The sequence below is a fragment of the Sturnira hondurensis genome, unplaced genomic scaffold (genome assembly GCF_014824575.4).
Source record: "Sturnira hondurensis isolate 20B ecotype Veracruz unplaced genomic scaffold, ASM1482457v3 Scaffold0001721, whole genome shotgun sequence".
NCBI classification, from domain to species: domain Eukaryota; kingdom Metazoa; phylum Chordata; class Mammalia; order Chiroptera; family Phyllostomidae; genus Sturnira; species Sturnira hondurensis.
The window spans coordinates 2,680,652-2,824,830 of record NW_028074352.1 but is presented as its reverse complement, the minus strand read 5'-3'; the positions used below and the strand labels follow the sequence as shown (position 1 = coordinate 2,824,830).

At 39.7% G+C, this 144,179-nt stretch overlaps 1 protein-coding gene across 3 annotated transcripts; it reads left to right on the top strand.

The window, feature by feature from the left end:
• Positions 1-47,206: 47,206 nt before the first annotated feature.
• Positions 47,207-116,658, top strand: CDS1 (CDP-diacylglycerol synthase 1). Of its 3 annotated transcripts, none has more exons than XM_037030881.1 (13): positions 47,208-47,801; positions 65,072-65,199; positions 74,608-74,704; positions 80,287-80,384; positions 84,763-84,902; positions 96,823-96,881; positions 98,517-98,599; positions 99,856-99,943; positions 101,783-101,851; positions 103,754-103,906; positions 107,557-107,676; positions 110,087-110,190; positions 113,887-116,658. In XM_037030881.1, the coding sequence occupies exons 1-13, from the start codon at positions 47,685-47,687 to the stop codon at positions 114,014-114,016; spliced, it is 1,386 nt and encodes a 461-aa protein (XP_036886776.1). In that variant the 5' UTR covers positions 47,208-47,684; the 3' UTR covers positions 114,017-116,658. The 3 variants fall into 3 exon arrangements, with proteins under 3 accessions (XP_036886780.1, XP_036886776.1, XP_036886789.1); XM_037030894.1 differs by lacking the exon at positions 47,208-47,801 and adding an exon at positions 64,921-64,939; XM_037030885.1 differs by lacking the exons at positions 74,608-74,704; positions 80,287-80,384 and having other exon boundaries at positions 47,207-47,801.
• The last annotated feature ends 27,521 nt before the right edge of the window (positions 116,659-144,179 follow it).

Here is a 144,179-nt window from a genome sequence, read left to right as displayed (position 1 = left end):
CTGCAAGAACTTGAAGAACAACAACAAAGACAGCCCAGAGCAAGTACAAGGAAGGAAATAACCAAGATCAGAGCAGAATTAAATGACATAGAGTCTAAAAGCACAATTCTAAGGATCAATGAATTGAGGAGTTGGTTTTTTGAAAAGATAAACAAAATAGACAAGCCTTTAAGTAGGCTCATTAAGAAAAAAGAGAGAGGACCCAAATAAACACAATCAGAAATGAAGGAGGAGAGATTAAAACTGATACCACAGAAATAGAAGGGATTGTAAGAAATTACTCTGAAGAACTGTATGCCAAGAAATTTGAAAACCTAGGTGAAATGGACAAATTGCTATAAAAATATAATCTTCCAAACTCAATGAAGGAGAAGTAGAAAGCCTGAACAGACCAATAACAGCAGATGGAATTGAAGCAGTAATCAAAAAACTCCCATCACACAAAAGCCCCGGACCAGATGGTTTCATAGGACAATTCTACAAAGCGTTTAAGGAAGAGCTAACCCCTATCCTCCACAGACTATTCCAAAAAATGCAAAATGATGGGAAACTCCCAAACTCTTTTTATGAAGCCAGCATCATCCTAATTCCAAAACAAGATAGAGACACAACAAAGAAAGAAAACTTCAGGTGAATATCACTGATGAACATAGATGATAAAATCCTCAACAAAATATTGGCAAATCACATCCAACAATACATCAAAAAGATCATACACCACGACCAAGTGGGATTCATCCCTGGGATGCAAGGGTGGTTCAATATCCACAAATCAGTAAATGTAATATACCACATAAACAAAAGCAAAGACACAAACCCAATTGGTCATATCAATAGATGGGGGGGAAAGCTTTTGATAAGGTATAACACCCATTTATGATAAAGGTACTCAGCAAAGTGGGAATAGAGGGAGCATTCCTCAATATAATAAAGGCCATATATGAAAGACCTACAGCCAACATCATACTCAATGGCCGAAAACTGAAAGCTTTTCCACTAAGATCAGGAACAAGACAAGGTTGTCCACTTTCACCACTTCTATTTAATATAGTATTGGAAGTTTTAGCCTCAGCGATTAGGCAAGAAAAGGAAATAAAAAGCATTCAAATTGGAAATGAGGAAACAAAACTGTCATTGTTTGTAGATGACATAATAGTGTACATGGAAAATCCTATATACTCTACCAAAAAACTGCTGGAACTAATAAATGAATTTGGCAAAACAGCAGGATACAAAGTCAATATCCAGAAATCAAAGGCATTTCTGTATACTAACAATGAATCAGCAGAAGCAGAAATCAAGAAAACAAATCCCATTCAATATAGCAAAAACAAAAATAAAATATCTGGGAATAAACCTAACCAAGGAGGTAAAAGACCTGTGTGCAGAAAACTACACAACCCTGAAGAAAGAAATCAAGGAAGACACAAACAAATGGAAACATATACCGTGTTCATGAATTGGAAGAATTAACATCATCAAAATGTCCATACTACTCAAAGCAATTTACAGACTCAATGCAATACCTATTAAAGTAACTAATGGCATATTTCACAGACATAGAACAAACACTTCAAAAATTTATATGGAACCATAAAAGACCCTGAATAGCAGCTGCAATATTAAGAAAGAAGAACAAAGTAGGAGGGATCACAATACCTGATATCAAACTGTATTGCAAGGCCACTATAATCAAAACAGCCTGGTACTGGCATAAAAACAGGCACATAGACCAATGGAACAGAATAGAGAACCCAGAAATAAACCCAACTCTCTACAGTCAATTAATATTCGACAAAGGGGGCAGTATCATAAAATGGGGTAAAGATAGCCTCTTCAACAAATGGTGTTGGGAGAACTGGACAGCTACATGCAAAAAAATGAAACTCGAGCACCAACTTACATCATACACCAAAATAAATTCAAGGTGGATAAAAGACTTAAATATAAGCCATGACACCATTAAAGTCCTAGAGGAGAACATTGGCAGGAAAATCTCAGATATTTCACGCAGCAACATTTTTACTGATATGTCCCCTAGAGCAAGGACTATAAAGGAAAGAATAAACAAATGGGATCTCATCAAAATAAAAAGCTTCTGCGCAGCTAAAGAAAACAGCATTAAAATAAAAAGACAACCAACTGTATGGGAAAACATATTTGCCAATGATACCTCAGACAAAGGTTTAATCTCCAAAATATACAAAGAACTCACACGACTTCACTCTAAGAAGACAACTAACCCAATTAAAAAATGGGGAAAGGACTTGAACAGACACTTCTGCAAGGAGGACATACAGAGGATCCAGAGACACATGAAAAGATGCTCAATATCACTAGCTATCAGAGAGATGCAAATTAAAACTACAATGAGATACCACTTTACACCGGTGAGAATGGCTATCATAAACAAAGCAATAAACAACAAATGTTGGAGAGGGTGTGGGGAAAAGGGGACTCTGGTCCACTGTTGGTGGGATTGCAGACTGGTACAACCATTATGGAAAACAGTATGGAATTTTCTCAGAAAACTAAAATTGGACTTGCCTTTTGACCCAGCAATTCCACTGCTGGGATTGTATCCTAAGAACCCTAAAACACCAATCCCAAAGAACCTATGCACCCCAATGTTCATAGCAGCACAATTTACAATAGCCAAGAGTTGGAAGCAACCTAGGTGCCTGTCAGTAAATGAATGGATCAAAAAACTATGGTACATATACACAATGGAATTTTATGCTGCAGAAAGAAAGAAGGAGCTCCTACCTTTTGCAACAGCATGGATGGAACTGGAAAGCATTATGCTGAGTGAAATAAGCCAGGTTTTGAAGGACAAATATCATATGATCTCACCTTTAACAGGAAGCTAAGCAACAAAACAAACAAGCAAGCAAAATATAACCAAAGACACTGAAACAGAGAACAGGCTGACAGTGACCAGAGGGGAGAGGGGAGGGAATTTCAGGGGAAATAGGGGAGGGATTTAGAGGAACATATATAAAGGATACATGGAGAACAACTGAGAAGGGTGGAAATGGGAGGCACATAGACCAATGGAGGGGGGAGCACGGGGGGTGGGATGGGATCGGAGTAATAGACAGAAAACTGTACTTGAAAAATAATTAAATAAAAAAATTGGGAAAAAATGGCTAACATGAAAAGTCTTAAGTATTCTGTATTTTATCCCAATTTTCAAAAAGTATATATATGATAAAATGTTAATAAAAGGTGAATTTGGATAAACAGCATTCAGGTATTCTTCGTTCTATATTCATAGTTTCTCAATTTTTCTGCAACATTACAGTTATTCCCAATAAAGCTTTATATGTAGATGAAGTAATGATCACCAGCTATGGCAACCATGTGGCTCTGCCCACTCCTCCAGCACAGCCTTTTCTTTGAGCAGCAGCAACTGGTCTCTGGGGCTTGCCATCTGCACTGTCACTCTTGAACTTCACTCAGAGTCTCAGATGTGAAGAGCTGGGAGGGGATAATGAGGAGGGGAAGGGTTGTCAAGAACATCTACAAAGGATACATGGACAAATCAAAGGGGGATAGAATCAAGGGTGGGAAGTGGAGATGGCTGGGGTGAGTGGTGGAAGGAAAATGGAGACAACTGTATTGAACAACAATTTAAAAAGTGGAAAAAAGAGAATAAATTAAACTTGTGTTATAACAAAAAGAAAAAAGTCTCAGGTGTGAGACTTAGAACACCCAATAGACTACATTGTTTAATGAACTGCCTGGGGCCTGAAAAAATTCAGGAAGTCGGTGTGTGTGTAAAGAGTTCTGAACAAGCAGCAGTGGAGCCTGCATATCTGGTTCTGGCTCTGTGGGCTAGCTATTTGGCCTGAGCAAGTCACACCACTTCTGGGAGATGAACACTCTGACCTGGAATTTATGTCAGGTCCCTTCTAGTGTTACAATGTTGTGTGTTACATCTACCATTTCTCAGAACAAGGCCACTGATTGAGAAAGTAGACAATATGCCTCTAATGATACAACCACAGCAGACCTGAAATCTTCCACATGTTACTTTTTACTCTTGCCTCTTAACTTTGGGTATTATGTTATGTTGCATTCTAGGGAAACTAGAGGTAAACATGTGTGTGTGTATTTACAGAGAGTGAGAAGATCAAGAAAGGAAGAGGGAAGGGATTAGAAGGGAGGGGAGAGAGAAGAGAGAAGGGAAGACAGAGTTGTTATTCCTTCTGTCAGAAAGAACATATATAAATGGTGACATTTATTTATTTATTTATTTATTTATTTGTTGTTTTATTACAGTTGTTCCAATTTTTCCACCTGTTGCTCTCCCCTGCCCTGACAACCACAGTCAATCCCCACCCCATTGTCCATGTCCATGGGTCCTTCATACATGTTCCTTGACCCTTCCCCTTCTTTCCTCCATTACCCCCCTCTCCCCACCCCTCTGGTTACTGTCAGTTTGTTCTTTATTTTAATGTCTCAGTTCTATTTTGCCTGCTTGTTTGTTTGTTTTACTCATTAGGTTCTGCTGATAGTTTAGATTTATGTTTCACCTCCTGGCTTATTTCCCTTAGCATAATACTCTCCACTTCCATCCATGCTGTCTTAAAGGGTAGGATTTCTTTCTTTCTGCTGTACAGTATTCCATTGTGTAAATGTATTAGAGCCCTAGCTGGGGTAGGTAGCTCAGTGGATTGAGCATGGGACTGTGAACCGGACAATCACGGTTTGATTCCCAGTCAGGGCACATGCCTGGGTTGCAGGCCAGTTCCCAGCAGGGGACACATGAGAGGAAACCATACATTGATATTTCTCTCCCTCTCCCCTTCCCTTCCTCTCTTAAAATAAATGAATAAAGTCTTTTTTAAAATGTACTATAGTTTTTTTATCCACTCATTTGCTGGTGGGCACCTACATTGCTTCCAGCACTTGACTATTGTAAATTGTGCTGCTAGGAACAGTGGGGTACATAGGTTCTTTTGAATTGGTGTTTCAAGATTCTTAGGGTATAATCCCAGCAGTGGAATCACTGGATCAAAAGGCAGTTCCATCTTTAGTTTTTTTGAGGAAATTCCATACTGTTTTCCATAGTGGCTGCACCAGTCTGCATTCCCAATGACAGTGCACTGGGGTTCTCTTTTCTCCACAACCTCACCAGCACTTGTTTGTTGATTTATTTATGATGGCCATTCTGACCAGTGTAAAGTAGTATCTCATTTTGGTTTTAACTTGCATCTCTCTGATGACTAGTGATGCTGAACATCCTTTCATATGTCTCTGGGCCCTCTGTATGTCCTCCTTGAAGAAATGTCTGTTCAGGTCCTCTGTCAATGTTTTAATTGAGTTGTTTGCCTTCCTAAAGTGGAGTCGTGTGAGTTCTTTATATATTTTGGAGATCAAACCCTTTTCTGAGGTATCATTGGCAAATATGTTTTCCCATATAGTTGTTTCTCTTTTCATCTTACCGATGTTTTCTTTAGCCATGCAGAGGGTTTTTAATTTGTTGTAGTCCCCTTTGTTTATTCTTTCCTTTATATCCCTTGCTCTAGTGGGCATATAGGTGAAAATATTGCTGCATAGAATATCTGAGATTTTCCTGCTTATGTTCTCCTCTAGGACTTTTATGGTGTCGCGGCTTATATTTAAGTCTTTTATCCATTTCAAGTTTATTTTTTGTATGGCGTAAGTTGGTGGTCAAGTTTCATTTTTTTTTGTGTGTGTGTCAGTAGCATCGACTCACAACTTAAAATGATGCCTTCATTTTGTATAATGCCTTGCAGTTTTGAAGTGCTGACCGAGAAAAGAAATACACCTGTCAAAAGGATTTTTTGTCACTAACTGGGTCCAAATTTCACATATAACATCATTGTTTAGAGAGACCTCTCACACGCACTGCATATCGGGGAAAAGCTGCAGATTAAGCAGCCTGGACACCTGCACTGCTGCCCACTCTGAGCCCTTTCTCCTTTCACTGCACCCCAGACTGGTGGCTCCTGTTGGCATTGGGTTGATAGCAGTGAATTTTCATTGGAAGAAGTAATTCCATACCCATTGTCTCATTTTACTTTGCAAAGAATTATGTGAGACAACCTGGCCAGGCAACATTATGCCCTATTTAAAAATGAGTAACTGGTTCAGAGACGGCAAATGACCAACAGCTAATTTCTGGTGTATTATCAATGAGCATCCCAGTTTTTTGACCTTCTGGTAATGTTCTTCCCAATCAAAAATTTCAAGACCTATGAGACTTCTACAAAACAACATGCCTGTATACTTCAAAAAGTCATGGTCATAAAAGGACAAAAAGGAGACTTCCGGCCAAGATGGGGGTGTAGGTAGACACACTGTGCCTCCTTGCACAACCAACAATTTAGAAACAAAAAACAACAAGTACTGACAGAAAATTAAACTGTATGGTAGTCCAACAACCAAGGAGTTAAAGTAGACACATTCATCCAGACCAGTAGGGCGGGGGGAGTCGGGTGGCTGGACAGAGAGGGGTTGCAGCAAAGCCGTGGCTGGTGAACCTCAGACATGCAAGGTGGCAGCTGGTGGGCCTAGCGAGGCAGCAGATTGTGGAGGGGCACAGTGTACAAAGTGGCTGGTGGACTGGGTGGTCCCATATTCACATGCAGATAAACCAGGCGAAACTGGGGAGCAAGACAGACCATGCAACCCAGGGTCCCAGCACAGGGAAATGAAGCCTCAAAACACCAATTGAAAACACCTGTAGGGGTGAGGCGCTGGGAGAGACTCCCAGCCTCACAGGAGAGTTCATTGGAAAGACCCACATGGTCCTAGAATGCGCACAAACCCACCCAGCAGGGAATCAGCACCAGAAAAGCCCAATTTGCTTGGGGAAAGCAGGGGAAGTGACTGAAATCTGGCAGAGAGCAGAGCAAGTGCTATTGTTCCCTCTCAACCCCTCCCCCACATACAACTTCACAACCCAGCAACTGGGTAACACCACCCAGGTGAACACCTAAGGCTCTGCCCCTCACTACATAACAGGAACATCACGACAAAAAAATGGCCCAAACAAAAGAACAGATCAAAGCTCCAGAAAAAATACAACTAAGTGACAACAAGAGAGCCAACCTATCAGATGAACAGTTCAAAATGCTGGTAATCGGGATGCTCACAGAATTGGTTGAATTTGGTCGCAAATTAGATTAAAAACTGAAGGCTATGCTAAGTGAAATAAAGAAAAATTCACAGGTAATCAATAGTGATGGGAAGGAAACTGGGACTCAAATCAATGGAGTAGACCAGAAGGAAGAAAGAAACACCCAATCAAAAAAGAATGAAGAAACAAGAATTCAAAAAATGAGGAGAGGCTTAGGAACCTCCGGGACATCTTTAAACGTTCCAACATCCAAATTATAGGGGTACCAGAAGGGGAAGAGGAACAGCCATGAGTGGAAAACTTATTTGAACAAAAAATAAAGGAGAACTTCCCCAGTCTGGGAAAGGAAATAGATTTCCAGAAAATGCAGGAAGCTCAGAGAGTTCCAAAGAAGTTGGACCCAAAGAAGAACACACCAAGGCACATCATAATTACATTAGCCAAGATTAAAATGAAGGAGAGAATTCTAGAAGCAGCAAGAGAAAAGAAGACAATTATCTACAAAGGAGTTCCCATCAGACTGTCAGCTGATTTCTCAAGAGACCTTACAGGCTAGAAGGGGCTGGAGAGAAGTATGCCAAGTCATGAAAGGCAAGGACCCACATCCAAGATTGCTCTATCCAGCAAAGCTTTCATTGAGAATGGAAGGGCAGATTAAATGCTTCTCAGATAAGGTCAAGTTCAAGGAGTTCATCATCACCAAGCCCTTGTTGTAAGAAATGTTAAGTAGGACTTACCTAAGAAAAAGAAGATAAAAAAATGTACAGTTAAATGATAACTAACTCACAATTATTAACAACCACACCTAAAACAAAAGCAAAAGCATAGTAAGCAAACAACTAGAACAGGAACAGAACCACAGAAATGGAGATCACATGGAGGGTTAGCAACAGGGGAGTGGGAGGGAGAGAGAGTGGGAAAAGGTACAGAGAATAAGTAGCATAGATGGTAGGTAGAAAACAGACAGGCGGAGGGCAAGAGTAGTGTGGGAAATGTAGAAGCTAAAGAACTTATAAGTATGACACATGGACATGAACTAAAGGGGGAAGGTGTGGGTGGGAGGGTGTGTGCAGGGTGGAAGGGAATGAAGTGGGGAACGGAACAACTGTAATAGCATAATCAATAAAACATATATTTTACAAAAGCCAAGAAAGTGTCTTCCAGCAGTCCAAGAGCTTGCCTACACTTCTCCTTTGTGCCCCGAGGCCTGCGGGAATTCAGTCTGCATTCAATAGCCAGGGAGGCAACCCTTAACAGATGAGGGGTCAGTACTGGGGGATAAAAACTCCCTGTTCCAACCTTAAGCAGATACTACTGAGACTTCTCCATGGAAATCCTCAGAAGCTTCCAGAGGCATCAAACCCTAGTCCAGTCACCTAGAGCAGGGACTCAAAATGCAACTTAGTGTCCGCTTTTCTTCACAGTTTCATTCTGACAGTGCCCCATATCAAGGGTCTGTACTCAAGCTCGTGTCTCAGGCTCTGGATCTGGGAGGCATCAGGCTGAGATTCTTGCTAACACTGGATGTTACGTAGAAGACTGAAGCCAGCCTGATATTTTCATTACTTTGTGCATAACTACTTTTTCTGGGTGCTCACAGGATTTCTTCATCGTTTATGTTTTAAAATTCTGTCAGAATGCATTCAGATATGTTGCTTTTTTCCAATGATTTGCCTGGTGAGTGGTACTTGCTCTTAATTTTCAAATTGGGATCTATCTTTGAATCAAGAAATCTATCTTCTTTGATTATTGCTTTTGCGGTGATACATTTGTTCCATTTTGAAATTCCTCTTGCTAACAGATTTTATCTCTTCCATGCATCCCACTTGCAATGTTCATAATTTTCATTATTTTGTCCTTTTCCTCTGAATTCTGGACAATCTCTCAAGTTTATCTTCTGCTTAAGTAACTGGATTTTCAGTAGTTTTTTAATCTCATGTGTAATAAGCCCTTTGGGCTGCAGCTACAAGGGTTCAGGTTTCCTGCTCACTCTCAAAAGCAGAAGCCCAACCTCATAGATAACACACCACACTCCTGCCTTTAGTGATTTACTCTGCCCAGATGGAATTCTCTTCAGTGCCCAGGTGTTTGCTTGGAGTGGCCATGTACCCTGGGAGCCCCATGATGCTCTGCTCCCACTGGTAGAATTGAGATGCTGTAGATGAGAAAGAGCCAGAGGTAAGCACTCTCCACAGTCCCACAGATTGTTCTCACTTCCAGGCCTCAGGGTTGATGACATTGGCCTCGCAATGTTGTGAAGATGACAAAAATAACATACATAAGAGTGCTTTGTAAACGTAAAAAATGCCCTTTAATTTAGAATCACCCAGTGTTTAAACCATGAAAACACTCCAGTTATGTAACAGCTCTGTCATCTATCTCCTTGATATGATTTGGGAGTGGGCAGATGTCTAAATGGCTGAAAAAATCTGGGGCATCTGCCCCATTCCGATATATTTCTGAATTTCCCAATTCTTTGTAAAGACTGTGTTGAGGATACCTGCTGCCTTTAATCTATCCAGCCTTATTTCACCATTTTTTTGCTAGTATCAGCCCCCAAATGTCTCTTTCTAGATGAATATCCTCCTCATTATGAAATGGTCACAGTACAGAGGGGGCTAACCCCATATTCACTCCAAGAGTGGACATTTGACCCAGTTGGGGTCCATCAGTGTGAATCTCTTTCTGCTAGGGTCGGTAACCGGTAGAATACAACCCTGGAGTCATTGGTGGCCATATTTCCCACCAGTGGGAAGAACTTATCAGAGAATCAGATCAAAAGGGTACAGAACCAGGACATAAATCAGGGGAGAGATTTCTGCCTGCTAAGCCCCCAGGTCCTGCAGTGTCTGGGCATGACCTACCCTGGCACCTTTCCATTTCTTAAGCCTACAAATTCCCCCTTTTCCGTAAGTTTATTTGAGTAGATATTCTGACATTTAGATAAAAGATCACTAATAAAGGCTACATATACATCTGGTGCTTCTTTGAGACCATACTTGCAGTGCCTGGTGGAGAGAAAAGAAGTACTTGAAATCAAAACCAGATTGAGTTTTAAGCTTTGCCACTTATCAGTTGGTTGACATTGTGCTATGGTCTGAATTTTTTTGTTCCCTCTCAAATTCGTGTATTGAATGAAGTCCCCCTACCAAGGTGATGGTATTAGAAGGTGTGGCCTTTGGGAAGTGATTTGATCATGAGGGTGGAGTCTACCTAAATGGGACTAGTGCCCTTATGAAAGAGGCCCTAGAGCTTGTTAAGCCTTTCTGCCAGGTGAGGGTACAATGAGAAGTCTGCGATCCTGAAGAAGGCTCTTACCATACCAGGGTGGGATACTGATCTCAGGCTTCCAACTTCTAGAACTGTGAAAAATAAATTTCTGTTGTTTGTAAACTACTCAGTAGTATTTTCTTATAACAGCCTAAATGGACTAAGACACATTAAATAACCCATTTCTGAGCCTTATTTGTTATCTTTAAAACAGAGTAAGTTCCTACTTACTTCATAGATCTGTTTGAGCATCAATTGTGAAATCATGTACAGCACTCTGGAAAAAGTAATTAATATTCAATTATGTTATTTTGCTTCATTCCAAAGAGAGATACATTGCCTGTTTCTTTTGTTGTGGGAATGAGGGGCAATTGACCTTTCTTCAAAAATCAATTTGTTTTCACCTTCTGGCTAAAATTTAGGTATATTTTTAATTTTTCCTCATTTGTTTCCCACTGATGTTTCTAAAAAATAACATAAAGCATCATTGTCAAAACATGTCCTGAAATAAATGGTATGAAGTCTGGGGTTTGCAAGATGTGGGGAGTGAGTGGCAGGTAGTGAGCAGGAGTGTAGATGTAAGGAAATTGGCCGTGAGCTGATAACCGTTAAAGCTGGACGACAACCCCATGGATGCCCACGACACTGCCTCCTCTACTTCTCTGGAGTAATCAAGACACCCAAGCTGTGCATTATGGTTTGTCAGATTGTGACAGACAAGTTCTTCCAGATGTTCATAAGTGTTTTACATAAAAGGGTTCGAGAGCTAAATTGGTAAAATATCAGATAATTTGATGTTAATCAAGATTGTTTACCAAGAGATTTCTCAAACCTTTGCACCATTATACTATTATATTAGAAATTTAAGAGAAAGCAAAATGTCCTCAAAATATTTGACCATAAATCCCTTATTTTAGTACATACACTCCATAGCCAGATGGCCTTTGTTCAAGTGCTCTCTGTAACTATGTCATCGTAAACAACTTGTTTAATTATCTTATGCCTTAGTTTCTGTATCTGAAAAGTTGAAAAATTAAAGTATCTACTTTATTTAGTTGCTAGGAAGATTCAATGAGTAAATAACATGTGAAGTGTTTGGAACAGTACCCTGCTCATAGAAAACACTAGAAAAAGGTTTGCTGTTATTAGTATTATTATTATGTTGTTGTTGTTGTTGTTCTAGGTGTTATGTTAGAGGACTAGAAATTAACCTTTCAGTGGCCTAGATCAGATGTAGCAACCTGAGGAAGTGCTCTGGGCCTGAAGTTAACCAGCCTGGTGGATCTTTAAAGGACAGATCACCAGCCCTGCCCCACTGAGATTCTGAGGCAGTAGGGCCCAGGAATTGGCATTAATTTTAAAAGCACCTCAGATGATTCTGATCAGCCCTCGGGTTTGGGATGCACTAATCATATCAGTGCCATTTCTTTACACTTTTCACTTAGGGCCTGTACCTCCAAACTCTAGAAAAGATTCCCCCTCAACATGTACAAAACTTTGGAGATTTAATGGGAGACAGGAGAGACAGACTAGAAACCCAGCATGTCTAGTGGACTTGCCTCTGGCACCACTGAAGCAAACAGCCTTTTAACAACCCACTTAGGTGTTTTAATGGAGTAAGGCAGTATAAGGAAACCTAGACAAGGCCTCCCAAAAGGCTCTGCCTCTCACAGTACAGAGCAGTACAGAGAAGGGCAAAAATGAGTCAGGGTGAGGGAAAGAGGCAAAAATACAATGATTTGCCAAAAAGATAAGTGCATTGCACTGTTTGAAGACGTGTGTAGTTTCCCTGCCACATGTGTCAATTTTGTAGCCACAGCAGCAATGACTGGTGGTAACAGTTTCATTCAAGTCTCTTCATTGGATCTTAATTTGCATGGTCCTATTTTGCATGTCTTCTTTGTATGTTTAGGGACTTTTTTTTAACTGCTGTTCAAGTACAGTTTTCTGTCTTTTACTCCCATCCCAGCCCACCCCACCCCCCAGTGCTCCCCACCTCCCTCCCATTTCTACTCCCCTTAGTTGTTGTCCATATATCCTTTACATTAGTTCCTGTAAATCCTTTCCCTTTTCCCCCTGAAATTCCCTCCTCTCTCCCCTCTGGTCACTGTCAGCCTGCTCTCTATTTCAGTGTCTTTGGTTATATTTTGCTTGCTTGTTTGTTTTGTTGTTTAGCTTCCTGTTAAAGGTGAGATCATATGGTATTTGTCTTTCAACGCCTGGCTTATTTCACTCAGCATAATGTTTTCCATTTCCATCCATGCTGTTGCAAAGGGTAGTAGCTCCTTCTTTCTTTCTGCTGCATAAAATTCCATTGTGTATATGTACCATAGTTTTTTGACCCATTCATTTACTGACAGGCACCTAGGTTGTTTCCAACTCTTGGCTATTGTAAATTGTGCTGCTATGAACATTGGGGTGCATAGGTTCTTTTGGATTGGTGTTTCAGGGTTCTTAGGATATAATCCTAACAGTGGAATTGCTGAGTCAAAAGGCAGGCCCATTTTTAGTTTTCTGAGAAAATTCTATACTGTTTTCCATAGTGGTTGTACCAGTCTGCAATCCCACCAACAGTGCCTTAGTTCCCTTTTCTCCACACCCTCTCCAACACTTGTTTGTTGCTTTGTTTATTTTTTTTTAAGATTTTATTTATTTATTTATCTTTACAGGGGAAGGACAGGGAGAGAAACATCAATGTATGGTTGCCTTTCGTTCGTCCCCTGCTGGGAGTTGGCCTGCAGGGAACCTGCCTGCAACCCAGGCAATGCTCCCTGACTGGGAATCGAACCGCGATCATCTGGTTCGGAGGCCTTTGCTCAATCCACTGAGCTACACCAGCCAGGGCCTGTTGCTTTGTTTATGATAGCCATTCTGACCATTGTAAAGTGGTATCTCATTATGGTTTTAATTTGCCTCTCTCTGATAGTTGGTGATATCGAGCATCTTTTCATGTGTCTCTGGATCTTCTGTATGTCCTCCTTGGAGAATTGTCTGTTCAAGTCCTTTCTCCATTTTTTAATTGAGTTGCTTGTCTTCTTAGAGTGGAGTTGTGTAAGTTCTTTGTGTATTTTGGAGAGTAAACCCTTCTCCAAGGTATCATTGACAAATGTGTTTTCCCATATAGTTGGTTGTCTTTTTATTTTAATACTGTTTCTTTAGCCGTGCAAAAGCTTTTAATTTTGTTGAAATCCCATTTGTTTATTCCTTTCTTTAGGGACATTTGTCTTTTGTTGTTGTTGTTATTACACAGCTTTGCATTATTTCCTTTATCATGAGGGTAAACTGCTCCACCTTACATTCACAAACCAATGAGAAAGTTACAGGAACAAGAACAAAGTGCACCCATTTCCACAATCACCTACCCTTCCTGCACCTAAAGCAAGCACAGGGCATCAGGGAAGCCTTATAGCTGTTCCTAACTGCAGCAGACCTTATCAGCTGAGCCAAAACATTATGTTAAATTCCCTAGTTTGAAGAAATACTCTTGGTCTTCATCTCTAAGGAATCTATATTACCTCCTCTGTCATTCCACTAGTCTTTGATAGGACTGATATGAAAATGCTATTTTTGTTCCCACGCATTATCAAAAAGAAATGTCATTATGCTTCAAAAGACTGGCTTCACACCATTATGCTGTTTGGTAAACCCAATATGGCCGCTTCACCTATTGTGAAAATTAAATTGATTGCAGTACATAGACACTGAATTAACTGAAATTACTCTAGTTCAAAAATATTCATCAGCAAAGCATATCATGTTATTCAAGGTTTGAAAAGGAGTGTCTTTGTTTTTAATTCTTTTTTGTTATCATGGTTCTAATTACATTGCCCAACAAAATTAGCACTCAGTTGTCAAACTTTATGGAAAAGCACATATTGTTTAAAGCATCACTGGAATTGAACCCAACATGGGAGTAGTCACTGGCTTCTGCTAATATGGAATTACTTTATCCTCTGCAAAGCTGACTAACTAGAAGTTACTTAAAAATTATTATATTGATTATAATATCATAAATAACTGTAAAATAATGGATTTTTTCCCTGAGCACACACATATTTTCTCTCCCTTTTATTCCTAATGCTAGGGCAAGCAGAAAGGACACTTCCATCCAGCCACTCCATGTGGGCTCTCATCCAATAAAAGGGACACAGAATCTAAAGAATGATCATACAAAACACTAAATATATCATTTCCCATTAGCACAGCACACATCCTATTCCTGGTAGTGGAAATTAGGCCATGCTAATGTAAGAGCCCAATAATGAGAGCATAAAAATTAATACTCATCTCTAAGATGAGCCACAAGTTTCCAAGAATCAACCTAATTCTCTTTTTACTATGCTAACTGGTAGAAGAAGTCAGACAGCTTTTTGTGAAAGAAGGAAAAAATGTGATAGTTGATTGTACATGTCTGCTAGGTTAGTTTATGATACCCAGATATTTAGTCAAATATTATTCTAGATGTTTCTATGAAAGTATTGTTTAGATGAAATTAACATTTAAATCAGCAGACTTTGTATAAAGCAGATTATTCTCCATAATGTTGGCGGGCTGCATTTAATCAGTTGAAGGCCTTCATTCAGAAAAAAGATTGCATTCCTCCAAAGTAAAGGCAATTCTGCAAGCAGACTACCTTTGTACTTGAACTGCAGCATCAACTCTTCCCTGAATCTTCAGTCTGCAGATTTCAGACTTGCCAGCACCCACAAGCCCATGAGTCAATTCCTTAAAATAAGTCTCTCTCCATCTATGTATCTAATCTGTAGCTGTAGCTGATATATATCTACGACTATCTATCCTACTGATTCTGATGATAGATTTTGTTTCTTCAGCTTAGTCCTTGGCAACCTTCCATGAATATAATTTGATATGTGTCCTCTAGCTTTATCCACTCTTGATATTTCTCCAAACAGATTCCAATGTCCAGCCCCATCTCTAGGATGCTGACCGTTCATTAAGGACAGACATAACTGTTCACTTAATCTTAGCAGCAGGTCATTCTTTGTAGTAGGCTGGTAAGGACCTCTCAGTTCATGGTTCTCGTCTTTAATAATACCTGTAGAGACTTGATAAAAGAAATAAAGATACTACTTCTAAAGATGTAAACCTACAAGAGGGTATTCATAAAATATAATTTACTAGACAGCTAACTAAAGTGTGTGTGTGTGTGTGTGTGTGTGTGTCAGATTCCCAAGCTGATATTCTGAACCACAATAGAAAACTGTCTCCTCAGACTCTTTGCAAGAATGTGATTGAAAAAAACAAATAAAAACACTACAGTTATATTAAAGAGTTGAAGGGAATTTGGTATCCTTATAAGTTGTTTTGAATGACTCATGGAGATACATTTTATTTTTCAGAATATACAAGGCATTTGTTAGTAACTGATAAAACCAGAAAATCAAAAGCAGTCACTTTTTCATAAGGAACTGTCACAGCTGATGTGTTTAATTGTATTGAGAGTCATGTGATGATGAGGTGGATCACATGATTCAGTGCAATTTAGTCCCAGTATGGGTTCTGAGAAACAGCAGTCCTGAGAGATTCTCCTTTCCAAAAGAATTCTAGGGTTAAATACAATTGAAAAATATTTCATGTTTTTTCTCTGAAATTAGAAAAGCACTTCAGTATGCAAATCATCTTGAGAAGTTCCACAATAAGAGCAGGTATTTAACTGTTAATCCAATATGTCCCAAATTTATCTGACTGTGGAATTTTTAAATAAAATTTTATCCTTTTTAATATATTTTATTGATTATGCTGTTATAGTTGTTCCATCCCCCCTTTTATTACCTCCACCCAGCCCAGCACACCACCTCCTACCCAAATTCCCCCCTTTAGTTCATGTCCATGGGCTGGTCGAACATATAAGTTATTTGACTTCTACATTTCCCATACTATGCTTAACCTCCCCTGTCTATTTTGTACCTACCATTCATGCTTTTTATTCTCTGTACCTTTTTCCTCTCCCCCGCCCCACTCCCCCACTGATAAACCTCCAAGTACTTTTATTTTTGTGATTCTGTTCCTGTTCTAGTTGTTTGCTTAGTTTAGTTTGGGTTTTGTTTTTTTAGGTTTGGTTGTTAATACTTGTGAGTTTTTTAAATCATTTTACTGTTCATATTTTTAATCTTCTTTTTCTTAGAGAAGTCCCTTTAACCTTTCACATAATAAGAGCTTGTTGACGATAAACTCCTTTAACTTGATCTTATCTGGAAAACACCTTATCTGCCCTTCCACTCTAAATGATAACTTTGCTGGATAGAATAATCTTGGATATAGGTCCTTGCCTTTCATGGCTTTGAATACTTCTCTCCGGCATCTTCTTGCCTACAAAGATTCTTTTGAGAAATCAGCTGATGGTCTTAAGGGAACTCCTTTATAGGTAACGGTCTCCTTTTCTCTTGCTGCTTTTGAGATTGTCTCCTTATGTTTCATCTTGGGTAATATAATTATGATGTGCCTTGGTATGGGCTTCTTTGGGTCCAACTTCTTTGGGACTCCCTGAGCTTCCTGGACTTCCTGGAAGTCTATTTCCTTTGTCAGACTAGGAAAGTTCTCCTTCATTATGTTTTCAAATAAGTTTTCAACTTCTTCCTGTTATTCTTCTCCTGGCGCCCCTGTAATTTGGATGTTGGAATGTTTAAAGTTATCCTGGATGTTCCTAAGTCTCTCCTCATATTTTTTTAAATTCTTTTTTCTTCATTCTGTTCTCGTTGACTGTTTATTTCTTTCTTCTACTCCAAACTATTGATTAGAGTCCTGATTTTCCTCCTGTCACTGTTGGTTCCCTGTACATTTTATTTTATTTCACTTAGCATAGCCTTCACTTTTTCCTCTATTTGCAACCATTCTCAACCAAGTCTGTGAGCATCCTGATTACCAGTGTTTTGAACTGTGCATCTGATAGGTTAGCTATCTCTTCGTTGTTTACTTGTATTTTTTCTGGAGTTTTGATTTGTTCTTCCATTTGGGTGTTTTTTTGTGGTTTTTTTTTGGCCTCAGCATGCCTGTTACATAGTAAGGGGTGGAGTCTTAAGTGTTCACCGGGGCAGGGCAGCCCACTCCACTGCATTGTGATGCTGTACATGGGGAAGGGGTCCAAAAGGGAACAATGCCACCTGCTCAGTTCTCTGTTGGCTTTTGGTCACTCCTGCTGCTACCCACAAGCACATTAGGCCCTTCTGGTGCTGATTCCCAGGTGGCTGAGTTTTTGTACATTTTGGTACCCTGTGGGTCTCTCCAACAATCTCTCCTGTAAGGCTAGGAGTTTCTCCTGCCACCTCAACCCCCACAAATGTTTTCAGTCATAGGTTTTAAGGCTTTATTTCCTCGTGCTGGAATCCCAGTTTGCACAGTCTCATTCTCCAGTTGTTCTCCCAGTTTATCGGCACTCAAATGTGGACTGACCGCATTGCCAGCTGCCACCTCTCCTGATTCTCCAGTGGCTGCCCGTCTCTGCCCCTCCTACCTGTCTGAATGAATGTCTCCTCTTCAACTCCTTGGTTTTTGGACTTCCATACTGTTCAGTTTTCTGTCAGTTCTGGTTGCTTTTTGATTTTTAAGTCTGCTGTTGTACTTATTTTGGTTGTGGGAGGAGGCACCGTGTGTCTAACTTTGCCTCCATCTTGGCTGGAAGAAGATATGCCCTCTTTTATAACATTTGTTACTGTCTTTTTTTCTAATTTATTTTTTTAATTTTAGTTTAATTGTTGTTCAAGTACAGTTTTCTGCCCTAACCGCCCCCCATCCTAGCCCATCCTGTTATTGCCATTTAGGATTCATGTCCATTAGGCACATTTTGGAAAATATGAAATAAAGGAAACAAAAGCAACAATGAGTACTGTTATTCATGTTACTCAATCCTCATAACCACCCCATGGCTGAAATTACAGGATTTGGGCCAATTATTTCTGCTTGAGATTTCATTAAACAACCCTTAAATTTTCTACTCAGGTAGTACCTTCACCACTTGAGCATTATACATATTGCTATAACTAATTGCTTATGCAAGGATTTGTTTCAACTGCAGTTATGGTAATTGAACTATCAAAAGTTTGGAAACTCTTAAGGCAACTCAAAGAAATTTTGCAGTGTCTTCAAACAAAACTAAAGAACAGCAACTAGAAATCACACAGCCTTGGGGTTGATCTTGATGGCTGTTATGGGTTATAATAACTGGATTCTTATCTCTATTCTTTATTATGTCTCTATAGACAGCCTTTGGATATCTCTGTCATAACAATTCCATGTTAACATTTTCTCCCTTGAAGCTTTTGTTCTCTCTCTCTCCTTTCGTTCAAAATCAAACTTCTGAAAGAAATAATCTCCACTCCTTTGTGCTCATTTCTTATCTTTTCCCCTCAACCCACTGCAGTCTGGTTTCTGCTTTAAACCTCTAAAATATTCACTCTGACAAGTCACCCATAATCTCCTAAAGCAATTTTATTAGAGCTATTTTGAAACTTTTTAACATGAGATATTTCAAACACGCACAAAATGGACCAACTAATATAATTTACTATTTGTACCATGCACCCACCCCCTAGTTTCAAGTCAACCATTCATGGTCATGCATGTCTCATCTATACACATTTCTTTCCCCCTCATAGTATTTTGAAGCAAATCTCAGGCATTGTGTCATCTCATCTCTAAATATTTCAGTATATACGTCTGCAATATAAGAACACTTTTTAAAAAGCATCCTACAGCATCAATGGCCATTTTCTTTGTTGTCTTTCACTCAGACTCTCAGCAAAATTTGATAATGAGATATTTCCTTTCTTCCTGATGATTCTATTAGTTATCTACAGCTGCACACAAATTACTCCAAAATTTAGCAGCTTAACAGAGAATGTATTATTTCCCATAGTTTCTGAGGGGTCAGGAAACCTGGGAGCTGGATGGTTCTGACTCAGATCTTGAACAAAGTTGTAGGTAAGTTCTCATCCTCTCAGGACAAGATACAGTGTCATCACCATTTACACAGGTGTTCAAGTAAGGAATCTGCGTCAATGAGTCCTGCTGCGTCACCTTTATTTAACTGATCAGCTCCCAAGTCCTGCATCTTTTGCCCTCTTTTTCCCTTCCTCACCAATCTCATTGTTCTGTCCTTAGAAATAAATCAACTAGCCTTAAAAACAATTTTTCTTAATCTAATTCAACTGATACTCAAATTATTTGCATAGTCACCTAAAATTCATTTTTAAAGCATTCTATGTATAGTATGAAAGTGTCAGCTCTTTTTAAGAATTTTCCCATACTTTCTGTCTGTTTTTTTCTATTTCACCTACTATTTACTATTAAGTATTTTTTTAAAACACATTTGTTTTTGGTCACATCTAATGAATATCATTCTTCTGTTACTACTGTATCATATTAATGCATTTTATACACACTATGATATTAATTTCATTCTCAATATTCATAGTTTTTTGTTCTATTTTGAAATTTTCAGACTTGTAGCCATCCAACAATACTTCCACTTTATTTTCAAAATTTTCATATAGTTATCAAATCTATGATGCTCAAATCTGGTATCTCAAATATTACTAATGTTCTTGCCTTTTTTAACTGTTTCTTTCTGTTTGTGCATATCTTTACCCACAAAAATGGATTTATTTCATACATTTTCACATGCTCAGTGTTCATTCCTGGTCACTTCAGCCTAATACTCTGAAAGTATATTAAAAGTAAGAAGGTATTATGATTATATCCAGTGCAACTTTCGTGTGTTCTGGTGTTCATACTATCTAAATCATAAAGTGATACTGAATTTGAAAGTACTTACCAATATAAGTAACAACATCTTGTAGCCTAGCTTTAAAAAATATTTTTAAAAAATAAAAGTATTGAATTTCTGTTTTAAAATTGTAACAACAGGGAGGTGGGGAGCACTGGTGGGGCAGGGCTGGGAATATAAGACAGAAAACTGTACTTGAACAAGAATTAAATAAAATTAAAAAAAAGAAAATTGGGAAAACACACACAAGGTAAAAAAAAAAAAAAACGCCATAATTGGGGCCAGATTATGAACATGAGGAGCTTCAAGCACTGAAAAGTTTACTTGTTCACTTTCCATGTAATTCTATCTTAACCACAAAAACAAAACTTATGGATCTGTTGATATCAAATAGGTCACTTCCAGATTTTTCTGAAGTACCATTTTGAGGCTGAATTTATCTCTCCTTCCCTCTTTCTCCCTCTGCTCTCTCTTGTTTTTGTGCCCTGTTTTGCTGCCATCCTAACTTTGGGTTTACTCTACCTATTGCACAACCCACCACTTTCCATGGCTCCACTCCTTCATTTAACAAGTATATATCGAGCATCTGCTATAAGACAGGCAGTGTATTAGGCACTAAGAATACAATGGTGAGCAAAAAACCTAAAACAACAAAACAAAACAAACAACAACAACAAAAAAAAACAGTGCCTGGACCTAGAAATTACAATAATAAGAAGAAATCAATTGTTTAAGTAATGATCCCATAAATAAATATAGAATTTCAAACAGTGATAAGAGCCTTAAAAGGACAAGGGCAGGGTTCAACCACAGCTGACTTCAGCTAATTTAGGATGTCATAAGATTGTGCTATCTTGAGAAGGAGAAAATTTTAAGGAGAGGTCTTAATAGTCAGTAGGAGTGAACTATGAAAAGAAAGGAAGGACTGAGGGCAGCCTGGCCAAGAGGAAATGGATGTGAAGCCCTAAGGAATGAAGGAGCATGATGCACTTGATGATCAGAAAGGAGGATGGTGTGGCTAAAGGAAACGGAAAGAGAGCTAAGAGGCAGAGGTACAGGGTTTTTCACAGCTTCTAGGTCTCAAGGAGGGTCTTGGTCTTTACCTTTCATTAACATTTGAGAAACCACAGAAGAAGTTTAAGTAGGGAAATGATAGTAACTGTGTCCTTAATGTATGGTTCAGGCTACAGTGTCATGAATGATTTGGAGAAATAGTGAATCAGAGGGACAGTTTAGGCCCATATCGAGCAGACATGAAGGCAGCTTGGGCTAGGAGGGCAGCACTAGAAGGGAGATGTGGGACACGATGCATTGTCAGGAGATATAGTAACACTGTACAGTAACTGATTGCATAGGGGGACAGTGAAGAAGGAGAAGATGTCAGGGCTTAGAGTCAAAAAGTGGTCAACTGGGGAACAGGGCTTATCAAATAATCTAGTGTGTACATATAACAATAATTTGAGTGTCAATTATGTGTGAAGCACTTTCTCAAATCTCTTACACTTTGGAAAGTAGATATTATTTTTTTCTTTCTTCTTTTAATCAGATTGTCCTCTGACTTGCTCATTTTCTGCAGATGACCTAATGACTTCCATCTTTGAGAAAACAGAGGGCATGATTTCTGAGCTCTCTAAATTTGCTTCATGTCCTCCAATGAAATTCCTTTCTCCTTTTTTATTCCCAAACACCTTCTTCCCTTCCCTTGGGCAACCATCAGCTTGTTCTCTACATCTGTGTGTCTGTTTTTATTTTGTTTTGTTTATTGTTTTTCTTTATTGTTTTAGATCCCACAATAGGTGAAATTATATGGTACTTGTCTTTCTCTGTCTGACTTATTTCACTTAGCATAATAACCTCTAGATCCATCCATGTTGTCACAAGTGGCAAGATTTTATTTTTTATTATTGCTGAATAACCTTCCACTCTAAATAAGCACCACATCTTCTCCTTTTTAAATGAGTATTTATTGATTCTTAGAGAGAAAAGGGAAGGAGAGGGAGAAACATCAATTCGTCGTTCCACTTATTTATGCATTCATTGGTTGATTCTTTTTTTTAAAGATTTTATTTATTTATTTACCTTTAGAGGGGAAGGGGAGAGGGAGAGAAACATCAATGTATGGTTGCCTTTTGTGCATCCCCTGCTGGGAGTTGGCCTGCAGGGAACCAGCCTGCAACCCAGGTATGTGCCCTGACTGGGAATCGAACCTCGATCCTCTGGTTCGCAGACCCGCGCTCAATCCACTGAGCTGCACCAGCCTGGGCAAGAGTGCCTTTTTTAACCCAATCTTGGAAGTGATATAATATGACTTCTGCCATGTACTGTTGGCTACACAAACCAACTGGCACAGTGAGGGAGGGAACTACTCCCTCAAAGAGTGCAAATACCAAGAGGCACGGATTGGGTACTATCTTGGCAGCTGGCTATCAAGTGCAAATTTGTTTTGTCTGGCCTTTTGTTTGGCCTCAAAAGTATAAAAAAGCAGAGTGGAGAATTACCAAATGATTGATGAGTGGATTCCAGATAGATGTATGCAGTAAGAGGAATGGGTCCTGATGAATTATACATTGTATTCTGTGTCTTAGAGAAAGAAGTCATTGCATGAGAACAAACTGCCACTGCCATTCAGTCATAAATCATACTTTGAGGAATCACTTGGGGATGCAAGAAGGAAAGAAAAGAAGTAAAGCAATATATAGTACTTGGGCACATTTCATTTGGCTAAAAAGTTAACTCAAAATAGTACCTCAAAAGAGCCTCACAGAAGGCTGGGCCTGTCTCCTTTTGAGTGAACATCACACAGAAAATCAGAGAGATGACCAGGATCCAGAAGATAACCTAGTGCTAGTCCAACCTCATGATCATCAGATTCAAAGACTTTATGAGGCTTATTCAAATTATATAACTGGTTCACAGCAGAAGCAAGAGGAGAACACAGCCTCCCAAGTCCCAGTGCAGAGTTTATGCACCTGCTACCAGAAGGTAAACTTGATACATTTCCTTCACTTCTGGTGCCCTAGTGTTTTCATCTACAAAATGGAGATAATAGCTCACCTTCTTAAAAGCTCACCTTCTTAAAGTTTTTGTGAGGATGAAATTAGTCAAGGCAAACACATTTTTATTCAAAAATTCTTCTCCTCACTATTATTGTACTATCCACTACTGCAAATGTAAAAAGAGCAAACAGAATTCTTCCTTAGCAAGGAAGTTTATGGCCTGGCTTAGTTCCAAGCCTGGTGTCTGATCCTCTGTAGGGACAGATGAGAAAGGACCTTACTTGGGTCAGGCTTAAATGAGAAGGTTAATGTTAAGCTAGAAAAGCATGTCCAATGCAAGACTCCAAATCAAAGGAATCTAAGACTATCAGGAGGCATATAAGAAGATGAAGAGAAGTGGATTCAAGTGGGCAAACAGGAGGTAGGTTTGTAATCATTGCTGAGATGGGGTATAACTTTCTGCAACAGAGGTTGCATATTTCCCATTCATGCTTTTGTGAGAATGATGGTTTTTTCTAATTTAAAAAGTCTTATTATATTTTCACTCCTTTTATTTTTTCATAAATAAATGTTATGTGGGAAGATATAGGTTTTTAATTTTGAGTAGTGATATTAAAGGTGATTTCTGATTTCAACTATACGATGTTCTGGAAAAGGCAAAAGTCTGGAGATGGTAAAAAGATTAGTGATCGTCAGAAGTCAGGGGGTTAAAGAGAGATATAAGTTGGCAGAGCATAGAGGATTTTTAGGGCAGTGAAATTATTCTGTATGATATTATAATGGTGGATCATGTCATTATATATTAGTCCAAACCCATACAGTGTACACCAAGAGTGAACCCTAGTGTAAACTATAAACTTTGGGTGGTGATAATCTGTCGATATAAAAAATGTACCACTCCGTTGTGGGATGTTGGTAGTGGGTGAGGCTGTCTGAGGATGGAACAGGAGAGATAAGGGGTATATGGGAACTCTGTATTTTCCACTCAATTCACATCCCCAAATAGGGACTTGATCCGCAACCCAGGCATGTGCCCAGACTAAGAATCGAACCTGTGACATTTTAGTTCACAGGCTGGTGCTCAACCCATTGAGCCACACAAGCCAGGGCAACACATACCCAATCTTGTTACTCAATTCCCTCCACTGGCTTTTTTTTTAAACCAATCACTATTTTTTAAATTTATTGATGAGAGAGAGAAGCATCAATTTGTCATTCACTTATTTATGCATTCATTGGTAGCTTCTTGTATATGCCCTGACTGGAGATCAGACCTGCAACCCTTGGCATATTAGGACAATGCTCTAACCAAGTGAGCTACCAGGCCAGAGCCCCACTGGGAAATTTTGAAACAAATTCCTGATATCAAACCAATTTATCAATCCAGGTTAATTTCAAGGAGCTGAGAAAGACTGAGCTAAGCAGAGCAAGAATGCAATGTAACAAAGGGTCTCAAAAAGCTCCATCATTTTTCTAATTATATAATAGCTAAAATGAAAATTTTATATATTCAGTTCATATTCAGTCATCTAGACTAATTGTGTGAATCAGTTGGACCTGAGTTATTGCATTGTTTTGCCTAAAGATTTCTTTCTTTTATGTCTAAACATTTCTGGATAGTTTTCCCCTGAATCCACAATATCTTCCTCTTTCCCAACCTTTACATTTAATTTTTTTCTTTGCCCTCTAAATAAAATCTGTTGATAAAAACTTGGAAATATCATGACCACTGTACTGATAAAGTGAATAATTTATAAAAGTTCTAAAAGAGAAGATACAACACTACAAAATAGTGTCTAAGTTTTCTTATGATTCCCAATAAATTTTAAGAAGTAAAATTTCTTTACTTTCTTTAACACCAGGACATCTCTTTACAGACAGGGTTCTTGTTTACCACTCAGGCAAGCTATTATAAGGCATGACTTGGCCAACAGTCCTGGAATTAAGTCAATGGCCTTAGCTTCCTCAGGGACTAGCTAAGTAACTGCATATGATATGTTTAGGAACACTAACAACAATATCACTTCCTAAAGGTGGGCAGAGATGGAAATCTTCTTTTTGATAAATATTATTGTAGGTCATATTGCAATAGGGATCTCCCTTTAAACATGAAATTTTAATACATGAGTATCACCAACCTACCAAGACTCCACTAAAACTAAAGTAAGGGATATCTTTATCTTTTTGATGAAGTATATCTTCATCAAAAAGATATAAAGCCAAAAGAATAAAGAAAACAGGAGATTAAAAGTCAGAAAGAAAGAAAGAAAGAAAGAAAGAAAGAAAGAAAGAAAGAAAGAAAGAAAGAAAGAAAGTTGAGATGAAAAGACAGTAGATGAAATGCCAAAAAAATTTTGGAAGCTTGAAAGGAGATAGATGAATAATAATTATTGTAGAAGACTAGAGAAAGCTGAAATTGAATTCTTGTCAGAGAGAAAAGCCAATAAAAATGAGATATCTCTCATTACAAGGCACCTAGGCACCTTCCAGCTCTTACCCTTGCCACTGAAAACCCATGGAAGTGCCAGGACCATCTGCAGGAGAAGATGTTAGAAGTAGTGCTAAAAACTGGAGGACTAACTGAGATTCCATATGAAAAGCAAACATAATTATAAACATCAAGACCCCCTGTGGAGCCAGGTAATACCATTCTCCACTCTGGCAGAAGGCAGGGTGTGTCTCTTTGGACCATAGAGTCCATGGACTTAGAGACATTAGACGCAGCTGTAGCAAGGGACTGAACTGATAACAAGTATGGAAATCTTCATTCTCGAAAGTGAGACTTTCAAATCCCCTCCACCACCAACCTCCACATGGCTTCCAGAACAGGAGAGGCAGGCTTAAATCAATAAGCAGAAGATAGGAGAATTTCTGTCTGGAGAAACTGATCAAATTGAGGGGGGGGAGAATATTGACATTCTGGAGCCTCCCCTTAATCATGCAGAGATGGAGTCCACTGGCCTGCAAAGCCTAGTAGTACACACAGGGATTCTGAACAGCTTTTTGTGAGTGGCATTGCTGGGCAGAACTTCAGAGACTGGCTCTTGGGCTGTCCTGGGAATTTCAGTTTTTTTATTTTTATAAATTATATTTTATTGATTATGCTATAAGAGTTGTCCCAATTTTTCCCCTTTGGCCCCCTCCACCCGTTACCTCCCTTCCCTCCAGCCTTCCTGCCATTAGTTTATATCCATGGGTCATACATATAAGTTCTTTCATGTCTCCATTTCCTATACTATTTGTAACATCCCCCGTCTATTTGGAACCTACCAATTTTGCTTCTTAATCCATGTACCTTTTCCCCCATTTATCCCCTTCCCCTAACCCCTGCTGATAGCCCTCCATGTGATCTCCATTTCTGTGATTGTGTTCCTGTTCTAGTTTCATGCTTAGATTGTTTTTGTTTTTGTTTTTGTTTTAGATTCAGTTGATAGTTGTGTTTTGTCATCTAACTCTTCATATTTTTTATCTTCTTCTTTTTCTTAGAGAAGTCCCTTTAAAATTTCATATAATAAAGTCGTGGTGATGATGAACTCCTGTAGCTTTACCTTGTCTGGGGAGTTTTATCTGCCCTTCCATTCTAAGTGGTAGTTTTGCTGTATAAAGTCATCTTGGATATGTAGGTCCTTGCCTTTCATGACTTTGAATACTTCTTTCCAGCCCCTTCTTGCCTGTAAGGTTTCTTTTGAGAAATCAGCTGACAGTCTCATGGGAACTCCTTTGTAGGTGACTGTTCCCTTTTTTCTTGCTGCTTTTAAGAGCCTCTCTTTATCTTTTATCTTTGACATTTTAATTATGATGTGTCTTGGTGTGGTCCTCTTTGAGTCCCTCTTGTTTGGGACTCTCTGTGCTTCCAGGACTTGTAGGTCTATTTCCTTCACCAGATTAGAGAAATTTTCTTTTATTATCTTTTCAAATAAGTTTTTGATTTCTTGCTCTTCCTCTTATTCTTCTGGTGTCCCTACTATTCAGATATTGGTGCATTTGGAGATATCTCAGAGTCTTCTTATTCTCTCCTCATTTTTTTTGAGTTCTTGTTTCTTCATTCTCTACTGGTTAACTGTTTATTTCTTCCTTATGTTCCAAATCATTTATTTGAACCCTAGCTTCCTTCCCTTCACTGTTGGTTTTCTCTGGATTTTTCTTTATTTCATTTAGTGTAGTTTTCATTTCTTTCCTTATACATTTGCTGTACTCAACAAGTTCTCTGAACATCCTTATCACCAGTGTTTTGAACTCCACATCTGATAGGTTGGCTATCTCCAGTTCACTCAGTTCTTTTTCTGGGGTTCTCTTCTGTTCTTTCATTTGGACTATACTTCTTTGCCTCTTCAATTTGTCATCCTCCCTGTGTTTGTTTCTGTGTGCTAGGTAGAGTTGCTTTAACCCCCTCTCTTGGCATACCTGTTGCATTGTAAGGGGTGGAGCCTTATATATTTGCCAGGGTAGGGCAACCCACTTGGCCATGTTGTGGGGCTGGATGGGGGTAAATGGTCAGAGGGGACAATGCCACTTGCTCAGCTCTCACCCTGTTTTCAATCACTTCCTCACTTCCTGTATGAGATTGGCACCCTTCTAGGTGCTGTCATGGTGCTGAATCTCAGTGGATGGGTTTGCACACATTCTAGGACTGTGTGGGTCCTTCGAACAGACTCTCCTGAGAAACTGGCAGTTTCTTCCTATGTCCCAACCCCCAGTGGTTTTTACAACCAGAAGTTATAAGGCTTTATTTTTCTGTCACTGGAACCCTGGACTGTGTGGTTTGGCTTGGGGCTGGGATCACTCCCTCTCCAGGTGTCCCTCCCAGTGTTTATGAGCCACAAGTGAATGTGGGACCACCTGTTCCACCAACAGCCACTGCCTCACCACTGCCGCCTTGCCACCGCCACACTTTGTCCTTTCTGCCTTGGCTTCCTGTCTCTGTCCCTCCTACCTGTCTGGATAAATGTTTCTTTTTTAATTCCTTGGTTTTTAGACTTTCATACAGTTCAATTTTCTGGCAGTTTCAGTTGTTTTAGTTTTGAAGTTAGTTATGATCATTTTTACAGTTGTGCAAAGAAGTGAAGTATGTCTACCTACACCTTCATCTTGGCCAAAAGTTCTGTCCTGGTGATTTATTAAGCAGCTCAATAAACTTCCACAAATCCTTTTCTGTTTAAATCAACCAGAGGAAGTTTTGTTGTTCACAACTAAGACTCTAGACAAACACTATACAATGAAAAATAAAATGCTACCCAGACATTGAAATTATGATGTTCAATGATGTGTCTTCATGGACAAAGAGCTCCAAGGTATATTGTTAAACAAAAGAGAAAGATGCATAACAGTGTGTGGAATTCAAAAATAAATAAAATATATAAGAAGGCCTCTTGCTTTTCAGGAAATAAATTAACTTGATAGGCCTCCAAAATATCACTACATACTGGGACTCATATCATCATAGTAGAAAGAACAAAACCTTAACATGAAACAAACTTATGTTCAAACCCTAGTTTTGATGATGACTAGCTATTAGGTCTTTGGCAAATCTCCTATCCTTACCTTCTTTGAAGTTCAGTTTAGGTATATTTACATAATGACAATATCTGGACCTGTCACCGTAAGAACTAAAAGAGAATGCAGGTAAAGCTCTGAGTGTAGTGCCTGGCCCGAAGTAGGCTCTCAGTAAGTGGCACTCCACTTAGATACTGATATTCCCTCCTCTTTTACATGGGTGGAATGCCCTAAACCCTCCTTTAGTTTGAATTGTAGTGTGTGTGAGAGAAGTAGAGGAAGCCTGGAATAGGCAATGGGAATGGTTGTCCATCCTGCATCAAAGCAGTGTATGGATAATTGGCAGTTAAGTTCTGGGCTGTGAGACCTTACTATTATGGAGGAAAAAAAGAAACTTGCTGGCATACCTTTCTTCCATTTTCTTCAACCCTAAGAAGGTCTGGCAAACACAACATAAAAATGGAATGGGTACATCCATGCCTACCCAATAAAGTGCGTAGGCATGGATGACTGCTACAATAAGGATGGAATAGCCAAGCCAACCAGGATTGAGGCTGTGTGAGTCTAGTGCCCATTTAGGGTGTCAATGTGCTGCTGGATAAGTTGGGAAACCAGTAATGAGTGAGTAGGCCCCACAGATACTAACAGACTCCCTACAGCCCAGCCACAGATCTGACACTGCCACATCGATCCAGCTGCTTGTGAGTCTGCTTCACAGGCAGGTGGACTAAGGAGAAAAAAATTCTGTACACTCCAATTCTTAAGATTGTGCTTGGGAACATGCTTATGAAATACTATGAAATGAAGGGGAAGAAAAGATTAAAATGTAGTGAATAGAGATATATGTGTGTATCATATATAATCTCCATAAGAGACTCAAAGGAAATCTGCCAAAAAATCAGCAATAATTTGAAGTTGAAAGCAAGATCTCAGAGAAGTCCAAATCCTGGGGGGGGGGGGGGAATAACTATTATGAAGGGTAAGAGGTAATAAATAAACTAACCAAAACCCTACAAAATTCACTTCAGTTTTAGTCAGAAAAAAAAAATCAAAGTAACCACCCTAACAACACTGAACTAAATGACCCTTAGTCTGCTGATTGGTAGAGTTTGATTCTTGGTTTAGATAAGGATCTTTAGGATCGTTTATGGGTGTGTCTGAAAAAGACATCAGGGTGGTGAAAGCTTGAACTACAACTCTTATTTTTGTTTCTCCTTTACACAGAAAGCTGATATTCTGGGTTCAGTCTTTCCCTTTGAATTGCAGTGCTTAAGAAGAAGAAACCATGCCCAGGCAGGTGTAGCTCAGTGGATTGAGTGTGGGCCTGCGAACCAAAAGATCGAGGTTCGATTCCCAGTCAGGGCACCTGCTTGGATTGCAGGCCAGTTCCCAGCAGGGGCACAAGAGAGGCAACCATACATTGATATTTCTCTCCCTCTCTCCTTCCCTTCCCTCTAAAGATAAATGAATAAAATATTTTAAAAGAAGAAAACAAAGAAAAGTTTTGCCAGTGACCATATGGAAATGAGCTGGGAAGAATTAGGCTATCATTACCTGCTTTTAGCTTGCTCCTGGAAAGAGATGCTGTTTGTCCTTAAGGATTTTTCAGGGCAGCAAGCTACTTGCAGCATTGCAGGCAGCCCGTGAAAACAGGAATTACACATTTAATAGTAACATCTCACTACCTATAATTAAACTGACACATTCTTTTTCTACCCAGTGGAGCCAATGATATTCATAACTGGAATAACTGAATAAATTGCTAGTGAGAATAGTAACAAGTCTTAAACAGTAGAAGAAATGTTAATAGAAAGTAATATTTTATAAATTTCACACCAACTCTATGAGATTTATAGTATTATTCATTCCATTTTACAGAGGAGAAAATGGAATTATGAGGATTAAATAGCTTGCCCAAAGCCACACAGACCAAGGCAGCCAGATGGGGAAGCCCAAGGTCCTAACCACTGGATGATGTGGACTCCCCACAGCCAGCTGTAAGACCTCAAACACCCCAAATGGCTGAAATTGTCAGGTCACCTCTTCTTCCAACCTCAGAGTCTCCTCACCCCCACCTTCCACCAGCTCCTTGATTCTCTGCTACACACTGACCACGATGGCCAGAAAGGGAAAGTCTAGAGCTGCTGAAAAGTTTGGCTCTGCTGAGGTCAGACAGACTGAGGTAAGAAAATAGATATTTTCTTTAAAGAATCCATATTGAGAACAAGATTTGAAGTAATCCAGAAAGAAATTAGTCTTTAAAGTAATGTTATTACTTAAAAATGGGCAGAGGACCCACACAGATATTTCTCCAGAAAGGACACACAGATGGCCAATGGTCATGAAAAGATGCTCAACATTATTAATCATGAGAATAATGTAAATTAAAACAACAATGAGATATCATCTCCCACCTGTTAGAATGATTATCATCAATAAATGAAGCAACAAATGTTGTGAGGATGTGGAGGAAAAGGAATTCTCATGCTCTGTAAACAGGAACAAAGACCGGAGGGGCCACTGTGGAAAATAGTACCGAGTTTCCTCAAAACACTAAAAATGGAACTGCCTAATGATCCAGTGATTCCACTTCTGGGCATTTATGTGAGGAAATCCAAAACATTAATTTGAAAAGATATATGCACCCCTATGTTCATTGCAGTGTTATTTGCAATAGCCAAGATATGGAAGCAACCCAAGTGTCCATTAATAAATAAGGAGATAAAGAAGATGTAGTGCATACAAATAATGAATATTTTTATTTGTTAAAGTATATTTTATTGATTATGCTATCACAGTTTTTCCAATTTCCCCCCTCTACCCTGCACCCTCAACCCTCCAGCATCATCCACCTTAGTTCATGTCCATGGGTTGTACATAAGTTCTTTGAGTTCTCTGTTTCTTATACCATTTTTGACCGCTCCCCATCTATTGAATGTCTATCAACTATCATTCTTTTTCCCCTCTATTCTTCCCTTCCCCACTGAAAACCCTACGTGTGATGTCCATTTCTCTAATTCTGTTCGTGTTCTAGTTGTTTGCTTAGGTGTTTTTTTTTTGTTGTTGTTGTTTTTCTTTTTTTAAAGTTCATTTGTTGAGAGTTGTGAGTTTGTTGTCATTTTACTGTTCATATTTTTATCTTCTTTTTTAAAAATATGCTTTATCAATCATGCTATTACACTTGTCCCACTTCGTCCCTTCACTCCCCTCCACCCTGCACACCCTCTCCCACCCACATTCCTCCCTCTAGTTTATGTCCATGTGTCATACTCAAAAGTTTTTTAGCTTCTACATTTCTCATACTATTCTTACCCTCCCCCATCTATTTTCTACTTACCATCCATGCTACTTATTCTCTGTACCTTTTCCCCCATACCTTCTCCTCCCACTTCCCTGATGCTAACCCTCCATGTGATCTCCATTTCTGTGAATCTGTTCCTGTTCTAGTTGTTTGCTTAGTTTGTTTTTGTTTTAGGTATGGTTGTTAATAACTGTGTGTTTGTTGTCATTTTACTGTACATGTTTTTTGTCTTCTTTTTCTTAGATAAATCCATTTAACATTTCTTATAATAAGAGCTTGGTGATGATGAACTTTATCTGAGAAGCACTTTATCTGCCCTTCCATTCTCAATAAAAGCTTTGCTGGATAGAGCAATCTTGGATGCAGGTCCTTGCCTTTCATGACTTCAAATACTTCTCTTCAGCCCCTTCTTGCCTGTAAGGTCTCTTTTGAGAAATCAGCCGACAGTCTTATGGGAACTTCTTTGTAGGTAACTGTCTCCTTATCTCTCACTGCTTCTAGAATTCTCTCCTTAATTTTAATCTTGGGTCATGGGCTTATGATATCCCTTGGTGTGTTCCTCCTTGTGTCCAACTTCTTTGGGAATCTCTGAGCTTCCTTGACTTCCTGGAAGTCTATTTCCTTTGCCAGCTTGAGGAACTTCTCCTTTGTTACTTGTTCAAATAACTTTTTCACTTGTTGCTCTTCGTCTTCTCCTGGTAATTCAGATGTTGGAACATTTAAAGATGTCCTGGAGGTTCCTTAGCTTCTCTTCATTTTTTTGAATTCTTGTTTCTTCATTCTTTTCTGTTTGGTTGTTTCTTTCTTCCTTCTGGTCCACCCCATTGATTTGAGTCCCAGTTTCCTTCCCATCACTATTGGTACGAATATTTTCCTTTATTTCACTTAGCATAGCCTTCATTTGTTCATCTAATTTGTGACGAAATTCAAGCAATTCTGTGACCATCCTGATTACCAGTGCTTTGAACTGCACATCTGATAGGTTGGCTATCTTTTCATTGCTTAGTTATGTATTTTATGGAGATTTGATCTGTCCTTTCATTTGGGCCCTATTTTTTTGTCTTGATGTGTCTGTTACATAGTGAAGGGCAGGGCCTTAGGTGTTCACCTGGGTGGGGCAACCCAGTTGCTGGGTTATGACACTGTATGTAGGGCAGGGGTTCGAGAGGGTACAATGGCACTTGCTCCTCTCCCTGCTGAATTTCAGTCACTTCCCCCACTTCCCCCAAGCAAACTGGGCCCTTCTGGTGCTGATTTCTGGGTGGGTGGGTTTGTGTACATTCTAGGTCCCTGTGGGTCTCTCCAGTGAACTCTCCTGTGAGACTGGGAGTCTCTCCTGGCACCTCAACCCCCACAGGTGTCTTCAATTGATGTTTTGAGGCTTTATTTCCTCACGCTGGGACCCTGGGACCGCTGGGTCCATCTTGTTCCCCAGTTTTGCCTGGCTTATAAGCCACCTTGTGCACTGCACCTGTCCACTGTCTGCCACCTCGCTGGGTCTTCCTGCTGCCTCCTTGCACACCAGGGGTCCACCAGCCACCACTTTTTTTTTTTTGCCGGGACTCCTCTCTGCCCAGCCACCTGACTGTGCTCCTCTTACCGGTCTGGATGAATGTGTTTACTTTGACTCCTTGGTTGTCAGACTTCCATACAGTTCAATTTTCTGTCAGTACTGGTTGTTTTTTTTTATTTCCAAATTTTTTTGTTCTTATTTTGGTTGTGGGAGGAGGCTTAGTGTGTCTACCTACGCCTCCATCTTGACTGGAAATCTCCATATAAAAGATATTACTCAGCCATAAAAAGGAATAAAATCTTACTATTTGTGACGACATGGATGGACCTAAGGAGTATCATGCTAAGTGAATAAGTGAGACAGAGAAGGACAAATACCATAAGATTTCACTTATATATGCCATCGAAAGAACAAAAGAAATGAACAAACAAGGCTGAAACAGACTCATGGACACAGAACAAACAGATGGTTTCCAGATGGGAGGGGGTGTAGACAACTGGGTGAAAAAGGTAAAGGGGTTAATAAGCACAAATTTGCAGTTACAAAATAGTCACAGGGACAGAAAGTACAGCATAGGGAATATAGTCAATAATATTGTAATAACTGCATATGGTGTCAGGTAGGTACTAGAATTATCAGGGGGATCACCTTGTAAATTATGTAATTGTCTAACCACTATGCTGTCAACCTGAAACTAATATAATACTGAATGTCAAGCAAATAGAGTGAAATAGTAATAAAGTAATGCTGTAAATAATTAACTTATAAGGCAATAATTGTGAGTGTGTGCATGTTGGTGTACTCATATGCGTGTCTATTTGGACAAATTTTGATTTTCTGATATTCAGTTTGGATTGGTATGTAGAATACATACAAAGTACATTTTAGAATTATGCAGTTAGAAAATATAGAATAAAAATAAAATTAAAGAACCCTATTTAATTTATTATGAAATAGAGAATATTTTATTTTAAAAAAGTAAGTGGAATAGGACAAAGCCTAAATATTACCTATAAATAAAAAAACAGAAAAGCTACTTTAAAGGGTTTTTATACAAAATGTACAGGGGAATCTGACTAAGATGGTTATTCTAAAAGAAATAAAGTAGATTCTTCTGTGTAGACAAATAACCAAGTAGTTATGCTGTATGGCACATCAAGACAGGCATCCAGTCCACCACTTCAGTTGCTTTGGGATAAGTAGGTTTCTGAAAAGTAGAGATCTGAATTCTAAGAATTCTTAGTATGGAAAACAAGTGGGTAAGTGGTAAGTTATGATTTAGTAAATTACCTTAAGCTTTTAACTTACAGATATTTGTAAAATGTTTTTTCTTTGCAAAGGTTCCACAACTGTAAGAACAGTTTCATAAAAGCTCAAGTTGATTTGTATTCCAATATGTTTTCAGATTTTTGTTTATATTTTACAATACTCAAGTGTAAAGATGTTAGACTAGACTATATTTGCTGAGTATTTTTATGAATAACCATTAAAAATATTACTTCTCCATAATGAGATGAAAAATAAATGCTTGCAAATATATATTCATGTGCTTTGAAAGTTAGTGGGTATTTTGCCTTTTGTTAATCAATGTTGGGTTTGGTGCATAGCATATATATTAAAGGAAATAGCATCTGAGAATACTGTAAGCTCCATAAGATCAGGGACCTTGCCTGTTTTTGTTGTTTGTTTGTCTGTTTGTTTGTTTCTGTTAAGAGAGCTGGGCTTTAACAGCAACTGCCTGAGTTTCATCCCATTACTGGAACTTTTTACGAATGTGACTGTGGGTGAGTTATTCAACCTTTCCTTGCTATTCAGATGTGTGATTTTCAGATTACCCATTTGTAAAATGGGTGATGATTACTGAAGTATCTATTCATAAGAGTGCTGTGAGAGTTGAATGACTGACATGTAAAGACTTGGAACATTGGATGATGCAAATAAAGATTAGCTACCATTCTTCACAGTGGTATTTCTAGTCAGACTCGAAGTAAATATTTGTGGGCTGCATAAATGTATGACCAAGAATTTATTTCTCTTTTGGATTTATTAACAGGTATAAACTCTACAGCAATTCCAAGGTGCTGACATACAGTAGGTATTCTTTACTGTCAAAATGTATAAAGATATTAGATCTACCAGGGTAAAAGATGCCAAATTAGAAAAATCACACATGAGCACACAATATTCTATGTAACTCAACTGCAGTCACATTTGTTTCTGATTAGATATCTTTAATAATTTTATAGATAAGAAAAATAGCACTGAAGTTAGTACAGTACTATAGAAAGTGAGAGAGTGGGTAACCCAGTAGACAACTAGGTTACCTCAAAACATAAACCAGACATTTAATACTAAACAAGAGAGGACGGGGGGGGGGGGCTACTGTTCATAGTTATTTGTTTGATTTAAATACACTTGAAAACCACAGAATTGACACTAATTTTCAACTGGATAGAGGTTTAGCCAATGAATGCTCAAATTCAATGTGATACCAGGTGAAACACGTAGACTCAAATTACAGTATAAACAAAATTTCCTTCAGTGTTAGTATAGCTTCATGCTCCATTTCCTGGGGAGTGTAGACATCCTGCCTCCTGTTGCCCATAGTATCAAAGTACTCAGGAAGTCTGGTGTATAAACATCTTCAGGTGAGTTCAAATGGGACAGATTTAAGGAACCCTCATCCACTGCTGGTAGGGATGTAAACTGCTACAGCCACTATGGAAGAAATAGCATGGCGGCTCCTCAAAACATTAAGAGTAGAGTTACCATATGACCTGCTGACCCCTCTTCTGGGCATCTATCCAAATAGTACAGATTCTCATCTTGTATCATTGACCTCACTTGAATTGTCAAGTCAGAAAAAAGGTGGTGTGAACTCAGTCTGGAGCAGCCAGTACATACATAGTTGTATATTTAATAGAAGGGTTCCTAATCACTTTACTAAAAGAAAGAAAAACACATGTAATTGGGACCACCTGAAAAAATCCAAGATATGTGATCTTAGGAAGCTAACCAACAACAGTCAGTCCTTAAAGTGCTATACTACAGTGACTCAATTAAGCCATAATTTTAAAAATGCACCATAATTATATGTACTGCTAAGAAAATTAAAATGGCCAGGTAAAATATGACAATGTTTCTTTTAAAATATTTATTTACTTATTTATTTTTAGAGAGGGGAAGGCAGGGAGAAAGAGAGGGAGAGAAACATCAATGTGAGAGATAAACATCAATTGGTTGCCTCTTGCACATGCCCTAATGGGAGACTGAACCAATAACCCAGGCATGTGCCCTGACCAGGAATCAAACCAGTGACATTTCAGTTCACAGGCTGACACTCCACCAACTGAGCCCCATTGGTCAGGGTTGACAATGTTTCTTATCACATAGTAAGATACACTATGATTTCAGAGAGGTTAAACTATGAATAAAAATGGGGTCTACGAGAGAAGAAATATGGTATTTGTTGTGTCTCCCAACAGACATGAACTATAGCTTTTATTTTTCTAATTAGTAGGAATTTTTTCAAAAGAGGTTTTTATGGCTGTATTGCATCTTATAAGGAAACCATTCCATTGTTAGAGTATCAGCAAACAAGAGTTTGTGAAGAAAAACTTCAGTGGAAAAGGGTCTGCAATGGCAAATGTGGCATGCAGTGGCTAGCATCCCCACAGTGATGGTGCAAGCTGTGGTGGCCTGTCCCAGTGGGTCTGTCAATGGTGGCCTCAATTGGCTGGTTTGGGTGATGACTTTGACCATGGTTATGGGTTTCTATCAGTTTTCCATGCTGGGTACTACATCTTTCCCAAGAGTTCTGTGAGCATCTTATCAGCCTTTGAATAAATTCCTTGTCTGCCTAAGTCAGATAGATTTGTATCTAAGAACTTTAACTGATATCTCTAGATTTCACCTATTTGTTGATCAAGATAACTGATATAATTTGAAGCAAATAGTGGTCCAGTGCTTCTAAGGACAGTCACCAATCTCTCCCACTTCCCTAAATGACCACCTCCAAACAGATATAAGTCCAGCCATGTTTAACATTAACAAAATAGTTGAATCATTCAGTACCAAAAGCACACATAGATCCATTTTTAGAACACAATTTATAAAGTTATAGAAGGACTAAACTGTCTATTTTACAAAGGAACTAAATCACCAAAATATAATTTGCTAAGAGTTACTATGATTTTTAAGTTGGTTACTTTTTTAAAAATTTATTTTAATTGTTATTTGAGTATAGTTTTCTGTCTTTTACTCCCATCCCAGCCCACCCCCCCAGCCCTCCCCACCTCCCTCCCATTTCCAGCCGCCATGTCTTTGTCCATGTGTCTTTTATATTTGTTCTTGTAAAGTATATTTTCTTGATTATGCTATTACAATTTTCCCAGTTTCTCCCCCTTCCTCCCCCCTCTGCCCTGCCCCCACCAACCCTCCAGAATCACCCCCTTTAGTTCATGTCCATGGGTTGTAAGTTCTTTGAGTTCTCTGTTGCTTATACCATTTTTCATCTTTCCCCATCTATTTTATGACTACCAATTATGCTTCTTCTTCCTGTACCTGTTCCCCTCTATTCCTCCCTTCCCCCTCCCCACAGAAGTTTCTCCATGTAATGTCCATTTCTCCGATTCTGTTCCTGTTCTAATTGTTTGCTTAGCTTTTGTTTTTGTTGTATGTTTTTTCTTTTAGGTTCATTTGTTGATAGTTGTGAGTTTGTCACCATTTTACTGTTCATATTTTTTATCTTCTTTTTCTTAGATAACTCCCTTTAACATTTCATACAATAAGGGCTTGGTGATTATGAAATCCTTTCACTTTACCTTGTCTGGGAAGCACTTTATCTGCCCTTCTATTCTAAATGAAAGCTTTGCTGTACAGAGTAATCTTGGATGTAGGTCCTTGCCTTTTACAACTTTGAATACTTCTTTCCAGCTCCTTGTCACCTCAAAGGTTTCTTTTGAGAAATCAGCCGATAGCCTTATGGGCACTCCTTGGTAGGTAACTCTGTCCTTTCCTCTTGCTTCGTTTAAGATTCTCTCCTTATCTTTAATCTTGGATAGCTTAATGATGATGTGCCTTGGTGTGTTCCTCCTTGAGTCTAACTTCTTTGGGACTCTCTGGGCTTCCTGGACTTACTGGAAGTCTATTTCCCTCACCAGATTGGGGAAGTTTTCCTTCATTATTTGTTCAAATAAGTTTTCAATTTCTTGCTGTTGTTCTTCTCCTGGTACCCCTATAATTCAAATATTGGAATGTTTCAGGCTGTCCCAGAGATTTCTCAGCCTCTCCTCATTTTTTTTGAATTCCTTTTTCTTCATTCTGTTCTGGTTGGATGTTTATTTCTTCCTTTTGTTTCAAATCATTGCTTTGAGTCTTGGTTTCCTTCCTGTCACTGTTGGTTCCCTGAATATTTTGCTTTATTTCATTTTGGGTCTCTTTCATTTTGCTTTTTCATTTTTTGACCAAGGTCAATCTGTTCTGTGAGCATTTTTATTACCAGGGCTTTAAATTCCCCATCAGATAGGTTGGCTATCTCCTTATCACCTAGCTCTCTTTCTGAAGCTTTGCTCTGTTCTTTCATTTGGGCCATATTTCTTTGTCTAGGGGCACCTGTTGAGTTGTAAGGGCCCAAAGGCTCCGCCTTAGGTATTCACCAGGCAGGGCAACCCTCTCCAATTCACAGCAGTGCTGCCTGTATGGGAGGGGCCAGAGAGGTAACAATGCAGCTCACCTGCTCATTTCTAACCCACTTTCCAATGAGCACTGCCATGTGACACTGGGAGTTCTCCAACCATGGCAATGTACTCCACAGTCAGTTCTGAGTCTCAGTTTCCCATTGGGCCAGCCCTGCCCACGTGCCCCAATGCCTCACTGTGGTCTCTTACTGGTCCCTTTGTTCTGGTTGACTGTTTCTTTAATTTCTTGGTTGTTGGAACTCCATGCAGTTTGATTTTCTGGCATTTCTGGTTGTTTATTGATTTTAGATTAATTGTTATCCTCCTTTTGGTTGTGCAAGGAAGTGAAGGGTTTCTACCTATGCCTCCATATTGGCCAGAACTCCAGGAGTTACTATAATTATTCAGTGGAGGAATTTTGTGGTTAACATATCATATGCAAGATATATGGTAGTAATCAATTCTAGCAAATAATAGGGAATGCTAATTTCTCTCATCTTACTACTGCTAGCAAAATTTTGGCTGGTGATTTTATTGTACTGATTTGCAAAGTGGCCCTGCCCTATATCATAATTTCAGAGCAATATCAGCACATTCTTTTTTCTTCAAAGTTTTGTGGGTTGTTGCAGCTTCAGTGAGTTTAGAAGTTGAATATTGTTCTCTACAGAAATGCGGTTTTCAACAATATAAATGGTGGCATAGATAAACACAGCTTGTCTCTTTGCACAACCACATCAAAATTACAACTAAACTACAGAACAACCATCACTCAGAACCATCAGAAATCGAGTTGAATGCAAGTTCAAGAACCAAAGAATTAAAGAAGCTACATACAGCCAAACTAGTAGCGGGGAAGATGCTAAGGCATAGAAAGGGATGGTCCCGCACCCACATGTGACGGATAAAATTTCAGAAGAGATATCTTGGGAGTCAGCAGTCCCAGTCCCACATCAGGCTCCCCACCCAGGGTTCCAGTGCCTAGAAGACAAATCCCCAGTTGAGATTGAGTCAATGGGAGAAACTATAGGATTCGCACCCAGTTTTAAGAGGATTTCCCTCTTAAAAGACCTACACACAGACTTACTCAGATTCATTCCCTTTGAGCTCCAGCACTGGGGTAGCAGCTTGAAAGGCATCAGTAGTATTTAGAAGGAACTGAAATTTCTGGCAACAGGGCGAGAACCGGGGGACACCTTTCTCCCAGACAAAAAAGGTGGGCAGAGGCCATTGTCCATTTTCTGAACTTGCCCCTCACAGAGCCACAGAACCAGCACAAGAGTGCCATATCTCAGACTCCATCACCCTGGCTCACACTGTTCGCCCCACCCTGGTGTTTCACTGAGGCTCTGCCCCACCCAACTTATGGACCCACATAGGCTGTTAACAGTGGCTTTTCCATAGGAATGGCTAGTTTTGGATCTTGCTTCACAGCTTCTTAAATCCTCTCAAACAAGCAAGAGCCAGCCACAGGGAGCCCCTAGATCCTGGACTTCTAGCTAAGTGACCCCAGGCCTGACACTAGGATCAACATGCCTAGATTTACAGCTTGGCTTTTCCTGGAAACCTCTAAGCTTAGCAAAAGTAGCAGCTATTACAGATTGCTTTGTAGCTCATGCAAGGTGGCCCTGGGTGGAACACAAGTGATGGCTGACCTTGGCCTCCACTGCCTGGGAAAGCCCAGAGCCTGCACACTCACTGGATAGCTACATACCATATTGGACCACTACCAGCCTGCCCCCACACAGTGGATCCACTGTGGAGTGAGGAGGTTAGTGACAAGTGGTCCCAGCCAATCCTTGCAGCTGACTAGCCTGGGTAAATCCCTCTCACAACAGCAACCAAGGCTCAACTATAAGAGGAGGGTACTCAGCCCACACAAAGATGCACCTTGAGTACCCAGCTTGGGTGATAGGGGAGGCTGTGCCATAGATCCACAGGGCACCTACTATATTAGGCCATGATACCAAGACAGGGAGTCATAGAAACTCTACCTAATACATAGAAACAAACACAGGGAGGCTGCCAAAATGAGGAGACAAAGAAATATGGCCCCAATGAAAAAACAGGTCAAAACTCCAGAAAAAGAGGTAAGTGAAATGGAGATAAGCAATCTATCAAATACAGAGTTCAAAACACTGGTTATGAAGATTCTCAAGGAATAAGTGACGACCTCCACAGCATAAAAAAGATTCAATCAGAAATGAAGGATACTCTAATTGAAATAAAGAACAATTTACAGAGAATCAACAGTAGAGTGGAAGAAGCCAAGTAGCAAATCAGTGATTTGAAACATAAGGAAGCACAAAACAACCAATCAGAACAACAAGAAGAAAAAAGAATCTGAAAAAAATAAGGATAGTATAAGGAGCCTCTGGGATATCTTCAAGTGTTCCAAAGATACGCATCATAGGGGTAACAGAAAGAAAAGAGAAAGAGGAAGAAATTGGAAATCTACTTGAGAAAATGATGAAAAATATCTTCCCTAATTGGTGAAGGAAATAGACATGCAAGTCCAGGAAGCACAGAGTCTCAAACAAGATGGACACGAAGAGGCCCATTCTAAGGCACATCATAATTAAAATGCCAAAGGTTAAAATTAAGAGAGAATCTTAAAAGAAGTGAGAAAAAAAAGCAGTTACCTACACGGGAGTTCCCATAAGACTGTCAGCTGAGTTCTCAAAAGAAACTTTGCAGGCAAGATAGAACTGGCAAGAAATATTCAAAGTGATGAAAAGTAAGGACCTACAACAAAGATTACTCTAACCAGCAAAGCTACTATTCAGAATGGAAGGGCAGGTAAAGTGTTTCCCAGGTAAGATCAAGTTAAAGGATTACATCACCACCAAGCCCTTATTATATGAAATGTTAAAGGGACTTATCTAAGAAAAAGAACAAAATCCAAACTATGAACAGTAAAATGACAACAAACTCACAAATATCAACAACTGCACTTACGCAAACAACTAGAACAGGAACAGATTCACAGAAATGGAAATCACATGGAGGGTTACCAGCAGGGAGGGGGAGGAAGAAGAATGGGGAAAAGGTACAGGGAATAAGAAGCATAAATGGTAGGTTCAAAACAGACAGGGAGAGGTTAAGAATAGTATGGGAAATGGAGAATCCAAAGAACTTATATGTATGACCCATAGACATGAACTAAGGTGGGGGAATGATGGTGGGAGAGGGTGTGCAGGGTGGAGGGGAATAAAGGGGAGAAAAATGGGACAACTGTAATAGCATAATCAATAAAATATATTTAAGGAAAAAATACAAATAGGTAGTGACAGAATGGATATGGGGATGTAAAGTACAAATAGGAAAAGGAGTAGCCAAAGAACTTATAGCCATGACCCATGGACATGAACTTATATGTATGACCCTTGTGGGGATTGCCTGAGGGAGTGGGGTGTGCTGAATGGAGTGGGGTAAGTCAGAAAAATTGGTACAACTATAATAGCATAATCAATAAAATGTAATTAAAAATATATAATGGTAATAATCACAATATTTGCATGGTGCATAACCATGACCAGGCACTGTTCTAAGTATTTTATGTATATTAACCTTAATATTCATAAGAACTGTAGGAGGAAAATATCATTACCCTTTTCCCTCATTTTTTATACAAAGACACTGAGGCACTGAGGGGTTAAGTTACTTGATGGAGGCACAGCCAGTAGGTGGCAGAGCTGAGTGTTGCACTTGGACAAGTTGGCCCCAGAATTCTTGTGCTTAGTTGTTATCACAAGTTGCCCTCTCTTAGAAGTTATGTGTTTTGCTAGCACCTATTTGCAGAACATAATAGACTGACAGAATATGAGGTAGAAAAATGTAGGTTTCAATCCTAAATTTCCTCTGCTAACTTGAGCAGTTTACATACTGTTGTTTAGATTTTTTTCCTTGTAACACAGAAATAATACTTGCTCTGCCTACCTCATAGGTCGTTGAGTAGAATGAATAAAACAATGTATGTGAAAGTGTTCTGTAAAGTATTATGTAAAGAGTCACTACATAAACTTTGAATGGGTGTGTCAGCCGGGCTGTAGCTTCAGCTGTGTGTGATGAAGTGCTCCATAAAGTGAACTGGGTCATAGCTAGAACAGGGCAAAGCTCTGACTTGAACCCAGGGTTGCCTGTATATGAAAGCTGTGCTTCTAACCACACCAATGCACTCATTTCTCTGAGAGGTGGTTACTATGATAGCTGATGGTACACCATCCTGGGTATGTTTCATTAAAAATAATGTAAACATAAATTGTCCTTCAATAATTTCCCACAAACTGTTTTTCTGGTAGGACTAAATCAGAAATTCCTACCTCTGACTTACAAACTGAACTAACTGAGAGTAGCAGAGAAAGATAGGGCAAGTGATTAAAGCTATAAAATGGGTGTCCAAGCAACCAGAAATGCTTGTCAAGTCTCTTGAACAGACATTTCTCCAAGGAGGACATACAGAGGATCCAGAGACACATGAAAAGATGCTCGATATCGCTAGCTATCAGAGAGATGCAAATTAAAACCGCAATGAGATACCACTTAACACCAGTCAGATTGGCTATCATAAACAAAGAAACAAACAACAAGTGCTGGAGAGGTTGTGGGGAAAAGGGGACTCTAGTTCACTGTTGGTGGGATTGCAGACTGGTACAACCACTATGGAAAACAGTATGGAATTTTCTAAGAAAACTAAAAATGAACGTACCTTTTGACCCAGCAATTCCACTCTTGGGAGTATATCCTAAGAACCCTGAAACACCAATCCAAAAGAACCTATGCACCCCGATGTTCATAGCAGCACAATTTACGATAGCCAAGAGTTGGAAGCAGCCTAGATGCCCATCGGTAAATGACTGGATCAAAAAACTATGGTACATTTACACAATGGAATTCTATGCTGCAGAAAGGAAGAAGGAACTACTACCCTTTGCAACATCATGGATGGAACTGGAAAGCATTATGCTGAGCGAAATAAGCCAGGCGGTGAAAGACAAATATCATATGATCTCACCATTAACAGGAATCTAAACAAACCAAACAAGCAAGCAAAATACGACCAATGACACTCAAATATGGAACAGGTTGACAGGGTCCAGAGGGGAGAGGGGAGAGAATCATAGGGGAAAAGGGAATGGACTCACATGAACAAGTATAAAGGACACATGGACAATAACTAAGGGTGGGGGGTGGAAAGGGGAGGGAGGCGGGCAGGGTTGGGAATATAAGACAGAAACCTGTACTTGAACAAGAATTACATAAAAATTATATTTAAAAAAAAAAGAAATACTTGTCAGAGGAAGATTTCTTCTTACCCTGGCAAGGCAGGGACATTCCAGGCAGACGCCTTTGAGACTCTGATTTGGAAAGCAGCTCAAATTCCCACACAAGAGGGGAATGTTTATCAGTTTGGAAACATTCAGAGAGTACTCAGGGAAGAGAATGATAACGGGTCTCTCCATCTCATATTTACTACTTTCAGCAAGGTTTCTCCACCTTGGGGCAAGAGAGGATACAAAAAATCAAGCTAAAAGAAAAACTATTATAAACAATAATGTTAGCACTGTCCCTCTTTGTCCTCTAGCAAATCCCTCAGAGTTATAAATCATTGCAATATTGCTATAGCACAAAGTCTATTAACCAAGAAGTACTGGCCCGGTGTGTGCCATGTGATTAGCCTATGTATGAGCCTGGGGTTAGCAGGTTAAATGCTTGTAGAACCTGCAACGTAGATTCTGACAGATGAGGTTTTAGAAACCACTATGTGACAGATTGAGTGTTACTGAACATAAATGTAACAAACTTCAAGAATGCAAGTTCCCTGAAAAAAGAATAAAGAAAGATGAAAATGAAAAAGAAAGAAAAAAAGACACTGAGAAAGTCTGAGAACACAGAGCTCAGTAAGGCCAGTATGGTCAACTATATCATAATATATCCAAAATAATGTGCAAGTCATTACTAGAACCTCTTTTTAATGCATATTAAAATCAACTTTTATTTCACATAAAGTAAAAATGAAGACAGTGGATACCGAACCCTAATACAGACCCTTTAATTAAAAAATCACAAATATTATACATCTTTCCCTGGTTATGCTGTACCTCTGCCATTCTCCCATTTCTTCATTCCTTCCTCAGGAGTTGACTGTGGGGATGGGGATCAGCACTGTGACAAGGGCTTGGCCTATGAAGATAAATAAACAGTGGGACCTGCTGTCTGCACTCAGTGTAGTCACTCAACCAGCGGCAATGACTACAATATAATGAAGACAGAATGAAATTACTATCTCAGCTGAAACATAGGAAGTGGGCAGAGCTTAAGGTAGGGTGAAGGAAGTAGTAAACCACTCTGTTTTGGCAGTCTCTGCTCTGGTCCCACTTTTCTCAGGTCAGGGAATATTTCTTCTGTCATGCGTTCATGTCCTCTCTTGTTCCCTTCTTCCACTTCTCTCGCTATCTTTTTTTCTCCTACAGCAAAGGAAAAGAAAGTCAAAGGAACTATGGGACTGACTAGGGGAAGGAGACAGAGGAAACCAAACTTGCTACGCTACATCCCCTTTTCTTGAGGCATGGGGGAAAGGAAGGGCTGGCTTCTGATAAAGTGAGGTCTTTGTTGCAGTTGTGCGCAAGCTGTAAGGGACCAGAGAGGTCATCCTCCTTCCTTTCCATTTTATAGTTGGGGACATTGAGGTTTAATGACTAACCTGAGGCCACACTGCTAGTTAGTGGCATTGGTAGGACTAGAACTCAGACTTAACTTCTACCAAGGTTTGAATGGACCAGTGGAAAAGTGACCCTTCTATGCTGAGTAGGTAAGGCAGCCAGAGATGGAAATTCCACTACCTTCAGCAGTCTCTTCAAATGTATTTTCGACAATGAGGCAGTCCATAATTTCTGGTCCTTCAAAGAAATGGAGAACAATTGATTAACCTAGTTGTCCCACAGCCTTCTGTTCCTTAAGGAAAACCACACCATGACCATCACTCAAAAGACCTATATTTATATCTTTTAACATCTTTGCTACTCTTCCTCTAAGCCTGATTTGTTTCTCTATATCCTTTTCAAAATATGGGGACTAAGTCTGAACCTAGAGCTCTAAAGATTTGTTGTGGGGAGTAAAATGATGTCCTCATGCTGTTTTTTAATGCATCCTACTTTGATTTTTTGTTTTTGCTTGTTACTAAATTTTCAAAAAAAATACTGATTTTCCAGGTGTTAGTAATGACTCGAAGAAATTTATATTATTGATTTAGTTTTTATTTTCCTTCTTTTTCTTCTGCCATTTGTCAGCTTCTCACTAATGACCAGGTGTCAGATACGTGTCAAGAAAACTAATCGCCTTCTAACAGGATTTGGGATAGAATTAGTGCGGATCTTGGGCTCTTCCTGTTCCAGCTTTAGCAGCCCAAGGTCCATGACTCTTCTGAAAGATTAACTGGCTGGGAAACTGAACTCCACGGTATCTCAGGGCCTGGGTTCTGTCTCTGAACTCTAGGAAGTGAATTTTATGAGATTTAATACTCGAGTTTATCAGAAACAGAGCCTGGGTTTGTCCTGGCCAAATACACCCCAGGACATCTAGTGAGGCAAACGCAACTCTTATTTTCAAGGTGATGCCTCACAAGTCAGTCAGCGAGTGCATTTTGCCAGACAAGGCCCTGCTTCTGGACGCCTCTGAACCTCTGACACACCAAAGTGAGTCGAGCTGGAGCAGGGGTGGAGTCATTTGAAGGGATACTGCTAACTGCTGTCACTACCTGCCAGGCGTCTTCCAGTCTTACCAGCTGTTCCAGACGAGTCTAGAGTTCCTACCCCGCACTTCCAAACTCGGAGCTCGTCCCTCCTCCACCTCCCTCCCAGGCTCCAGTCCGCCCCGGTCGCACCTTAGCTCCACATCCCAACCTGTGTGCTCCCAGAGATGGGGCGGAGCCGCGGGGGGTGGGGGGGGATGGCTCGTGACGTCACTCCTCGGTTGGGGAGGCGGGGCTGTGGGAGCCGCAGTGCAGCGCAGAGGGGCGGGGTGGGGCGGGGCCTGCGGCGCAAGACCCGGCTGCAGTGGGCAGGGGCTGGGAGAAAGGTGTTAGGGGGCCGGGACCGGCGGCGTCCGGAGGCGGGGCGGGGAGTGGCCCGGCCCTGGCGGCCGGCCCCCGGCGGTGCTCTAAATCGGGTCACGCTTCCTCCTTCTCTCTCTCCTCCCCTTCTTCTCTTCCCACCTGGGCCTCTGCGTGGAGACGCGCACCTGGCAACCAGTGCCGGCACTCCGCCGGCTCTCCGCCTTCTCCGCTGGGCCGGGCGCCTGGAGTCTGCCCCGCAAGCACCGGAGCCCGCCCCTGGCCCCTCTCCCCTCTCCCCTCTGCCGGCGCCGGGCTCGCCCGAGGCGGCCTCGAGCGCTCGCTCGTTGATGCCGTTTTGGGGGTGACCCGCCGCGGCGGCCGCGCCTCCAGGGTGCGGGCGCGGTAGTGGTCGCGGCTCTGCTGGACGTCGTGTGCACTGCTGCGGGGTGAAGGGGGCCAGGCAGTGAGACCTCGCGCGCAGTTGGGGTTTCCGGGCGCTGGAGGCCGCCACGGCCGCGCTTGAGCGGGAGATGTTGGAGCTGAGGCACCGGGGAGGCTGCCCCGGCCCCGGGGGAGCAGTGGCGCCGCCACCCCGCGAGGGAGTGGCGGCCGGCGGCGACCACGAAAACGAGAGCACCAGTGACAAAGTAAGCAGACACGCGAGAGTCGCACACCCACGGCGGCTGGGTCCTGGTTTGGGCGGGACACCTGGGAGCAAGGGTGGGGCCCTCGGAATGCAGGTGAAACTGTGGGCTGCCCGCTGCGCCTTCCTCCCGGCCTGGCACTATTTCCTCCAAGCCAGAGTGGGGTGGGCAAACCGGACCCAGGGATGGTGCTTTTTCCAGGGCGCCTGCGGCCGTTGTTCGGGACAGCTGAGTGATTCAAGTTGGCTAAAATGTGGATTCTTCCCATCCAGCCCCTCGCCCTCCTTGGGGTCTGGGGTCGACGCTGGAATGTGGATGGAACCTGCAGGCACCCTAGCAGCTGCAGTTTTCTAGTAGCCGCCACCTCACACCTCCTCTCGGTAGAGAAACAAAGTTACCGAGGACTAAACTTAAGACGAACACCTTCGGTTCTAACGTGTCATTGGATCCTGACGCTGGAGGCTAGGCTTCTCTCGCTCCCCCGTCAGCACTTTCGTTTCCTTGTCCTTTTTCAGTGTGATAGATTTTGAAGGTTGAAGAGTGTCACACACGTGACACAATTGAATCCTCCTTCTTCTTTTGAGTCCACGGAAGACAGTGCAGGTCTTCTGTCTACCAGATTTTATTTGACCTGACAGGGGACTCCTTGAGGACTTTTAACTCCCATTTCTATGGATTACTCTTCCTTCACATTTAAGAATAAGGAGATGTAATACCCTTATTCTATTTAATGGTAGAAAACGTCAATATTTAGCTTATTCGTTAATACAGTGGTGCAAGTAGGGATTTTTGGAAAAAAAACAAAAACTAAAAAACAAATGCAGTGTTATGACCTTTTAGACCGGATGATTCAAGTAATTGGGTCAGAGAATAAATTGTTTTATGCAGTGTTCGGTTAATAAAATTTCATTTTATTTTAGAAACTCAAAACACTTAAACTGTTCCTAGAAGCATTCTTTTTGGAAGTGGGTATTGTAGTTTGAATTACAGAAGTGAAGTGTATTCCCCAAGGTCAAGTCAGTGGCCTTTTGGAACAAGAACCTGTTTCTTGATTCCCTTTCTTCTGGTTTGTACTGCTGCTGAGACTCACTGGCAGTTCTGATTTGGGGAGGGCTCCACCTGGAACTTGATGTTGAGGTTGATGTAATCCAAATTACAAAGCCCTGGTAAGAACATGATATCATGAAATAATTAACAGTGATTTCAAGAATGAAACTTCAGAATCAGTGGATTCTCCTTTATTTTTTTTCTATCTTTTATAGCTGGTGGAATAAGATGAGAGTCTGTGATAGAACAAACCTACATGTCAAGGAATTACACAAAATATAACAGTTTCCAGCTTCTGAAGGTTGATGTAACAAAGCTAGAAACAGTAGGCTAAGAATAGTCTTTGTGAAAACTGCCTTGGAAACTAGACCAAAAATAGAATTAATTAGGTTGGGATTTGTTTTGTTTTAGCACTGACTGGTATAGTTTAGAATCAAGGAAATACCAGCTCCCCCTGTGTGGACTTCCTTTAACAAGAAGAAGTTAACAAGCTTTTAATAAGAGAAAACATGTTCAGGAAGCCATGGATAAAATAACTTTTGAGTAAACTTAGTTTCATAACACCCCAGTATATTTAATGTGGAAACTATTTCTAAGGTTTCATTTGAGTCATTAGCACTGTTGTCTTAGTGACTAGGTCACCTCACTGCATATTTATTTATTTATTTATTTATTCATTTTTAAGCTGTGCACTGTTGGTTTTTATGAACACAAAGCCAGCTACATTTTGTTTTCTGAGAGTAGACTTTGCCATGTGTACTCTCGTAAGCTTTCTTAGACAAGGATGAGCATTTTCAAATTGTGTCTAAAATATTGCTGTATTTTTAGGCTTTATCATAAGGCACTCTTGTCTTGGAAAGCTTTGTTGGAGACATTGAACTTTATCTTCTGTCTCTCTTCTCTTATCAGGGTGTATATTTGAATGCACCTGTATTCCAGGTCAAGGGCTATTTTAAAATCATTTTGCACCTCAGTGGCTGGTTAATATTTGGTTCATTTAATCTCTTCTCTGTTCAAGTTGTGGTAAAGGCAAAAACACTTAGAGAATTAGTGAAAGAAGTAGAGAAGGTGCCTTGTATTCTATTATGGTACACTCCCATGCTTTTTGTAGTCTTTTAATAATGGTGTTATTAATGTGATATTCTCATTGTTCAGGACATGGTGACTTATGCTGAGAGAAGGCTCTGTGCTCAAGAGAAATAAGCAAGTGAAAGGTGCTTCTTGCCTGCAAGGGGATGTTCCCTATGTTAAGTGCTGGAGAAATACTTGGGAGATGACCAGACCACCCCTTCAAGGACTCCTCTTCCCCTGGGAGACATGTATGAGTTAGATTTATTAGAAGTCTGAACAAGGTTCGTTATTCACATCGAGGGCATAGTTAAGCTCTACATGGAGACAGCAGGAAAAGCTTCAAAGAGGATGTGAGAGTTGAGCTTGGAACTGAAAGATGCCTGGGGACTCACCAGGTGGACAAGTGTTGGAGAAGGATATTTTAGGCAAAGGGCACATGGAGCTATTTATTTTGAGTCAGCATTGTAGGCACAGGGACCTGAAATTAGTTTGGTAATCTTGGATCATATGCTGGGCATTCTTGGGAGTTGGGGTTTGGGGGTTGAGAGCTTGAGAGTCTGGTAAAGGAGGTTAGGCTTTATTCCACGGACTTTGGAAAGCCACTGAAAAGTGTTTGCAAAGGCAGTAGCTTATCACTCAGCAGTCCGGAGAAAGTGTTGGAAGGGGGAGAGACCCGCAACAGTGAAACCAGATAGTGGAGTAGTGCAAGTGTTGTCGATATGAAGTGATGAGGGCTTGGAGTGAGTCTAGTAGGGGCAGTGGAAGGGGGCTTGGGAGAGAGGATGTATGTTTTTGATAATGCTGATAGGACCTAGACTAGGGTGATCAAAGTAAGACTAATGAAAGAAGAGCCTGCTAGGAGACACATTTTAATCCACAACTTAAGAGTCTTTTAGGAAAGAAGCAAAAATTATTGGGGAGATTTGCAGGGAAGAAGTGAGCGTGGGTGAGCTGGGTTGGACAGGGTATGTCATTCTCTAAAATAGAGAGGTGGTTCAAGGAGGTGGTGGAAACGGAAATGAGAGGCTAGGTGTGGAGATGTCAACTTTTGACTATGATGGTGGGTTCGGGGGAGCACTGAAGGCAGAGCCTTGGAAGGTGTCCATGTTTAGAGCAGGTTTGGAGATGCAGGGAAGGAACCAACATTGTGAGGTCCTGGGTGCTGGGGGAGAGGGAATGCCAGAGGGTGTCATCAGGAGTATTTAGGAAAGAGGGTAAGGCATAGAACACTGAATTTGGCAAAGATCTTAATAGAAGCCAGGTTTTAGGGTGAGGAATGTGAGAGGTGAAATACTGGTTGTTATTGTCAAGAAGTTCCAGCAAAAGGAAATGCAGGAATAGAAGCTAGACAGGACTATAGGAATGTGAACCATTTCCTTGATCATGGGAGGGAAGATGAGCTTTTGTGTGAAAGAAGTCAAGAGGGAGTGAAGATGCCAATGAAGATGGGCAGGACCTAGGAAAAAAGGAAGCAGGCATGGTGTGGAGAATTCAGAAAATTGGGGTATCTAAGGAAAGGAATGAGGAATGGAGGGTGGATGCAGAAACATTTTGAAGAGCAGAAGAGGGAAGATCAAAGTGTTTGACTGGTATTTTCAATTTCCTCAGTAAAGTGGGGTCTTAGAACCATGGAGCTGCAAGGGATCTTAGAAACTATTAATCGTTCAACTCTCTATATATTTAAAGATAATAAACTTGCTGTAGAGGGTGGTTGTTATTGCCCAAGATAACCTAGAGCAAGTAGCAGGACTGAAACTAGAGCACATCTCTGCCGGGACCCTTTTGGAATGTTGTGTTAGTGAGTGTGATATGAAATGACTAAGAGGTGACTAGTCCTCATCTCAGTAGCAGTAACTATCGTAATAGTTGATGTTTGTAATGATTTAGAGTTCAGAGAGTACTTTTACATCTTACTTTATTTGCTCCTCATAACAAGTGTGTGTGTTAGGAATATTCCCCATTTAATTGATGAAGATAAGAAAGGCAATAGGAGTGATTTCAGTCTGCGAATTCCAGGGCAAGGATGCCAAAAGAATGAAGGGAAGGGAGTCACCGAGGCTGGGTTTGAAGTGGCAGACCATGAGTTTGAGTGGGCAGGAAAGTCCTGAAGCCCAGAGTGGGTTGTTGAAGCTCTAGGTGGACTGAGAGGGCCTGAGCAATTGTAGATGAAGCTAAAAACTGACTCACTGGACCGGAGTGAGAGAACAGAGGGTGCACATGGAAGTTGTGGCCAGTAAAGGGGAGCACACCTCACATAGTGTCCCTGCTGTGCTTGTATGTGGGGTCACTGCTTTGATACAGAGTTTGGTTTGTGAAGCTGAGGGTGAAAGAGTTCAGAAGTCAGTTAATTTCTGCCCTTCCCCATTTGAGATGTGTGTAGTTTCTTTTATAAATACTCATATTTTTAAAATAAACTAAATTTTTGAACTTATGTTTTTTCATTTTGGGACACTTCACTGTGCTCACATACTTGTTATGAGGAGCAGATAAAGTAAAATGTAAAAGTACTCTCTGAACTCTAAATCATTACAAACATCAACTATTATGACAGTTACTGCTACTGAGATGAGGACTAGTCACCTCTTGGTCATTTCATATCACACTTGCTAACACAACATTCCAAAAGGGTCCCGGCAGAGATGTGTTCTAGTTTCAGTCCTGCCACTTGCTCTAGGTTATCTTGGGCAATAACAACCACCCTCTACAGCAAGTTTATTATCTTTAAATATAAAGAGAGTTGAACGATTAATACACTGTTTCTAAGATTCCTTGCAGCTCCATGGTTCTGAGACCCCACTTTACTGAGGAAATTGAAAATACCAGTCAAACACTTTGATCTTCCCTCTTCTGCTTTTCAAAATGTTTGTTTTGGTGTCACCTGAATGTGTAATAAACATTTTCTATAATTTTTATATAAACCTAGGCCATTTATAAAACACTAATATTTAGATCTAGACTTGTAGAATATCATTTTGGCTGATACTTCTGAATTGTTGATCAATATTAACACCTAAACAATTGTCCATGATTCTTTGTCATTTGCAGCGTATTCATTTTGTTATTTAACAACATGTTTTGATGCTACCTCTCCAAATACCACCAACCATCCAAATTGTAAGGCAAAATTCAGTTTATGGCTTCATGTGGTGAGCGAGAACACCCTGACAATTTTGGCGGAGTCTTGGAGGGAGAAAGGGAATGTTGGATTTTTTGAGAACTGGAAATAAAAATTCTGGGGTCTTTCAGTGCAGAGGCTTGATTGGGATTAGTTAAGGACAATGTAACAGTTTTGGATTGGTGGCAATGGCCAGACAAGGCTTTTTAGTCTTTGGAGGAAGCTTGTTCGTTGATGTTCCCTTTAAAGCGGTGATGTGTCTTTGACAAGTTTTTGTGATGAACCAGGCACTCCAAAGCAAGCCTCCAGGAATAGTAAAGTTACGCTGACAAGTCAGTCAAATTCTAAAGTCATATTGATTTAGGCTGTCAGCTATGTGGGAGTAAAGGTGGATAGTTTTTTCCCCTGTCTTTAAAGTATGTTTTATATTATACTTGAAACTTATAAAAAATATTCAGGTGTTACTAAATGAGTTTTTACTTACTGTTTGTGATCTTGACTTTAAACAGTTTGTTTTCTTAACATTTTGAGATATTTTACCATAGGATGCCATCAGCTAGACCCATCTTTGGTCTTTTGGGGGTTTTGTAGTAGACTTTTTGCAGTGAATTTTTTGATGCAAACAATATTTCGTCTTCATAAATGTACCAGGGAAAAGTGGGACAATTGAAAATGGTACTACTTTGGAAATGATGTCATAAAGAGAAATTATAAAACATATATGTGTAGTGTGATGATCCTTTGTATTTATATTTATACTTATATACTTTTATGCATTTTTGTGAAACAGACTTTCACATGTTTTTTCAGGTTAGCACAGCTAAATACTGAGGCTTTGTGTTTGTTTTTTTTTAATTATTGTGTGTTTGAATGTGTCTTTTTTATGCAAGTTTTAATTCAGTATAGGGTAAATAGGTCATTTAAGAATTTATAGACATTTTTGGGGGAGGCTTGACTTGGTTCTGTGCATTCAGTAAATACTCGTTGGGTGCCTATGATATTTGAAGTTCTGATTGAATGTCACCTTTTTTGTGGCTCTTTCTACAATACACTAGAGAAAAGGGCTGAGGCCAGGATATGTTTGTTGCTCAACAGCTAATAGAAGAATGTACTAATCATCGTGGATTGTGAACCTATTTTATGGTGTTCAATAGAAATTTTTAAATTTCATGGCTGAAACTATTTTTAAAAGAAAGGTTTATTAGGCGGGCCACTGCTAGCAAAAAGAAGGTGAACTGGTCTTCGGGCATGGAGTCTAAGCCACCAGCAGCATGGCTAGCTAGGAAAGACAGTATGTGCATCCACGTCCATCACCTGGGAGTTTGCAGGTGGTGTTTATACATTAGGTAGGGGAAGGAGGAAGAAAGAAGTAAACTATTTGAAAGAATTAACGTTAGCTGTAGGCAAAGGGGTGGGAGAAGGTGAAGCAGGCTGGGCCGGCTCTGGGATGGCGCAGGGTGTGCACAAAGAAATGGCCGCTCCTTGGCTGGCTGCAGAGCAGTCTGCCAGGCTCATGTGTAAACAAGTGGAGGACTGTCGTTTGGTGGAGCCGGGCTGAAAACCATCTTTGGAAATAGCCACCTGGGTTAATCTGAAGTTCTGAAAGATACACAGGAATGTGAGCCATCTTTCGTTAGAGCTGGTCTCTAACTATTAACAGGCTGTTGTTTCTGTCTCTGTCCCCCTCCCTCTCCTAGTCACTGTAATTTTAATTTTGAACGTCAAAGAATTTTCTCCTCGTCAATAGAATAAAGATAATAAACTAGCTTATAGTTTGCAAAATATATGTACATAATGCCAATTTGAATCTCTTTAATAATTGTGTAGACAAAAGAAAAAGCCAGTTTACACTTGAGAAAAAGGTTTAAAAACTGCATAAGAAACATCCACACCTGCAAAAATTTGTATGAGTTTATTTGAGCCAGAGAATGACAGTTTTGCACCTTATTTTATACATTAGACATTAGAGTAAAAGAAAAACATAAGGGGGGGGGTCACATGAAATCCATTAGCAATGGATTAGGGAGGCAGGAGAAAGCAAAGTTGGGGGAGGGCATGAGAATCTGACTGGATAAAAAGTAAAAAGAATAGACACATACTCCTTGTACCATGGTAGGTATAGGATAGTTAACAGTCAACAAATTAACACATTAACAATAACAATGAGGGATTTCTGTGTTCTTGTGCTTTGTGGTGCCCTAGGGGGTCTGGAAAAAGGAAATTACCCTGACATTCCAAAGGTGTGTTATCCTAGATGCAAAGAGAAAGTAGACAGTTTCAATTAAGATAAAGATTGAACTTTGTCAAGGAAGGTACCAGCATAGGACATGATTACCCGCCATGACCTGCTTTTGAGAGAGAGTTAATTTCAGACCATCGAGGTGGTTCCTTTCAGTCTCTGAGTTTGTGGGGCCACCATGCAGGCCTCCCCTGAGCTTGTCAGGGTTCGTATATAGCTCCTTTTCCCCTCCACAAAACCTAAATTCCTTTCCCAATTTTCTGACTAAAATAGTGTAAAGGAGAAGTTAGGTATGTAGTCCAAAATTTATAAAATTAATGAACTATTTACTTAGAAACTTAAAAAAAACCTCTTAGTACTTTGTGTGATTTTTGAACTATTTTGGCTTTTCTGAATTTGGCCAAAAACTTTTAGCTGGAAACTTATGATTCTGTGATTTCAGGCACTTGGATTCAAATCAAACAAAATTGTTTCTAGTATTCCCTTGATTATTTTACAATTGATTAGGATGAGATAGCATTAGTTTTTATTTTAGAGATGTTCACATTTTGATTAATTTAATTGGGAGGTGTTTCCAAACTTGTTTAATGAGAATACATCACATTTAGAAGTGCCTCCAGAAAAGCACAGGGACTCATTTCCTTAGTGGCCCGTTAGGCTGTTCCTGAGGTATGCCAATTTTAGTTACCTTTCCAAATGCTTGCTCTCTATCTTCAAAGAGAGGTCAGAGTTATTTTTCATGTCATGTCTTCGAATGCTTGCTTAAGACTTTGTGAGAACTATGAAGATTTTTAAGCTTTCTTTGAAACAGAAAATTGCAGTGCACAGGAAAGAAGAAGTGAGAGGCTGGCACAGTGAGAAAAGGTCACCTTCCACAACTTCCACAACACTGCTGTGGAAGTTGAAAGCTGATGTTGGCAAACTCCGTGGCTAAGAAAGCAGTGCTGCTCTTCTGCTTCCTGGCTATGCTTGCGGCTCCTTTTCATCTGCCAGGACCTATGTCCATCTATTTAAGAGGTTTATGTAACACCTGGCTGGCTTGGGTGGGGCCAGACACTTTGGTGGTTAAGATCGGGCTTATTGCTTGTTCCAAGTAGGTGATCTGAGAACAATGTGGTGGTGTGGGCAGGGCAGGGAATGTTCAATAAGCCTATCTGAGGCTTAACATTTTATCCTGAAATACAGAAATTGAGATATGGAAAGCAAAATTAGACTCATGTCTCTCTTGAGGTTTTGGTTTTTATTTTGTTTTTACCCCACCTCCCCACCGCCACTGTGTTTGTGCATGAACTGTTTCTGGGTTGAGGCTTTAAACGACTCTGGGACACCACTCATGTAGAATTCAGTGCAGCTGGTACCCCTGGAATTCTGCATGTGTTAATACTGCTTATAATAATGGAAATTGCTATTAATAAATATGGAATCAGTACAAAAGGATCATGATACAGTGAACCCCTCAGGCACCTAGGTAATCACAGCTTGAATTTTATCCTCAATATTCCCTTCTTTCTCTTGATAGGTTATAGCATATTTGTATTCCCAAACAATGTATTTGTAAGCTTTGAATTTTTCCTGAGTCTTATTATAAAAGTTTTTAATAACAGAAATATCAAAAGATTAGTACCTCGTGCACTTAGATTTGACAACTGAGAAGAATTTGCAAAATTTGCTTTGTCTTACCATATATATAAATATATATGTGCAAATATTTTGTTGGTGAACCATTTAAAAATAAGTTGCAGACATCAGCAGTAACTCAGTTGTAGGCCCTTCACTCCTAATATTAAAGTACGCATCTTAAAGACATTCTACTAGGGAGCCACACTAACATTTTCATATCTAAAAAAAATTAACTGTAGCTTTCTTATCTACAAACAACCTATATTTTAATTTTCCCTATTGCTGCCAAAAAGTCTGTTGGAAATCTCTTTGTCTCCCTCAAACTAAGATCAGTCAAGATCATAAGCTTGTTTTTCCCTCCAAACGGGGGCATGGCAGAAGAGCAGTAAGCACTGTTTCTCTTTGCACGTAAAACTGATGCACCTGTGGAGAACCCAGCTCTCATAAAATCTCAGATAAAACAAATTTGTCATGACAGTAATATTTCACAAATGAATATAACTTAAAATATCTAAGTTTTTGTATTACCCGTTGGATTTTGCCTTCAGGGTTCTTTCTTTCTGATTTGGAATTTAACATTTATATACATGAAACCGTAAGATATAGTACAATTTTAATATCATAGAATTGTATGTCACTGGTGAAAGATCAAAAGGAGCCCCAATTTAGGAAAGTTTTAAAACAGGCTTTGAAATCAGATAGGATTTGAATATTGTAGTCAGCATTAAGGATTGGCAAAAAACAAACAAACAAAAAACAGTAAAAGCAGTGGTGTCGCAGATTGGGAGAGTTAGCCTGATCCCATCTGGGGATGAAGGGGTGGCTGGCAATCACTCAGTGTATACTACTACTGAGCTCCATGGAGGAAGAGTGTTACTAACTCTAAACTGTAGAGACGATAAGACTGTTTTCACTCTGGGTGGTCCAGGAAGTTCACTTCTGCGACTGACAAAGTGTCCGGGTGGGCGTGCCAAGAGCCCTGGCTGGAGAGTAAAAGGAGGTTGGATGTGAGCAGTGGGAAGCTCCCAGGAGATTTTAAATGGATGATTAACTAATCAGGTTTGCCTTTTACTAAGGCATTTTATGTGTCACTGATACACATTGGGTTCCTTGGATCCCTGCATTGGACTTCACTACGGAGTGTGATGCCCGATGAGAATAGTAAGGTAGTGGACTATACTGGAAGTCACTCTTCACTCAGTGGGGAACACACCAAGGCACGTCGTAATTACATTAACCAAGATTAAAATGAAGGAGAGAATCCTAGAAGCAGCAAGAGATAAGGGGACAGTCACCTACAAAGGAGTTCCCATCAGACTGTCAGGTGATTTCTCAAAAGAGACCTTACAGGCAAGAAGGGGCTGGAAAGAAGTATTATTCCAAGTCATGAAATGCAAGGACCTACATCCAAGATTGCTCTATCCAGCAAAGCTTTCATTTAGAATGGAAGGGCAGATAAAGTACTTCTCAGATAAGGTCAAGTTCAAGAAATTCATCATCACCAAGCCCTTATTATATGAAATGTTAAAGGGACTTATCTAAGAAAAAGAAGATAAAAAATATGAACAGTGAAAGGACAGCAAACTCACAGTTATGAACAACCACACCTAAAACAAAAGCAATCTAAGTGGACATCTAGATCAGGAGCAGAACCCTAGAAATGGAGATCACATGGAGGGTTAGCAATAGAGGAGTGGGAGGAGGAGAAGGGGGGAGAAGGTACAGAGAATAAGTAGCATAGACGGTAAGTAGAAAATAGACAGGGGGGAGGGCAAGAATAGTATGGGAAATGTAGAAGCTAAAGAACTTATGACACATGGACATGAACTAAAGGTGGGGAATGGGGAGGAGGGGGTGTGCAGGGTGAAGGGAAGTGGGGGGGATGGAACAACTATAATGGCATATTTAATAACATATATTTTTAAAAGAGGGCTGCAAAGAAAAATTTAGAGGACCAATTTTTTCCATTTCAATTTAAATTTGGAAAACATAAAAAGGCTTTATCAATCATTGTCAATAAGCAAAGGATAGGATCTGATTATCCCTGAGATGATCAGATTTCTATCTATAGAAGTTAATTATGAATTCCATCATCACGAAGGTCCTGATGACTCTTGCTCCCCACTCTTGGTGCACAACATGGTTGACTCACTAGTTTGTAAACAGCTTAGTCTCCCGCCCCATCTCAGACAGAGTTCTTCCCTCTGTTCACTTCCTGTCCTGGGAGAAAGAGAAGGAATCTGTCTGTATGAAAACAAAGAAGGAATGGAGAGAAGATGGAATCAGGAATATAACCTAGCATGCAAGTAAGAACTGTTTAGCTCAAGATTTTTTAAAGGCTTCCTTTTTTAGTTACAGAACCATGTGTCAGTTTAGGGTTTTCTTTTGCTTCATTTCAGTTTTAATGTTGAAAGAGGTGCAGGGATCAGTGTGAACCAAAAGGGACTCACAATGGGGAACGTGATCCTACTTGTCTGACTCAGGTTTGTTGAATTCTAAATCACTGCTGACCTTCATCAGTTTAAGAACTTCTCTTTGGAACCATCATCTTGAGTAGACTACAGCCACATGACCACATTCCTATCTTTTCAGTATCCAATATTGGGAAGCACCTCCATCCTCTTACCCCGACCACTGGCTCCAGTCACTCTTCGGAGTCACCACGAGCTATAAGTGACTTACACAGCTATACACTGTGCAATTTGATAAATTGTGACGTGTACACCCATAAGTTCATCCCTGAAATCAAGATAATGAACATACCCATCAGCCCCCAAAGTTTGCCCATTTGTAATTCTCTCAGATCTGCTGAGAGATCTGAGAGAATTCACTCCAGATCTGCTTTCTGGCACTATAGATGAGTTTGTATTTTGTAGAATTTTATGTAAATGGAATACTATGCATACATGTATGCATACACACACGCACATATACATATCTATATTATATGTACATGTAAATCACTGCTTATCTTCATCAGTTTCTGCCTTTTTACTCAACATAACTATTTTGACCTTCATGCATATTGTTTGTGTTAATAGTTCACTCATTTTTTTGGTGAGTAGTATTCCATTTTATGAGCTTAGCCCAGTTCATCCTGTTCCTTGTTGAACATTTGAGTTATTTCCAGTTTGGAGCTATTATAAAGATGCCACAAACACTTTTATAAGACTTGGTATGGATATATACTTCTCTTAACAAATAGGGAGGAGTGGAATCTTATTGTGGTTTAGTTTTGCATTTCCTTAATAACTAATGATGTTGAACATTTTTTCATATGCTTATTTGCCAGATTTGTATTGCCTTTGGTGAAAAGTCTGTTCAAATATTTTGCCCATGTATTTTTTAAATCCTCACCCAAGGACATGTTTCCATTGGTTTTTTCCAAAAGATAGGGAGGAAGGAAGGGAGGGAGGGAGAGGGAGAGAGGAGAAACATCAGTGGGCTGCCTCCTGTACACGCCCCCACTGGAGATCGACCCCACCACAGTTCAGTGCATGGTATGATGCTCCAGCCAACTGAGCCACATGGCCAGGGCTACCCCCGTATTTTAATTTAGTTGTTTTTTAATTGGATTTTAGAGTTCTTTATGTGTTCTGGATGCAAGACATTTATTTGATATGTGACTTGCAAATATCGTTTTCCAGTCTATGGCTCATTTTGCCATTCTCTTACAGTGTCTTTTGAAAAGCAGAGATTTTGATGTTCCAGTTACCAATTTTTTGTTTTATGGGCCATTCTTTTGTTGTTATATTTAAGAAATCTTTGTGTAATACAAAGATTTAATGGAAGTCACAGAGATTTAATGGAAGTTTTATCATATTACATAAATGCCTGTGATCTACTTTAAATTAATTTTTGTAACCAATGTGAGGTATGGATCAAAGATTTTTTACTTCCTTTTTTGCACATGAATATCCATTGTTTCAACATTGTCTGCTGAATTGCCTTTTCAACTTTATTGAAAATCAGTCAACCATATTTGTGTGGGTTCATTTCTGGACTCTTCTCAGTCTGTTTCCCATTGATCATTTTTCCTTTTACATCAATACTGCAGCTTCACTGTAGGTAGTGTAAGTTCCTCAATTCTGGTCTTTTTTTCCAGACTGTTTCAACTCTTCTGGGTTATTTGCATTTTCATGTAAATTTTAGAATCAACCTGTACATTTCTACAAAAAAAGGCCAGTTTATTTATTTACTGGGATTGCACTAAATCTAGAGATCAATTTGGGAGAGAATTGTCATTTTAATCACTCACCTATATGGTTTCAAATCCCAGCTACATTGCTTAGAGCCGTGTAATCTTGGGCACTTAATCTTTCTGAGGCTTAATTTTTTTACCTACAAAATGGAGGTGATTATTTAACTACCTATACAGTAAAATTAGGAATAAATAAATCAATATTTATCACACGCTTTTGCTCTTATTTTGTAATCACTTTCCCTTAGGAATTTGATTTGTAGGGTAATACAGAAACTTATTTTTTCAGCTTTCAGCCATTATTTATCAGACATATTTTAATTTTATACTTGGACAAGAGTCAGCAAGCCCTCACTTTACATAAGTGGAACTAAGGTCCCAAGCCAAAAAAGTGACTTCATGGAGACTACTTAAGAGCAGGAACAAATGAGAACTTCTCATTTTAATCTTAAATTTTATCATGAGCTGACAGGCTCAATTCATTCATCACATTCATGTGTTGCCTCATAAATGCCAGCCACTGTACAAGGCCCTCTGCTGATTTCTTGGGATTCAATAGTGAGGCCAATGGACTGTATTTCCTCTTCTCACAAAGCCTGTGGACTACTGGAAAACACAGATAGCCATAAAGCAAACAGAAACCTTTAACATATACTAATAGGTAAAAATTAGGGAAATTGTGGAAACACATGTGAAGAGCACCTAACCTGGAGCTGGGGTTCAGGAAAGACACTTGTAAAGGAAGTGACCTTGAAGCCAGGGCCTGAGGATGAGTGGTCAGTAGCTAGGTTTCAGCAATGAGGAAGGGATTAGAAAGGGATTGATGCTCTAATCCCAATGAGGACTGGGATTAGAATGTGGGCAACAGAGAAAATGTACAGTATATATTTTGTAGACAACAAACATCTGGATGCAAGAGCAAGAATGGTGTGGTGTGAAAACGGGCTGGAAGACCAAGGTGTCATCATGAACAACAGTAAAAGCTGAATAGTTTGACTCTGTCCTCTGGTTTTAGGCTGGGGAGTGTTAAATTCTGATTTGCAGTTTAGAGAGATTCCTTCTATGTTGAAAATAAAGTAGAAAGGGCAGGAGAATGAGGTACTGAGGTACCAGAGAGGATGATGGCTCAGGAGGCTGTGGGCAAGGATGGGCATAGGGGAAAGATGAATGACAGCTGGTGCTAAGTGGATGTGTTTTGGTGGAAGGAGATGAAGTGTTAAGTTGACAGCCAGTTTCCTGATCTGAGTTAATTGGTTAACTGTTTTGGCAGTGGTGTCTTCACCTGAGTAAGAAGTACAGCAGGGGCAGCAAGTTTGGTGTGGAAAAAGAGGTCATTTTGCATATGTGAGTTTCAGGTGATACTAGTGGGATATCCACCTGGAGATAGGGTATGTTGGGAGCTAGAGACTCAGGTTTATGGGGGGGTCATGAGTGTATAGAGAGATGGGAAGGAAGTTATGAGGGTGTTTATCACCTGGCGAGTGGTGGGAGAACATGGGCTTATAATAGAAAGCGGAGGATTATTGTATTTAAATTATGGGCTGGAGAAGAAACTCCTAATTTGATTTTCTTAAACACTTTAGGTACCTTCATTCAGCATGCACAATGTTGCATGGCTCTACTTGCTCATTAAAGTACTGCTTCCTTCTTTCCATTGTCTCCAGTCAAACCCCTATCTACTTGTCAGATCTGGCATCTTTGTAACGGGTCCATATGAGAAATGCAGGAACATGAGTTTCTGCTTCTAATTCCAGCAGTTGAGTAAAATTGCTCTAAAATGGCACTTTTTAAGAATTACCCTTTATTCTGTAGTTATTAGCATAAAATGAAGAAGCCTAGTTAAATCTTAAGTTTTTCATTTGTTTCTCCAGGTGTATAAAAGAGAACACAGAAGCCCGAGTGATAACAGTAAAAGCAGGACAGCCTTCTTCAGGGTGTGGAGAGAGGGGTCTTTGTACATCACCATTATTGCCAAGTGGACTTTGAAGAGGTTTGCCAAAAGGTTTAGCATTTTGAGGAGCACAGTTTGAATTCTGGTCCAGTGCTTTTATTTTATGAGAAAACCAAACAAAGGCTGAGTTTTTTAGGGTTACATGATGTACCCTTTGTTACTCTGCTGGGCAGAGTAGAGATGGCACTCTGGGGTGTTGAGGTAGGAAAAAAGAGTAGTAGGGAAAAGGAATAAAAGGGATATGCTCCATTGTTCCAGGCGTCAAAGACCTGGTGGCATGTCACACTGACAGTGGCTGCCCCAACATTCCCAAGGGCATGTTTCGTTTGGTGCTTCATTAAGTCAGCATTTCTTTCTGTTTAAGCCATTTTGGGGCCAAATGACTCTCAGTGTCATAGTGTCATTAGACATGTCTGTTTCATTTCATGGTATCATGTCATTTAAATTCATAGTTATAGAGTGAGAAAGTTACAGTTAGTAAAAATTTATTATTACTTAAGGAAAACTAAAAATATTTCCCCAAGGCTAAAATTTTATTTGGTAAGCTACTTAATGAGAACTGGACAACTTGCTTCAATCATGTAATAATAGCTCACTTCTTTGATTTCACTAAGTCCTTGGCATTATATTGAAGTTATATATTAATATTAAAAACTCCCATTTTATGGATAAAGAAACAGTCAAAGGGGGTGATGAAATCTGCTGATATTTTGGTGCTAATATGGACTGTTTGGTTTGAGATTCCTGAACCTTCTGATTTCCTAAGCACTTTCATTTCTAGGGTCACTCCTGGCCCAGTGTTCTGCTCAGTGCTCTGTCTGCCGGTCCTCACCTCCTTTGAACATTCTCATTCCTCTCCTCCAGTTGAGCACCCTTGCCCCAAGTTCCCCCCACCCCCGTAAACCACTTTCCCAAAGTATCAAGTTGGCCAAAAGTCTGTTTAGTCTTTTTCTGTAAAATAAAAGAAACCCTTTTTATTTTCACCAATAACTTTATTGATTTGTATATTTTGAGTATGTCAGCTGTCTCCTGCTATTGACTTCTAGTGGGTAAAGGCCAGCGATGCTGCTAAACATCTTCCAATGCATAAGAAAGTCCCACAGCACAGAATTATTTGGCCAAAATGTCAGTAGTGCCAGCAGACTTCGCAAACCACTTTTGACATGTTTGATCAGTCCCAGCACCTCTTCCATACTTGCACAAATCTTTTTGTTCATTTCAGTTGTGTTTTTACCTTTCTTAAAATAATGAAGCATAATATGCTAAAAATGTTGTGTACTTTCCTTCCATCTTCACTATTAAAATGGCTGCACAAAAATGCACTGATTTTGATAGGTTTTTGTTAATGCACACTAATATGACAGCTGTCACAATACCATCTAACAAAATTGTTTCCAATGAAGTTAAAGACAACTAAGCGCTACTAAAGCCATCCTGTGGGAAAAAAACTAAATGAACTTTTTGGCTAACCCAGTACATATATGTGTAGCACTCTTTACTGAAAGTTGGTTGTGTGGTGGGTTACGGAGGGGAGGACACAGGAGTAGAGACTGTTATGTGACAGCATAGTGAACAACTTCAAAACTGAGCTATATGTACTTTATTTATATAAAATGCTGAGCTGGTGTAAGATATTACTCTTGTTGATGTTTGATGGTAATCAAATAAAAAGAGGGACTGTGCATAGCTGATCAGAATGTACATGGAATTAACACTATGTTCTCTGAGTTAAGTAGCAAAAAATAAATATTTGATTTTTGTGGTAAATTTATGATTTAGACAACATAGGAATTTCTTTTTGTATCTCTTCTAAAATGAATTCCTTATATTGATAGATTTTAGCAAAGATAATCAAACTTTCCTAATAAGGAAGTACAACAGAACTTGGACAATCAAGGTAAGCTAATAGTTGTTTCTTTGTTTCAAGTTATGTAACTGAGATTTCACACACAGCAATAAATAAATGCACTGGCAAGTGTGTGCTTTTTTCCTATTTTACAAAGTGATCTTCCTTGCTGTTTAATTTTAGGAAACAGATATTGATGACAGATATGGAGACTTGGATTCCAGAACAGATTTCGATATTCCGGAAATTTCACCATCCTCAGATAAAACCCCTGAAATCCTCAAGAAAGCTCTGTCTGGTTTATCTTCAAGGTACAATTGCATGAAGATGGATGGGTGTACAAGACAAGGTGTGACGTTATCTGGGTCCATGTAATAAGTTTTACTAGTTCTAAGTTTTGGGGCTCTGAAAGAGAAGACTTATACTTTTTCATTGTATATTAGACATACATGGTATTGGATGCTTAATGTGTATCCTTTTATTTAATCATTAAAGTTTTGTGAAGTGTGATAAAACCACATCAGAGAGGTTAACTGGGTGAAGATTACAGAGCTAGTAAGAAGGGGGCCTGTTCTTGTTCCAGACTGTCTGATTTCCGAAGCCACTGGTGTATTTACCGAAACAGATTTTCTTTCCTGGTGTTGGAACATTCTATATCCTCTGTTTCCTTTTTTAAAAAAAATGCCAGACAGAAATCTTTATTTTTCTTTTAACTGAGTTTAAAATTATTGTCCAAAAACTACAACAACCCTTTACCATTTTATATTCTATATTTTAAAATGTGAAATCACCAACAAATTGTACTTAGTTTTATATTGCCCTCCATTGTATGCTTTAATAATATAAACTATAGCATTTATAGAAGCAATATAAATGTAAGCTTTTATTTAGATTAATATGAAATCTTAAATATTGGTATGGAACAGTTTTTCTGTCTTTTTGGATGGTGCCATGCAGCAAAAGATACATTTTACACCATTTCCCAGGAAATGCATGAATGTATATTTTATTGTTTTTAATTATATTTTATTGATTATGCTACTACAGTTGTCCCAGTTTTTCCTCCTTTACCCACCTCCACTCAGCACTCCCCACTCCCTCAGGCAATCCCCCGCCATTGTTCTTGTCCATGGGTCATGCATGTAAGTTCCTTGGCTACTCCATTTCCTATACTGGACTTTACATCCCCATGGCTAGCCTGTAACTACCTATTTGTACTTCTTGATCCCCTCACCTCTTCACCCATTCTCCCCTTCCCTCCTCCTATCTGGCAACCACTGTCTGAGTGTACAAATAGAGTGTATCTATCAAAACACTCTCTGTATCCATCATTCTCTCTCTGTTCTTGTTTGCTTAGTTTTTTTTTTAGATTCAGTTGTTGATAGATATATAGTTATTGCCAGTTTCTTGTTCATAATTTTGATCTTCTTTTTCTTAAGTAGTCACTTTAACATTTCACATAATAATGGTTTGGTGATGATGAACTCCTTTATTTTTTTCTTGTCTGGGAAGCACTCTATCTGTCCTTTGATTCTACACGATAGCTTTACTGGGTAGAGCAATCCTGGCCATAGGTCCCTGTTCTCCATGACTTTGACTATTTCTTCCTAATCCCTTCTAGTCAGCAAAGTTTATTTTGAGAATTCATCTGACAGTCTTATGGGGATGCCCCTGTAGAGAAAAACTAACTGCTTTTCTCTTGCTTCTTTTAAAATTATCCCTTGATTTTTAACCTTTGGCATTTTAATTATGATGTGTCTTAAAGTGGGCCTCCTTGCATCCATCTTGTTTGGGACTCTGTGCTTCCTGGGCTTGCATTTCCATTGCCTTCACTGAATTAGGGAAGTTTCTTTCATTATTTTTTCAAATAGATTGCCAATTTCTTGCTCATTCTCTTTTTCTTCTGGTACCCCTATGATGTGAATGTTAGAACTCTTGAAGTTGTTTCAGAAACTGCTTACACTATCCTCATGTTTTTGGATTCTTTTTTCTTCTTTTGTTCTGATTGGCTGGGGGGGGTTTTGTTTGTTTGTTTCATTATGTTCCAAATCATTGATTTGATTCCTGGCTTCATCCACTCTACTGTTGATTCCCTGTAAATTGTTCTTTATTTATTAGTGTATCTTTCATTTCTCACTGAATCTTTTTTATGCTATTAAGTTCCTCACTATGTCCCTTGAGCATCCCAATAACCAGTGTTTTGAACTCTGCATCTGATCACTTATCTCCATTTTGTTTAGTTCTTTTTCTGGAGTTTTGTTCTGTTCTTTCATTTGGGCCATATTTTGGCAGCCTCCCTGTGTTTGTTTCTATGTATTCTATAGAACTTCTATGACTCCCTGTCTTGGTGGCCTAATGAGGTAGGTGCCCTGTAGGGTCCAGTAGCACAGCTCCCCTGTCACCCAAGTGGGCTGAGTACACCCTCATTTTGTAGTTGACACTTGATTACTGTTGGCAGGTCAATGGGAGGGATTTACCCAGGCCAGTCAGCTGCAGTGACTGGCTGTGACCATTGACCCCCAACTTCTGTGGTAGATCAGCTCTGCAGAGTCAGGGTGCTGGTACACTGACGTGGTCTGTAGCTTTTTACTGGCGCGGAGTATCTGTGGTTTCCTGGATGGTTCAGGATAACGTTGACCCCCACCTCTGTCTGCGCAGGGCTACCCTGCATGAGCTATAAAATAACCTGCACTTAGCTGCTACTTGTGCTGGGCTTGGAGGTTCCAGCTGAATCCAAGATATGAGCGTAGATTGGCTGCTTGCTAGTGTCAGGCCTAGGGTCACTTAGCAAGGGATATGGACACTGAGTGCTCACTGAGACCAGCTGTTGCTTGTTTGAGGGGTTTTAGGAAGTTATTAAGCATAAGCCAAAATCAGCCTTGCATATGGAAAAGCCACTATTAACAGTTTTGTTGGGCACATAAGTTGGATGGGATAGAACATCAGGGCATCCCCAGGGTGGGGCAAACAGTATTAAGCCAGGTTGATGGAGTCTCGGATATGGCACCCACCTGCTGGCTCTGTGGCTCTGTTGGGGAGGGTTCAGAGAAGGAGCAATGGCATGTGCCCACTGTTCTGTTAGGGAGAAAACTGTTCCCCAGGTCGCTCCTTTATGCCGGACAGTTTAGTTTCTCCCTGTATGCTACAGGTGCCTTTTAAGCTGCTTCCCTGGTGCCAGAGCTCAGAGGGGGTGAGTCTGAGTAAGTCTACGTGTGGGCTCTTTAAGAGGAACTACTTGGGACCCCAGAAGTTTCTTCCACTGATTAAATCACTGTTGGTGTTTTGCAGCCAGAAGTTATGGGGATCTATCTTCCTGGCAGTGGAACCCAGGGCTGGGAGACCTTGTGTGTGGCTGGTACTCCTTGTTCCTGAGACATCCCTCCCAAATTTTTATCCACTACACATGGGTGGATAAAAGCCTGTTCTGCCTCTTCACCCCTCCTACCAGTCTAGATGTATGTGGTATCTTTAATTCCATAGTTGAACTTCCATTCATCTCAATTTCTGATGGTTCTGAGTGATGGTTGTTCTTACTTTACTTGTAATCTTGATGTGTTTGTATGAGGAGGCAAACTGTGTTTATCTATGTCACCATCTCAACTGGAAGTCCACAAATGTATGTATGAATTGCTGCAAAAATGTTATGAAGAAATTCTTGCCATTACTATGTGATGTCCCTTCATTTCTTTTCTGTTTGATATTATTCTGTTATTGAACAAAATATGTTGGATGTAACTTGCTAAACTGGTTTTACTACTCTTGAGTCATAACAAAAAGAATGGGTTAATCATATCTACTGAATGTAATATGAGTTTTTTATTTTTAATTTCTAGGAGATAACCATATTAGAATTAATTGCTTCAATGCAAACTTTTCAGTTTTTTAACCAATAGAACATATTTTGTGTCTGTTATTAAAAGCATGATTATTTTAATAATCTTGATCCCAGTTGTTTTCATGACCTAATTGACAACTGTATCTTTGCATTAAAATCTTATCAGGTCTATCTCAGATGTGAAAATTAGTTATGTATTTTACATTAGAATAATACTGGATTCCTATGTTCCCTTAATAATAATTCATTTTTAATGCAATTGTGTTTTTAATAATGTTTTGTTATTTATGCTGTTACAATTGTTCCAAATTTTTCCCTCTTCACCCACCCCGCACAGCCCACCCCCAACTTCGATAGTCCACCCCCACACCATTGTCCCTCTCCATGGGTTCTTCATATAAGTTTTTTGATTAATCCCTTCTCCTACATTCAAACAGTCCTATCTCCCTTCTTCCCTCTTATCGCTGTCAGTCTAGTACATGATTCTATGCCTTTGTTTATATTTTCCTCACTAGATTTCTGTTGTAAGTGAGGTCATGTGGTGACATGGACACCGGCCCACAGTGCCTGCAGTGTTATGGATGAGATACGAGACAAATTTACACAGACTACCGAGTCCTGTGGAGGAAAAGGGACATCACGGCTCAAGGGGAGAGCGTGCTGACCCTTGCCTTGACAGGTTTTTATTGGGTTTCAGTTTGCACAGGAAGACAGGTAAAGTTCATTAATGATTGTTAGGTAGTAAGGATCAAACATTAGATAGCATACAAAGAACTACTAGGGCTTATTCTGAGTCAGGGTCTGTTAGCTAAAGGGCTACAAATCTTTGGGAAACAAACTCATTTCCTGCTTGGACCCTTATCATTTCATTGAGAGCATTCTTAGCAAAGCAGGTTTCATAGGAGTTTATGCATTCTTTCTTAGGCCTGATCACCTTAGGGAACCCACCCTTTCCAGCACAGGGCTGCACAGCCCTCTGTCATTGTTTCAGGCTTAAGTCAGGCAGGGGAAGTAAGGCAGCCAAGAGATTAGGAGACTTCCTGCAGACAGAATGTGGACTCAGGCCATGTCAAAGCCGAGGGGCCAGAGTCCATCACCCCCTTTTGCTGTAGCCCCCAAGTCCTTCCCTGGGACCTCCACGTGATCATGCCTGTCTTAGGTCATTTCCCCCTTGGGGAATCTTACCCGTCATTGGCTAACAGATCAAGCATTGGGGGCCAGTTACGGATGAAGTAAAAGGAGCAGAAGGGGTGCTCCTGCCAGGGAGATAAGCTTTGTCTCCTTAGTGGCTTATGGGCCAAAGGTCACTCACTCAGCCTTAGCCATGGGGGCAGAGGGTTACAGCTTCTGAAACCAGGCAGGGTGGTTCCCAACAATTTGGTATTTGTCTTTCACCAACTGGCTTATTTCACTTAGCATAATGTTCCCCAGTTCCATCCATGCTGTCACAAAGGAATTCCTTTTTTCTGTTACATAGTATTCTACTGGGTAAATGTACTACAGTTTTTCAATCTACTCATCTTCTTAGGGGCAGTCAGGCTCTTTCTGAAGCCTTCCTTTCCCCATGTAAAGTAACAATAGCAAATAATAGCAACTGACCTTTATTGAGCATATGCTCTGTGCTGTGCACTGCTCCAAGCCCTGTGCATGTATAGACTAACTTATTCTCACAGCAACTCTGTGCAACCCTGTAAACACAGATACATTACATACATACTTTAAAAATGAAAAAAGCAAGGCACAGAAAATTTATATATCAAGGGTTATATAGCTATTAAGCAATAGAACCACATTCTGAACGTAGGCATTGTGCTCTACTTATAAAAGAATTTGTTTTTAAAATTTAACAATCGATGGTACGTGACTGCTTTCAATCTTCTCGTGAAAATTCACTATAAAGACTACACGAATGTTTCAAAATGTATATCTTATTCATTTTAGGCTCTTTATTACCTCAAATAATCTGCCTTGCAGTGATGTAGGAGTTATAGATGCATGAGTAAATATAGTAATTAAAATTACTAATTACATGAGAAATGTTCGTAAATTGTAGGAGAAAACCCCTATAATCCTCTCACCAAAATGTTTATATTTAAAATGCCGTGGTGTTCACTCTGAAACATTTTTTCTTGTATGTATTTGGAGGGGGGGGGCGCGGTATAAAGTAGCATTGTGCCATTCCCTGCCTTTCTATTTTTATTATCATTCTGTCATATTAGGAATAAATACCTTTAAGTATATTTAAATATTTTGAATGGCTGCATGATATATTCCTTTGTATAACTATAGTTCAATTTACTCAACCAGCCAGCTGTTGCTGAGTATTTAGCTGATTTCTAAATTCTCACAATCAAAAACAACTCTGCATTAGACATTTTTCTTTATAGATGGCTTTTATTTAGCATCTGTAATTATTTCCTTAGGATAAAATCTTAAAAGTGAAATTCTTGTTGAAGATTTAAGCTCACTTTTGAAGTTTTAATATATAATGTCAAAAATGCTTAACTTGTGGAAATTAGAAGGGGCCCGAAAGGTTTTCAGTCATTTGACAAGTTCTCCCAATCTGTTTCTTGACATGTGTGTATGAATATTCATTAGCCATTTAAAGTCTGACTTTATTCTTTAGTGCACCTTTTAGCCACAGTCTAGTTTAGAAGTTTTCAACCAGGAGCACCCCGGATTTTGTCCCCACCTCCCCAGTAGACACTTGGCAATGTCTGGAGACCATTTTTGGTTGTCATAATGAGAGACATTACTCCTAGCATCTAGTGGGTAGAGGCCAGGGAGGATGCTAAACACCCTGCAGTGCACAGAACAGCTCCTCACAACAAAGAATTATCTGGCACAAAATGATACTAGTTTGAGGCTGAGACACCAAGGAAATATCCAGGTACATAGCCTTACTGGCGCTCTTATACTGCATGTGCCATCTTCCTTCTTTTCTGGGAACCTGCAGACTTCCTGTCCACCTTCTCCAAGGCTGGTGGATAGACATTCTCAGACCTCCCTGTATTTGCCAGATGGTCCACTGAACTCTTGTTTATTTTTTAGGGCAAATATGCATAGGCCTCTGTGTCACAGTTCTCGGCTCAGGTGAACTGTGCCAGCCTGGGTTCTTGATGCCTCTTGATGCTTTGGGCACTCGGGGGTGGGGGGGGAGGGTGTTTTTGTTTTTGTTTTTGTTTTTTGCTTGTTTGTTTGTTTTAACTTGTCGTTACTTTTGAAATAGAAACTAGTTAATAGTGGTAGTAACAGTAAGTCATTGTACATATCCAGATTGATTTGAACAATGTGTGTAACCACTTTGATAATCACTTTTTAAGGATATTGCTTAATTATATACTTTTCGGATATATCATTTCTGGCTCAGGTAGCTCCTGGAGACATAAAACTTGAATGAAATTCTCCTCTACTAATTCTAAGTTCCTTTTTCTAGAAACAGTCTGTGAGGCGATGACTTGGAATAAAAATTGAGGCTTTCTGTAATGTGATCATGGGAGTTGGGTAAAGGAAATTGAGAATTTTAAATTCAGAATCAGACTCTGATTTTTAGTAACAATGATTTTATTTTATTTTTTTATATCATGTGTTAAATTCAGTGCTTCTCTCCTGAAAGGTGACTTTTGGTTACTGTATCAGTGGATACATATGTTATGTTTAGGTATGTGTCTAACTTTGTAGTAGGTATTTTTGGGGAGTCAGTTAAATAAGAGAAGTAAGTCTGATCTTACTGGGGGAAGGGAATTTTTCTCAGAGGGCAAATATTCATATAAAAGACAACCAGGCACAATATGTTCCTCTAGATTCCCTGTTTTCAGTTATTATGGAATTTTGGGTGATATGAAGAGAGTAGATTCCCTGTTTAAGATCTCTGATTCTCAGTGGCTGATTCACAGTGACCATTCTCTGAAGGTCAAAGCCAGGCATCTGAGAGAGGTAGACTCGGACATTGGCAACATCTACCTAGGGGCTGATTTCTGACATGCAGTGTCCTCTGGACTAGAAGAGGTTCTTGATACATCCTCGATAGTCTGAGGATGAGTTATAAAGAGGGCTCAGACACGTCTGGATTTTGTGCAGGCAGATCAGGATTATTACCAGGGGACTGGTTTATGGTCCTTTATTTACCTCTGATCAGATCTGTGACCTAGCCCAGTTTCCTAATCCATTCATTAATCCATAGAGAGTTCTATCTATAAAACTAAATAGAACCTTTCAGCCAGAGAATTTTTGACTCTACATTCGTTTCAGTTCAGCCCAGTTCAGTTTAGCCCCAAAGCTTATAGTCTGTGAGAAATTTACGACTCTGCAGAGTTTGTTAAACAATAGAGGGAAATAAAGTTGGTTAAGTACAATTTGACAACCTCTTCAAAAACTTTGGAAGTGTGATAAAAGAATTTCGACTTAATGTTGGCATTTTAGATCTTGAGCGCAGAAACGACCTGATAAAAGGGATATTTAAAAAGTATCTGGACTGTGTTGATATTTGATAAATAGAGGAAATTGGCAAATATTCATTTCATGGGAAGGAGAATAACAGCCTTGCTTAAATATTGTGCATATATGTTATATTTAAAAAGGCAAATACAGATCTTTTGTAACTAATTTAAATGCTATCATTACAATTAATAGAAATCAGAAAAATCTTAAAGAAAAAGTTCATTGTAAGTGTAATATAAAATGCATTTAGAATGAATAAAAGCAGAGAGGCAGCAATTTTACAGTCAGAAATCACCATCCATATAGAGGTGTTATTAGAATCATTTTAAATGTTTCATTCAGCAGCTGCTGGTGACGTTTTTCATGACATGGCCTCATAAAGAGTGACAGTGTTTGTAAGGTACACTGGGCATTGACATGAGAGGCTCTTAGGGGTCAAGAAGCAGTTGGGCACCCCAGGCCCTGCCCAGGGATTGGGGGAGATCTGTTCTCAGCTGGCCAGGAACTAGTTGGGTGTACCAACAGGGTTGCTCTGCTCTAAGGAACAAGAAAAGATCCAAGGATAAACCTAATCAACAAAACAAACAAGCAAACAAAATAAAACCGAAGACATTGAAATTAAGAACAAACTGAGTGACCAGAGGGGAGATGGGAGGGGACAATGCGGGGAGGGAGGGGAGGGGAGGGGAAGGGTTGTCAGGAACAACTAACTATAAAGGACCCAGGAACAAAGCCAAAGGGAGGTAGAATTGAAGGTGGGAGGTGGGGATGGCTGGGGTGGGAGGGAGTGGTGAAGGGAAAATGGAGGCAACTGTACTTGAACAACAATAAAAAAATACTTTTTTACTGCTGTCTCTAATCAAGGAAGGCAGACAGCACACCGAGCAATAGAGGAAGTGGCTTTCAATCTGGCCTTGTCCTTTGGGGCTGACCTCTGAGCGCCTTCTTCACCTCACAGAAATCCCTCTGTTCTCCAGTCTCGGTTCTGTATCAGCCGTTCTTCACTTCTCATTGGAAGGTCATGCTTTCTGTCTGTACCGCCTTAAAATCATCTGGTGCCCCAAATGATTGGCCATCTTTATGGAGGGCTTTTGCATCCTACTCTTTCTTCCCTTCTGATTGGCCATGGCAGGAAACGTATCCACACTGACCACCTCACCGCCTAGCCTCATGATTCATCCTTATTCAGAATAAACAAAAATCAGTTTTTTTTCCTTTGACTAACATAATTTTGATATCTAATTTAGCTCTCAGTGAGTTGACATGCTCAGTGAACAAATGCTCTTTGGTTGGTTGGGTTTTGTTTTTTGTTATAAGGTGAAGTAAGGGTCTTAAAGTATAATTGGGGGAATCCTTAGGTCTAGCAACTCGATACTGAAACCACACACACAAAAATACTTTAAGAACACATAAAGTGCTGACTTTATAAACATTTTCTTTGCAGGTGGAAAAACTGGTGGATTCGTGGCATTCTTACTCTAACTATGATTTCATTGTTTTTCCTGATCATCTATATGGGATCTTTTATGCTGATGCTTCTTGTAAGTGTTTTACCTTGCCCTAAGTATCTCTTGCTTTGTTTTTCAGCATTGATATTGAAGTAATTTGAGCATGTCATGAAAAAGAAAGTAGTTTAAGACTTGGTAACAGCCAATTTAGTTCCTTTAAGCATCTTCTATCTAGTTCATGAAATGAACTGGGCTAATTTTGTCTGTTTGAAAAATGTCCATCGAATGTGTTCACATTTAGCAGTGATCAAGTTAATGTCTCTTTGTCAGACATTGTGCAAAGCATAAGATTAACACATATATGACTTCAACATATGTGACTGTTAGCTAGGTCCCTAACTTCAAGGAACTCAAATGGCAGAGGCATACAACCAACCTTATAAATCAATAGGATAGCAAGTAAATGAGTTAAGTCTCATGATAGAACTTGTTGGGAGAGCACAGTAAAAAGTGCCTAAAACAACCAGAGACAAAGGTGAAGGAAGACTTTCAGGAGAGGTGATGCCAAAGCCAAGTGCTGAAGGAGGGACTGGGCAGGGGAAGGCCGTCTGGGGAGGGGCATCCTGGGCAAGGCCGAGGGGGAGTGAGAACATGTGGTCTGTTTAGGGATCTGCTCGTTGTACACGTGGACGGTATCTAGGGATGAACCACAGAGGCTAGCAGAGGCTATTTTGGGAGTTGGGGATTTTGTCATGTATGGGAAGCCCAACAAGTCTTAAAGCCAAACAAGTATTTTAAGCTTTTAATTCATTCATTTTGCAGATGCTTCTAGGATGCCTGCGCTGTGCCAGGCATTGTGCTTGTTCTGGGGTGTGGTACAGTGGTGCTGAGAAAAATGCAGCTGTCTGTGTCGCTCATTATCTACATTATACACAATTGACCAGACATATAATCACAAATTGCTTTGAGTATTTAATTTAAAAAAAAATAGGATTCAATGAGAGCAGAGGGTGAGCTGGGAGACTTCTCAGAGACATGAGCCCAGCATGTGCACTGTGGTCTGAAGACAGACAGCGTGGTGACAGAGGGAACTTGGGGGAAGGAGGGTCACAGTGGAGGACTCCTGTGTGCAAAAGCCTTGATACCTGAAGCAGCATGAAGCATCTGAAACCCAAAGTGGTAGGAGTGGAAGGAGAAATGCATCTGTCCAATAGATTCATTACCGGGTGCTCAGTGTGTTGAGCCATGAACAGTGAGAGCCTGCTGTCAGGAATATGCAGAGTGTGTCCCTTCTTTATTATTTCTGTTTCTCCGTCTCTTCTCCATTTGTTTAGCCTCCTTTTATGTACTCGCCTTCCTGTTTCCTGGCTGCTCTTGCCCACTTAGAAGTCTGTTTACCTATTTCACCTGGCTAACCCCCTCCCCCCACCACGCTCAGTCCTATTCAGAGCACTAAGCTGTGGGCTGTATGACAGGGTTTTCCTTTTAGTCTACAAAAGAATACATTTTGAACTAAAAATAGACACAATTAGAAAAAAATTCTGTCAAACCCTGAAACCACTTAAAGTAGCTCTTCTAAGCACCACAAAGCCTTTTCACTTTTCTTTTTGTCCTGTCGCTAACTTTGTAATTCCTTGGGAATATCAAGGTCACAAAAATAAGAAATTTTTCTTTGTGTTCTTTTAAGTTGATGACATCTTAAAGAGGTGTTTTTTTTTTTTTAAACAAAGAAAGGTGAATAATGGGTAGGGCTGAGTTAATGTGAGGGCAGAAGACACTGAGTCTGAAAGTCAGGTAGGTGGAGTGAGCACGGAGCACGTGTGCCAGGAGGGAAGGGCCCCAGCTGCCAGTCTTCTCAGTCTGGGCCCACTGAGGGCTATGCGGAATGACTGCCACTGGCCCAGACAGAGGCATTTAAAGAGTGAGTGTGTGCAAAGCACATCTCAGTGCCCTGTGAGTGGTAGATAGAGCCTGGGGAAGAAGGGGTTAGATGATGGTGGACAGCTCATAAGGCTTTGTGTATGAAGGGACCTTTGATTGGACCTTGAGGCCCTATCAGGGTGGAGTGAGTGCCTGCTGTGGGCAAAGGTCCTAACAGCGAGGTGTGCCCGGAGGAGGCAGATGATGCCCTTTTCCTAGAGCACAGGGCCTTCGAACCTGGAAGAATAATTAGGCATCAGATTCTGGAGGACCTTGCAATGCTACATGAGAAGCTTGGGATTTAATAGTAAAGTATTGAGGAGCCATTGAAAATATTGTGGATTATTTGAATTTTGATTCTCCTTTAGAAGATCACTTTGATCAAGATACTACAAAACACCCACATCCTTGATCCCCTGACTCGGACTGACTCGGCGGCTCCCTGTGGATCAGTGACATTGTCTTCCAGCTAAATTGTCTGGTGTGGTAGCCAGGGCCAGAATTTGTACATAGAGGCTAATTTTTAACTACTCTTTTATGACAAAACTCAAAACACCTTTAAAGACATCCCTGCATGTTTGGATTCTAATTTTTTAAAAGAGAATCATAAGCATACCTAAAGCACTTGGGGTTTTTGTAGATTTTTTTCTACTATGAAAGGAAAATGCTATTTTGTTACACAAGTTATTTCTTTGAACTTAATCAGAGAAGAATGTAAGAGTATCGAAGCATCTATAAGAATATTAAAGATTTGAACTGTTATGGCTCTGATTGAGGTTTATGGAACACACATACACACACGTGTCTGCACATACCTATACCTGCATACATACGTGTGCTATATTTATGATATTATTTTAAGGGAATATGGAGGCATATACCTACAGACATACATGCTGTTGATATTACTTTTCTGTGTTTTAAAATCTTATTTACATTCCTATCCCTAACTAGGTCATTTATATTTTGAGTCATATACATTGTATCTAGCTTGCCTTTGCTAGTAATATCAGCACTTAAAAATGACTAATTCAAGACAAGGTTATTAAAAACTTATTTCTAGGAAATGATAACTACTATTTTAAGATGGAACTCATACTCATGTTCCTTAAAGTGAGCTTTTTACCTTCAGACTTCTATTTACAGCACTTTGATTATTGCATTCACAGCTTGGAATCAGTCACACTTTCTAAATGATGGAATTATTAAAGCATATTTTGATTTAAAGTAGATGTGCAGATAGAGAAGATATTGTAGGAGTCCCTCCCCCACACCTTCTTAGAAATTCCTATAATAATTATTTTAATATGTATTATATAAATTACTTTTTAATAGTATATTTAAATTTTTCCCATTGCAATAGTATAAAAGTATATTAAACTTACTTCAGAAAGTAGATAATTTTTAAAAATCACCCCAACCCAATGATTAACCACAAAAACCCAATTAACACTGCCATTTGATATGCCTCTTTTAACCCTTTTTTCTTTTGTGTTTTAGATATGACCATGGTTGTAGTCATAGTATGACTAAAATTTTGGGTCCTGCTTTGTAAACTGTGTCTTATCAAATATTTTGTGTTACTCTACAGTTTTTACAACCATCCGCTTTAGTACATTAATGTACTCCGCGGAATGGAGCCCTCATAAGTTATTTAAACCATTGTGTTGTTTTTAGACATTCAGGTTGTGTTCTGGTGTTTCTTTATTGTGACTAACACTATCCTAAACATATTGGAATGTAAAGCCTTTTCATATGCAGTATAATTTTCTTTGAATAGATTCCCCCAAAGTGAAAATAAGTACTTTTAAAAATGTTATTTATTTTATTTTTAGACAGACAGAAAGGGAGGGAAAAAGAGAAGGAGAGAAACTCCAATGTGTGGTTGCCTCTCATGCACACACTCCCCTAACTAGGGACCTGGCCTTCAACCCAGGCATGTGCCCTGACTAGGAATTGAACCAATGACCCTTTGGTTTGGAGGCTGGTGCTCAATCCAGTGAGCGACACCAGCCAGGGCCGTGTGTTTGATATTTTAATAGTCCTTGTTTCTATAAATGGCATGACTTTGCTATTTTATCTTAACATCTAAAGTCTGTGATTATTTTTGTTTAAAAATGATTTTGGTGTTACGTACAAAGTTTATTTGAAGGGCAGTATTTAAATTTTCTCTTATCAGTTTCCTCTTGTCTTTATAACACATTTATGGCTTTTTCCTTACAAGAACTATTTACAGTAGTTTGGTATAATTTCTCATCATGTGGCTGATGGGACACAATGACTTTTTTATGTATGTGATTGAACATGTAGTAGGTATAGTGGGGGAAGTGTTCTGAGCAGTAGGTTTGAGGATGCTAATTTGTGGGGATAATATAAGAAATCCCAAAGTATGTCCTTGGGCAGAATTTGGTAAACTTGCTCTGTAAAGGATCAGATACTAATATTTTACGCTTTAAGAAACTACATACAAGAAAGACCAAAAAAAAGGTACATATGTCTCTGTCACATAATCTTTGATTTTTTTGCTTAAAAATTTTTTCAATTTTAAAAATATTTATTTTTACAGAGAGGGGGAGGGAGGGAGAAAGAGGGGAAACATCAGTGTGTGGTTGCCTCTCGCATGCTCTGTACTGGCCACCTGACCCACAACCCAGCCATGTGCCCTGACTGGGAATCAAACTGGTGACCCTTTTGTTCACAGGCTGGCACTCAATACACTAAGCCACACCATCCAGGGTCTGTTTGTTTGTTTTTAACTCTTAAAAGATATAAAACCCATTCTTAGCTCCAGGATTATTCAAAAAGCCCCTTGGCATACTCTTAAAAGTTTAAAAGAGTTAATTGTTAAGAGTCTGCTATATTCACAAAGATTTAATCTTAGTTCACGAGAATAAGCCTTCCACTTACCATTTAAGTGGTAAGTCTTGGAATTACCCTGAGTCTTGGAATTGATTTAAGCCAAGCATTGTGTATGCTGCTACATCCTCAGGACTACCTTTACCCAGATTGGTGGATGCAGCAGTTTGGAGGATTACTAAATAGACCATCAAAAAAGGGACTCATAAGTATAAACTGATTTACTAGGTGTGTATATTTAAAACTGTGCAAATAGAACGGCACAGTTCATGTGATCGATTGCCCAGAGTGGCTGCAGATGTACAAAGCTGCTCATAATGTGCCAGGGTAGCAATGCCTGGTGATCAGAGATGTGTGTGGCTGGCTGTGGGAGGGTCAGCACAGCTGGAAGAGTGAAACGACCATGCCAACCCCCTGGGTGACTGGGTAAGTGTGTCAACCATTTTTCCTGACAGTACCTTTATCCTCGGCAAGTATTCCAGGGTGTATGGTTCAACGTGAATATAATCAAGCAAACTTTCACATACTATTATTTTCCTCAAGTAGCTCAGGAAACAAAATGGACAGAAAGATTGTCTATCTTGAGATGGACAACCCTAAGAAACAAAGTTGTGATGAGTGATAAAGTCTAGTTACCTGTGACCAACCAGATGACACCCCTCAACCCTGAAACCACCCCGCACATCCGGCCCCAGGAGAGTCTTTCAACAAAACTTGTTTTGCTTACCCCTGTGAGGCATCACTTGGGTTTAGGGACATTGACTATTGAATTTTTGCTACAGACATTTAGAATAATCAAAAATGGATAGGCTAAAAACACACAACCAGCTACCTACTAAACAGTTAAGCGCAAATGTAAGCTTTAAAGAATGTATGTCAGTGCCTTCTCTTGTCTTCAGGTTCTAGGCATCCAAGTGAAGTGCTTCCATGAAATTATCACTATTGGTTACAGAGTCTATCATTCTTATGACCTACCGTGGTTTAGAACACTAAGCTGGTAAGTAACTTAAAACTTTCAGATATGAAATCTGACTCTTTCCTAAAGTTTATAAGAGCGCCATTCTGATCAAACAGTGTTCATGTAGTTGACCTTATAGATTGATGTTGGAGAAAGATAAATTAAAAAATGCAACTGAATTTTGAAAAGCAGAAAATCACTTTCAACTCTCGATTCCAACACAACTATTTTTAAATCTCATCTTTCACTTTTTACAGAGGTAGCTAATTTATTTTGAATATATACATCGTTTCTGTCCAGTAAAAAAAAAAAATCCCCTTATATTGGACACATTTTATATCCTTCGTCATTAAAATTTTAGCAAAAGTTTAATTTTGTAAAATGTTACAATTGTGTGATGTTTTGCTTCCCTCCCTCAGTTGACATGAAACCACACCCAAAATTAGGTATCTCTACAAAGAATGAAAGATGAGATATAAAAATAGTTGTTTTTTAGTTTATCCCCATCCTAGGACATGCTTATTGATTTTAGAGAGGGGTCAAGGGAGGGATAGAGAAAGGGAGGGAAACATTGATATGAGAGAAAAATCCATTGGTTGCCTCCCACACACCCCCAACTACACCCCAGCCATGTGCCCTGACTGGGAATCAAACCAGCAACTCTTAGGTTGTCGGGATGACACCCAGGGAACTGTGCCACACTGGCCAAGGCAGTGTTTTTGTTTATCTTTTGAATGATCAGTGGTTTATTCAGGAGGAGGAAGTCCAAGCTGAATGTTTGGACTTCTTCCTCTTGCAGTTGGATCCACCCTCTCCACAGCTCTCATAGACCCAGGGTGGGGTGGGGAGCGGTGGAAGGAGAGGTGACCCCAACGCTGTTGCCTGGTTTGGTCTCCTCTCCAGGCCCCTGGCCCCGTGACATGTGACGTGAGAGTAGATGGGAATGCGGCAGACGCGGGCTCTGATGGGGGCAGTGTAGAGGCGCCCTTGTAAACAGCGCTGGCCGAGTTACCCGCCCATGACATATTATATATGCACAAATGCATGTAAAAATTAGTAAAATAAAATACGTAATGGTTTTAGTATTTAAAGTTTTATATCTTTTGCATACTTTTCAGGGACAATCCTTAGTTATCAAGACCTTGACCGGGAAACATGATAATATGACAGTTCATGATTAACCTAATTAGCCATGCCTTTGAATATAGTTCCTTGATTGGTGTCAGCCAGAAGGACCAGTGTTTTTTTAAAACAAATGTATCACCTTTATTGTTCAGAATAGTCAAAAATAGTTTCTTGATTTTTGGTAATAGCTGATTTTCATGAATGGAAAAGTATATGGGAAATGTTAGGTAGATTAAGTAGTTGGAGAATAATTGTGAAACCATTCAGGACTGATTGTAAATGTAGGGGAAGAGGGTAGGTCAGGATAGGCTCCAGTGATTGTTGAAGGCTTCATGGAGAAGATGAGAGAGACCCTGTCACTTGAAGTAAAAGCAGGCTTTTGATAGAGGAGTGTTCTGACCGGGGAAGCAGCACTCATCCCACTCTAGGCGTGGGACTGAGGAGGCATGTGCCCCACTTGGTGAGATATTCCTGGCCCTCCTGAGCAGAAGGTATTTATTAGGCAATAGAGGGCAAGAAGTTGCATTGGTAGGCTAGAGTAGGCCCAGACAGCCTTACAGAGGAGTCAGAGATAGTTTCCAATGTGGGAGAACAGGAAAATGGAAGCACAGCTGATACAAATAAAAATACTCTTTCCTTTGAGAACAGTGGGATCTGATTCTATTAGCCATGAGATTCGAGGGAAGCCATCATTTCCTCTTCTGCTCTCCTGGCCACCTAGGACTCTGCCCTTCAAAGGATACGCACCTAGGAACTCAAGGGCCGTGTTTCTCAGCCTTTTTTCCTGGCTCACGCACACTCCCATCAACAAGATCTCGTGGGTTCAACCTTTCCCTGGGGGAAAGATAAGGCAGCACTTGGAGGAGGGAGTCCATCTGGAGCACTGAGGAGAGGAGAAAGATGCTAATATGTGCAGGACAGGTGGGAATTGGCTTAGGATCTCTACTATGAGGAGGCACTAGAGCAGTGAGTAGTTCAGAGAGTGAGAGAAAATATTTTCCATACTGTGTCTTTTTAAATATATTTTATTGATTATGCCATTACAGTTGTCCCATTCCCCCACTTCATTCCCCTCCACCCTGCACACCCTCTCCCTCCCACATTCCCCCCCTTTAGTTCATGTCCATGTGTCTTAAGTTCTTTAGCTTCTACATTTCCCACACTATTCTTGCCCTCCCCCTATTTTCTGCCTGCCATCTATGCTACTTACTCTCTGTACCTTTTCCTCCCCTCTCCTCCTCCCACTCCCCTGTTGCTAACCCTGCATGTGATCTCCATTTCTGTGGTTCTGTTCCTATTCTAGTTGTCTCCTTAGTTTGTTTTTATTTTAGGTTTGGTTATTAGTAATTATGAGTTTGCTGTCATTTTACTGGTCATATTCTTCATCTTCTTTTTCTTAGATAAGTCCCTTTAACCTTTCATATAATAAGAGCTTGGTGATGATGAACTCCTTGAATTTGATCTTATCTGAGGAGCACTTTATCTGTCCTTCCATTCTAAATGAAAGCTTTGCTGGAGAGAGCAATCTTGGATGTAGGTCTTTGGATTTCATGACTTGGAATACTTCTTTCCAGCCCCTTCTAGCCTGTAAGGTCTCTTTTGAGAAATCAGCTGACAGTCTGATGGAAACTCCTTTGTAGGTGACTGTCTCTTTATCTCTTGCTGCTTCTAGCATTCTCCCCTTCATTTTTATCTTGGCTAATGTGCTTATGATATGCCTTGGTGTGTTCCTTCTTGGGTCCAACTTCTTTGGGACTCTCTGAGCTTCCTGGACTTCCTGGAAGTCTATTTTCTTTGCCAGACTGGGGAAGTTCTCCTTTTTTATTTGTTCAAATAAGTTTTCCACTTGTTCTTCTTCTTCTTCCCCTTCTGGTACCCCTTTAATTTGGATGTTGGAACATTTAAAGATGTCCTGGAGGTTCCTAAGCCTCTCCTCATTTTTTTTTTTTTTTTGAAATCTTGTTTCTTCATTCTGTTCTGGTGGGATGTTTCTTTCTTCCTTCTGGTCCACTCCATTGATTTGAGTCCCAGTTTCCTTCCCATCACTATTGGTTCCCTGTGCATTTCCCTTCATTTCATTTAGTGTAGCCTTCATTTGTTCATCTAATTTGTGACTAAAATCAACCAGTTCTGTGAGCATCCTGATCTCCAGTATTTTGAACTGTGTATCTGATAGGTTGGCTATCTCTTTGTTGCTTAGAAGTATTGGCTCTGGGGCTTTGAGCTGTTTTTCTGCTTGAGCCATAATGTTTTGGTCTGTTCACACCTGTTATGTATGAGGGGTGGAGCCTTAGGTTTTCACCAGGGTGGGGCAACCCTAGTTGCTGGGTTGTGACTCTGTATGTGGGGGTGGGGTCCAAGGGGGAAAAAATGGCACTTTGCTCTGCTCTCTGTTGCACCTCAGTCCCTTCCACTGCTTCCCTTAAGTGAACTGGGCCTTTCTGGTGCTGATTCCCGTGTGGGTGGGCTTGTGTGCATTCTAGGATTCTGTCGGTTTCTCCAACAGACTTTCTTGTGAGGGTGGGAGTCTCTCCCTGCGCCTCAATCCCCAAAAGTGTTTTCAGTCAGTGTTTTGAGGCTTTATTTCCCCGCACAAGGACCCTGAGTTGTGCAATCTGTCTCACTCCCCAGTTATCTGTGTGAAAATGTGGGACCACTGCCCATCAGCCAGCCACCTTGCGCATGGTGCCCGGCTTCTCAGTCGCCGCCTCACTGGGTCTTCCCATTGCCACCCTATGCCCTGGGTCTGTCAGCCACCACCTGGGTGCCCAGGGTCTTCAGGTGCCGCCTTGCACGCCCGGAGTGCCTTGTGCACCCACTGTCACTGCTTCCTGTGCCTCAGCCCTTCTCTGCTCAGCCACCAGACTCCGCCCCGCCTGCCAGTCTGGATGAATGTGTCTATTTTAACTCCTCGGTTGTGGGACTTCCAAACAGTTTTATTTTCTTTCAGTTTTGGTTGTTACTTTGTTTCTGAATTGTTGTCCTTATTTTGGTTGTTTGAGGAAGCACAGTGTGTCTACCTAGGCCTCCATCTTGGCTGGAAGTCTGTTTCTTAATTATCTGTTTCTGGCATTAGATTTTGAGCTAAGTAATGGTATGAACCATACTCAGTAAACTCTTGTTGACAGATAATTTTTAAATTAAGTGAAAAGCATTTGGTGAAATATATCCTGAACCAATCTTCTGAATTTGGTTTTGATCTTTGTACCATCATCAAAGTGTATAGTTTTATAGTATTTGAGGGGGGAAAAAGCACCAAATATTTTAAAAATTCATTGTTTTTAAATTACAGGTACTTTCTACTTTGTGTAAACTACTTTTTCTATGGAGAGACTGTAGCTGATTATTTTGCTACATTTGTTCAAAGAGAAGAGCAACTTCAGTTCCTCATTCGCTACCATAGATTCATATCATTTGCCCTCTATCTGGCAGGTAAGTTAAGGAAAACATTCTGTTCTGATAATGCAGCTAATATATTTTGCATGTTTATTTTTATTTTGTTATTTAAATTCATAACATCCTATATTTATTACATTTTGATCCAGCTTCTTTTTTAAATTTTCCCAGGTAAAAAGCTATTCATTTTTATTAGAGTCTTAAATAGCAATTAGTCTGCAATGGTGGTTTTAAAAAGTACGTGTTTAACAGTCATCCCATATATTTGAAAATTTTCTTAGCAAATTGTAGTAAAGAAACTTTTATAAATATGTAGATTGATTCAACCAGGTATAATTTACAAAGAAACTTTCACATTTACATTGCTTTATTTGTTCCTAGGTAATTGGGTTTTCATATAGAATTAGTTAGGGTACTTGGTTTTCCTGACATGATTCACAATATGTATATTTATATATATTATCTTTGTTTACAGTATGCTATGGCACATTTTAAATAATTTTTAGATTAAGAATCAGATACTTAGGATAATGTTGGAATTGTAGATTTAAAGTTTCCCCATCATATAAAAATTTCTAAGAAATTGATTTAGATATGTGCTTTTTAAAAGTTGAATTTGCATCATTAAATGAGTGCCTAAAATATCACTTTCTATGTAGCATCTGATTAAATTTTCATTCTTTTACAACATTTTGTTTTTATAGAACTTAATAACTGCTTCACCTTTTCTCCACATTTGTAAATTTTTGTGTAGCAGTCCTTCATTTTTCCACTGGGTCTGTCTCATGTCTGTTGGTAGCTTTGTCAAATGTGCACACAAATCAGATAGCGTATCGGTTCCCTCTTTTTCCTAGATGCCTGTGTTCTAGAGGCACCTGTGGTCCTGTTCCTATTTGAACTGGCTGCTTGCAGGCCTACTGCTTACCTGCCCTCACAATTTGGCCTCCTCATTTCTTCTGTCCTGTGCCTTCCAATTTCTGGGTTTATACCCTCATTTTGTCATAAGCATGGCCTCCAATAGTTTACTATGAAATGTGATTAGAAGGTAAATGTAAAAATACATTTATTCTACTCACAATTGACTGCTCTGGTTAGGGCTCCACTTATTATTAGTAGATTTTTTTTTCAAATTTATTTTTATTTTTAGAAAGAGGGGAAGGTGGGGAGAAAGAGGGAAAGAGGAACATCAATGTGCCAGAGACACAACAATCAGTTGCCCCTCACATGCCCCCAGTTGGGGACCTAGTCTGCGACCCAGGCACGTGCCCTGACCAGGGATTGAACTGACGACCTTTGGGTTCACAGGCTAGTACTCAACCCACTGAGCCACCCCAGCCAGGGCTATTAGTAGATTTGTACTTAATACTCTAGTTTAGAAGCCGAGGTCTCACCCTTGCCTTCCACTGAGTCTTTTTTGCTTGGTTTTCTCTAAAAAAATACCATTAGCTGTCCCTGATTTCTTAGGCCTGCTAAAAGTTATGCAATCTCTTTTCCAGTTTCCAAATTCTGCAGCTATTTCTCCTCTGTTTTCCTTGGCATTTCTTCAGTTCTCTTTGCTTTGTGGGTTTTTTCTTTACTGTTTTCTTGCTCTTTGGGTTTTTGCCTTACATTTTTTTAAAGATTTTATTTATTTATCTTCAGAGGGGAAGGGAAGGAGAGAAGGAAACATCTATGTATGGTTGCCTCTCATGAGTCCCCTGCCGGGAACCAGCCTGCAACCCAGGTGTGTGCCGTGACTGGGAATCGAACCGCAATCATGTGGTTCGCAGGCCCGAGCTCAATACACTGAGCTACACCAGCCAGGGCTAATTTTTTTTTAATGTTATTTCAGTGGGCTACCAGGACAGAATAGAAATCAATGCATGAGGTCAAGCTGACATTTTAAGACAGAAATCCTAACTAGCTTTATATTTTTTCCTGTGGCTTTAAACAACAATTTCCTATTTTCTCAGGAGTAGTCCTGGGAGTTGACTGGGCTTCGGCAGGCAGTTCTAACTGAAGGCCTCACCTGTGGTGGCTGGCAGATGGCGGTAGTGCCAGTCATTTCAGTCTGCTGTGGGTGGCTTGCTCTCAGGCCACAGTCAGTGCTGGCTGCTGACTTGAGCATGTTTGTTTGGCCTCTTCCTGGGGCTTAGATGTCCTCAAGCTTGTGGATGAGTTCTGAATGTGACACAAGCTGAGTATTTCAAGCATTCTTACCTAGGGCTACTTTTTTTATTACTGGTTTTAAAAAATGAAAGCAAGATACATGCTCATAGTAAAAATTATTGCTAAAAGGAAATATTCAGTGAAATTTCCCTCTTACCTCAAAACCTTATTTACTACCTCTAGGAGTTCACTAGAACTATTACAGAAATTTTTTGGTTCTTGAAGCTTATAGGTTTTTATCTCCCATTTCTCCTCTTTTTTTTTTATACAAATGAGAGCTGATTGTTCTATACCCGCTTTTTCCCACTTAATGTAGCTTATGGATGATTTTATCTCAACACATCTAAATCTGTCTCATTTCTTCCATACCTGCAGTTACATCTATATTAATATACATACAGTAACCTCTGCTGGGTAGAATGTTAGGAAATAATGTGACTACCATTGCCTCGGCTTACTTTCCCTTTGCGGTTTGCTATAACTTAACACTTGAGAATAATTTCTCAATTGAGTAGTATGGAAGATGTGTTTTCTTTACTGTTCTTTTTATACATTATATGCATGACAGCCTCCCAAGCAACCTTTTTTAGTAATTGTTCCATACACTATTTTCCAACTCTTCTTTTATAAAAATAAAACCAATATTTCTTCTTCTTTCTTTTTTGCTGACTGACTTCTGTCAGAGAAATAGCCTACCACTTGCAATTTAGGCTCATGGACTCAAACACTGGAGTGCTTTCCAAATGCTAGGTACTATGGATGGTGCTCAGGATACAAAAGGAAATATGGCTGCTAGTGTGTTTTAAAACGGGCTTCCAGAGTTTTAAAACGGGTGAGACATGAGTCCCCCTAGTACATTGCTAAAGCATGGATAAGGGCCTCTAAGAGCAGGCAGATGGGGAAGGAGGGCCTTGCTCTGCTAGGAAGGCCATCTCAAGGGATGGGAAGGCCTTTGAGAAGAGAAGACAGGAGTCATGAAAAGCAAAGAACAAGCAGGCATTTGCCAGGTGAATAGTGGGGAAGGCATTCCAGGCAGAGAAAACAGCTGTGCAAAGTTTGGAAATGAGAGAGAAATCATATCTTGGGCCCAGTACCAGGCATTAAAGTTTAGAAAGGTAGGCAGGAGCCACATCTTGAGAAGCTTTGTATGTAGGGTTTGGAAACTATTGAGATTTTAATTTAAGAGATGATAGAACCAAATTTTAATTAAATTATGAGTTTGGAGACATGAATAGAGTGACTAAATAGGAAACTGCTGCTGTCATCCTACTAAATAGAATGAGGACCTGAGCCATTTAGGTTTGTATTTAATTCTGAGAGTGTTATAAGTTAAATAAAAATACCATGGGCTGATCTTAGACACCAACTGCTGTTTGTGGCAGTTCATGAAAAGTTGCTTTTGTATCTAAGTTAAAGGCTCAAAATGTATTTTTTTGTTGACATAATTATGTCTTTACCTGCAGATGTAAGAAATAATAGAGATCTCCCTTACACACTTTGCCGTTTCCACCAATGTAATAATTTGCAAAACTACAGTATGTTATTGTACCTGGATGTTGATGTTATTACAACCTACAAATGTACTTTCACGATGCAACCCTGTAGTAAGCTAGGAGTTACTGGGTTAACTGACAAAATGTCCAATATCAATCACCAGTAGTATTCTTCATCTACCGTTTTACATGTAGCCTAAATATGGTCCTGTTAGACCACAAGCACCAACATGTCTCTCTCTTGGTTTTTAACTCCCAGTGCCTAACACAGGTCTGGAGTTTAAGTTCTCAGTACAGATTTACTGGATGAACAATGCGGAGGCTGAGAACATGCCTATGCACACACAGTGCTTCCTAGAGGTGTTTTCTCAGCATCAGTGTTTTGTTTGCTGAGTTTCGAGCGAGGCCTTACTGGTGATGGTTAACAACATTTGTGAGCTTACTCTAGCGAATGGCGTTAGACTTTAAAACAGGAGTGAAAAAAATTTAAAAAAAAATAAAACAGGAGTGAGAAAACAAAGTGTGCTACCAGTATGTTGAGAATTGTGTACCTTTCTCTCTGATTTTGCTGTGAAAACTTTTTTGTTTTTTAATATTCCAAGGATCCTGTGAAAATTTTAGTTCTGGCTTTAGAAAATATAGGTCTTCGCAGATTTAAAAAGTAGAGACAGTCCAATCTATTTCATTGGCATTAAATTTTATTAAAGTGTAGGTATCTCAGGTCTGACACCCTCACCATAGCTCAGGAGATTAAATGATGCTTTTAAAATCCAGGAAGACATTCTGACACTTAACATAATTTTGTTGTAAGATGGATTTAACTGATAATAAAGAGAAAATCAGTGAGAGTGAAAGTAATAGGACAGACATTTTTCTATAGTCTTGATATGTTTTTAAGATCTTGGTGATTTGGATATAGGGCTCTTTAGAAACCAGAGTGGCTATGTGATTAGATGTCTAATGATGATGAGTGAATAAGCTTAAGCTGTTTGACCCCTAATATAATTACCTTACCATCTCTTTAGCCAACCAGCAACTTTATATGTAAGTGTGTTTGTCTTCATGTGTGGCTAAATCTTTTTTTAAGTTATATTTTATTGATTTTGCTATTATGTTTGTCCTGATTTTCCTCCCTGTACCTTCCTCTACCCAGCCCACTCCAATCCCTCTGGCAATTCCCACACCATTGTTCATGTCCATGGGTCATGCATAGGTTCTTTAGCTACTCCATTTCTTATCCTGTACTTTACACCCCCATGGCTATTCCATAACCACCTGTTTGTACATCTTAATCCCCTCAATTCTTCACCCATTCTCCCCACACCCCTCCCATCTGGCAACCATCAAAACACTCTCTGTATCCATGATTCTCTCTGTTGTTCTTGTTTGCTTAGTTTGTTTTTTTAGATTCAATTGTTGATAGATATGTATTTATTGCCATTTTATTGTTCATAGTTTTGATCTTCTTTTTTAAAAATATTTTATCGATTATGCCATTACAGTTGTCCCATTCCCCCCCTTTATTCCCCTCCACCCTGCACACCCCCTCCCCCACCATTCCCCTCCTTTAGTTTATGTCCATGTGTCACAAGTTCTTTAGATTCTATATTTCCCATACTATACTTGCCCTTCCCCCTGTCTATTTTCTACCTACCATTTATGCTACTTATTCTCTGTACCTTCTCCCTCCTTCTCCTCCTCCCACTCCCCTGTTGCTAACCCTCCATGTGATCTTCATTTCTATGGTTCCACTCCTGATCTAGCTGTCCACTTAGTTTGCTTTTGTTTTAGGTATGGTTGTTAATAACTGTGAGTTTGCTGTCCTTTATGAAGGGTTTTTCTCAGGCTCCACCGAGGAGAAAATGCCAATCAGCCACAAAGTCAAGCAATAAAGAGCTTTATTGGGGTTTGTGCACCTGGCCGAGGTTCCCCGGTCCACAGAGTGAGGCTGGGGAAGTCGCACCCAAGCAGGGAATGTCGTGGGGTTTTATTTCGTTGGCTCCCCATGGGAGCTGGGGAATGGTGCCCTCTGAACAAAGCTGCAAAACAGCATTGGTGGTCTCTTCCTCAGACTCAGGTTACTGTGAGGATGTCCATCTTGGCAAAGTCCACCCTTCCGGCTCTCTGATTGCCAGCTGTTCATCGGCCATCTTGACTTGTAGTCCAGCCGGGGCTTCCTCCTATCCCTGCCCACCCTAACACTTTCACAGTTTATATTTTTTATCTTCTTTCTCTTAGATAAGTCCCTTTAACATTTCATATAATAAGGGCTTGGTGATGATGAATTCCTTCAACTTGACCTTATCTTATCTCTGAGGAGCACTTCATCTGCCCTTCCATTCTANTTTAGTTTATGACCACACGTCTCAAGTTCTTTAGATTCTATATTTCCCATACTATACTTGCCCTTCCCCCTGTCTATTTTCTACCTACCATCTATGCTACTTATTCTCTGTACCTTCTCCCTCCTTCTCCTCCTCCCACTCCCCTATTGCTAACCCTCCATATGATTTCCATTTCTATGGTTCCGCTCCTGATCTAGCTGTCCACTTAGTTTGCTTTTGTTTTAGGTATGGTTGTTAATAACTGTGAGTTTGCTGTCCTTTATGAAGGGTTTTTCTCAGGCTCCGCCGAGGAGAAAATGCCAATCAGCCACAAAGTCAAGCAATAAAGAGCTTTATTGGGGTTTGTGCACCTGGCCGAGGTTCCCTGGTCTACAGAGTGAGGCTGGGGAAGTCGCACCCAAGCACGGAATGTCGTGGGGTTTTATTTCGTTGGCTCCCCATGGGAGCTGGGGATTGGTGCCCTCTGAACAAAGCAGCAAAACAGCATTGGTGGTCTCTTCCTCAGACTCAGGTTACTGTGAGGATGTCCATCTTGGCAAAGTCCACCCTTTCGGCTCTCTGATTGCCAGCTGTTCGTCGGCCATCTTGACTTGTAGTCCAGCCCGGGCTTCCTCCTATCCCTGCCCACCCTAACACTTTCACAGTTTGTATTTTTGATCTTCTTTCTCTTAGATAAGTCCCTTTAACATTTCATATAATAAGGGCTTGGTGATGATGAATTCCTTCAACTTGACCTTATCTTATCTCTGAGGAGCACTTCATCTGCCCTTCCATTCTAAATAAAAGCTTTGCTGGAGAGAGCAATCTTGGATGTAGGTCTTTGGATTTCATGACTTGGAATACTTCTTTCCAGCCCCTTCTAGCCTGTAAGGTCTTTTTTGAGAAATCAGCTGACATTCTGATGGAAACTCCTTTGTAGGGAACTGTCCCCTTATCTCTTGCTGCTTCTAGGATTTTCCCCTTCATTTTTATCTTGGCTAATGTGCTTATGATGTGCCTTGGTGTGTTCCTTCTTGGGTCCAACTTCTTTGGGACTCTCTTGAGCTTCCTGGACTTCCTGGAAGTCTATTTTCTTTGCCAGATTGGGGAAGTTCTCCTTTATTATTTGTTCAAATAAGTTTTCCACTTGTTGCTCTTCCTCTTCCCCTTCTGGTACCCCTTTAATTTGGATGTTGGAACATTTAAAGATGTCCTGGAGGTTCCTAAGCCTCTCCTCATTTTTTTTTGAAATCTTGTTTCTTCATTCTGTTCTGGTGGGATGTTTCTTTCTTCCTTCTGGTCCACTCCATTGATTTGAGTCCCAGTTTCCTTCCCATCACTATTGGTTCCCTGTGCATTTCCCTTCATTTCACTTAGTGTAGCCTTCATTTGTTCATCTAATTTGTGGCTAAAATCAGTCAGTTCTGTGACCATCCTGATCACCGGTGGTTTGAACTGTGCATCTGATAGTTTGGCTATCTCTTGGATGCTTAGAAGTATTGGCTCTGGGGCTTTGAGATGTTCTTCTTAAGCCATAATGTTTTGGTCTGTTTGCGCTTGTTACGTATGAGGGGTGGCTTGTTACGTATGAGGGGTGGAGCCTTAGGTGTTCACCAGGGTGGGACAACCCACATTGCTGGGTTGTGATGCTATATGTGGGGGTGTGATCAGAGAGGGGCAGTGGTGTTTTTTCTGCTCTCACTTGGATTTCGGTCCCCTCTGCTGCTTCCCACAAGCAAATTCGGCCCTTCTGGTGCTAGTTCCCAGATGTGTGGGCCTGTGCACCCTCCAGGACCCAATGGGTCTCTCCAACAAACTCTCTGTGAGCCTGGGAGCCTCTCTCAGCACCTCAACCCCCAAATGTTTTTCCAGTCAGTGCTTTTAGGCTTTAATTCCTGGCGCTGGGGCCCTGGTTTGCACAGGCTGTCTCACTGCTCATTTTTTTGCCTGGTTTATCTGCGCATGAATGTGTGACTGTGGTCAGCCAGCCACCTTGCCCCCTCACTGGGTCCACCCGTTGCCACCCCACACCTGGGATCTGCCAACCACCACCTGCACACCTGGGTCTGTCCAGCCACTTTTTCCTGTGCGACCCCACTCTGCCAGCTGCTGACTCCCCCTCTCTTACCATTCTGGTTGAATGGTTTGTTGTTGTCGGACTTCCGTACAGTTCAATTTTCTGTGTTTTGGTTGCATTTTTGTTACTAAAACTTTGTTGTCTTTAAACTNTACCCCTTTAATTTGGATGTTGGAACATTTAAAGATGTCCTGGAGGTTCCTAAGCCTCTCCTCATTTTTTTTTTTGAAATCTTGTTTCTTCATTCTGTTCTGGTGGGATGTTCCTTTCTTCCTTCTGGTCCACTCCATTGATTTGAGTCCCAGTTTCCTTCCCATCACTATTGGTTCCCTGTGCATTTCCCTTCATTTCACTTAGTGTAGCCTTCATTTGTTCATCTAATTTGTGGCTAAAATCAGTCAGTTCTGTGACCATCCTGATCACCGGTGGTTTGAACTGTGCATCTGATAGTTTGGCTATCTCTTGGATGCTTAGGAGTATTGGCTCTGGGGCTTTGAGATGTTCTTTTTAAGCCATAATGTTTTGGTCTGTTTGCGCTTGTTACGTATGAGGGTCAGAGCCTTAGGTGTTCACCAGGGTGGGGCAACCCACACTGCTGGGTTGTGATGCTATATGTAGGGGTGTGGTCAGAGAGGGGCAGTGGTGTTTTTTCTGCTCTCACTTGGATTTCGGTCCCCTCTGCTGCTTCCCACAAGCAAATTTGGCCCTTCTGGTGCTAGTTCCCAGATGTGTGGGCCTGTGCACCCTCCAGGACCCAGTGGGTCTCTCCAACAAACTCTCTGGGAGCCTCTCTCAGCACCTCAACCCCCAAATGTTTTTCCAATCAGTGCTTTTAGGCTTTAATTCCTGGCGCTGGGGCCCTGGTTTGCACAGGCTGTCTCACTGCTCATTTTTTTGCCTGGTTTATCTGCGCGTGAATGTGTGACTGTGGTCAGCCAGCCACCTTGCCCCCTCACTGGGTCCACCCATTGCCACCCCACACCTGGGATCTGCCAACCACCACCTGCACACCTGGGTCTGTCCAGCCACTTTTTCCTGTGCGACCCCACTCTGCCAGCTGCTGACACCCCCTCTCTTACCATTCTGGTTGAATGGTTTGTTGTTGTCGGACTTCCGTACAGTTCAATTTTCTGTGTTTTGGTTGCATTTCTGTTACTAAAACTTTGTTGTCTTTAAACTTGGTTGTGCTTGGAGGCACAGCGTTTCCACCTATGCCTCCATCTTGGCCAGAAGCTTCTTCTTTTTTCTTAAATAAGACACTTTAACATTTCATATAATAATACTTTGGTGATGATGAACTTCTTTAGTTTTTTCTTGTCTGGAAGCTCTTTATCTGCCCTTTGATTCTAAATTATCTTTGCTGGGTAAAGCAGTCCTGCCTGTAGGTCCCTGCTTTTCATGACTTTGACCGTTTCTTGCCAACTGGAAACTCCTTGATACTGTGTGTCAAGATGTGCACACACGTGTGTGTGGACAGCCCCCAGCACAGTGCTGTGTGCATAAGTGGTGATCGATCAGTTAAACATAATTATGTATGAAGATCTGTGTGTTAGGAAGTGTTTTTTAATGAATACTTTTATTTACAATACTATAATAAATCCTATGATTTTAATGGGAGGTATAACCATAAGAATAGCCTTTGTAATTAGGGGAAAAGTAAAACTATGGATCCAAATATACAAAGTTATCCTTCCATAGATTTATTGAAATATAGTACATATGTATTTTTACCCATTTAAACATAAAATGTACACGTAATTTTATTATCGTGAACAAGAAAGCAAATTCATGTGTTTCTTTTTCAGATTGTTTTCTTTTTCTTCTTTTTTTGTCCTTAAAGGAGGGGTTTTGAGCCGTATGTTAGCCTGAAACATACAGTGCAGTCTGCACCACCCACAGCAGGGCTAGATCAGGAAGACTACCATGTCCCCAGATTGCTTTTCTTTAAAATGAGTATTAACCTTAGATATGCTAGGAAAACATTGTCTATCATCCCTCCCCATCCCTGCAAATTGAGAGAACTGTATTACCTTAATGTATCTAGGAGTTATATAATTATGTGCTCGATTAAAGCACCCTGAAAAGCAAAATGTTACCGATTGACTTAATGGTAAGACTGGATTAGGTAAAAGTGAATTACCAACAATGTCCCAGATGAAATCACTATTAGGACAATATCAAGTGATCCTACTGGTAATTTTGTTTGAAGAAACACTTAAGAGTGAATGGTATTACATAATTTAAAGAAAGAAAAACACCATGCATATTGCAGTAGTCTTTGTGAGGAGATAAATCATAGTTAACGATGCTGAGAGGTGCCGAGGTTTTGCTGGGAGGGCCAGAGGGGTCCGTTTGGACAGAATATCTGTCTTGTCTCTGCTGTCACCCCATTGGGCTCTCTCTGAACTAAGTCCGATCTAACCACGGACCAATGGCTTAAAACAACATAGAAAATACATTGTTACATAGGCCGCAAAATAAGTCTACCTGCTATAGAAGAAAAGCTTAAAAGCAATCATTTTGAAAAAGGTCTTTTAAACTGCTGATTTCAATGCCATGAATTTCATGTTTTAATCCCTCCCCTTCCACTTTCTCTCCTTCCCTCAAGAAAGTGATGTAATGGCTTTCAGTTGTGCGTCTACACACAAAATTTTTCTATATTTCTTCTGTAGTTCAGCCAGTCAGACTACTCTCTAGGTGTTGACTAGGAGGTGTGGTAAGGTCTGGGAGCCAGTACAAATTCTTTCTTTTATCGCTGTCCTTCACACTGATGTCATCAAAATGGACTAAAGGCAGCTGCAGTTTGGTCCATGGCTCTGGTCAGAGGAGTGTCCGCCTTGCTCACTTTAAATTGGGTGGATTTGCCTTAGGAGGTATAACTCAGATGTGTTAAGGATAATATTAATTTCAAACAGGATGGATCAGTTGACAATTTTCTATTTCAGAATTTACTTTCTAAAGACATTGTAGAATAGACTGCCTTAGTGACTATTTGTATGAAATTAAACTTGGTGTATGCATTGCCAGTATCTACCTCTGAAAAATGAAATAGTTATCTTCAGAAGCTTACTGATGATATATTGGGCAAAATGTTTCATATTGCTTCTCATTATTTGGTACATATTAGATTTCATTTGATTAGGTAGAATTTTTATTTATTAAAATTTGATTGTAATAAAATTGTTCTTTGTAAACCTTGGAGTTATTGACTATTTCGTTTTACTGTAATTATTATAATAAGGTTCTGAGAAATTTCAAATCCACTCTTAACCTGACTCTTGCTTATAATGGTTTGTGGAACTGCCGACTTGTAAGGGTCATTGGGATCTGAAGGTTTAACTACTTTTTAGCCCTGTGTGGATTAATAAAGTCCTCTGTGCATTTTTCTCCACCTATAAAATTGACGTAGTAATAGGTACCTACATGGTAGGGATCCTGGAAGAATTAAATGGGTTGATACTTACAAAATATTTAGACAAGAGCCTGGAGCTTAAGAAGTAGTCAATAGATGTTAGCTACCATAATAATTATTATTAATTTTTATATTTTGTAGAGATTGAAACATTCTTTACATATAGTTGATGGATTAGTTTAACAAATTTTATTCAATTGAAATTCAAGATCTATTTTTCCATGTCCACATATTAGCAAGGAACTAATTCACTTAACTAATTAAGGGGATAGTTGCGAAATTCATGCATTGGAATATATGAGGCATTTTAGAGAATACAAGATCATTTCCCTCAAGAAACTTTTACTCAAAACACTTAATGTAAGATAAGGAGAAATGCTATATGAGTAAGTGGCTAGAGTATATCAGTTGTGGTATGGAAAACTGGCCTATTTGAACTCAGTGAATCTTACACTTGGTGAAAAATTGTATGACAAGCACATGTCTTGTTTTTCTTGAGCAGGTTTCTGCATGTTTGTGCTAAGCTTGGTGAAGAAGCATTATCGACTACAGTTTTATATGGTACGTATTAATCATTATTCTGTAGGTATCCTAGAAACACTTTACTTTTTTTCTATAGTAAGAAGATAAAATGTAACCTGTTTGCTGATGCCCAAATATGAGGGATATTTCAAATTTTGGATGACTATTAGGTTAAAGTGTTGAAGATGAAACACTTGAGAATTTTAAAAGTTTAATTGTTCTTAAAACTTTTAAAAAAATATTTCTAAAGGCTATAAAATTAAAGCCAAATATTTGCATTCCATAAGTTTGTGGAAATTTAGGAATCCAGAGATTCCTAAATAGTAGGTCCAGGAAGCATCTATTTCTCACTATGGAGGTAACTATGCTTGACCTACTGTCAGCTGGACTGCAACGGGGAACTAAGCATTTATCATCTTGGTAGCCATGGCAGGTCATAAAACTGAGTAATTCTCTTTGGCCTAAGGTATTTTATCCAGTTTATCATGGAACGGTGTTCAATGTTTTGTGAAATTTATCATGTGTATGATGAACTTCTCTTATTTCCTTAAAAGATAGCTACTTAAAAGACTAAAATGAAAAATATAGCATTTAGATGTGAATTCATGTATTAGTAAGGCTTGTTTTGGTGTTGGCGTATATTTCCTGTTCATTATGCTTTGCTTTTCTCCATTAAGATTTCCTGTTGAGCATTAGTGTTGAGAAATTATATTGTGTCTTACCTTTCTAATTTCTGGAGATCTTGAGAGGAAAAGAGTAAAATTCTCAATGAGAAATCTAGCAACCATCAAGACAAATTAGAAATAATACGATCTCCTATGCAAATGGAAATGGTGCCTGTTGGAAAAATATCATTGTTGCATTTTAAAGCAATTGGGGTAAAAGAGAACTGGATCCTGTAAGCAGATAAATAAAATAAAACACAATATAACATAGTATTTGCTGAAATAGAAAAATAGGTTTATTTTGAAAAGTCATTTTATAAATTCCAAACTTATGACAGTAATACATAGAAATGTTAGATTTTTAAATTCACATTCTACTCATACCTGTGATGCTAAAAGTCACTGAGGTGGCATCTCTCGGGCTAGATGAAATCGAAGCACAGAGGGCTTTGAAAGTTTGAAATCGCACCATTGAACAGAGCTGTGAAGATCAGCCTTCAAGTATCAAAAGATGGAGGTTAAGGGCAGTTGATCTCTGCTCATTTGAATCATATGAGTTTAGAAACAACTCTTTATGGGAAGAAGTTACCATACCATAATGAATTCGGAAAGAAAAATAGAGTTTTGCATTTTTAATAACTGCAGAATACAGCCAGAGTAAAATGTTCTTCTCTAAATGCCATAACAGCACCAGAGATTTCTCATTATCATTTTAATGATGGTTCAAGATTATAGTTTATTTTTATATGTTTTTAAATTTATCTCAGTGTTATAAGTATTCCATTTGTATATAAATTAAGATTACTTTTTAAAATGTTTTCATGGTTTTAAGATTCCAGTAAGCACCAAAATGAATATAATTTGCTAACAGCATTTATTTTCTATGACCTTATCTTACAAAATTTAACCAAAAATCATGCTAGAAATTAATGTTTAAAATTGTTTTTGCTTCCGGAGCTACATTGATCAGTCATGTTCACTAACTGTTGTGTTGTTGGGCTATTAACAGTTCGCATGGACTCATGTCACTTTACTGATAACAGTCACACAGTCACATCTTGTCATCCAAAATCTTTTTGAAGGCATGATATGGTAAGGGGACAGAATTGTGCTGCTTTATATTTATGTCATAGCATTTTTAAGGCTTTTTTGCATTGAACAGTGTCATAAAGATTTCTACTAAAATGTGCTATTTGTTGTCGCTCTATTCCATTAAAATTCCTTACTAAGTTTTGTTCATTTCAGTGTTTGACATCCAAAGACAAATGCATAGTTAACTGGGAATACTCCTTATCAGGTTTCAAATAAAATGAAGAATTTCCTTATAAACATTCCAAACAATTAATTACATTTTCAGGTTTTACTACATTTTAATGTGACTTTTTTTTTTTTTTACAAAGTATAGCCTATAAGAGAGCATATTATTTATGTGGGATGCAGAAAGAATGTGAAAGTTTGCTTGTCAGTAGTGTGCTGGCAATGCATTTTCTCTGGGTAAAAGCTGGGTAGGTTCTCCTCGGCCTGCAGGAGAAGCTGTTCAGATTTCAGATGCGTGGAATTACTTGCTATATAGCAGTAGCTCGCGAATTCAGAAAGCATTTCTGTAAGTTAAAAATTTGTTTAAAATTATAAAAATTATTATTAGTTAAAAATTAGAGTAGAAAAAACTTATTTTAAGAAATCTGGCTATTTTTCCCCCACATTTAAAAAAAAACATTAATTAAAACTCTTTACAAGTGGTTTTGTAAAGGAAATTGTTTCCTTCACAGCTTCGTGATCTTTAGCCAAGGGTGTGTGTGTGTGTTTGTGTGTATACACACTTTTAATCAATGGGTGGAAGTTACAAGATTTGTGGATTCTGTATAATTAGTAGGGTTTAATACGACAAAAGGCTAAGATCAAATTTAAATTTTTCCTGAAATAGAATCTGTATTAAGAACTTGGTATTAATTTTTCAGATTATACTCTATCTAAATAAAATGACTCATTTCCATTTTGAAAGGCTGCTTTTAAAAAATTCTTTATACTATATAACTTGGTCCTCATAAAACTGAAATTTAAAAATCCATTGCTATAGAAATTGATTATTATTAAAATTCGGTTGACTGGTATCTTCTATAGTGCTATTCTTCTACTATGTTTATCTATAGATTTTGCTCTGTGTCAATGCTAACTGGGCAAATTTGGTTGATATTTGATGTTGTTAATAATGCTTTGGCAAGTGTTACATTCTGAACTAGTGTATAGTGTAACTCAAAAGGTTATTGGGCTGGTTCAGTGCAAATCAGAAACAGTGTATCTATTTATTTGCTACTTAATCATATGAACTTTTCTGACTCTTTTTTTAGGTTCCTTGTCCCAATATCAAGTGTTATCTGCAATGACATAACTGCTTATCTTTTTGGGTTTTTCTTGGGGAGAACTCCATTAATTAAGGTAACTAAAAAATATCAGAAGCAAGCCACTGCCTTAACCAAAAAGATGAGCCACAGGAGAGAATTTCCAAGTTGGAGCTGTGGCTCATTTTCCATTTCCAGGGCTGGGATTTCCCTGAGCTGTGATCAGCAGGCAGGGGGCAGGGCCACATCTCCCATGCTGTCGTCTGGGTTCCCCAGTAAGCTTTCTGTTGGCGCCTCAATGTGGGCTCGACACCATCAGCTACTGTCTCCCCTGAAGGCCAGTGCCTCTTTCCACTGGTTTCTTCCTTCAGCTATTGGTGGTTCTCCAGAAGAGCCTTTGACTCTGCTCCTCCTCAGCTCTCATCCATCCCGTCCTTTACCAGACGTTTTGAAAGTGTACATTACACCATCTGTGCCTACTCATGTCCACTTGTAAGACTTTTACACCCAAACTTACTTCAAAAAAATTGAGGCTCTACAACAAAATACTGGTAACATAAGTAGTAAGGAAAAGTACACGTGAGCAGACCACGTCGTTTTGCTTTAGATTTACTTGGTTCTTTTGACAGGAGGCAAAGAAGGAAATGAATTAAGTTGTCAGTTCTCACTTTGGGGGAGAAAGAAACAAACCAGTTCTTTAAAACCCTTCCACACATTCTTCACCACAGAGCAGCCCAGCACACGGCCTCAGGCTGAGCACTAGGGGTACAAGGAAACTATTTTCTCAAGTTTCTAACACTGCTTCAGCACGAGAGCAAGTGATTCGAGACTTCTACACCAGCTGAGCAGAGTTTGGCTTAGGGAGCCTTTGGAGAGGCAGTTAACAGCTGTAGAAGACTCTTATTGTCTGATTTTGAACATAGATTTCTAGTGAATTTACAAGGCTTGATTAGTTGCATAATATATTCTGATGTAATTAAGTTAAGTTCACCCCTAAATCAATATGCTATGGAACAATTTGATTTCATAAACTATCATTAAAATAATCAGCAGGCACTTTTGAATTGAACACTCAGTTCATGACAGTAATACTGAATTGTCTTAGGAGAAGGTGTATGCCATCCTTTGGTATGTCAGGATGTCAGGAAACCATTTCTGCCAACCCTCTTGACATTGAGCTTTCTGAACACCACAAGAGGTCTATAAAGAGCTCATGTAGCTCAGCTATTACCCTTTTCTGTTTGCAGAAACCTCCCTGCAAATTTGGCCTCTGCCGCTGTTGTTCCACTGAAAGGTTCCTCACAGGAGCCGTCAGTGATCTGATGACCAGCTGTCTGCGCATCAGTGTTTAGGCTTTTCAGGGTGCCCAAGGCAGTTATGCTGCCCTCTCCTCCAGGTTTCCCTCCTGCCCCTGCCATCACCAAGTTCCAGGCCTCCCTCCAGATTTCTCTGCCTGAAAGCCTCATTGACTGGGAAACGGTTGCTCTGATCTGAAACTAAGTCTCTATTCTTAGAAATACTACATTTTATTTCTTCATGGAGACATAGATTGTGACCAAAGGAAGGATATACAAATACTTGGGGAGCAAATTCTGTATCTGGGCCTGTGGACCATTTTGCCATTTCAGAAGTTATCCATATGGCCTTAGGAATACATGGAAATCTGTGTGCTGCAATGTCTATGTTTAGTTATCCTCATTCTATTTTTGCTATATGTCTAATGTTTGAGGGCCTACTGTGTGTTATGTACTGCTAGAGAAACTTGCAAATAAAATGGCATCATGGAAGGAGGGAAAAGGGTTGCAAAGCCATTCCAAGGAGAAAAAAAGCAGAGATGTGCAAGGTACTGTGAGAAGTCACTGAACAGAGCTTGCCATAAGGATTGTGTATTTTGTGAGTGCAGTAACTCTTTTTAAATTTTATTTGCCTTTTCTAGTTGTCTCCTAAAAAGACTTGGGAAGGATTTATTGGTGGTTTCTTCTCCACAGTCGTGTTTGGATTCATTGTGAGTTTGACTAAGATTTTTATATTATTTACATTTTGAAAAATGTTAGCAAGTTGATCAGTCTATCCTAAACCTGAAAGAATTAAATCACAAAATGCTAATAATATATTTATTGAAACCCACTACACAGCCTCTATTCTGTACCCCACTCATTCTCCCAATCAGAAGCACCTGGGGAGCTTAGTCAGCATCTCTCTCCCAGCCCTGGCCCAGGTCGGTCAACTCCCCCAGGTGGTTCTAATGTACCACTAGACCTGAGACCCTCTGCAGTACTGTTGGGTTTTGGCAGTTTCGAGCAGCTCTTCCTCCTTGTGGTGGACACAGGTGCTGGGCCAGGTGGTGGCCTTGCATAAAAGCAGAGAATACAAATGATGGCGAAGAGCTGTACCTCCTTTACACCTGGTGCTGCTGACTTAGCAAGTGTTTCCTGCCATGAGTCCAACCTGCAGGAAAATTGTTTAAAAATAATTGATACTCACTTTTAGCCATGAGTAATAGGTCTTGTTAATGTTTTAAAAAATTAGTTTATAGATATGGTGTGTAGGTTTTTGTTAAAAAGCATCTCATAAGAATCAATAAAGTAAAGTGGATATAAGATAAATATGTTTTAAAAAATTACTGTTAGGAAGTTTAAATTTTTAAGAGTATATTCCCTGACAGTTCTAGAATATATTCCATAGCCAAATATACAGTAACTCAAAACAATGTGGAGCTTTGAGAGACAGCAATTATACAAGTAAGTGAAAATGTATCAGGTTCCGGAATAGGAAACTGTCATAATTTCTCTTTTTAATTTGCTAATTTAGTTCATTCTCAATGAAAGTTCCAATAGGGTTTGATAAAATCAATCAGTGTTTATGTTGTAGAATATATTTTTTAAGATTTTATTTATTTATTTATCTTTAGAGGGGAAGGAGAGAGGGAGAGAAACATCAATGTATGGTTGCCTTTTGTGCATCCCCTGCTGGTAGTTAGCCTGCAAGGAACCGGCCTGCAACCCAGGCATGTGCCCTGACCGGGAATCATTATGTTGTAGAATATTGATAATATGTTTATACATTACAAAGTAGGGATCACCAGAACATTATTAAGTTAAATAATACTATAAGAACTTGGTATTATTGAAGAATAACTTAGAAATACCACAGGAATAGCCCTATCATTGGAAAAAGATAAATAGCTTCCCTGTAAGAATGTAATACATGACAAAAATATGAGGAATAACATGATATATTTTTTAATAAATAATTTTGAGGAGACCGGTTAGAAGCAAAAGTCAGTTTATTACCATTCCTTGTGTCAGTTTGCACTTCTGTTAACCATTCTTGAGCAGTATAGTGGGGTGAATGGCCACAACAGAAGAGATAATAGACTGTTGTCTAACCATTTAATTTTAAAATAACATTTTGATTTATGTATCTTTTTCCACGGCTAAGAACAACTACATTAAAAAGTGCAGTGATGTGGTCAGGAAAAGAATAAAGTTTAGTCAAAGTTTTCTGGGTCAGGTAAGAACAAGGACGTAAGAACTTCAGTCCTGTATCCTTCCAGACCTTAATAATCGGTAGCTTCTACTAACATTAATGACGTGTGCTTTAGAAAAGTCAAATCCTGCTGTCATCCTTGTTTGAATGTTTAAATCAGCTTCTTTTTCTCTTTCCCTCTTTTTGTTATGGTCCCACAGAGATAATCTCATTGATTTCCAAAATGCCTTTGGTTTTCCAGTGACTTTTCAAAGACTTTTATTGGATCAGGTTTCACTGTTGAACTTTGAGAATACGTAGCAGAATGTGAATGCAGAGAAACTTTGGCATCTATTTCTGGCCTTTGTGTTGATGCAAAACACACAAACACACGCACATCTTCATTTAATGTTTCATGAGCTCTTGCTTTGTTATCCAGGCCGCCTATGTGTTATCCAAATACCAGTACTTTGTCTGTCCAGTGGAATACCGAAGTGATGTAAACTCCTTCGTTACAGATTGTGAACCTTCAGAACTTTTTCAGCTTCGTAGTTACTCACTTCCTCCCTTTCTGAAGTCAGTGTTGAGACAGGTAAGATAAATATGGGTATGGATCTTCTGTCCCCAAAATTAAGATTTTTATAAGAAATTGACTTCTGTAGAATTTTAATTATATGATACATAGTGGTTTCACTATCTGCTTAGCATTAGTAGTATATTCTAGCACTTTGTAATTTCCCTTTCTTGAACATAAAATGAATATTACTGTCATAAACCTATTGTTTATTAAGAATTTACTTGCTTAATGGTTTGAATACTGATGATAATTTATCTTGTGTTTTTTATGAAAATATTTAAAAGTATTTCTTAGATCTTTACAACTTGAGTGAATTATAGTAAGTTTTGCATGTAACTGGCAAGAATTGACTCAATTTAAAAATTAATTAAACTTCCAGCTAACAGGGAGGCATATTGTGCCTCCTTGCACAAGTAAAAGAAGGACAACAACAAATTTAAAAACAACAAACAACCAGAACTGACAGAAAATTGAACTCTATGGAAGTCTGACAACCAAGGAGTTAAAGAAGATACATTCATCCAGATTGGTAGAAGGGGCAGAGACAGGCAGTGGGGGCAGTGGGGAGAAGACTCTTGGCAAGGCTGCAGCTGGTGGACCCAGCCAGGTGGTGAATTGAGGACTGGGCGGTCCCACTTTCATGCACAGATAAACCAGGAGGAACAACTGGGGAGTGAGACAGACCGCACAACCCAGGGCTCCAACATGTGGAAATAAAGCCTCGAGCCTCTGATTCAAAACACCTGTGCTGGTTAAGATGGTAGTGGGAGAAACTCCCAGCCTCCCAGGTGAGTTCATGGGAGAGACCCACAGGATCCTATAATGTACACAAGCCCACCTACCCAGGAATAAGCACCAGAAGAGCCCAATTTGAATGTGCGTAGCAGGGGAAGTGACTGAAAACCAACAGAGAGCTGAGCAAGGGCCACTGTTCCCTCTTGGACCCCTTCCACACATGCAGCATCACAACTCAGCAATGTGGATTGCCAAACCTTGGGAACACCTAAGGCTCTGCCCCTTACTACATAACAGGCAGGCTGAGACAAAAAAAATGGCCCAAATGAAAGAACAGATCAAAGCTCCAGAACAAATATGACTAAGTGATGAAGAGACAGCTAACCTATTAGATCCACAGTTCAAAACACTGGTAATCAGGATGCTCACAGAATTGGTTGAATATGGTCACAAATTAGATGAAAAAATGAAGGCTATGCTAAGTGAAATAAATGAAAATGTACAGGGACCCCCCCAGTGAAGGGAGAGAAACCAGGACTCAAATCAACAGGTTAAGACCAGAAAGGAAGACAGAAACATTCAACCAGAACAGAATGAAGAAAGAAGAATTAAAAAAATGAGAGGCTGAGGAACCTCCAGGGCATCTTTAAATGTTCCATAGATGTGCCAGAAGGAGAAAAGGAAAAGCAAGAAAGTGAAAACTTATTTGAAAACACAATGAAGAAAAACTTCCCCAATCTGGGGAAGGAAATACACTTCCGAGAAGTCCAGGAAGCTCAGAGAGTACCAAAGAAGTTGGATCCAAGGAGGAACACACCAAGGCACATCGTAATTACGTTAGCCGAGATTAAAATGAAGGAGAGAATCCTAGAAGCAGCAAGAGAAAAGGAGACAGTTACCTACAAAGGAGTTCCCATAAGACTGTCAGCTGATTTCTCAAAAGAGACCTTGCAGGCAAGAAGGGTCTGGAAAGAAGTATTTGAAGTGATGAAAGGCAAGGACCTACATCCAAGATTACTCTTTCCAGCAAAGCTCTCATTTAGAATGGAAGGGCAGATAAAGTGCTTCCCAGGTAAGGTCAAGTTAAAGGAGTTCATCATCACCAAGCCCTTATTATGTGAAAGGTTAAAGGGACTTATCTAAGAAAAAGAAGATAAAATATATGAATGGTCAAATGATAACAAACTCACAGTTATTAACAACCGTACCTAAAACAAAACCAAAAACAAACTAAGCAAACAGCTAGAATAGGAACAGAATCACAGAAATGGAGATATCATGGAGGGTTATCAGTGGGGGAGTAGATGGGGAGAGAGAAGGAAAAGGTACAGAGAATAAGTAGCATAGATGGTAGAAAACAGACAGGAGGAGGGTAAGAATAATATGGGAAATGTAGAAGCCAAAGACCTTATATATATATGACTCATGGACATGAACTAAAGGAAGGGAACGTGGGCGGGAAGGGATGCACGAGGTGGAGGGGAATAAAGGGGGGAAATGGGGCAACTGTAATGACATAATCAATAAAATGTATCTTTTAAAAATTAATTAAAATTCACCAGCTTGAAAAGTCCTTGATTTTCTTTTTTAGGGGACCTTTACTAGTACAGAAAGCTACTGCTTCTTAAAATCAGTTTTCCAGGTAAAGGGATTAAACAAAACAAACAAGACAAAAAAAACCCAGAACTCATAAATGCACAGGACAGTGTGGTGATTACAGGAGGGAAAGTGAGTGGAGAGGTAGAAGAGGGTAAAGGGTGGACAAATGGTGATGGAAGGATACTTGACTTGGGGTGGTGAACACACAGTACAGTGCATAGATGATGTATTATAGAACTGTATACCTGAAACCTATATAACATTTTTAATCAATGTCACCCAATAAATTCAATTAAAAAATCATTTGCCCTTCCAAAAGCACACTGCTGCCATTTAAAGGCAACCTTGAGGTCTCTCACTAAGGATGGCAACATGCTGACCTGCAGAGCCCTGCCAAGGGCTGCCGTCAAGACTGGAGGGCGCTTACTGAGAATGAGGAAGCAGATGACTGTGTCTACACATGAGTACATGTGTGTATCTGAAACATCTTAAGTCCATAACTTTTGAGGTTAACCAAAAAATTCTTCCCTCCTGCAGTACTCAATACATGGATTCCAAGAATTTTCTTTCAATGTCCAAACCATCTGCTATCTGCTATAAAACTTGATAATGCCAGTCTTTGATTAGGTTTGGAAACAGGTCCAAAGATTGGTGTTCTTAATAATGGTTATAAAACCACACCTGCTGTCCACTGTCTACACTTTCTAGTTTCAGTTTATTGAAAGTGGAGCAAGTACCAAGAATTTAGAAAATGATTGCAGAATTCTGTTTTTATGATCTCCACAAGTCTTTTATAATTGTCTTGTGGTTGCACATTTTGGTGCTTTTAAAAGCAACTAATTTTCCAACTTATTTTCATGTGTTTCCACAGCACTTAGTATTACGAGAAAGACACCAACTTTCCCCTCACTTTGTAGTATAAAATTAAAGTGAAATAAAATACAAAATGTAGTGTATTATATAATTACAAAAACAAAGTGCTGCTGGTAAAACAACCAATTCCAAAATCGACTCAACTGATTCTTGTTAAGTCTACGACTCAAGTGCTGTAGAAATTTCTGGGTCAACTGTAAAGTAGCTGGTTGGCTGCAGGCTTTTCGTGTGCCGGGTGCTGTGAGCATGCAGGGGAACCCAGCGTGCTGGCTGAGGGAGAGTGACTGAGAGCTCCTACTGCGTTTTTCTCCCATGATCCTGCAAAGTTGTGAAAGTAAGGAAAATGTGGTGAATGCTCCGATGGATTGTTCATATCATGGTTTCTAGTGTGGGCGGTGTAGTCAAGCAAATCTTAATGCAGTTAGCCCCACGGCCTCCCCTCTTTTGTTCCCCTTTAGGAAACAGTGAGCTTGTACCCCTTCCAGATCCATAGCATCGCTTTTTCAACATTTGCGTCTTTGATTGGTCCATTTGGAGGCTTCTTTGCCAGCGGATTCAAAAGAGCTTTCAAAATCAAGGTATATTCTTTGTTACATCATTAAAGAATATAATTAGATAATGTAACATAGTTAGAATTTGGTTCTCTATTGGTCTCACACATTAAGCCTCTGGGCAAAAACCATTAGTTTCAGCCTGACAGAAACGCTTCCTGGTTGATTTGAGTGTATTCTTTCTTGTTAGGTTTTGGTCAAGCCATGTCATGGCAACCTCTTTTATAGAAATAGCAACATGACATGTGTTACTGATGTTGGCACAGGCACACAGTCTTGGTCCTTCAGTGCTTATCCAAGAATCCAGCCAGGAATTGTCTGAAGATTAGTGTCCTGCCAGTCTCACTTCAAGGGACAGACAGGGGAACCTTTGACTATGTAGTCTTCCATCCTCCTAGATCAGGGGCCAGCAAGCTTTTTTTTTTTTTTGTAAAATCACATTTATTAATCATATCTTAACTACTCACCTCTGAGCTCTGCCATTGTTGCATGAAAGCCTGGCAGACAATATGTCAATGAGCAAGCATATTATTTACTTTGTAAATGGTTAATAAAACTTTATTTACAAAAACAGGCAGCAGACTGAACTTCATCTGTAGGACATAGTTTGCTGATCCCTGTCCCAGATACTTAAAATTACCCCTGTATTCACCCTGGCTGGTGGGGCTGTGTGGCTTGAGTGCTGGCCTGTGAACTGAAAAGTCGCTGTTTTTATTCCTGGTCAGGGCACATGCCTATGTTGTTGGGCCAGGTCCCCAGTTGAGGGTGTGCAAGAGGCAACTGATCCACGTTTCTCTCATACATCATTGATGTTTCTCTCCCTTTGTTTCTCCTTCCCTTCCTCTCTCTCTAGAAATGAATAAAATTTTTTAAAAATTTGCCCTGGCTGGCATAGCTCAGTGGATTGAGCACGGGCCTGTGAAGTAAAGGGATGCCGGTTCGATTCCCAGTCAGGGCACATGCCTGGGTTGCAGGCCAGGTCCCCAGTAAGGGACACATGACAGGCAACCACACATTGATGTTTCTCGCCCACTCTTTCTCCTTCCCCTCTTTCTAAAAATACACAAAATCTTTTTAGAAAATTAGCCTTACCCCTATGTTGTAAGTTAGATTCTCATAAAATGACATATTTACCCTATTATCTCAGCTTTCCTCATGAGGCTTTTCTAAGTTAAGATTTGGTGTTGTGCCATTAGAAGTTAGAGAAGGCAGGCCTCCCTGAGGTGGCATTTGAGCAGGGATCTGAAAAAAGGAGGAGAATGAGTCCTGCAGAGAATTTTAAGGAAGAGCATTCCAGTGAGTGCAAAGGCACAGAGGAACTAAGTTGCATGTTGAAAAGAGTAAGAACAGTGGGGCTGATCAGACTGTAGAGGTTGGTGGGGCCAGATCATGTAGGGCCCCAGAAGCCAGGGAAATAAGTGAGCTCCTTGAGGACTTGAAATGGGTCAGATAGTATATAAAGTGAGATGCAAAGGTGTATAAGATGATGTCCCTGTTCTCAAGATGCTCACCACCCACAAGGGCAGTTAAGACTCATCCACAAAGAACCACAGTCACAGCCATGCTGGCTGACGTCCCATAAGGGCTGCACACAGCAGAGGGGAACTGAGTTACCCTGGCTCTCTGTGCTTTGGTTAGTAGAGAAAAGGAGGAAGAAAATGTTTTGGCAAAAATTAGCCAAATATTTTCTCAAAAATTGTTTTAAAGAAAGAAGTGTTATATTTGGAATGGTATTTTCTTTAATGGTCTCCGGTCCAAGGTTTCCTGTTGAATAGTGAGACTTTTTTTGCATGTCTGCAATGAAGGTATACTTGCTATGACATTTTAGATATTTTCAGGTTGTCTGAGTAAACTGGGAGAGAGAATCAGTCACAGCCATTTCCCGGGCACTGAGAAATGTGCCTATATGTGTACAATCAATTTGCAAAGGCTTATTAACCATTCCCTCAGTTTAACGCACTAATGTGTCCTGAATGGATTATCTATTTTGGTTTTCTTTTTACTTCAACACTTAAAAAAAGAAGAAACATTTATCATAGTAGTAAAATATTTATGTCAGAGTCAGAACTCTTAGGATAAATACAGGTTAGAACTAGAGGTACATCTGTCAACAGCACTGAAATAGCTCCCCAAAGAGTTTCTGCTTAAACAGAAAAATAAGCCATAAAACTATTAGGTTAGTGATAGCTTATAGCTCTTTTGATTTAGAAAAAAAGTTCTATTAATTTAAAAAGTGCCACATTTAATTAACATTTAATTAGTGTTATTTGAATGTTTGTGGTTAATTCAGTAATTATTCTACTGTGGGCCTGTATTCACAAGATGTGGTTTTAATTTGTTAGACATGTTCTAAGAAGTTTAGAGACATTTTCAGCTAACAATTTTATAGCAATTGATTTTTTTGAAAATTTGCTAATCTGTTGGCTTGTCTTTAAAGGATTTTGCAAACACCATCCCTGGGCATGGCGGGATAATGGACAGATTTGATTGTCAGTATTTGATGGCAACGTTTGTGCATGTCTACATCACAAGTTTTATAAGGTACTTTTAGATTAAAGAAACGTTTTCATACTTGGTTTCTTGAATCTCTCATTCCTATATATGCTGAGTAATGTTCGAGGCATGAATATAGCTAAGAGGAAAACAAACCAAGTCCCTGCCCTCAGAGCTTACATTCTTATTGGAGAGTTGGAGAGAGAAAGGGCAGAAGTGGACAATAAACAAATATATATAGCTTGTTATGTGGTTACAAGTGCCACCAAGAAAAATAAAACCAGCCAGGAGATTACAGCTGTGTGGGTGGAGTTGGGTAGTGGAGGGGTATTGCTATTTCCTATAGGGTGGTTTCTTCTTGTTTTTAAAACTTAATATTTTAGGTCTGCCCTGAAATGCCCCTTTGGGGTGTGAAAGCTAACCATATGTTCACTGCATTTTCTGTGTTTTCTACTGGTGCCTAAGAAGCCATGGATTTCCTTCATAGACTCATTTGGAATGAAACCCATATTTATATATCCCTAAATACACATTTTAAATACATACCCTTAACAGCATGAGAATTTTTATATTAAAACTTCTTATTTTCCCTGAGTAGTGTTTTTAGGGGTTTATATTTTTTTGAGTAGTTGTTAGTTTATCTATTTCATTAATCTTTTCAAAGAGTCAAATTGTGGCATTGTGAACTTTATCATGTATTTTTCATTTCACTGATGTCTATTCTCATCTTTCATTCCTTATCTTTCTTTGGGTTCAGTTTGCTGTTCCTTCTCAAGATTCTAGAAATAAAGCTTACATAATTGATTTTCAGCCTTCTTGTCTAATATATTCACCTACAATTATAAATTTCCTCTAAAGTACTGCTTCATTCTCATCCTAGATGTTGTATTTGTATTTTCATTATTCCATTACAAATGTTTTCTGATTTCCAGTATTATATCTTCTTTGACATTTGGATTATTTAGAAGTGTATTGATTCACTTCCAAACATATGGAGATTTTTCTCATTCTCCTTCCTTTGTTGGGTTTTGCCTTAATTCCATTATGGTCAGAAAACATACTCTACTATTTCAGTATTTAACATTAGTTGAGGCTTGCTTTATACATCAGTATATTGTCTATTCAGGAACTTGTTCTGTGCACACAGGAAACGAATGTGCATTCTGCATTTCTGATTGGCTCGTCATATGTGTCAGTTGGGTGAAGTTTAGCAAAATGTTTGCTGATCTTATGTTTTTTTCTGTCCTCTTATTCTCTCAGTTTCAAAGAGAAAGATTTGTCAAAAACTCTCCCACAATAATTGTAAATTTACCTATTTCTACTTTCAATTGTTTTTCCTTTACGTATTTTGAGTTTGTATTGAATATTATACACATTTAGGCCTGTCATATCTCCCTGTTGAATCACTCTGAATGTCATTATAAGATGTCCACCTTTATAAACTACTTGCTTAAAACTATTTTGTTGGCTATTAGAGTAGCTACATCAGCCTCTTTTGGTCAGTGTTTGCATCTATTTCTTTGTCCATCATTTAATTTTTTTAGCATCCTTTTATTCTTATATTGAAAGTATGTTTTTCTTTTCTAACAAGCATACAGCTGGATTTTGTTTGTTTTTTTATAACGCAGTTGACAGTCCTTGTCTTTTTCTTTGGAGTATTCGGTCTATTTCTGCTATGTATTAACTGATACATTTGAGTATTAGTTGTTAGTGGTTAAGCCCGCAGGATTCTGTTTTCAGCAGATGTCAGCTTTGAGGGCATTAACTTATACCCCTCCCTGCCCCTCCCTTCCTCTCCTCTCCTCTCCTTGAACCTTCGTTTCTCCCAGGAGAGAGAAGTCATGCTGAGCCATGTTGTGTGCCATTTGAAAGCAAATACTTAGACTATTAGAAATACAGTGCTAGCGCCAGGATGCAGCCAGCTGGGAGCACCTGCTGACAATTTTGCATTTAGCTGAACTTGCTAGAAAAGCCTTCCTTTTCTCTGTGGGCCTTTACTCGGGGTTTATCTTATGAAGTTGCTGGATCTTTTGAAGAAATATTAGACAAGCTGTGTCCTGACTTGAGAAGACTGGGGCCGTGAAAGACACACGGCTGCCGTTTCCTGGCATCTGCGGGAAGGTGGCCCCTGGGAAGGCTGTGTCCGAGTACTGTGCGATTTTTGAAATCCAGTATTCTCCTTGTGAGAACATGATGTAGCAAGCATTTCTTTTTTGCCAGGTCATCTACTTCTCATGATTCCATTTGAACCGAACGGTTATTACAAGTCATAAATTTAATTACCCCTGTAAATGCCTTTCTCTGTACCATTCTGCAAATGTCACTTATGTCTTTTTCCCATTGGATTTCACAAGCTGCACTTCACAAAAAAGTGAACCATACTCTTCTATTCAAGTGGACTGTAGAAATGTCAAAGGATAATACACATACACTGAAATCTGAATTAGGTTCATTCTGAATTTGACAAAATAGCACTTCAGAAGATCACACAAGTGATCTCCAATTTACAAATGGAGACCCCAGGGGGTGTCGCAGCAGGGAAAGGTGACAGGGTAGGAGTCCTGCTCTGGCCTTTTCCAACAAAGAGTGCACCAGCGAAGGGTGGAAAGACAAGGGTTGGAGCAGCAGTACTGGAGGAGCTCACACAGAGGGAGCCCTCGAGGACAGGGCCCTGTGCTGGCTGCAGAGAGTGCATCACTTCGCTGGCCTTGGACATTTCTGTTCAGCGTGGGCGCATATCCTCCCCACCGGGACTACTGGGGGCAATGGGTGAAGAAAGCAGGGCTCTCCTCCTCCTTTCAGTTAGAGCAGAGCCACTGTTCTTTTGTTGCTTGTAGTGGAGTTGACCTAAGTCTCTCTNGCAGCAGTACTGGAGGAGCTCACACAGAGGGAGCCCTCGAGGACAGGGCCCTGTGCTGGCTGCAGAGGGCATCACTTCGCTGGCCTTGGACATTTCTGTTCAGCCTGGGCGCATATCCTCCCCACCGGGACTACTGGGGGCAATGGGTGAAGAAAGCAGGGCTCTCCTCCTCCTTTCAGTTAGAGCAGAGCCACTGTTCTTTTGTTGCTTGTAGTGGAGTTGACCTAAGTCTCTCTGAACAAAGGCTGCGGCGCCTGCTGGCAATGCCAGGTAGGAATTCAGGGCTAGGCTCAGAATCCATGTGTCCTGCCTCTTGAACCTTCATAGTTCCCTGGGGTATTTCTTCAACAAAATACCTTCCAGTTCTGAAATTTCTTTAAAGCTAACAAGTGAAAGAATAATTTCATAGCCCCCTCCCCTGGCCACCAGAAATTTCACTTCTTTCCTTACAGGAGTTTTTGTGTCTTGGTTAATCTCAGGATTCGGTATCCATCCCCACCTCTAATTTGCAGGTTGCCCTTTTGAGGCTCTTTTTGAGCTCAGATCTGCACCCCCTGTACTGCCTAACATTGTTCCTGGGTTTGTGTTTGTGCATTCTTTCCTTATCTAGACTGTGTGCCTCTGAATGGAGAATCATTTGGATTTACCTTCCTGCTATTGACACTGTCATTGGTTATTAAAGTGAGCTCTGTTATTAAATAAATAAACAAACAAACAAATAAATAAATAAATAAAAGCGAGCTCTGGATCAAGCAAGAGCTGTTTCAGTTCTGTAAAGATTGATTCTCTAGAACTTCAATGCAGGATTTACTTTAAATTGTGGGTATGTGCTTTCTTTGTCTCTTTTAAAGTAGAATGAACTTTCTTTTTTGCTTTGTTATCAGGGGCCCAAATCCCAGCAAAGTGCTACAGCAGTTGTTGGTGCTTCAACCAGAACAACAGTTGAATATATATAAAACCCTGAAGACTCACCTCATTGAGAAAGGAATCCTGCAGCCCACCTTGAAGGCATAACTGGATCCAGAGAGGGAAAGGCTGAATCAACAATAAAGAATTCTACAGAAAAGCTCTGACTGATGAAATTTTGTAAATGTATGGAAAAAGGTTGAAAATGCAATAGATTGAAGACTTACAGATATGAATGTTTCTTCTCTGAAATTACTGTGACTACTGAACAAGTTTCTACTTGATCTAAGTTATGAAATACATAGCAAATCATCACCAAAATATCCTGTACTTTTTCTAAAGTGTATTTTCTGATGTGAACTTCCTTTCCCTCACTTGCCATTTTCATAATTCAAAAGACTTATTTTAAAGAGTCAAATACTATAAAATAAGTAAATTGAAGAGGTCTTAAGAGTGCTTCTGGTAATGTGCCCTTTGCACAAATATTTACTTTTGCACTTGAAGCTGCTCTCAACTTTAGCAGAATGTTTTACGTAAGGCACAATAGGAAGCTAGTTCTCCTCTTTTGGTTTGAAGTATTTTCTGAAGGGCTGAGTTGTATCCAAAAAAAGGAAAAAAGTCCACTTTTCAAAGTAAGTAATCATTTGCTGGAGGAAAACTTTCCACCTTCAGGTAGATTCAAAATTCAAGAGAGATAAGCTGAAATTTCTAACTTTATTGGCTGGCATCTAACTCTACTCCTGATAAAGTTATTTGCAAATGTAATATCGCAAAAACTTTTCAAGGGGAACAAAGGAGAACTCTGCTATGAAGAACATAATGTATGCATCCTCCACAGATTACCAACGGAGGACGGTAGCTCAGGTGACACCATAAGACAAATGACATGTGGCACAGGCTACCTCTTGGTCAAGTTCTCCGCTTTTCCTTGTGAACTGGTTTCTGTAAGTTTTGTAGCCATGAGCACAAGAGATCAATGTATAGGGGAGTAAGTAGGGGTGTAGCTGAGGCAGAGAGGAGGGTGCTCAGCTTACTGAGTGATGCATCTCTGGATAAGGCTCTGCATGTTGGTGTCCTGGTTGCTTCCCTCCCAGTTTCCTAGGCAGCCCATGGGACACTCACCTGGCAAGAAGGGAGACCCTCCTGGAGACCCAGCCTCAGACGCAGTCCATGGTAGCAGCTAATCTCTGACCCTTTCCTCTTTCTCATCATGTTGTAAAACCTGAGGACATCAGCTGATGATATTTTTCTTCCAAGAATGAAAATCAAGCAGGAAGTGATGCCCACCAAGAACAAAAGCACACAAATGCCAAACCTTGCTCTGATGGACTGGACACTGTAGTGGGATGAGGACAAGTTTCTTAGCAGTGAATGTAAATAAGCTAATGTTGCTGTGTGCTCTTCATAATCGTACTTACTATGTTGAAGAGTCAGCAATAACCCTTTGAAAATTGCCTATTGTTCTTTAGCTAAATGTTCAGAGGAGAAATAGATATATTTTAAAGAATGTTTTATTAATGAAAAGAGTAAATATTTTTGTTTAAATCAGAAACAAATTTTAATTATTTTATATTTCTGTCTTACTACTATACCTGCAATCAAAGATTGTAGCTATGCCTGGGTTCCACCGTATTCCTGGGTTGTAACTATAACTAGCAGCTTCATCCTGTGCACTACATGGTTATAGTAGAGAGTCAAACTCAGTACCAAGTCTGTTTTCTTGGTTTGGCATGCGTTCAGTCAGTTCATCACAGCTGGATGTATTTAGTGAGCGTTATTTCACACTATTCCATAAAAACCTAGAATTCGCATCAGAAATGTTATTATAAGAAGAAATGATCGCTTTTAAAATCACGCTACCTACAAGTTAATTTTCAGCACTTCTCATTATTTGCCTCATAAAAGCTCCACATGTTGATTATAAAAGAATTTAGCATACCAAAGTTTAAAAGTAAAATGGAATTTTTGTAATAGTAGCTCATGTTGAAAACTTGGTGATTTGCACAGTAAGAACTCCTTGGAGATACACAGTTTCCTTGCATTTTCTTTAGAGTAATTGGTGACACACTGCAATGCAGAATTATCAGAGACCTTCAACACATGTATTATAAAATCAATGTTAAAATAAGCTAGAAATATTTGGGGTCACAGTAATATATTTCCTCAGATATTCTTTTAGAGTTGGGTGTACATTATTCTATATGTAAAAAAGTAAATTCTTTTAACAGAGCTCTAAAGTAACTTTTTAGTGTACTTTTATAACATGTATATTAAAATAGAACATATTTTATCAAAAGATAGCCATAAAACCCTGACTTAGATCCTTTTTATATTTGCACTGTGAAGAGGGCTTGAATTCTAGTATAGCAACATGGTGACAGAAAAATGAAAGACTAGGAACTTCCTTCAGAGTAATGACTAGTTCCAAATTTGCTATTTTCAAAGGGACTGTGCTGGTACTAATTGCTTACCTTTTTAGTCTGTGGATGGAAATATTTCCTCAGTGTTTTTCCTTTTGTGGTGGTGTGTATACATTTACTCTCTGCAAAAAAAAAGACCACACCTACCCACCTTTTTTTTTCAATTTACTTTGGTTTGAACGAAGATAGTATCACCTCATTCAGTGAAAAATAAAAAGTCGAAACAATGTACATATATTGTATATGGACAGGAGATAGCTTATGATATGTGTCAATCAGTTCTTGAATCTTTTACTGAAACATAGGAAAATAAACAAGTAAATCACGTTTTGACTTCGTTGTGCCATTTTCTCATTGGAGAAGAAACTTTCAAGTGTTTACAAAACGATGATGGATAAATGTAAGTATTGTATATTTTCAATCACCAGCACCTACAGTGACATCTTCAGAGATAAGGATAACTATGTTCTGGTGAGGACTGAACATGTGTGTTTGTCAAGAGGTGATGTCCTTTTAATAGAGTAAGTACTGATTTTTTGAAGATAAGAATTTTTTTAATTACATTTTATTGCTTATGCTATTACAGTTGTCCAATTTTTCCCCCTTGGCTCCCCTCCACCCAGCACCCCCCACTCCCTCAGGCCATCCCCACACCATCAGTCATGTCCTTGGGTCGTGTGTATAAGTTCTTTCACTACTCCATTTCCTAGGCTGTACTTTACATCCCTGTGGCTATTCTGTAAAGAGTAAGTACTGAATTTCTATGTCATTTGCCACAGTTTATACATGTTTACTTTTGTGACTCTGGTCCAGTCCCCACTAGATCAGTGCAGTCCCCACGAGAGCATTTAAGTTGTGTGGATGCTGAATGGCACCTGTTGTGATAGACCATTGCTTTCTCAGTGTCTGGCTGAATGCCAGCACTCCCTAGGCCCTCAGGCTTTGGAACAAACGAATGGGTTTGGAGTCTGAAGACTGAAGTGTGCACATTCCCACTGTGTCTCTTGGATGGCCCTTCCCTGCCCAACCCATTTTTTTAAACAAAGCTTTGAGATTGGCTTCATTACTCCTATTGCTGGGGTCACTTTAAGGGTTAAGTAAAAAGTTATGAGTGGGCCTTGATTTGCATCCAGCCTAGAGGAACTGATTAGTAATCTTGAGTTTCCTTTCTTGCTCTCTGCTCCTATTTTTGCCTATCTGCTGTGGGAAGTGGCAGTTTGGTAAAACCAAACAGAAAGGTTGTCAACAGAGGGGATGTAACAAGGTATAGCCAGGACCCCCAGAGAGGTCTAGAACTTGGAGTATCCTGGAAATATTAAAAATATAGGACGTCCTCACCCCCACATATCTGAACCAGGGGATGGGACACAGGGAGCAGGGCCATTGAGAGTTGTTCTGCATATCAACAGTTATCCACCTTCATACCAGATATGCAGAAATGGTGATTGTACATATCTAAAACAGTTGGCTAGCCTCATAGGTATGTTAAGTAGATGTAGCCATGCTTTGAGCCTAGGAGATGGGAGTGACTTCAACCCATGATGTAACTGGGAGGCAGCTCCCCCTGGTTACAGAGCCTGCATAAGAGCTTGGAGGTGGTTGGCTCCACACCACAGGGCCAGGCTTGCCCCGACTTACTGTGGCAGCCCAGAAAAGCTGGGAGAAATATGGGAGTGCTGGCAGGTGTAGGCAATTGTGGGAGGAATCAGAAATGGGGCTGCAGAGGAAGATTTGTGCTGGGATTTAAACCCAGGCATGGCAGCCATGTGGGTGGAGCACACAGGTTTGGGAGAACCACATGGTCTGGGGGCTCCCTTAATTATGCAGTTTAGGAAGCAGGAAAGCAAAATGTAGCACCCATGCAGAACTCTCTCTTAGCAGTTAGGAAAAATCCAGGAGAGAGTTGCAGGAAGGTAACGGGTGAAAGGACTCTTGCTGGTGGGCTATGAGAAGGTGCCCTGTGGTTTTGGATTAAAAACTGGAGATCTTGGTAACACAGCTAATGGTGCTGCGAACCACAGGAGGCCTGCCAGCCAAGCACGGATTACCGGGAAGAACCGGCGGGGCGGGGGAGAGGGGGGGCAGCTGAGCCACACACTTCTATTTTTAACCTGAGATCTGGTACCCTTGACTGGGCAAAAGGGAGAAGGAAGAACTGTGTGTTCATGGGTGTTTTAAGGGACTTCGAAATGTTAACAAAGACATTAAGTCATTACTCTAAGTCTGTGTAACTTTTAAATAGTTCCTTTCCTTTTCACTGAAGTCTGGCACTAAAAGCCATAATTCCTAAGGGCAGTGGACAAGGCTAACCTAGTACAGGAGGACCCCGTGACAGAGGGGGATCCATTTGGTAATAGTATCTTATACCCCCTCTCCCATGGGCCCATTCTATAACAGAGAGAACCCTGAATCATCAGGTAATATCGAGAGTCACTGAGTGAGGGTCGATGAATGGATAGTTATTTGATGGCGATAAAGGTAGTTTTCAAATGGAGCAGAGAGAATACAGTCTGGTTCTCTAATGTGTACAAAAAAGGACATGGATAGGTAACACAAGAGCCATGTTGCCCAGAGAGAAAAGCACTGAGGGGCAGTCCAGCTGAAGGTATTTTAGTGAGTGAAAGAAATCTCAAACTTACAGCACAACAGGGTATGGGATTGGGACCCTCCTTAGACCCTCCTCTCCACTGTTCACTCAGCTGGAGTTTAAGGAATCCAGGTGGTTTTCTACTCCAGAATGTGTAATACCAAACTTCTGACACAACCTAGAAGAGTAATAAGTTTGAAGAACATATCTGAATAATCAAGTATATATGTATCAGTTTTCATAAATCTTAAAATCTTATGACAATAAACCAGAGGCTTCTCCTAGTACAGGTAAGACACATTTGCAGCTTACACATTTGCATCTAGGGATGTGTCCTAGATGGCGGCATAGGTAGCTGCTGAGCTTGCCCCCTCTCAGGAGCACATCAAATGTACACCTATAGTTAAAGCAATTCCTCCCACAGACAACTGTGAGCCAACTGAACAGCTGCACAAGAAACAAGAAAAAGAGATGCATAGAGAAGATTGGGAAACCACAAGAGCTCTCCAGGAGCTGATGGAACAACCCAGGGCCAGAGGAACAGGCGAACACCATTGTTTACATTTCCCTGGCACATGGATAATGGGCAAGAGCCACACCCGGTTTCTCTTGCCAACCTGCAGGACGCTGTAGTGTGTCCCCAGCCACCCCTCTGTAGCTAGAAACAGGAGGGAGCCATAGTGCAGACAAGGTGCCCCTCCACCTGAAAACTGATTCAGCAGGCACAGCAAGGTGCTGCTGTGTGCACAAGGAACTAACTCCCCAGCTGGAGAGAATGTGGAACTAGAAAAATGCTGTGATACTTGCTTACAAGGGATACCCTGCCCAGAGAGTATAGAGATAATGGGGTCCTATGTGCTTGTGTGGGACTGACCCTCCTGGAGAGAGTGTGGAAACAGCAAAACTTTGCAGTACTCACATGAAGGGCTACCCCATGCAGAGTGGGTGGGGTATCACTGTGTGTGTATGCAGGATTGCCCTGTCTGGAGAGCATAAAAAAACTATCACAATACAGCTCAGCCTGCACTCAAGACTGCCCCACCCAGTGAAAATGTAGAGCTGGTAGGGCATTGAAAAGAAGGCACTCAGCATGGCCCTGCTCATCCCCTGTTCTGACTGTGGACATTTAAAGCAACAGAGCACACACACAGGGCTGCTACTGTGAACAGGGGCACAACTGAATGCACAAGGAACTGCACTGTACAGATGGGGAGCAGAGCTAGTGGCATGTTGAGAGGCTGGCATGCAAAGCAACCCTACCCAGACCTTGTTCTGATCACAGATAGTTAAAGCAGTAGAGCATGCTAAGGGTGAACCAAACAGCTCCATCTACATTAGGTAGTCTGACCCAGATTAGAGGGCAAGAAAGCATGGGCACACCAGGCTGCTCCACGAAAAATAGACTCCTTAAAGCCAGGCCACAGGACAGGCACCACACACAGCTGCCTTGACTACAACTGACCTGCCAAACTATTCACACACTCTATACAGATACCACTCTTTCAAGACTGGGAGAGAAAGCTATTTTATCCAATTCACAGGAACAAACAGAATGTAAGAAAAAAATGGGGGTGGGTAGACAAAAGAATATGCTGCACACGAACAAGAAAACACTCAAAGAAAAGTCTTAATGAAATGGAGACAAATAATTTACCCAATAAAGAATTCAAAGAAATGGGACTTCTGTCCAAGATGGAGGTGGAGGTAGATACACTTTGCCTCCTCACACAACCAAAAGGACAACAACAAATTTAAAAGTGAAAAATAACCAGAACTGCCAGAAAATTGAACTGTATGGAAGTCTGACAACCAAGGAGTTAAAGAAACATTCATCCAGACTGGTAGGAGGGACAGAGATGGGCAACAGGGGTGGAGAGGACTCATGGCAAGGTGGTGACTGGAGGACAAGGAAAGAAAACAACTGGCAGACTGGGTGGTCCCTCATTTGCACGCAGGAGAAAAACTGGGGAGCATGACAAACCATGCAACCTAGGGGTCCAGTGTAGGAACATAAATCCTCAAAACCTCTGAAAAACCTGGTGGAGGTTGCGGTGATGGGAGAAACTCACAGCCTCACAGGAGAGTTTGTTGGAGAGAACCACATGGTCCTAGAACACACACAAACCCACCCTCCTGGGAATCAGTGCCAATAGAGCCCGATTTGCTTGTGGGTAGTGGACAAAATGACTGGAATTTGGTTGAGAGCTGAGTAAGCAGCATTGTCCCCTCTCTGACCCCTCCCCAACATACAGCAACACAACAGAGGGGTTGTCTGGCCCTGGCAAAGACCTAAGGCTCTGCCCCTTACTACATAACAGGCATGCCGAAACAAACAAAAAATATGGCCCAAATGAAAGAACAGATCAAAGCCCCCAAAGTAGAGCTAAGTGATGAAGAGATAGTCAACCTATCAGATGTACAGTTCAAAACACTGGTAATCAGGATGCTCACAGGATTGGTTGAGTGTGGTTGCAAAATAGAAGAAAGAGTGAAAGCCATTCAGAGTGAATTAAAGGAAAATGCACAGGGAACCAACAGTGAAGGGAAGGAAACCAGGACTCAAATCAGCGGTTTAGACCAGAAGGAATAAATAAACATTAAAGTAGAACAAAATGAAAGAAACAAAAATTTAAAAAACAAGGAGAGGCTGAGGAACCTCTGGGACAATTTTAAATGTTCCAACATCTGAATCATAAGGATGCCAGAAGGAGAAGAGGAAGAGCAAGCAATTGAAAACTTATTTGAAAACATAATGAAGGAGAACTTCCCCAATCTGGCAGAGGAAACAGACATCCAGGAAGCTCAGAGAGTTCCAAAGAAGTTGGACCCAAGGAAGCACACACCAAGGCACATCATCATTACATTATCCAAGATTGAAGATAAGGAGAGAATCTTAAAAGCAGCAAGAGAAAAGGAGACAGTTAACCTACAAAGGTATTCCCATAGGACTATCTGCTGATTTCCCTAAAGAAAACTTGTAGGCAAAAAAGAGGCTGGAAAGAAGTATTCCAAGTCATGAAAACCAAGGATCTACATCCAAAATTGCTCTATCCATCAGAGCTATCATTTAGAATAGGAGGGTAGATCAAGTGCTTCCCAGATAAGGTGAAGTTCAAGGAATTCATCATCACCAAGCCCTTATTATACGAAATGTAAAAGGGACTGATCTAAGAAAAAGAAGATAAAAAATATGAACCATAAAATGACAACACACTCACAAATATCCACAACTGAACCTAAAAGAAAAACAAAAACAAAAATGAACTAAGCAAAAAACTAGAATAGGAACAGAATCAAAGAAATGGAAATCACATGGAGGGTTATCATTGGGGAGGGAGAGAATGGAGGGAAAAGGTACAGGGAATAAGAAGCACAAATGGTAGGTACAGAATGGACAGGGAGAAGTTAAGAATAGTATGGGAAAAGGAGAAGCTGAAGAACTCACATGTACAACTCATGGACATGAACTAAGGCAGGGGAATGCTGGTGGGAAAGGGGTGTAGGATAGAGGGGAATAAAGAGGAGAAAAATGGAACAACTGTAATAGCATAATCAATAAATGTATTTTAAAAAGAAATCTGAATAAAGGTTAGAGTTTAGTTACTAAAAAATTTTCAAAGAAATTATCATAAGCATGCTCGACAAATTTGAACATACAATAAAGGAACTCAGAGAACACTTCAACAAAGAGATAGAAAAATGTAATAAAGATACAATTAGAAATGAAGAATATAATAACTGAAATGAAGAAAGCATTAGAAGGGATCCACAACAGACTAGTTAATACAGAAGAATCAATTAGTGAACTGGAAGATAGAATAGTGAAAATCATCCAATCAGAACAGCAAATTAAAAAAATGAAAACAAAGATAGTAAAAGTGATCTCTGAAGTAACATCAAGCACTGTAACACTTTCATTATGGAAATTTCAAAAGAAAGAGGAAGTGGATGAGGCGAAGATCAAAGAGGAAATCAAACAGGAAATGAAATATTACCTTGAGATAAATAAAAGTGAAAACATAACTTTGCAAAATTTAGAGTGCAAAAAAAAAGATGTTATAAGAGGAAAGTTTATAGCTATACAGGCCTACCTCAAGAGACAGGAAAAATTCCAAATAATCTGAACTTATATATCTGGAGAAACAAGAAAAAAAAAAACCCAATGTGAGTAGAAGGAAATAACAAAAATCAGAGCAGAAATAAAATAACAATGGAAAATTATAGAAAAGATTAATAAAATTTTGAAAGGATAAATAAAATTGACATGTCTTTCACAAGTTTCACCAAGCAAAAAACAGAACAGAAAATCAGAAATGAAAGAGGAGAGATTACAAACCAACACCAAGAAATACAAAGGATTGTTAAACAATGCTATGAACAATTAATTATATGCCAACAAATGAAACAATCTTGAAGACATAAATAAAATTTGGGAAACATGCAAACTTCCAAGGCTAAACCAGGAAGAAGCAGAGAATCAATTAAATTGAAGCAGTAGTCAAAGAATTCTAAAAACCAAAAGCCAAGAACTAGGTAACTTCACAGGTGAATTCCACCAAACATTTAAAGATTTACCATATTTTGCCATGCATATTGTACAGTTTTTTGCCCAAATTTTTTAGGGAAAAATAAGCACATGCATTATTATACATGGGTAGTACTAATTCCGTATTTACATAAATATTTTTAAATTATTTTATTAATACTTATGTGTTAAAAATGTTACTCTGGAAAGCAATAACCATATCCATATGAAAAATAATACCCTGTAATATGATAGTCAGTTTTTTCCAAATATAAATAAATAATTAAATTTAAAAATTAAAATGATTTTTTCCTGAAAGTTTGGGCCCAAAATGTGGGTGTGCATTATACACAGCAAAATACAGTACTACCTATCCTCCTTAAACTATTCAAAAAAAAAAAATAGAGGCAGGAGAAACACTTTCAAACTCACTCTATCAGGCCACCCTTACTCTGATAACTAAACCAAGGACTATATGAGAGAGAGAGAATTATAGCCAATATCTTTGATGAATACAGGTACTAAAATTCTCAAGAAAATACTAGCAAACAAAATTCAATGAAATATATACCATGTGCCACTGAGATTTATACCAGGGATGCAAGAATGATTCAGCATCCACAAAACAATTAATGTGAGGCACCACATCAACAAAACCAAGGATAAAAATCATGATTGTCTCAATAGATGCAGAAAAAACTTTTGACAAAATTCAACATCCATTTATGATATAAACTCTCAACAAAATAGGTAAAGAAAAAAAATACCTCAACTTGACAAAGGCTATGTATAACAAAGCCCATGGCTGATACAATATTTAATGGTAAAAAGCTGAAAGATTTTTCTCTAAAATCATGAACAAGACAAGAATGCCCACTCTCACCACTAGTACTCAGTATACTATTAGAAGTCCTAGCCACAGCAAGCAGGCAAGAAAAACAAATAAAAGGCATTCAAATTGGAAAGGAAGAAGTAAAACTCAGTATTTGCAGATGACATAATCTATATAGAAAATCCTAAAATTCTACCAAATATTAATAGAATTAATGAAACAATTCTGTAAAGTAGCAGGATGCAAAGTTAGTAAACAGAAATCCACTGTGATCCTACACACTGATAACAATCAGGAAAACTTAAGGCCCTGACTGGTGTGGCTTAGTGGATTGGGCATTGTTATGCAAATCAGAAGGTCGCCAGTTCGATTTCCAGTCAGGGCACATGCCTGGGTTGCAGGCCAGTTCCCAGCAGGGGGCACATGAGAGGCAACCACACATTGATATTTCTCTTCCTCTCTCCTTCCCTTCCCCTCTAAAGATAAATAAATAAAATCTTTAAATATATATATATATGATTTTGTGTTGGGTCACATCCATTGTCATCCTGAGTCACATACAACTACAGGAAGCAGGTTGGACACCCCTGCATAGGACATTAAGAAATAAATTGAAGAGGACACAATTAAATGAACATACTACTCAAAAAAATCTACAGATCAATGAAATTCTTATTAAAATAACAATGACATTCGTATCAGAATTAGAACAAGTAATCCAAAAATTTATATGGAACCATAAAGACCATGAAAGAGCCAAAGCAATCTTGAGAATGAAGAATAAAATGGGAGGTATCATGTGTCCTGACTTCAGAGCTATAGTAAAAAGATATAATAATCAAAACAATATGGTACTGGCAAATAAACAAAACAAAACAAAACAAAACAAAAGACACATTGATCATTGGAACAGAATGGAAAACCAAGAAATAAATGCTCACTTATATGGTTAAATAATCTGTGACAGAGGACATAGAACATACAATGAAATAACAGTCTCTTCAATGAGTGAAGTTGGAAAAACTGGACAGATACATGCAAACCGATGAAGCTGGACCCCTCTCTTACACCATGTAAGAAAATGAACTTAAATCAATTGAAGACTTAAATGTAAGAACTTAAAAGCATGAAACTCCTTGTAAACAACTTGATATCAGTCTAAGTAATATTTTTTGGATATGTTCCATCAAGTAAGAAAAATAAAAGCAAAAATAAACAAATCGGACTTCATCCAACTAAAAAGCTTCTGCACAGAGAAAGAAGGAAACCATCAACAAAATGAAGAGACAACCTACTGAATGGGAGAATATGTTCGCAAACCATTTATTGGTAAGGGGTTATCCAAAATACAGGGGTGAGCAAAAGTAGGTTTACAGTTGTTTGAATGAAAAAATACTCATGATAATTAATTAATAATACAAGAATAGCTCTGTGCTTCACACACTCACAACTGAAAGCCTACCTTTGCTCACCCAATACATAAGAAATACATACAACTTAATAACAAAAAAATTAACAGTTGGGTTAAAAAATGGGCAGAGGCTATGAAAAGTTGTTTCTCCAGAGAAGACATAAAGATGGGCAACAGAAATATGAAAAGATGCTCAATACCACTACTCATCAGGAAAATGCAAATGAAAACTCCAATGAGATGTCACATCAACCTGTCAGAATTACTATTATCCAAAGTCAACAAACAGATAACACATGTTGACAAAAATGTGGAAAAAAGGGTACCTTGGTGCACTGTTGGTGGGACTGTAAGTTGTCGTAGCCACTATAGAAAACAGTATGTAGATCCTAAAAAAACTGAATAGGTGTACCGTATGACTCAGGAATTCCATTTCTAGGTATTTATCTTTTAAAAAACCCACAATAATTCAAAAAGATATATGCACCCTTATGTTCTTTGCATCATTATTTACAATAGCAAAGATGTGGAAAAAAATCATGTGTCCATTGAGATGAATGGATGAAGATTTGATACCACACACACACATACACACACAATGGAATATTCTTTACTTACTTACTTACTCATTTATTTTAATTCTTGTACAAGTACACTTTTCTGTCTTTTGCTCCCATTCCAGCCCCCTCACCCCCAGTGCTCCCTACCTCCTTCCCATTTTCCACCCCCTGCCTTAGTTTTTGTCCATGTGTTCTTTATACTTGTTTCTGTGAATCCTTCCCCTTTTCCCCTGAAATTCTCTCCCCTCTCCTCTCCGGTCCTTGTCAGCCTGTTCTCTAAGTGTATTTGGTTATATTTTGCTTGCTTGTTTGTTTTGTTGTTTAGGTTCCTGTTAAAGGTGAGATCATATAGTATTTGTCTTTCACCACCTGGCTTATTTCACTCAGCATAATACTTTCCAGTTCCATTCATGCTGTTGCGAAGGGTAGGAGTTCCTTCTTTCTTTCTGCTGCATTGAATTCTATTGTGTAAATGTACCATAGTTTTTGGATTCATTCATTTACTGATGGGCACCTAGGTTGCTTCAAACTCTTGACTATTGTAAATTGTGCTACTATGAACATTGGGGTGCATAGGTTCTTTTGGATTGGTGTTTCGGGGTTCTTAGGACATAATCCTAGCAGTGGAATAGCTGAGTCTAAAGGAAGATACATTTTTAGTTTTCTGAGAAAATTTCATACTGTTTTCCATAGTGGCTGTACCAGTCTGCAATCCCACCAACACTGCATTAGGGTTCCCTTTTCTCCACAATCTCTCCAACACTTGTTTGTTGCTTTGTTTATGATGGCCATTCTGACCAGTATAAAGTGGTATCTCATTGTGGTTTTAATTTGCATCTCTCTGACAGCTAGCAATATTGAGCATCTTTTCATGTGTCTCTGGATCTTCTGTATGTCCTCCTTAGAGAAGTGTCTGTTCAAGTCCTTTGCCCACTTTTTAATTGGGTTGCTTGTCTTCCTAGAGTGGAGTCATGTAAGTTCTTTGTATATTTTGGAGATTAAACCCTGTCTAAGGTATCATTGGCAAATATGTTTTCCCATAGAGTTGTTTCTCTTTTTATTTTAATACTGTTTTCTTAACCATGCAGAAGCTTTTAATTTTGATGAGATTCCATTTTTTATTCTTTCCTTTATATCCCTTGCTCTAGGGGACATATCAGTAAAAATGTTGCTGCATGAAATATCTGAGACTTTCCTGCCAATATTCTCCTCTAGAACTTCAATGGTGTCACAGCTTATATTTAAGTGTTTTATCCACCTTGAATTTACTTTTGTGAATGGTGTAAGTTGGTGCTCGAGTTTTATTTTTTTGCACATAGCTGTCCAGTTCTCCCAACACCATTTGTTGAAGAGGCTATTTTTATTCCATTTTATGTTGCTGCCCCCTTTGTCAAATATTAGTTGACCATAGAGACTTGGGTTTATTTCTGGGTTCTCTGTTCTGTTCCACTGGTCCAAGTGCCTGTTTTTATGCCAGTACCAGGCTGCTTTGATTACAGTGGCCTTGTAATACAGCTTGTCATCAGATATTGTGATCCCTCCTACTTTGCTCTTCTTTCTCAAAATTGCAACAGCTATTCAGTGTTGTTTGTAGTTTCATATAAACTTTTGAAGTGTTTGTTCTACGTCTGTGAAATATACCGTTGATACTTTGATAGGTATTGCATTGAATCTATAAATTGCTTGGGGTAGTATGGACATTAGGATGATGTTAATTCTTCCGATTCATGAACACGGTATATGTTTCCATTTGTTTGTGTCTTTCGTGATTTCTTTCTTCAGTGTTGTGTAGCTTTCTGAGTACAGGTCTTTTACCTCCTTGGTTAATTTTATTCCAAGGTATTTTATTTTTCTTTTGCTATATCAAATGGGTTTTTTTTTCTTGATTTCTGCTTGTACTGTTTTATTGTTGGTATACAAAAATGCCTATGATTTCTGGATATTGACTTGGCATTCTGCTGTTCTGCCAAATTCACTTATTAAGTCAAGCAGTTTTTGGGTAGAGTTTATAGAATTTTTGGTGTATGCTATCATGTCATCTGCAAACAGTGACAGTTTCATTTCCTCCTGTCTGATTTGGATGCCTTTGATTTCCTTTTCTTGTCTGATCGCTATGGCTAAAACTTCCAATACTATATTGAATGGAAGTGGTGAAAGTGGACAACCTTGTCTTGTTCCTGATCTTAGTGGGAAAGCTTTTAGTTTTGGCCCATTGAGTATGATGTTGGCTGCAGGTGTCTCATATATGGCCTTTATTACATTGAGGAATGTTCCCTATATTCCCACTTTGCTGAGTGTTTTTATCATAAACGGGTGCTGTACCGTATCAAATGATTTTTCTACATGTATTTGTCTGATCGTGTGATTTTTGTCTTTGCTTTGTTTATGTGATGTATTACATTTACTGATTTGGGAATATTGAACCATCCTTGCATCCCTGAGATGAATCCCACTTGGTCATGGTGTGTGACCTTTTTAATGTATTGTTGGATGTGGTTTGTCAATATTTTGTTGAGGATTTTAGCATCTATGTTCATCAGCAATATTGGCCTGAAGTTTTCTTTCTTTGTTGTGTCTTTATCTGGTTTTAGGATTAGGATGATGCTGGACTTATAAAAAGAGTTTAGGGGTCTTCCATTATTTTGGACTTTTGGGGGTATTCTGTGAAGGATAGGGGTTAGCTCTTCCTTAAATGCTTTGTAGAATTCTCCTGTGAAACCGTGTGGTCCGAGGCTTTTGTGTGTCAGAAGTTTTTTGATTACTGCATCAATTTCATCTGCTGTTATTTGGTCTGTCCAGGCTTTCTGCTTCTCCTTCATTGAGTTTTGGAAGATTATATTTTTCTAGAAATTTGTCCATTTCACCTAAGTTTTCAAATGTCTTGGCATACAGTTCTTCATAGTAATTTTTTACAATCCTTTGTATTTTTGTGGCGTCAGTTAATCTCTCCTCTTTCATTTCTGATTGTGTTTATTTGGGTGCTCTCTCTTTTTTTCTTGATGAGCCTGCCTAAAGTCTTGTCAATTTTATTTATCTTGTCAAAAAACCAGCTCCTGGATTTGTTGATCCTTAGAATAGTTCTTTTAGTCTCTACATCATTTAATTCTGCTCTGATCTTGGTTATTTCCTTCCTTCTACTTGCTCTGGGCTGTCTTTGTTGTTGTTCCTCAAGTTCTTGTAGGTGTAGGGTTAGGTTGTTTTTGGAAATGTTTCTACCTTTTTTAGGTAGGCCTGTATTGCTATGAACTTCCCTCTCAGGACTGCCTTTGCTGTGTCCAATAAGTTTTGGTTTGTTGTGAATTCATTTTCATTTGTTTCCAGAAACGTTTTGATTTCTTCCTTGATCTCATTCTTCACCCATTCATTGTTTAATAGTATGCTATTCAATCTCCATGAGTTTGAGTGTTTTATTTTATTTTGAGTTTTTTTCCTTGAGGTTGGTTTCTAGTTTCAGTCCCTTGTGGTGAGAGAAAATGCTTTATATGATATCTATTTTCTTGAATTTGTTGAGGCTTCTTTTGTGTCCTATCATGTGGTCTATCTTTGAAAGTGTTCCATGTGCATTTCAAAAGAATATGTGTTTAGCTTCTTTGGGATGAAGGGCTCTCTATATATCAGTTAAGTCCATTTCATCTAGGGTATTGTTCAATGCCTATTCAAAGATATCTTTGTTGATATCTTGTTTGGAAGATCTGTCTATTTTTGACAGTGGGGTGTTAAAATTTTCTGCTATAATTGTGTTGCTGTCAATATCTTTCTTGAAGTCCTCTAAGATTTTCTTAATATATTTGGGTGCTCCTATGTTGGGTACATATATATTTACAATGTTTATGTCTTCTTGGTGGATTCTTCCCTTGAGTATTATGAAGTGACCTTCTGGGTCTCTCTTTATACCCCCCCTTTTTTAGTCTATTTGGTCTGATATGAGTATTGCTACCCCGGCTTTTTGTTTTCCTGGCCGTTTGCATTGAAAATTTGTTTCTAGCCCCTCATTTTTAGTCTGTGTAGGTCTTTTGTCCTGAGGTGGGTCTCTTATAGGCAGTATATGTGTGGGACATGCTTTCTTATCCATTCAGCTATTCTATGTGTTTTGATTGGAGCATTTAATCTACTTACATATAAGATTATTACTGATAGGTACTTATTCATTGCCATTTTTTTATCTTTGTTCTTCTCTGTCTCTCTCTTTTCCTTCCTTTCCTTAGAGCAGTCCCTTTAGCATTTCTTGCAGAGCTGGTTTGGTGGAGGTGTATTCTTCTAGACTTCTTTTGTCTTGGAAGCTCTTTATTTGGCCTTCCATCTTGATGGAGAGCCTTGCTGGGTAAAGTAGCCTTGGTTGCAGGCCTCTGGTTCTCATTACTTGGAATATTTCTTGCCATTCTCTTCTTGCTTGGAGCGTTTCCACTGTCAAGTCAGAAGCTAACCTTATTGGGGCTACTTTGCATGTTACTTTCTGTTTTTTCCTTGTCCTTGCTGACTTTAAGATTCTTTCTTTGTCTTGGAATTTTGCCATTTTAATGATGGTATGTCTTGAAGTGAGCCTCTTTGGGCTTTTTTGATTGGGCCTCTGTGTTTCCCGGATTTCTGTGTCTTTTTCTCTCATCAAATTAGGTAAGTTTTCCATCATTACTCTTTCAAGTAGGTTTTCTATCCCTTGTTCTTCTTCCTCTCCTTCTGGTATTCCTATTATTCGGATATTATTACATTTCATATTGTCTTGCATTTCTCTTAATCCCTCTCCATTCTTTCTGAGCCTCTTTTTCTTTTCTTGCTCTTTCTGGGTGTTTTTTTCCACTTTGTCCTCCAACTTGCTGATCCGATCTTCTGCTTCATCGATCCTGCTTTTGATTCCTTCCACTGTGTTCTTCAGTTCAGAAATTGTGTTCGTTATTTCCTCTTGGCCCATGTTGATAATTTCTATTTCCTTTTTCATGTTGATATAGTTTGCAGAGAGTTCATTGTAGATCCCCTGTAGTTTTTGGTAGCTCATTGTGAGCTCTTTGAATTTCCTGATAACCAGTGCTTTGAATTCAATGTCTGATAGTTGACTTGCCTCTATTTCTTCTAACATTCTTTCTAAGGCTTCCTCCTTTCCTTTCATTGGGGGATTGTTTCTTTGTCTTCCCACTGTTTGTGAGATTCTTCTTGTTAGCTTCAGCTTCTTAAATTGATTTGTTCTGGCTTCCTGGGTTCATGGTGTGAACTTCTGTGGTATAATACCTCTGAGATTCAGTGTTGTAGTGTCCTTGATCTCACCAGCTTGCTGGTCTTGGACTGTCCTCTAAGTTGACTCTGTGTTTGTCTTTGGGTTTTGATCATTTTGGGGTCTTTCTTTTGTGGGTCCTTCCCACCAGCTGGTTTACTGATGGTCCCTCTATCCACCACCTTTTGTATTTTGTTGTGCTGGTGAAGGCAGGTTGTGCTGAAGCCGATTCTTCTGTGTGTACAAGGTTTTGAGGATTCTCTTTTGCTCTTGTTCAGTTGTTTGTACTGGGTAGTTTTTCCACTATTTAGTTGTATTTCCAGATAGGTCTTGGATTAAGGTTTTTGTGGTTTCCACTCCCTCCTTCACCTTCTTCTGTTGTTATCTGTTGGTGGTTCCTTTGTTGTCAGGTTTCTCCTTACAGTGGGTATCCTGGTGTTCACTGCTTCAACCTACTCTTTTTGTGTGTGTGTGATCAGTTGAAGGGGAAGGCAAAATGATTTATGACAGCAGGAGAGTATTCTATGAGATTTACAGTAGCAGCCAGTAGAGAAGAGATAGGAGATCCTTTGGCTATGTATACTGTTAACTGTAATCCTCAACCCAACTAGCCACTTTTAAGAAAAGGTGGGAAGAAGATATGACTCTTGTTAGGGAGGGAAGGATTGTGAGTTGGATCCAGAAAGCAGTGAGGTTGTGGGATGTCAGATTCTGAGGTCAGGTGAGAGTAAAGGATAGTAAATAGGTGTAGTGTGTGAAAGAATAGAGTTAACCACTACAGTAATAGAGTTCAGAAAACTGTGTGTGTGGACCACTCTGCCTGGTCCTAGGAATTGTAACTCTCCACTCCCTGTGGCTAAGGATGAGGGAGTGACGATCTCTGGAATGCGAGCCCCGGGAGACAAAGCTTGTCTCCTGTAGCAAATGCTGACTCAGTTTCCTCCCTACTTTCAAAGCTTGGTCGAAAGTCCTTGATGAGTACAACCCCTCCGAGGGGGGCAACCTAGGCTAGACACAACCACTTGGGAGGCCATCATGGAAGGACTAAGGGGAGCTGCAACAAAGAGCAATGGACTCTTGCCCCCTGGCTTTGACATAGACTGAGTCCCCATGTTCTCTGAGAGAAACGCTTCCTGGCTCTAATCCTCTTAAGCCTGAATACCTGATGCGGAGGGGTGCATCTCCTTGCCTTGCTAGAACTTGTCCTGGGGAAAAATCTGGCATCACAAAGACTTCCTGATAAACCTGTGAAATCTGCTCTGCTAAGAGTGCTTTCATTCATATGTTAAGGGTTCGAGCAAGAAACGCTAAAACTCTGTTTCTGACAGACTCTGACTCAGACTAGCCCTTAGATTTCTTTGAAATGTTATCTAGTCTTTGATCCTTGCTGCCCTGTATTCCTGTGTATTACAACCCAATAAAAGCCCTTGGAGGAAGAGGCTCAATGCCTTTTTGCCATGAGAAACTGGCCACCTCTTCTTCCCAAGCAGATCACATCATGTCTCAGTCATGTTCACTCTCATCCGTGGCACATGGGGGGACTTGTGAGTAAAGTCACCCCCACAACTGTGCAGTGGGCTAAGATCCAGGAGAGTGTTGTGAAGTATTTACAATTGTACAGAACAATTATTATTTACAATAATATTAGAGCAACAATCATATGACAGAATCTATGTGATCTGGATAACAAGAATAGGGGGTATAGAACTTTGAGTAGTGCACTAATGGAACACAAGTGACGTGAAAGATAGTAAATTATCAATACATGGTGGAAGAGAGAACAGGAGAAACCTGTCAAATGATACAATACAACCAGCCAAGCAAAGAAGACTATACAGAAAAGAGGAAAATAAAAGATATAAGAATAATGAAAAAATAATAATATGAATAGGCAGTAACTTGTAGTTTCTCTGTAATAGTAAAGTGAGATTTGTCTCTCTGTCTCTACTGTTGGGATGCCTCCTCTTTGGGTCTGACTCTGGTCCTTTCACAGTTCCAAGTTTTTTGTCTCACTTGTGGGTTTAAAAAAAAAAGGCAAGAGAAGGGAGGAAGAAGAGATAAGTTTGGAAAGAAAGGAAGAAGGAATAAAACAAGAAAGAAGAAAAGAGGGGGAAAGGTATCGAAAGATAAAACAATAATAAAATTAAAAAATAAAAGATTACTAAAAAAAAACACACACACACAAAACAAAACCAAAACAAAACCCCTCTTGTTGGTTTCAAACCGGCCAAACTGGTTTTTCTGTTCTCACTGGCTGCAGCAGGCTGAGGGGTGATTGGTGTGGCCTTTTGGTCGGTGTGGCCTTTCTCCCTTCCCAATGTGTACTCAGCCAATCTTGCGAGAACTCTCTCAAGAGCTAGTCTGGTGCCTCTCCCCAGCACCCCACGCAGGGGATCCGGGTCTTCTTCAAAGCACTCTTTCCCTGGGGGTCATGGCTATGGGCTTGGATGCAGGGACATGCGCCTGGCCAGGCTGCCTCGGTTGGCCGGTTTGGGTGTGAACCCTTCCCAATGCTATGGGGGAGTGCAGGACATTTTGCCTGGCTAGGTAGAGAGTAGGCCAAGCGGCTGTCACAGGAGAATCCCCCAAACAGTTTTACTTTTTGAGAAAATCCTCCTACACAAGCCTGCTGCTCCGTACAGCCCAATTCTCCAGACAGATTGGTGACTATCAGGGTCAGAGCCCGACACTGAGACTCTCAACTCTCCCAAGCCAGTGTCCACGGGTGATCACGGCCCTTGTGTGTTTGCCTCTTTGTCCTTATTCCCCTCTCTGCAACTTCAAGCAATCAGGTCTCTCCCAGTGCTGCCCAATCCCTGCTTGGCTGAGGAGGGAGGGAGCAGTTGACCTGGCTTTCTTCCTTAGCCCAGCTCTGGACGTGGGCTAAGGCTGCCGCCACCCATGTACCTGGAACCTTATTGTCCTGCAGCTGTCTCCTTACCATGTGGTTTTTCAGTGTCTGCTACAATTTCTGGTCTCTTCTTTTCATATATGTTGGTGTACTGTTGGCTGTTTGCTCTGTCCCTCCATAGATTGGCCAGATTTTTCTCCCTTGTGTAGGGGGAAGTGGAATCCCCTTCATCCTACTCCATCGCCATCTTCCCCCAACACAATAGAATATTATGTGGCAATAAAAAATGAAATCTTGTGTTTGACAAAATGGATGGACCTAGAGAGTATTATGTTAAATGAAATAAGTCAGACTTAGAAAGACAAACACCATATTTTGCCACATGTAATGTGTACCCATGTTTCTGGCCCAAACTTTCAGGAGAACAATCTTTTGTTTTAGTTGTTTAAATTCATTCATTTATTTATTTATATTTAGACACTTGTTTTCTGTATTATAAAGAAATTTTAGCATTTAATTTTTGAACAAATTGTTATAAGAAATTTTATGAATAAATAATTAGAAAACACAAGAATAGATATAAGATATTTCAGTTACTACCCTTGTATAATACATATTCTTATTTTTTCCTCAAAAATTTGAACAAAAAGTGTGCATTAGCCATGGCAAAATATGGTACCTTATGACTTCACTTACACGTGGACTCTAAAAAATAAAACCAGACTTCCGCCAAGATGGAGGCATAGGTGGAAACACTGTGCCTTCTCCCACAACCAAGTTTGAACACAACAAAGGTTTGGAGAACTAGGACACACCCAAAGACCAGAAAAAGGAATTATACGGAAGTCCGACAACTACGAACTATTCAACGGGGACAGTAAGAGAGGCGGAGCCAGCAGTGGAGCTGGGTCGGGCAGGAAAGATCCCCTGACCTAGGCGCGCAGGCAGCCCCGAACCAGTCAGGGTGTGGGGCAGACTGACCTCGGTCACACATTCCCACACAGTGAGACGGACCACACAGGCCCCAGGGGGCAAACCCAGTGGTGGAGGGCTGACGGCGGTGGCACACTCTCGTGCAGTGGAACGAAATGCGTGGGCCTGGTGATGGTGGTGGCTGCGGTGCCAGTGGGGGCCACGGCGGCAGGCGGCAGAGGGAAGCCATTGTCCCTCTTTGACCCCACCCCCACATACAACGTCACAACCCAGCGACTGAGTTGCCCTGCTCTGGTGAACACTTTAGGGCTCCGATCCTGCTACGGAACAGGTACGAGCAGCCCAAAAGATGGCGCAAGAAGAACTCAAAGTGCCAGAGCCAATAACTCTAAGCGACTGAGAAATTGCCAGCCTCTCAGTAGCACAATTCAAGACACTATTTATCAGGATGCTCTCAGAACTGGTAGATTATAGTCACAAATTAGAGGAACATATGAAGGCTAAACTAATTGAAATGAAGGGAGATGTCCAGGAAACCAATAATGATGGAAAGGAAACGGACTCAAATCAATGGAATAGACCAGAAGGAAGAATGAAACATCCCACCAGAAAGGAATGAAGAAATGAGAATTCAAAAAAATGAGGAGAGGCTTAGGAACCTCCAGGACACCTTTAAACGTTCCAACATCCGGATTATAGGGGTACCAGAAGGGGGAAAGAAACAGCCACGAGTGGAAAACTTATTTGAACAAATAATAAAGGAGAACTTCCCCAGTCTGGCAAAGGAAATAGACTTCCAGGAAATCCAGGAAGCTCAGAGAGTGCCAAAGAAGTTGGACCCGATAAGGAACACACCAAGGCACATCATAATTACATTAGCCAAGACTAAAATGAAGGAGAGAATCCTAGAAGCAGCAAGAGATAAGGGGATAGTCACCTACAAAGGAGTTTCTATCAGACTGTCAGCTGATTTCTCAAAAGAGACCTTACAGGCAAGAAGGGGCTGGAAAGAAGTATTCCAAGTCATGAAATCCAAAGACCTACAGCCAAGATTGCTTTATCCAGCAAAACTTTCATTTAGAATGGAAGGACAGATAAAGTGCTTCTCAGATAAGGTCAAGTTCAAGGAGTTCATCATCACCAAGCCCTTATTATATGAAATGCTAAAGGGACTTATATAAGAAAAAGAAGATGAAAAATATGAACAGTGAAAGGACAGCAAACACACAGTTATTAACAACCACACCTAAAACAAAAGCAAACCAAGAGGACAGCTAGATCAGGAGTGGAACCATAGAAATGAAGAACACATGGAGGGTTAGCAACAGGGGGGCGGGAGGAGGAGAAGGGGGGAGAAGGCACAGAAAATAGAATAGATGGTAGGTAGAAAATAGATAGGGGGGAGGGCAAGGATAGTGGGGGAAATATAGAATCTAAAGAACTTGAGACACGTGGTTATAAACTAAGGGGGGGAGAATTGTGGGGGAGGGAGTGTGCAGGTGGAGGGGAATGAAGGGGGGGAATAGAACAACTGTAATGGTATAATCAATAAAATATATTAAAAAATAAAAATAAAATAAAAAATAAAACGAGGTGACAAAACAGAAAATAAAATAAAGACTCATAGGAACAGAGACCAAAGGGATGGTTACCGGAATGGAGATGAGGGGGGAGGGGTGAAAAGACAAAGGTAGGTGTAGTCGATAATATCACGACAAGTTTGCACGGTGACAGGTGGCTACTAAAACTAGTGTGGGGGTCACATTGCCAGGCACAAAAATGTTAAATCACTATATTGTGCACCTGAAACTAATATAACTGGATAATATTGCATAGCAACTGTATTTAGTTTTTTTTTTTATTTTAAAGATTTTATTTATTTATTTATCTTTAGAGGGAAAGGACAGGGAGAGAAACATCAATGTATGGTTGCCTTTCGTGCGTCCCCTGCTGGGAGTTGGCCTGCAGGGAACCAGCCTGCAACTCAGGCATGTGCCCTGACTGGGAATCGAACCATGATCCTCTGGTTCGCAGGCCTGCGCTCAATCCACTGAGCTACGCCAGCCAGGGCTTGTATTTAGTTTTATAAAATTAAATAAAAAAGACGTGTATTTGAACTGTGGGCAGCTCTATATTTTCAACAGTTACACCGAGGAAGGGCCCACATGCCATTCCTCTGCGCAGTCACCACCACGACCAGTCCAGGAGCACTCCCATCCCTCCGTGAACTCCCTGGGGCCCACTGCGGCTCCTCCCCACCCCAACCCCCAGCCGCAAGGCAACTACTGACCTGCTTTCTGTCTATACAAATTTATCTTTTCTGGACAGCTCATATAAATAGAACCATACAATATGTAGTGTTTTTTGCATCAGGCCTAATATTTTTAAATGTATCAGTACTTCTTTCCCTTTTATTAATACCATATTTTGCCGACCCATTTACCAGATGATAGACATTTATTTCCAATTTTTGGGTCTGATGAGAAATGTTGCTATGACTATTTGTAGTCATGTTTTTGTGTGGGGATGTCTTCATTTTTCTCTTGGACAGAGTTCTAGGGATGGAATTTTTAGGTTATGTGATAAATTTATGTTTAACTTTAACTAATTAATTTATTATTTATTTTTGAAAACATTTATTTTATTTATTTTTAGAGAGAGGGGAAGGGAGGAAGAGAGGGAGAGAAACATCAGCATGCCGTTGTCTGTCACACACCCCAACTGAGGACGTGGCCCGCAATCCGGGCATGTGCCCTGACTGGGAACTGAACCAGCCGCCTTTTGGTTCACAGGCTGGTACTCAATCCACTGACCACAGCAGCCAGGGCTATGTTTAACTTTTTAAGAAATGAGCAGACTGTTCAAGACAGCCGTACAATCTTGCATTCCTGTCTGTAATATACAAGGATTCCAGTTTTGTTACATCCTCAACAAAACCTGGCATTGTCTGTTTTTTTTTTTAATTTTATGGTTTTATTACAGTTGTCCCAATTTTCCCCCATTGCTCTCCCCTACCCCCTCCCACCCCAACTCCCATAGTCAATACTCAGCCTGTTTTGTCAAGACTCACCCTGTTGAGTCAAGACTCACCCTGTTCATGGGTCATTTATATTTGTTCTTTAGGTCCTTGCCATTCTTTCCTCCCTTATACCCCTCCCCCAACCCCTCCAGTCCCTGTCAGTCCATTCTTTGTTTCCATGTCTCTGGTTCTATTTTGCTAATTCCTTTGTTTTGTTGATTAGGTTTCACTTATAGGTGAGATTACATAGTATTATTTGTCTTTCACCACCTGGCTTATTTCACTTATCTTAAAACTTTCCAGTTCCATCCATCCTGTCACCAAGGATAGGAGCTCCTTCTTTCTTTCTGCTGCACAGTATTCCATTGTGTAAATGTACTAGTTTTTTGATCCACTCATCTACTGATGGGCATTTAGGCTGTTTCCAGCACTTGGCTACTGTAAATAGTGCTGCCATGAACATAGGGGTGTTTCAATTCTTTTGAATTAGTGATTCAGGGCTCTTAGGGAATAAGCCCAGCCATGGAATCACTGGATCAAAAGGCAGCTCCATTGTTAGTTTTTGAGGCAACTCCATACTGTTTTTCACAGTGGCTGCACCACGACAGCAATGCACTAAGGTTCCCTTTTCCCCACAACCCCTCCAGCACTTGTTGTTTGTTGCTTTGTTGATGACGGCCATTCTGACTGGTGTAAAGTGGTACCTCATTGTGGTTTTAATTGGCATGTCTCTGATGGCAAGTGATGCTGAGCATCTTTTTGTATGTCTCTGGGCAGTGCCCTGTATGTTGTCCTTAGAGAAGTATCTGTCCAGGTCCTTTGCCCATTTTTAATTGGATTGTTTGTCTTCCTGTGGTTGACTCACATGAGTTCTTCATGTATTTTGGAAATCAAACCCTTGTTCCAGGTATCATTGGAAATTATGTTCCCTTTACATTTTGCTGATTTTTTTAGCCATGCAGAAGCTTTTTAATTTGATGTAGTCCCATTTGTTTATCATTTCCTTTATTTCCCTTGCCTTAGAGAATGTATCAGCAAAAACATTGCTGCTTGGGATATCTGAAAATTTCCTGCCTAGGTTTTCCTCTAGGACTTCTATGGTGTTGTGGCTTATGTTTAAGTCTTTTATCCATTTTGAGTTTATTCTCATGTGTGGTGTAAGTTAGTGGTCTAGATAGCCATTCCAGCTCATGTGTAGAAGTACCTCAAGGTGGTTTTAGTTTGCATTTCCCTCATGGCTAATGATGTTGAGAATCTTTTTGTGTGCTTGTTATTTGTACATCTTCCTTAATGAAATGTCTATTCATTTCTTTGTTCATTTGTACATGTTTTTTTTCTTGTTGAGTTATAAGAGATCATTATATAAGCTAGATACAAACCCCTTATTAGATACAGTAAGCCTTCACTTAATGTTGTCATAGGTTCTTGGAACTGAAGTGAAACAATGTATAGCAGAACCAAGTTTATCATTGGCTAACTGATATAAATGAGACTTAATTTCCTTTGGTATTTCATCAACATTATAACAAAATGACATTGAACAAAACAAGTTTGTTCAAGGACCTGCTGTGTAGACTTGCAAATATTTCCTTCCAGATTGTGGCTTTTTTTTTGTCCCATTCCTAAGACATTTTCTAAAAGAACAGTTTCAAGTTCACAGCAACACTGAGGGGAACATACAGAAGATTCACATATACCCTCTGCTGTGGGACCCCCTACCCACCTGCCACATGCTGGCCTCTCCCACCATCAACATCCCCACCCAGACTTGTTACAATTGATGAACTCACACTGACAAATCATAATCACCTCAGGAACATAGTTCCCATTATGATTCATTCTTGGTGGGATCCTTTTGGGGGGTTTGGACATACCTATAACAAGTATACATCATTATGGTATAATACAGAGTAGCTTCACTGCCCTAAAATTCCTCTGTGCTTTCCCTATTCATTCCTCCCCTACCCCAACACCTGATCTTTTTATCATCTCCATAGTTTTGTCTTTTCCAGAATATAATATAGTTGGGATTATATAGTATGTAGCTTTTTCAGATTGGTTTCTTTCACTTAGTAACATGCATTTATGGTTCTTCCATGTCTTTTCATGACTTGGTAGCTTAGTTCTTTTTGGTGCTGAATGGTATTCTATTGTCTGGATATATCACAGTTTATTTATTCACTCACCTACTGAAGGACATCTTGCTTCCTTCCAAGAGTGGCAGTTATGAGTAAAGCTGTTGTAAACATCAGTGTGCAGGTTTTGGGTGGACATAACCTTTCAACTCGTTTGGGTAAAATTCAACAATTATAGCTACTGGATAAGATGGCAAGTTCATGTTTGGTTTTGATTTTAATTAGCTATTTTTAAAGGTCTTTTATTTATTTCTTTATGTTTAGAGAGAGGGGAAGGGAGGAAGAAAGAGGGAGAAAAACATCAATGTGTGAGAGAGATATCGATTGGTTGCTTCTCAGGTGCCCCCAAATGGGCACCTGGTCCACAACCCAGGCATGTGCCCTGGCTGGGAATCGAACCAACCATTTTTTGGTTGGCAGGCCAGCACTCAATCCACTGAGCCACACCAGCCCTGGCTCATGTTCACTTATGTAAGAACCTTATCAAATTGCCTTCCAAAGTGAATATATCAATTTGCATTCTGGCCAGCAATAAATGAGAGATCCTATATTTCCACATCCTTGCCAGTATTTGATTTTGTCAATGTTCTGGATTTTGATCATTCCTACAGGTACCTAGTGTTTGAACTTGCATTTCCCTGATGCCATTTGATATGCAGCACCTTTCACATGCTTAGCTGCTCTCTGTATATCTTTCGTTTGGATCCTTGGCTCATTTTTAAAACCCAACTGTTTGTTTCTTTCCTTTTGAGTTTTAAGGGTCCTTGGTATATTTAGGGTGGCAATCCTTTCTCAGACGAATCTTCTGCAAATATTTTCTACAGGTCTGTAGCTTGTTTCTCATTCTCCTGATGTTATGTTTCACAGGACAGGAGATTTTACATTTAATGAATTCTAGTCTATCAATTCTTTCTTTCATGAATCGTGCCTTTGACGTTGTAATGATGAGGCAGTTACAATGGAGTATGTTGTTACTATGATGCAACAACTTTGATGTTGTCAGTCATCGCCTAACCTAGGTTAGGTTCATCTAGGTTCACCTAGGTTCATCTAGGTTTTTCTATGGTCTAGTTTTATAGTTTCACATCTTACATTTAGTTTATAAGCCATTTTGAGTTATACTTGTGAAAGATGTAAGTTCTGTGTCTAGATTCACTTTTTAAAATATTTATATCCAGTTGTTCTACCAAAGTTTGTTAAAAGACTAATTTTAGCTACATTGTATGGCCTTTGTTGCTTTGTCAAAAACCAGTTGAATGTATTCATATGCTTCTATTTCTGGGCTCTGTATTTTGTTCCATTGATCCATTCATCTATTATTTTGCCAATACCACACTGTCTTGATTATTGTAGCTTTATGGTAACTCTTGATGTCCGGTGGAGTCAGTCTTCCAGCTTTGTTTTCCCACAACATTGTGCTGGCTGTTCTGTGTCTTTGCTTCTCCATACAAATTTTGGACTCGGTCTGCCAGTACCCGTGAAGCACCGTGCTGCAGCTTGGATGGGAGTGCATGGAGTCTGTGGATCATGTTGGGAAGGGCTGACATCTTGTTGCCCAATACCGAGTCTTTGATAGAAATATCCAGGAACATGGAATATCTATTTATTTAGTTTTTTTCATTTCATGTACCAGAATTTTATAGTTTTCCTCACAGATATCTGTACATATCTGGTTAATTTATAGGTAAATATTTCATTTGGGGGGTGCGAGTATAAATGGCATTGTTTTTAACTTCCAATTCCACTTATTCTTTGCTGTTACATAGGAAAGTGATTGACTTTTGTATATCATCCTTTCTATCCTGAAACTTTTTTTGTAGTTAATTTGAGGGGGTTTTTTTGGTCAAATTTAAAAAAATTTTCTGCCTAAGATCATGTCAGCTGTCAACAAAGATAGTTTTGTCTTTCTTCCCAAGCTGAATATAAACTGCATACTTCTTATTTCTTTTATTTATTTGTATTTGTTTTAGCACATTAGTGCATTAGAACTGTCAGTATGATATTTAAAAGGAGTGGTGAGGACATCTTTGCCTTGTAGCTGATCTTAGTGGTAGCGCTTTGAGCTGCTCACCGTCGACTATAATGCTAACTGTAATTTTGTGTAGATAGTCTCTATAGAGTTGAGGAAGTTCCCCTCTATTACTAGCTTACATGAAGGGGTTTTGGATTTTGTTAAATGTTTTTTTCGGTTTTTTTTTTGGCATCTACTGACACAATCATGTAACTTTTCCTTTTTAGCTTATTGATGCGGTGGAGGACTTTGACTTTCAAATACTGAACCAGCCTTGCATAATTGGGATAAATCCCATTTGGTTGTGGTATAGAATTATTTTTATGCATTGTTGGACTTGACTTTCTAATATTTTGTTGAGGATTTTTGCATTTATGATCATGATAGATATTGCTCTACATTTTTTTGCAATGTTTTAGCCTGGTATTGGTATTAGGGTAATGCTGTCCTCATAGAGTGAGTTAGGAAGTATTCCCTCTATCTCTATCCTCTGAGAGATTGTAGAGAATTGGTATAATTTCTTTCTTAAACGTTTGGTTGAATTCACTAGTGGATCCATCTGGGCCTGGTGCTTTGTTTTGGGAGGTTATTTATTACTGATTCAATTTCTTTAGCATATAGAAACCTTTCAAACATTTTATTTCTTCTTGTGTTAAGGCAAATTGTCTTTCAAAGAATTTGGTTTGTTTCACCTAGGATATCAAACTTACAGACACGGACTTTCCCTTATTATCTTTTAACTCCCATACAGTTGGTAGATGTCTTCCTTTTCTTTTCTGATATTAGTAACATGCGTCCTCTCTCTCTCTTCCTGTCTTTTTAAAATGTAGCTTGGTTAGAGGCTTATTGATTCCATTGACCTTTTCAAAGAACTTTTGGTTTCATTGATTTTTCTACATTGATTTCCTGTTTTTAATTTTATTGATTTCCGATCTAATTATTTCTTTTCTTCTGCATACTTTGTATTTAATTTGTTTTTCTTTTCCTGATTTCCTAAGGCAATAGGTTATTGATTTTTGATCTTCTCTTCCTTTTCTGTAAAGATTTTATTTATTTATTTTTAGAGAGAGGGGAAGGAAAGAAGAAAGAGAGGGAGAGAAACATCAGTGTGAGAAAGAAGCATCCATCCGCGGCCTCTCATACACACCCCAACCAGAGACTGAAGCCACAACCCAGGCAAGACCCTGACCAGGAATCAAAGTGGCAGTTTAGTTTGCCAGACACTGCCCAACCAACTGAGCCACACTGGTCAGGGTGATCTTTCTTCTTTTTTAAAGATGTGCACTGCTTTCCCCACATCCCACAAATTTTGATAAGTTTTGTTTTGATTTTAATTTAGCTCAAAATACTATTAAAGTACATGGAGATATTACACCATATTTCTAGATAACACATGAGCCAAAATAGAAATTTCAAGAGAATTTTTAAGATTTTCCTGTTACTCCAGGAAGCTAAACAACAAAACAAATCAGCAAGCAAAATTTAACCAAAGACACTGAGACAGAGACCAGGGGGACAGTGACCAGAGGGGAGAGGGGAGGGAATTTCAGGGGAAATAGGGGAGGGATTTAGAGGAACAAATATAAAGAATACATGGACAACAACTAAGAAGGGTGGAAATGGGAGGGAGGGGGGAGCACGGGGGTAGGATGGGGTGGGAGTAATAGATAGAAAACTGTACTCAAAAAATAATTAAATAAATTTAAAAAAAGATTTTCTTGTTATCTGTTTCTATTTTAGGTCCTTTATGGTCAGATAGCAAACACTGTATGGTTTCTATTCTT

Bases quoted from the DNA above. Each gene is read 5' to 3' on its own strand.
- CDS1 (XM_037030881.1), top strand. From the start codon at position 47,685: ATGTTGGAGCTGAGGCACCGGGGAGGCTGCCCCGGCCCCGGGGGAGCA. The intron at 65,200-74,607 runs GTACAATTGCAT...TTTTCTTTGCAG, and splicing joins CTGTCTGGTTTATCTTCAAG to GTGGAAAAACTGGTGGATTC. The intron at 107,677-110,086 runs GTATATTCTTTG...TTGTCTTTAAAG, and splicing joins AAAGAGCTTTCAAAATCAAG to GATTTTGCAAACACCATCCC.